The 115097-nt window shown below is 38.9% G+C and overlaps 1 protein-coding gene across 1 annotated transcript; it reads left to right on the forward strand.

Moving 5' to 3' along the window:
- The first annotated feature begins 33498 nt into the window (after positions 1-33498).
- FBLN1 (fibulin 1) lies at positions 33499-101994 on the forward strand. The gene is made up of 17 exons (XM_088537357.1): positions 33499-33571; positions 45858-45957; positions 53687-53822; positions 59062-59233; positions 60350-60409; positions 61894-61995; positions 63311-63448; positions 65474-65611; positions 67237-67380; positions 68293-68421; positions 68932-69057; positions 69577-69696; positions 70500-70631; positions 71192-71315; positions 83814-83956; positions 85940-86071; positions 101755-101994. The coding sequence occupies exons 1-17, from the start codon at positions 33499-33501 to the stop codon at positions 101892-101894; spliced, it is 2109 nt and encodes a 702-aa protein (XP_088393483.1). The 3' UTR covers positions 101895-101994.
- The last annotated feature ends 13103 nt before the right edge of the window (positions 101995-115097 follow it).

The raw sequence follows: 115097 nt of genomic DNA on the forward strand, positions 1-115097 counted from the left end.
TGAATTATTCTGGTCTTTGTGAAAATAAGGAAGAATATAGGATTCTCAAGATATATATTATTAGGATGATTTGAGATATCTGACTACGTGGAATCTTCCTTGAAAGAGAACTCAGTTCAAATAGGTCTATTTGCTCAGCAGAAATAGTAGCCTGTGAGAGCAGGCGAAATGACTAATTGCGTTTTTGAGTTAGGAGATAATGAAAAGTTTGGGAAAGACGCTTACGTTAAACCCTCTAGATTCAGGAGAGATGAGGTAGAAAAATAAAGTAATGAGAACATGAAAATGGCTGAAGAAATGTCTTGGGATAGAGCAACTTATGGCAAGAAGAAATGTACCAATGTTAGTATACTAATACAACTGGAACTAATCAAGTATAGACAGAAACTAGGTGGAAAAGCAGGGTGGCTGGAAAATAGGTACTGAAGGATGTGCGAGCTAGGAAAGTTGAGCCAGGATGTGCTAACCAGGTAAAGGTGTGAGTATCACACTGCACCTTTGGTGATGAGAAGGACTACAAAGAGGTAAGAAGGGATGGTATTCGAGAAACTCTGTTGTGGTAGCATAGGATTCTTTATCTGTCAGGCTAGGATTCACCCACGGAGAGATACCTTTATCATATTGCCATGAATGGTAATGTTAGCCATAGCAAGAGTGCAGCTTGTCGAAAAGGCCACCAAATGGGTCAGGAACTCTGTACTAGTGCTAATTTAACTTAGATTGTTCTTGATGTGTGTTTGATATGTCAGACTGACTCCCCCCGCCCCCCCCCCCCCCATCCCCTCTGGAGCCAGCCAGATGCTTTTGTGCTTAGTTACTCAACTTTGTGCAACTTGTGCATATGAAGACCCAAAGAGAAAACAGTTACGCTATGAATGAACTTTAGACAGAAACTGAGGAATTTGACAGTTCCATAGCTGGGAAGGATAGGGCATTGTGGTATTCTGTGTAAAACGTTAATGTCATCAGTAATATTTGCAAGAATAGTTTATAAGAACTATGCTGCATTCTACCTGTTTCAGATTACAAAAACCACATATGATTTTTAAATGTTAACAGTCAAGTTGTACTAAAAGTGCTTAATGCAAACTAAAGAAGAGTTGATTAATTACTGTGAATGTTTTATGCAAATGTACTTTACTTCGCATTTTTGCAAAATGAAACTTTACTTTGCAATTTTTGCAGAATCACAGAATGGTTAAGGTTGGAAGGGACCTCTAGAGATCATCTAGTCTAACCCCCCTGCTCAAGCAGGGACACCTAGAGCATGTGGCACAGGGTGAATTTATTGTTTTGAGAAAAAATGCCTATTGTCAGTTGTCTGTCTCACCTGAGTAAAATGGCGGTGAGATACACCAACTGCCCTGAACCTGTACGGCTGTGTAACAAACAAGGGGATGTCTGTTTTTTCAGCTCTTACCCAAAGTCCTTTCACATATCCTCTGCACAGTACTGAATAAGAACTTCCTCACACTTTTCACTATTACAAGTTTTTGCATCTAGTTGCTTATGTGCTGATAATGTTTATATGCTCTTCATGGAGTTTTATTTAAGTCCTTAGGATAAGGGGTACAATTTGTTTTAAGGGAGGAAAATGGCAATCAGTATCTAACATGTTTAAATGCATGTTTCAAATTTTGCTTCTATCAGTTTTCTGCACTACTGGTACTTACTTTGCATTAATAATCTTGGAAAATGTATGTATGAATAAAATTACGTTGATTGCACTGGAGTCCATTTTTCTACTTTTTCATGAAAGTGTTGCTCATTTTAAAAAAAAATCAAAATGGTGTATGCCATATTTGTGAAAAGTTTTTTCACTTTTTCACTGGAAGGACTGTGGAAGAGTAAGTTCATAATAGAGACATTGTCATATTAAACTTTATACTTCTTTGAAGATCTGTATTATGTGATAGATGGCCTTTGCTTTTTTTTTTTTTTTTTTTTAAACCATTGAAGGGAAGCAAGCATGAGTTGGATCTTTGTATAAAGGCAAGATAAAAACATAAGGTTCTAAAACTGTTAAATTCAAGGATGTTAATCAAAGCTAAATTTACCTGATTTGCCAGGCGAATGAGTATTGTGCTTTGTATACTCATTTTCTCTTCTTTAATCTAATGTTGCTGAATGTTTCCTAAGTTATATTTGTGATATCTTTTCAACAATATCTAATTCCATTCATTTTTCAAAGGTTATAATTTTAAACTATACTTCTGATTCTGTGTCATTTGCCACCATTTTTTCCAGTATTTATGAAATAATGTTTTGTATTGCTCACTTTTGCAGAGGAACCAAAGTTTTTGTTAAATCGACCTGTGATCACATTTTAGACTTAAATAAGCATAGCATAAATCTTCCTATATATTAAACATCAACAGTTACTTCCATGCTGCAAAGGCAGGTACTAATTTTCATCTGTAGGTCACTACCAATATGCTGTCATGTAATTTCACTTACATTATTGTATTTTCTTCTAGTTCTGCTGTAGACAAGATCCATGTAGCAAAAAAGAAGATTGGGTCTATAAATGAGCATAAAAGGGGAGGTAAAAATTAAAATGGTTTTGATAGGATACGCATAGCACACTGGGTCTATGATGCTGAGGAGCAAGGTAATGGTGGTTGTACTTTCAGAGAAAGTAAAAAACAAAATCACTATGCCTTTGTAGAAGCTATCAATGTACATTAAGTGAATTTGCTCCCTGCTGTGAGGAGTTTCGACATCCTAAATCTGGAGCAGAGATCTGACTCAAGGAAATATATGAATTCTTGTGACAATCAATAGTTTGGGGCCTGTTCTTAGGTCTTTAATGTCTGCAGACTAATGTGCTAAGGGGATTTAAGTATTTCAGCTTTTTACTAGAATAATTTGGTTGGAACAACCCATAGTGTGGGTGCAATTACAATGTGATAACAGTGCCTTATACTAATATGGTTTATTTGCTTACATAGCAGATTTATGCTGTGTTAGTATTAATGTCCCTTTATGGACAGTATGGATAGTATAATCGTCTGTCATGAAACTTTTAGTGATGCTGATTTGAAATCTGTTTAGTTGAAGCAGTTCAAGCATTGCACAAAGATCCATTTCTTTAATGATCTGTTTGCCTTTTAAGAATGTTTTTAGATGGGACTGTTGTAAATCATACTGTGTTTCATTGGAACATAAGATAGCTAATTATATGTATATAAGTGAAATGTGCTTATTTGTGTATGTCGATATGTAGGACACAGTTTAAAGTACATAATATACTACAGTATCAAGATGAATTCAAAGTCTTTGCAATGATAGTAGTTGCTATGGTCCTTATGCTTCTTCCATTTCCTTTCCCAGAAGAGAGATTAAGAAATGGGAGAGACGAATGATCCAGTTGGGGGAGTATCCTTGATAATAGGAGTGCTCCTGCCACCTTCCAGAAAAGCATTTCAGGAGCTTTTTGAACCGTAGGTGATGTCACTGCATTTAATAATTGACATAGAAGAGTTTCATGTTTCGAATCCACATAGATTTAGCATTCAGGATATCTTGTGGCAGACTCCACACTTGGCTATTGTTTGGGTATTGTTCGAAGCAGATTTTTTTTTTTTTCACCTGCCATCTTCTATCTTCATTTGGTGATTGTTAATTTTATTTATTTATATATTTAGGAAGAATCAGATAGTTTTACATGTTCATCATCAAAAAGCTGTCCATAGCTTTCTCAGCCCTTGTTACCTATTTCTGAACCTTTCTACTTTTACGATACTCTTCTTGACATGAGGGAATCAGAAGTATGTGGATTGTACATAAAGTGTGTTTATTTTCTGTTTTATCCCCTATATTTCCTATTAATTCCTACCATTTGTTTTGCTTCCTTGGCCATTGTTGAGCAGTGAGATGGCTGTTTCGTAGAGTTCTATTAAGCTTCACTTTCCCTTTTGTCTACCCTTCACTCTTTATCATAAAGTTCTTGTGCAAGTCTTCTTCCATTTTATTGCTAGTACATAGGTAGGTTAAATATCATCAGTGAAGTCTCTAATGGCAGTATTTACCTGCTTTCTAATTAATACTTTTTTCTAATTTAGTAGTAATAGCTTTTTGCCTTCAAAGCAGACCATTCATTATTCACAGCATTACTGCCTGTTCTGTTACACTGTTCTGTAATCTCATTAATCAGTGTATTGGTTAAAGACATCTTCTGATATGTCCCACCTTAGAAAGGATTCTAAAGTGGAAACATCCCCCACTCTCTTGCATTGTGAACACACACAGAGAAAATCACTTAAATTTGTTTGCAACAACCTTATTCCTTCTGACCACTACTCTTAGAAATTTTTTATAGAACTCCAGGCTTCTCTTTCAGGTTACCTCCTACCGAGGTATTCAGAAATATATTTGGAGCAGAAATGGATTTTGTAGCAGAAGCATGAAAAATTCATGCTTTTTTTTTCTGCTACAAACAAAACCTTTAAAACATTTTTGCTCTGTAGTGTTCATTTTTACGTGTAACTTGCCAGAGTTTGTTCCTACTTACTACTTTTGACATTAACTGTTGGAGATATGAACATGTCCTTTAAAAAGTTTTCTTTATATTGTTGCTTAACTCCTGTAATAAATCTGGAAGAGAAGAGGACCGTTTTGGAAAAAAAAAGCTTCAAAATCAGTTTTAGGTATTTTGGAAGAATTTTATCTAAATTGGATGTATTCAACACTTAAACGCTGTTTAAAGTTTCTGGTTTTAAGTTACAATAACTTTATTAGCCATGTTTATATTAGCTGTAGCTAATCACTACCGCTCTGTAAGCTTCTATTGCTGCTGACATATGTTTCATGGCTGTTATTTCATGCGAGTCTTTGAATTGTTTGTTAGGATTTAACAGTATTTTTTGTTGATTTCAAGTATTTTTTCAAAGACACTGTCCTTGTCTAGATTTATTACAAGAATTATTAAATGGGATTGCACTGCACAGACAGAAACCTTACTGAGTTTTATTTACTGCCTCTATATATCTTTTTTTTTTTTTTTTCAATAAGCTTCAGAAGAATCTTCTTTAGTGCAGTTTACTGCCATGGTTCTTCACTAACTACCACTCAGAAAAACTGATGAATGTACACAGCAGACTAGTGATGAAGAGTGAATGCCATGTGAATAAATATTTGTTCCAGTCCTAACAACATGTATTACTTTAGTAATGTGTAGAGAGAAAGTATTTGTCTAAGATATTTATTGCTCAGGAAAAGAGGACATTAATAATTAGAATTACTCTTGCTATAGAAGTCTGATTCAGATATAGTGCTGCTTAGCAGAATTATAGAGAACCTTGACCCTGAGAAATCTAATTCCTGTGGCTACTTATTAGCACTCATAATTCTTTACAGAAGAACCTCAAAAATCTTGTCCGTAGAAGAAACCCCAGGAAAAAAAAAACACAGAAAATAAACAGCAATCGCTGGACGTCATAGTAAAAATTGCGCAACTGCAGTTAACACAGCAAAAAAAAAACTTGTGTAAGGCTCCAAAGGCTAGCAGTCTCCATTTCCTTTTAAGTAATTCATTTGTAAAAGACACGTGCTTTAATCTAATTATGCCATTTTGCAATAATACAAGAGACTGGAAATATTACTGAGAATCCAGATGCATCATCTTTGTACAAACTTGAAACAAAACCATTCTGCCATAAATGCTCTGCTTTATGCAGAAGAGTATTAGCTACCATAGTGGTGCTTGAAAAGTGTTAAAAAGTAATGCTGTAATTACTAGATATCTATTTATGACTCTGCAATAAAATGATGGAAATTGCTCAACTTGGAGCTTTTTTTTCTATGACTTTTTTTCCCCTGTCAATACAATTAGAAGTTAATTCATACCATTTCCTTAACTTAAAATGCTAGGAAGGAAAGGAAGGTTGGAAAAAAATATATATGCAGGAGAACAGACCAAAAGAACCATGCAGCTACATGAAGATGTTACCAGTCTTTAAAAGAAAGATTCCAGTAGTAAAATTAAAGTATTTGCTGTTGTAATCTTATTACAGACAATGAAGTGATGAGTTAAAAAAACACAGATGTCATAAAAGTTAGTTGGAATACTTGAGGCCTGCAGCACTGCTCTAGCTTCAGGACAACTGAGACAGGGTTGATAGATGGATGATAAAACAATGAAACTGGTGGACAGTTTAATACTATAGAATATGGCAAGTGTCAGTGTTAAGAAATTGTACAGTAACATAGTAACTGCAGTTTATTTTGCCTATTTGCCTCTCAGTGATCCAGCAAGACTCTCCAGTCTGAATCCTCCAGATTCTGCAGTCGCCTAAGTCAACTTAGAGTATGTGTTTTCTTTTCAGAGCGTCTCTCTAGAAAATGTCTGCCTTGTCACATGCAGGGGGGTCCACTGTCACGTCACGGATCCATGCTCCTACTGAAGTACTGGTAAATTTGAATTGTGAATTCTTGGGAGATTTGGGTGTAGAAATACTGCATTTTTACCTTCATAGTACACTGTTAGGGTAACTAAAATTACAGTGGATCAATTTTTCTAGCTTACTACTATCTATATGCATGAGTGTATAACATGCATACACATACACATAAGTGAAGGTCAATTTTCAAAACCATCTGTTCAGCTCCTGATGATTTATTTTAAAAAATCTGGGCTTTTGGAAGGATGGCCAGCCATAGAGCTCGTTCCTACAGATATCGTACGCTTCTTTCTACAGAGAAAATGGTTTTCATTGAAAGTTTCAGTGCCTAAAGAATGAGGGATTGTGCCAAGTGTTAGACAGCTGATGCAAGGCTGAAGAGCTAGGAAAGAGCACATTTCTTCTAAGAACTGCATTGAGGCTCGGTAGGGTGCATGCCAGTCTTTAAAAAATGAAGAACATTTATAGTTGAAACAAGTGAATTCTGGCAGTGTATACATGTGCACATATAAAAGGTTGTTGTACCAGGTGAAAACCTAACCGCTAAGTAGGGCCAAGATTTCATCACTACCTGTTGTTTGCTTTGTTCTTTTTGCCCCCCCTAAACTCTGCATAAGACCTTCAAGCAGGTATCTTTTAGATAAACTAAAGGAAGAAAATACTTGGAAAATGTTCTTGATGAGACTGTCCAAATTAAATGATGGAGGGGGAAATAAACTGTCATCAGATAAAGATACAAATAGAAGGAAAAGGAGCTACAATCCTTCCTAGACAGATGTAACTGTTTGGAAAGAATAAGAGAGAGAGCCAAACAATGAGCAAATGGCAATACAGTAACAAACAAGCAAACAAACAAAAAAAAAAAAACAAGGTTTAAAAAGCCACAGAATAAACATGAGTGCTTCCAGCTTTAGTGAGAAAATGAAGGTTCTGCTATATATTGTGTAGTTTCGTTTTAAAAGCTTAAGAACCTGTTCTTATTGCTGCACATTTTTAATTAGCAGAGCTGTATGTGGACATGAAAAATACAGATAAAGAACATGTTTTTTGGAAAGTTTTTTCTGAAGTTATGAGAACTTCTTGAAAAAATCATAAAAAAAAGATGTAAAGAGGTGAAACATGCATCCTTTCCCAACCCATTGAAAACAGCTGCTTTGCAATTTGGCCTCCATCTGCAAGGCTCAAAAGGTTATTAAAGAAATAATACGGATTTTTCTCTTCTGGGGATGTGACCTAAGTTAGGAAGGTATGTTTTGCATTTCTGCTAAATAAATCTGGTCTAGCTCAAAATACTACAGAATTGTAGGGGGAAAGGGTCTTAATCTCCTTCACCAATGCTGTGATAAGCACTAAAAGACTGTACTGTGTTTGGCCAGCACAACAAGTATTTTCTCTCTAATTGTCTCTCTAGTACTATTTGCTAATAAAATGGAGTCTTAAAGTTGTCTATGCAATAGTCGCAGTCCCAGGATTTATTGATCTGTCTTAGTGTGAATTTACGTATTTGTTTGGTTGAACATATTAGTTTTAATTGTTATATTTAGCTACTCTAGAGTTATTTAAACTTACCATAAACCTATTGGCTCTGCAGCACTAAAAATTTGAGTATTGCAGAGCTCAGAGCTTTGTCTAGAGCTAGAAGTTTGCTTCTAGGCATGCCACATCCAGCAGAACTGTTGAGCTCCTGCTGCATCCTTTTCCTAAATGGCTAATTACCTTTTGGGTTTTTTTTTCTCTCCTTTCTCACAGCCAAACTTGAGCAATGGAATGGCATTTGTATTTGACAACTTTGCCCTCTATTCTGGTTAAAATTGGCAAGAGGCTCAGTGTGCTACTGGGAAGAGAAAGCAGGGAAGTGACATGGCCGATCTGGGAAATGTGATTGTGCAAGTCTGATTTTCTTAGAAAACAAAGCGAGTCCCATTGAGGCATGAATGTCATACTTCTGCAGTCCAGTCCTCTACTGGTTACATTAAAAAATAAAGAAATAAGACACATTAGAAAATGTTTGCATACAACAGTAAGTACAAGAAATGCATTGCTACTCAGGTCACTAAGTGGAATGGTAATAGATAAATCTACTGAAAGACATCCCACAAGGAACAATGAAACCTATTGATTAGAAATTGTAGCTGCTTATCAAAAAAAAAAAAAAAAAGAGGCTATATAAGTAGAAAAAGTTTCTATGCGTTGTTGAAGGGTAGAAGTTTTTACACATTGTTTGACACTAACCAAAAACAAACAATAGCTTAAAAAGCTTAATAGCTTTTTAAAAAAAGAGCGAGGAAGTTAAATGTTACGCTAGTATCATTTGACTTGTTGATACTGAGAATGTCAATAATATATGATCTAATACATAATGCTTGGCTCTGACCACGCTCAAACAACAGCAGTAAATCTAAAGAAATATACAGATTGACTGCAGACATGAGAAAGGAGAGAGAAAAAAAAACAGGTTTAACTCTCATAAAAAACAGTCTGCGCAATAGCTCAGAACACTGGAGACGGCAATTACATATCTTTGGTCTGCCGCAGATTTCCTCTCGGACCACAAGAACATTTCATGAGCTTTCTCCAATTTAATTTCAAGTTTGCAAAATGAGAATAATGGAAAATAATGTAAATAAATATGAAGACAGGCCTATTCCTACTTTCCATGCTCATTTGAAATTCGAAAAGAGAGTAACTGTTTCACAACACTACTTTCAACACATGAGAATTGATAATTGCCTCAAATTATAAGGACAGCTAAATCAGAGGAACTGAAGATTTTATGTCACCTTAGAAGGATACAAAAGACATGAGATACATTTATAGGTACAGTAAATTTCAAGTTGGATCAGGTGGCTGGTGTTTAGGATATAGAGTAAGTGACTGAGCCACCCTGTTTATTCTCAGGTAATATAACCAAGTTCATGAGTAATACTGGAAGGTGCACTTAAATGCACAAGGAATCATTGAGACAGTTTAATGAAATAATATATTTAAAATATATATGATTAAAAGAGAATCTATAGTACTACATTGGCTATGGTGTGGAAATTGCATATACAGTCCTGTTTCAGAGCGTAAGCCAATTATTAAGACCACAGTCTGGGAAATCCCTAAAGCACCTAAGAACATGTCTGGTCTCCTTCCAGGCCGTGGAACTCTTCATGCTCCAAGCTGGTATGTGCTTAAGTGCTCTGCTGGCTCAGGAACTAGTAGTTCAATGGTGGGAAGGTAATAGAGCTATGAGCAGCATCCTTCAAAGGTGCCTGTTACATCTTTCTCATACTTTCCCCTGAAACAGGCAGTACAAGTTGCTGTCAAAGGCAGGATCTTACAGTCCATGGACCCTGGTCTGATCCAGTATATAGTTTGTATGTCTTTATCTTTTCCTATAACTAGCAATTCTGAAAAGCTTGCTTCATTTTTCTTTCTTCTGCTCTGCACAGAGAGAAAAAAAAAGTATTATGAACGTTATCTTCTACATGAATCTGTGTGATCTCTCTAAAAGTAGAAGATATGTATCCATTAGGAAATGTAAGTTATTAAGAATAAAATGTACATGCTGGAACAGACCAGGAAGATTACCATTTTAACATTATATAGCATTCAGTTTTTTTTAAATAAATGGGAAAATCATTTCATTCTTAAGTAATAATGTAACTAAGCTTGTAGCCCAAATGGTGTTCTCATTCTTGGCAAGTAACATTAAACAAAGACTATATGGTTTTCAAATGCTGTTCGGATTCAGTAAAAAGCATTTATGTAAACAAAATGCTGCTGTTGTGTCTAGAAACTCTTATTTATCTTTAGAATGGAGCCATGTTAATAGTTTTAATATGTTAAAATGTGAGGTCCTTGATGCAGAGGATGATCAAATTCTGATCATTTTGCTTCATGGCATTGTCATATGGTGATCTGAATTAGTACTATGCACAAAAGAGAGATTTGAATGCTGAAATTTCAGACACCGAAGAAGCTGTGATCGGAATGCCTACTTCTGTTCTTACTCTCCGTAGAAAATACAATTTTGCCTCTAAATTTCGGTTGCATTTTCTGAGATATCTAGAGGAAAGATATGTATTATATGTACAATAATATTCTGCAGCATCAACAGATCAATTTATTGAGCATTTGAACTTTTTTTCCTTTCTCTCTCTTTTGGAGTACTGAAGTAGTGGTACTTTGTGCAGACATCATGAATCTTAGATCATGGTGACAACTGGTGACTTCACCCAACACTTGCTAAATTCAATAGTGGGATCTCAGGTCACCACCTTGGTATCCTCTATTTTCCGACGCCTGCTTTTAATTCTGTTAAGATCAATGATGGTATTGAGTGTAAACATATATAGTGAGACTTCACATTTCCTTTGCAGGGAAAAAATGAGGAATGAACCTTTTTAGTTGACAAGTTGTCCCTTCTGAATGAACACTGTGTTCTTGTGACACTTTGACTCTGAACATGAATTTCCAGTTTTAACTCCTATGTTTTTTACATGAACAACGATTTATTATAAAATTGTGTATAATGCCATTGCTGGCATGGAACTGTCCTTTTATACTTGGAATGGAAGTCATTTGCATGCGGATTTCCTTTCATGCCTCTAAGAAAAGGAAATTATATACATGTGTTGGTGCTTAGCTGAAGAATTCTGTTTACAGTAGGATTCAGAACTATCTTTGTGAAGATATTCAGCATGTCAGAGTGAAGAATACATCAGAGGTTTTCAATGAGATTGTGTGGCTCTTTATTTTCCACCCCTCACTGTGTCTCTCACTATTATTTGTTGGGTTAGAGGAGGCAAAGAGTCCTTCGTGTCTGTAGTTGGGAATAGAGTTTAAGGACTGAAAATAAAAGGTTGGCTATAGTTCTGGTAGTTGGCAGGTGCAAGCAAATGGACCATATGATATTCTAGCCATGCAAACAGTCAGCAAGTTAGAGCACAGAGTCACAGGACGGGTACTTACAAATTTCCTTATCGCAGGGGAAACTATATATGGCAGCCATATTGGTTAGTGGTCACTGAAAAAAAAAGGTGGGGGGGGGGAAAGGGGAGAATTAAATTTCTTTAATTTCTTCCAGTTGCATTTCTTCAGCCACTAAAAGCACTTCAACTAGTGTTTGTATCTTCTTAAACATCTGCTTCAATTAATGACAGGATAAAACCCATAAGGGACTATGTTAGTTTTGATAGTGTGGGGTGGCTTGTCTCAATATTTACCCAGTGCCCAGGAAAAATGATGAGAAGGAAATGAGCAAGGAAGGGGAAGATTGGAGGAGAAAAGAGTGGGCTGTGATAAAAGAGAACTCTCCAAACAAAAAAAATGGTGAATAGATCATTCTTTATGAGGTAGGGTTTCTTTTCAGTTAGAAAATGTATGTATCTAAACATGTGTTCATCTAAATATCATTGTGACATTCACTGGAAGAAAGAATGAATGGCTAAAAACAATAATGTCGCAAACATGATCTCCAGACATTTGGATGACTGAATAATTATCAAGGAAAGTAAGACTTCATAAGCTCTTTTTCAAATAATATGCAAGCAAAGACAGTGTTAGTTTCCGCAGGTTGTTTTGCCATTGCCTTAGTTTGACTTATGTTGCTGAAGTGTCAAAAAGCCTATGAAGGAAGAAAAATGAAGGGAAAAAAAGGTGAAAGAATAAAGGAAGAGAGTAAGAAAAATGGAGTTAAATGAAGGAAAAAAATGGTTATATTAACACTGTAAAATTACTACTGTAACAAAAATAACAGCTATCCAATGAGAACAAAATATGACGCAATAGAATTCTTCTATGTAAAAACTGAAAGTTTTAATTCCTTCTAGAAAGAGGTCTCAGGATTTCAAAACTTCAAAATTTATTCAGTAGTGTTTTTGTGAACAGAGTTAGTCGTTCAAACTCCATAATGAATCCCGGAGGAACATTATATGTATATGAAGTGGAGATTTTCTGAAGATTCACAAATTTCACATTTTTGGTAGTGGCAGGGCAATCATAAGAAATACTGTCATTTCAATAGGAAAAAACACATCCAGCAGCAGAAATTGTACCACTAGATTAGAAGTGAAAGAGTCCAGGGTGCAGGGGGGGAAGAGGTTTGTGAGCCAGCTCTCTTCCCAGTTCAGTTAAAACATTGCAGGCTTTTTTTGCAATATGAAAAGCAAATCTAAGAGTCAATGGATTCCCTCCTTGGCAAGGGGGTATTTTGTTCTGACTTCATGATAGAATCCAAGGTCTTGTTGCTTGTTTTTAGTAGTTCTACTAATAAGCAACATGTTAAGTCTCATTGTATACAGTCGAGTTTATTTGCCTATGTCCCTCTCCAGTTTATAGACCCATTTCCTGTTTTGAGAAATTCATAATTTTACTTCAGAATGGTACAAAATCTCTTTGTCACTAGAGCTGCTAGAATTAACTAAACACCCAGAATTCAGTCTGCCTGGTATAAAATTAAAATGATGCAGTATGTCCAGATTACATCTTTTGTTTCTGATACTCCTGGTGGCAACTCTGCATATGATCATTTTTCAGCTTGTTGTGCTGTTCACTAACTTGATTACTGTTTTTTCAATTTCTTTTTTTTTGTAAAATTGTGCGCAACGTAACAGAACTAGTGGTGTTTGTTTGGCACATGTTTGTGCGTCAACTTCGTAGTCTAATAAGTTCTAGCTCCTAATTTGGCTTTGTGCTAGGTTGAGAAATTTTTATATTCATTCCTTCTCCCTCTCTCCCTCTCTCATTCTCTCTTTTTCTTTCTCAGAATTCATGTAAGAATTCTCTGACATCTAATTAACTACTAAGCTGGGATCAGAAATTGACCTACGCTTCAAAATTAATTGTGGAATATACAGAGACAAAAGAGGGACCACATTTGGAGCAATTTAATTTAGTTTTTAAACTACACTTTAGGCAACCTAATCTTTTTTACTCTCTTTTACTGTTTTTAGCTTTTGCCCTATAAGTTATTTTATCTACGAAGACACTACCACTTCAAGTAGGTATCAAGCAGGAAGGTTAAATGCCAAGGGAAATTGCAGCAGAGCATTCAGTAACATGGAGCAAGCATAAGCTTCAAGCAGGAAATTGTAACATGCTGAGGTAAAAATTGTTTTGCGAATTTGGGGCTGAATACACCAATCTGATCCGCTGTTCACTTTCAGTAACTGTGTGAGATGTACCTGCAACCTAATGTACAGACGTGGCAGGACAAGGGGTAATGGGTACGAGTTGAAACACAGCAAGTTCCATCTCCATACAAGGAAGAACTTCTTTCCTGTGAGGGTGACAGAGCCCTGGAACAGGCTGCCCAGAGAGGTTGTGGAGTCTCCTTCTCTGGAGATCTACAAAACCCACCTGGATGCCACCCTGTGCCACGTGCTCCAGGTATCCCTGCTGGAGCAGGGGGTTGGACTAGATGATCCCTAGAGGCCGCCTCCAACTTCAACCATTCTGTGACTCTGTAAACAGCAGTTCAAGGTGGGAAGTTGGTGACATTATTTAGTGAGATAATTCTCATTTCCATGTGCTGAGCTTTTTACTAGATAATAGTCTTTAGTGATGCTGAGTACAGTATTTGCACTTAGATTTACAGTGTTTGGCAAGAGAAATGAGGGATTTCTAATGGAATTCTTCCCTTTTGAGAGAATGTGTTTAAAAAAAACCTTATATCTCATGCAGTGTGCTGTACTGAGGAAGCAAGTAAATTATATTTAAAACTTACATTCGAGACAAAATTCCTGTATCAGGGTCAGCTAGGCATTACTGATAGACTAGTCTAGCTACAACTGTAAATATAGGAGCAGAATTGTAGCTTCGGCTTTGTGTTCTTGCAAGGTCTTTAAAAGCAGAAGACATCCTTTATTTTCCACCACGCAGTTCTTACAGAGGATATGAGAAGCTAAGGGCTGCTGCATGTCTGTTGCTTTACAGCACATTGGGTGGAGAGCAAGCACTGGCCTTGCTATTTCAGTTTTCTGAATGAAGTTGGATAGAGGCTGATTTTTGCTGCTGTTGTAGACAAAAAACATCTGCCAAAGGTGTGGGTTTTCTTTTTTTTTTTTTGCTCTGATATGGTTTGCAAACTTGTAGTTTATTCACAATGGTAAAAGCACATTGTAAGTTTTACAAAGAGCCCATTTTTTGGAGGCAATTGGATTTCACTGTAGCATCTATCAGTGTTAGAACTACTTAAGGGCAGAAAGCCCTTCATTCACGTGCACGGCTTACATTTCCAAGCGTGCCCGGAATTTCCCCTACGATTCCCCGATTTTCATCTTGTTGCCGTCGCTGCCTCTTTGCTCCGCACTGCTGAAGCGCACGGTGGGAATGCTCTAATTGCCACATGCTCCCTGCTCTCTTGGGTGGTTTTCCCAGCAGTAGTTTCAGAGTCGGTGAAGTGCACCACATGGTTACCACACCTCACTGCGGGCCCCACTCTGCTGTGTCCAGCATGAGCCCCACATCTTCCAAAGCTCATGTTCTTTGCTCCTTGTCCCTTGCAGCGGTGCATTTTTACTTTGAATAACATGCATAATGAGCTAGACTTCATTAAGGCAAGATAAATTGCAATTAGTTGCTCTGTAAATGTGAAACTGCTGCCTGCCCCCAGGACACTGGTCTGTGGCTCTGCTAGCACTAGTTGTTTTTGTGCATCCCTTGAGTTCACTTTATGGTTACTTTGTTGAATGGCTTCTTATGGTTTAAGGAAAAAAAATAAAGCTGAAGAGACTCATAAGGATGATGCTAAGCAGCTGAGCTGTTGTGGTAAGCAAGACTCGTCTATGCAAATACAGCCATCTCTCTGTTGGCCTGTCCTTGTTTAATTTACTGCTGATTTTTGTCCTAAATTTGGATCAGGAATTTGGAGCACTCATGCAGTTGTTGTTTGGCGTCTAACAATCAAGTTCTGTTTCCCATTTTGGCCTATAGGGTGGTGTTTTAGGTATGTTTAGATGCTAATTCTTTAATTTGGAGAGAATTAAATACCTTTACAAATGTCTTTGTAAATGTAGCCCTTAATGTAATGTAGCCCTTTATATAAATACTATTATAACTGCATCCTCTGCATGGCGAATGCCATGATGGGAATACATTGTTTTCAGTTTAACTTTAACTTTGGTCTACAGGGAGTCTTCATGGATGGGCCTGGGAGATTAGTTTTCCTCTACGGTCTGCTAAAGTAAAATATTTCTGTTTAAATGTGAAATGAGTGGAAGACAACTGAACTGCACATCTATGTAAAAATATTGAGGGCAGTAACCAGTTTTACTTCTGTCTCAACTTTGAGACTTGATATGCAAAGTAAAAGGTGTAACGTACTCTTTTTCGTGTCTCCGAGGTAAGGTAGCCTGAAAATAGATGAGGAGTGTACATGAGTGCCCATTTGCAGCTTGTGTGGCCCACAAGTCAATTTGTGTCCGTGCAAAGTATCTGCAATTTGTATCTGTCAAAATAGTGGGAAGAAATTTCTGTTTTTCTGATCCCAACCTTTTAGTGGGATAATAAAGTAATAATCCTTTTGTTCATAACTCAGGTCAATAGAGCTATGACGCGGATGAACATCATTTGACTTGCTGTACCTTTCTTTGTCTTATTATCCCCACATTTTTAAAACTATTACCTGTTGGATTTGAAAAATTACTTTGTTAGTGTTTATTGTGTGCTTTAAGTTCTATGCAGAGTTTTATTTTGAATTCATAATGAGGCTGAAACTTGCAGAAACTCAACTTAATATGATCTGTTTGAGGTGGCTTCTATAAAGGAAAATCTTGCCTTACAAACTTGTGGGTGATCTTTCCCAGGATCAACACTTCTGTGAACAGTATTGAACCAGGTGATATTGTCCGTGTAGATATCTAACAAGGTGTTAATGAAGCTCTTCACTGAAAGCTTTTAATGAAGTGTTTGGCCAGTTGATGGGGGACAGCGGAAAGAACCAGACACCAAGGGAAAGAACGGTCCTCTAGGTGACCCTGCGTGTGCAGGGGGGTTGGACTAGATGACCTCTAGAGGTCCCTTCCAACCTTGAGCATTCTGTGATTCTATGATACAGAATGAAATGATGCATCTAACGAAACAATAAGCTTACTATGTGCTGGATTTTAACAACAGACAAAATAAGCAAGGTAATGCACTTAACCTTTACTATATGAGAAAGAGAATAGCGATTGAGAAAAGGATACATCACCAATTGCCTAAATACGTTACCATCATCCAGATCCGCAGTCGCTTGGGAGCCCCTGTCGCAGCGAGGATTTGGAGAACCTCCCTGGCAAGTGGGAGGTCTTACGCGGTGCATCCACCCATAAGTGAGGTCTCCAAAGCTGCGGCAAGAGGGTCCAGCTTTTATAAAACCACATCAGGAAAACATCATTTTCTTCGTTGGTGGTAACATCTGGTATGTCCTACTTTCCTTATCATCTGGGACCAGGACCTGGCCAGAGCCCCAGCATCGGATGGGAAAGTTCCCATCAAGGTCAAAAACACTTGCACAAGAACCTACCAGAGTTACAGTTTTATGAGCCTACATGCAGGTAGCATAAGCAATTTACAGGCGAGTTCTGTGTACTGTACTGTGTACTTCTGCAAAGGCAGAGCCATATTCAGCTGTAAGTCAGCCCTGACTTGGGCCTGTGGTTCAGGCCCTGGCACTTCAAGAAGTGAATTGGCCATGGACAGTGGTCACTGATGGAGTTCAGCAGAGATCTCTGCTAGGACCAATTTTATTCAATGTACTCATAAATACCCTGGAAATGGAGATGAAGAGTGCGGTGAAATAATTCCTGAAGGATACTAAGCTATTTAGGATAGCAAGGAGAGGGCTGAAAAGTTACAGCATGAGTTTATAAAACAGTGACTTGACAATAAAATGCAAGTTAAGTTTCAGTGTATAGATGTGCATGATCAAAATAGCTCTAGAACAATATGTCAAGTATTATAGGCTGTGAACCACTTGTTACCACTCAAAAGAAAGATCTTGAGGATATGAAAGCATTCTTTACTCAGTGATAGTCAAAAAAGGAAAAATCAAATATTGGACAGACACTATTAAACCAGAGAACATTGTTACGCTATTATCTGCATCTGTCGTTCAGCCATGATTTGAGTACTGTGCAATTTCTGTTCTCTTCATCTGAAGAAAGGAATATGCCACAACTGAAAAAAAAAAAAGGGTTCAGAGAATGCAAAAAGGATGATGAAGGAATCACCGAATCACAGAATGGTTGAGGTTGGAAGGGACCTCTTGAGACCATCTAGTCCAACCCCCCTGCTCAAGCAGGGACACCTGGAGCACGTGGCATAGGGTGGCATTCAGGTGGCTTTGGAAGATCTCCAGAGAAGGAGACTCTACAGCCTCTCTGGGCAGCCTATTCCAATAGAGCAATTTTCGCAGCAGGAATAGCAGGCCAGGTTTCTTTTAGGTTGGAGAAGGGCTGATGTAAAGGGCTCATGACAGAGATATACAGAATCCTTAGTTTCATGAAGAGGGCAGACAGGGTGCTGATCACTGTCTCTTCTTTTACAAGAACAAAGGACCATCAAATGAGGTTGACTAAGCCCAGTTCAAAACAAATAAAATATGGTATTTTTTTTATGCAATAGGTAGTAGACATACAGAACTGCTTGCCAAAGAGTGTTGTAAATGCTGAAGATTTATGGGTATTTTAAGGAGGAGGAGAAAGCACCAACAAGAGAAATCCACTGTCGGTTATTAAATAAAATACTGAATTAAGCTCAAGAAGTCACCTAACCTGGCACATGATCCACCTCCAAGAGACTGGGGGACTACTAGATGGACAGTAATGTTTGTTTGCTGTGTGCTCGCTGTTTTCTGAGCATCCACTTACAGTTGTTAGGGGGGAAAAAAAAGCTACAGGGTCAAGTGGAACCCTTGTTTGAATCTGTAAATGCATTTCTGATCTTACCTAAAGCCTTCTGCTCAGTTCCAAATGCTGAGCATGGTGTTCCAGGAATATATATAGTTTGAAAAAAAAATAAAAATAAAAAATCAATCAAGGCCAAAGTAATCTAATTGGGAGTTGTTAGAAATGTTGCATTGTGCTATTAGGCTACTTAGATATCTAATACTTTAGAACTGGTATTCTCATAAAACATGAAGGGAGTTTGACCTCCAGAGCTGACTGAATGGCATCAAGTTTAGATTCTTCATTGCATTTGGTGTCCTTGAAAATTGAGGTATAAAGTATTAATAGTGATAATAATTAGCCTAGTTATGATTCCAATTGAAAATATGGTAACACATATTTTGTTCAACTTTAATCGGGGATTCTTCCTTTTTTCATTCAATCAGACTATTAAGCTATCATAGGTACTTTGAACAAACTCATGTTTCTACTTTAAATTTTTATCTCTCAAGCCTAAAAAGAGCAGAAGCAAAGTTCAAAACCAAGCTGATGTTAATCATGATTTTCCAGGAAACATGGCTGATCCATAAATGTCTTCTGTTGTTCATTGAAATAGAATAGTGCTCTCTGCATTTGCTGATTCACTGTGTAAGCCTCCTGAATGCCTTTTTATTTAAAGACCGAACTGTTTTTTTTAGCTAAGACTCAACAAAAATTTATATGGTCCCTAACGCATATGTTTCTTAAAACCTCAAACTAAACAGTGTAAGATCTAGAAGAATATTGCTGTCCAAGATTATATTAATGCTTTCAAATATTTCATCTGAGAATTTATGTATGAGTGGACATTCCCCAAAGCATATGCATTAGATTAAAATTCAGTCTACTACAGCTACAGTGCATAACATTTTCTTTAATGAATCCCAGGGGTTTCAGAGTGGAGTATCTTTTGCATTATGAACTTCAGCTTGAGGGCATTATAGCAATTAATCCTCTGTTTGTTCAACTTCATGAGATTTATGCAAGTTTAGGGCCTTTGAAAATAACATTGTTATATTAGTATAAAATTGTAGTAATGAAGGGATGAGTAGTGAGTCAAAAAAAAAGACAGCAATTCTTGGTATATCCAGATGCCATCGTGCTATTCTTCATTAGTATACCTACTCGATTCATGGCGAAGGATGTCTTCTACTTAGCACACTAAGACTCTGAACTTCCCCTGAAGAAGACCACTGCTAATTCGGAAAAAATATATATAGTTGTATATGTATCTAGCACAAGGTTGCTGATCAAATTAGGAATTTGTTTGCCATATCAAGGTATTGCCTTATGTTATTTATCGCTTGCAGTGTATATTTGTCTTCCAAAATCATATTCTTTTCTAAGTGTTGCATAACTTATTGTTTGGTGGCATGTCAAATCCTAAAAGCAAAATGAGGTATGGACAGCTGTGTTTTGGCCTGCACATCTAGTAAATAATAAAGTGCAAAAACTCATAGTTTTTTGAGTTGGAACGACAGAGGCAATTGTAAAGTTTGGAAATAGGTAAAATTTTGAGAAAGCAGAAATTAATGAGGGAAAGTAATTAAGAATTTTGCTGCTTAATTCAGTAGGTTCAAGAGTCTAATCTACCAGTACAAGCAATATAGATCACTACTTTATTATTTCGATTTCTTTGTCTCTCTGGCTCTAAAAAATAATTTTTATTTGCTTGATGGCATTTAGCATTTTAAAAGTTCTAACATACTACTCAATTCATAAGACATAGTACATCAGTTCCTGTATATTTGGGCTTTTATTCAGAAAAATGGCTAATCTAGTTTTTCACTTTAAAATAAGTTGTCCTGTGAACTAAGCGCATTATTCAGGTACTTGAAAATTAGGCTTGTGTTTAAATCTCCTTTGCTGCATGGGAGATTTGGTTCTAAAGGAATATATGCCACTTGCGACGTACTCTCTGTAAGCAAAATAAAAAATCTTTGGTCAATTGTTTGGATCAAGGCAAGTGGCTAAACGACTGTGATATATTGTCTTCAGGTATCATTGTGATACCTGTGTAAAGTAGTAGATCAAAGTGCCTAGTGTAGGCAAACCTGTTCTAAATTCATATTCTAAAGCAGTCACAAATGGCTAGTTTCTGAGCAATGCAAGTTCTAAAGACTACAACAGAGCTTGCATTATCTTGTTTTCTTTAGCTCTGTAGAACAAATTTGAAACCTGTGCCTCTGCTGATGTTGTTTGTTATGTACCAAAAGCAGGCTGAAAATTACATTTCTGATCCACACAGGAGGTTAATTTTTCCTCTTTCTCACTGGAAAGCCAAACTGGCTGTGTGAAAGGAAACCCAGGATGTACAAATAAGTTGCTTTTAAATTACTACAGGATGCTACAGTCTTTTGCTTCCTAGGTCTTTCAGATGATAGAGAGAACTGCAGAAATGCTATATGGTAGATTTGCATTTTCACAGTGATTTCACTGTTTGTGTTTAATTTCCACAACAAATTTAATGTATAAGTCATAGCTAATACTAAGAAAAAGCCATTGAATAACCTGGGGACTAAATGAATGGAAAGAATAAAGCATCCTTTTAAAATAGAGGAAATAACTCTGTTTGAATTAAGGTGTGGTTGCCCATTGCTAATGAAGCTAAGTGAAAATTTTCCATAACCATTCCTTTAAACTGAAACTCTCTCTTTTTTTATTTATTGGTCAAAATTCAATTTTAAGTTCCACCTCCACCTCTTCCAAGGCTAAAGGGGTTCCCAAGGGATTACACCATCCTAAATTGTGACTATGTGACTCCCAGAATACCCCAGAGCATGTCAGGAAGAGCAAAGACTGTAGCATAATGGGAAAGAAAGTTAGACTTTCTAGTATTGCACATCAAAATAATTAGAGTGAGCAAAGGATCTGGCAGTAAAAAATAACAATCTGAAAGAAGAAAACTGAATTTCACTATTTAAAATCTTTCTTTTAGAACCTGTATATCTCAAATGCAGTTTGCAAATACACATTTGAATATTTGTCAGACTATGAAATTAAGAATAAGGAGCTTTTAAACATTAAGAAATGGTATGTGGGAATAACAGATACATGCCAAATGCCTGCTAGTTTCATTTTCTTTGCTGATCCGTGAAACGTAAAATGTTTCACGTAACTTGGACTGGATCCTATTTCCAATGAAGTCAAGGAGATTTTTGCCATAAGCTCTACTAGGCACTTACATAGTCATTTAAGACACGGCAAAGAAAATGAAACAAAACAAAAAGAAGTTATTTTGCTTTACTCACAGTTAGTACTAGCATTAATGGCTAACATACATAAGATGCAAGCCAATTCATAAGGCTTATAAAGTACACTAATCTGGAGTTTGCTGGAAATTGTATTCAGTTACACTGTTCCATTTTATTGTAGAAAAAAAAAAGCCTTATAAATACTACTTTAACATTTTTAATTGGGCACCAAAACTAGCATCTTAGTTACATAATTAGCAGACCTGATACAAATTTCACTGAAATACAGAAGAGTTTTCAGTTGACTTCAGTGGACTTTGGACTCTTGCATATATATGTACAAAAATGTCTTGATTATTTGCAATTACCTTTTTTTAAAAAATAAAATAGACTTCAAATTGTGTATGGCCTTTTTTAATCTTGTGGGCTCTAAGTATTTGTGAGAATTTGTTTAATTTAGCTGTAGCAAAGTTAGCCTGATTCTTTTACTGTTAAATTAAGGGCAAAATTCCTGCTGATTCCAGCAGCAAAACCAGGTTTACATCATAACTAACCACAACTCCCTCTACTCCTCCTTCCCTTTCCAAATATCTTGGTTATTACAGAAAATGGATTTAAGAAATTCTCTTTAGCTAATGATGTACTGAAAGATGTTTAACTCTTTCAATATAAAATTATTACTGAAATGTCAAAAGTTAAGAAACAGCGTGTTTGATATGAGAAATAAAATACTTTGATTAATGGATTTCGTTTGCAGTCTGTGCATGTTCCAAACCTATGGATAAAAAGAATATGTTAAAGCAGTATATAGTCTATTGCAAATACTAATAGTATTCAGAAAGACTAATATTAATGTAATTTTCCTACTTAAATGTATCCTCTGTGTTTTGCATGGTACAAGTTAAAGCTTATTATTGTACAACCTAAATAAAAGAGCCTAGTGAAACAGGGTGTTGTCAGATCCCACATGATGAATTGTAACTTCAGGCATCTCTCTTTAAGTCTCTCCACTAACCTGTTCCCAATTAGTGGCATCTGGGACCAGATTTTCTTTCATTTAAAGCAGAAGCTTTAAGAAATTTTGACTCTGAAAAAAAAAAGGACATAAAAAAGGGAGACGGGAAATGTAATAACAGAAAGAACTTTAAATCCAAGTCCTATATTTGATTTTACAAGCAGTGTCGGAATATTTTTAAGTATTACAGCTAAGTGTAATGCTTTATACCATGATGTGTTAAAGGTCTGATTTTATGGTGATTGGTATTCTTCCAAGTCTAAGCTTCAAAACTTTGGCTAGGATTTCTAAAAAGCCTTTTCCTTTTAAAAATAAACAGAAAAAAAGAATAACTGGGCTATCTTTGACGAAACACTAGTAAACTCCCTATCTTATGTATAGAAATATAGACATATGTATATGGAGGATATTATACCTCCTTTTTTCCAATAGCTGGAAGTCCCCATCTATTAAAAATTGGCATAGTTTAGCTGGAATCAATGGAGCCATGTGGATTTACACAGCTGGGAATGTCAACATATATATTTATTCTGCCATTGCATTTTTGGTTATGATATCACTTCTTGTCTTTCTCCATGCCATGGATTACTTTTTAAACTAGGTAACTGTTCAGACTTTCCCTGAAATTATGGCTGGAGTGCAGGAGTCCTAAAGCAAAACATCAAAAACTGTCTGAAATGTACAAAGCTGTTTTCTTAACAAGAATTGTTCTTTTTGCGAAGAACTGAGCGTAAACCTTCCATGCATTTCACCTGGAATTGTGGATGTGTTGAAAACTAAACCAGGCCAACATAAAAATACACACACACATATAGACCTATAGACTTTTCCTCAACTAGATCTCTGTAAGAGCTTCTCCTTCCTAGGAAGGCTGTCCAGATAAACTGATGGCACAGACTAGCCATTTATACATTTCCCTGCCATAAGGAGATCTAACCTGGCTGGTGAATGGCAACGCCAAAATCCCAGGAAGGACAAACTGAGGAAAATATGGGAGAGGGGACCTCCCACTGGATGAGTGCCTTATCTTGTTCAAAAAAAGGTTTGAGTTTGGAAGAGTGTTGCTTTTGAGAGTCAGGGACAGTCAGACAGAAATCATCGCACATACTCTGGTTAAAATCATTACATGCACTGTAATTCTCCAGCTGTGCAAGACCTTTGCGATATCAATGTATAACTTAATACAGCTCCAGACTTCTTTATATATTGCTGAACTATGATTGCTAGCAAAAGAAATTGTAAACAAAACCCTTTTACGTTATTCTGGATGAATCAAAGGAACTTGGATTTATCAGTGAGTGTGCCCCAGAAGCAGAGAGTAAGCACGGAAATCAGTGGCTTTGTGGCCAAAGAAGTCAGTGACATGACTGCTAAGGAAAAGAGCAACAAGAAAACAAAGCATACTTGCTAAGAAAGTTTAAACAGCACCAACCCGAAAGAGAGTAAAAGTGCCAATTTCTTCTTCTTTGGTTGCATTCTTAAATGAAAGCTTGTATGGATGGTTGTTCAAAGATATGAGAGAAATTTTCTCTAGGACCAACCCTAGTGAAAAATACCAATTTTAGAAAGAAGTGTTTTGAGACCCTCATGTTATCAAATGGACCTAAGGCCATACAGGACTTAAGATCTAAGGGGTATATTTGGAACATACTGTGAACACTTGTTAAAAGCTCAAAAGAGCCCATGCTGAAAAGAGTATATCATGGTTTCTAAAATGATTCTGAAAAGTACTCTTTTGGTTTAGTTAACCTGCCAGCATCCATAGCAAGGACTATATACAATGCATACAGAGTAAGTTTCATGTCCGTCGTGTCCAAGTTCTTCAAAGCAGACTTGATCTTCCAAGAAGAAAGAACTGTAGTTAATTCTCCCTCTCCAAAATTCCCAATCTGAGGTGAGGCAGTTAGCTGCTTTGAAGGCTTAAAGCTCCAGTATTTTAACTAGCACCACGTTGTACAAGGAGAAGCATGGAATGTAAGAAGAGAGAACAGATGAAAGGAAGTCTTTAGGCTGCCATCAATTTTTCTTTTCCCCCAATTAGAATTTATTGCAGGTAAATATCCCATTATTATTATTAATAATAATTATTTACTATTTAAAGCATGACAATTATCTACAGGTGTGTCTCACAAATGGCAACCAAGTTGAATAGAAGTGTAGCAGTGAAAACATTAGAAGCTCCAGCAAGAAATTTCTTCCTACAAGCAGATTGGCAAAGCAGGACAGGCAGTACATAGACATTTCTAGTAAGAATGGCATTTCCATAAATGGGAATAGACTGCTGTAACAACAAATGAAGTCAACAGGACCTCAAATTGTGTGGACTGCCAGAAAACACAGAAGGAGGCATGGTTAAGGCGTATATGAAAAAAAACTCTTCAGCCCTATGATGGAGTCTGGCAAAAGTTAACTTTTAAATAGCACTTGAGAAATAGTAGCAAAAGACTAAAGTTCCCCAACATATACTTTTGGAAATGAAAGGCATGGGTGAGTTTTTCTGTTGAGCAGCCTTTATATAACACAGGTCAGTAAAGAATTTAAGGACATATATAAATTAAGGTGTGTGAGTAATCCCAGTGAAGTTAATAAGACTATTAAAAAAATGATGAAGTGTTTGGCTATATTGGAATCAGACTACATGCCATCTCATGGGATCAAGTCTTACAGTACAGAAGCAGGAATATTACAATTTACTTCAGTGGCAGTTACTTGCTGACTTAAAACTATTCTTAGCTTTGCTGGTTCAGTACACCCAGTCAAATTCCTTTGACCTAGGAACAGAGCAACAGTATTTTAATGTCTGATGGAAAACTTCCCAGAGCCAAGAAAAATCCTTGAAAGGGGCTAGAGAATCTTATCAAGGGGGCACAGCGATTTATGTATCTGAATTGCATGTTTATGAAAGCCCTTTAAATAGACAGATTCTCAGTTTCTTATTACAGAGAACTCTATGTATTTTTTTTTAGGTTTTTTTTGTTGCAATAGGTTCTGCTGTAGCTGAATTTTCAGTCATGGGGGTGGCAATTCAGTACCTATTTTCAATTCTTGCAAAGTGAAGGACGGAATTAAGTTGCGTGTGATACACCATCGAAAAACTAACTCTACCAAACCAGTCATGATTGTAATATAAGGCTTGTAATGTAAAGGTAGAATATGCAGTAGAAGGCCAAAGTAAGCTTCATATTAATGCCCTGGCTTCAGTAATAGCAGTAAATAAAACAGTGTGGGCTTTTGGTATATGCTGCTCCTAGGTGGAAAAGATCTGTTGAGAAATGCCTAAATGGGTGCAGAAACTTCAGAGGAGTAGGTTGCCGCATGTTTGATGGAAGGTGTGGAAGCATATTCTGTATATCCTTTTACTCTCTGTGTTAAAAACCTTTAAGTGTTTTTTTAAATATATATTCAGAACAAAAATCCTCTTTTGAATGGGAACAAACAAGCTGGAACTTAACCAAGCACACTAATGAATGCTGCTATAGATGCTTATTTAAATCATCCTTAATTCTGAAGACCTTCAGAAGATCCAAAAAAAGATACACTAATGTGTCACCGGATTTTCTGCATTTTACTGTATTTACAGTAAAAAGCTTTTTCCTGAGAATAAACTTTAGAATTTTTATAAAAGCAGAACTGTCAGTGAAAACAATGAAGATATAAGCCTGCATAATTAGAGATTCTTTGATTTATTAAACGCGAATATATGTTTTAAGGTAGGGTAAAAGCTTGGGGATAACTTCTAATTTTGTCTTAAGGATTTGGCAGATTCTCGGAAATTATAATAATATTACAAGATCACTTTAACTTGTAGGCGGTCTGAGTCTTGACAGAGGTGGGCCACTTTCTTACACGATCTTGGTTTTCTTGGTAGGGAAGAGTTAGCAGCAGTATTGGCCCCACTGAAGTCAGTGGGAATTTTGCCAATGATTTCCACACAGCCAAGATTTCACTCTTGTCTGTAGCAGAGCTACTAAATACAGTGTATTGCATAAACTGAGGGAAAAAAGGAAAGCTACATGTGAAAAAATAAAACAGTCTTTTTTCTGGATTCACTTTAATAATTCTGAAAATGCTTTTCTTTCTAGATATCTGCTTTGTAAGACTTAAGACACAATTTATTTCACCCCTGGATACAAAGAGGGAGAAGCACGTTTAATGGGAAATCTAAAACCTTGCATGAGTCCTTTTTTGTGACTTGCATTGAAATTATTACTTACATGCACAAGTTAGATACTCTTTACTGACTGCCTAGATGCTTGCAGGTCATTTCAGAGGAAATAATACAAATTGTGGAACAACTATCAAAGCAAGTGTATGTGTTTGGCATTCGCAGGAAATTTGGGTGTCTGTACATTTCTAAGTTTAGGAAAAGGAATATGAGAGCTATTCTGAATTCTTACATTATTCTAATATAGTTGACTCTATAGGGTGCTACTTTTAAATAGGAGAAATAGAAGTTAAGCTAAAATTGGCCTGAATTACTTCTTACTATGCTAATGGGAAGTTAATGGCTTGGGGTTGCTAGTTAATAACTGCTAACCCTTACACAGTTTGTTTTATTTTATGGATCTCAAAACATTTTACCAATCACGTTATATGTATACATAGAGAAAGTTAGGCACAGAGAGGTAAAATATCTTGCCAAAAGCTGTCTCATAAGTCAGACACAGAGCTGGAAACAGAACCTCTTTTAAAGTCTGCTTAAACTTACTGTTCAGTAGGCCTCATTTCTCTTGAATAATTAATTCCTGAACAGCTGAGACTTTGCAGGGGGGTAGTTTGAGAAAGCACACTGAGGATTTTTTTCTACATCCCTTTTAGTGTAAGTATTGCAGCTTGCCTCTCTGTCACTGTCTTTTTATACAAAGTAAATTGTGTTTAGTGATAGGATCGTTCTTCCCTTTCAGCAGGAATATTTCCTCGAGCCAGTCCAAATCTCTATGACTAGGTCTGACAACAATTGTGAGATCACAGCCAAAAGAAATAAGGAGAAAAATGGGAGAAAAGGAGGTACTGGAAAAAAGTTGGTAGTGCTGGGCTCCTTATCTAAATATGTTGTGCCTAATGATGCAGTGACAAATGAAAATGTCTGGTCAGAGACCTGGAAGCCACAGGGTGCATGTAGCATGGGACGGTTTAACCCATTAAGGTTCATTTAATAGGAGTAATCTATTTATTTTCCTTTTGCAGCCTTCTGCCAAAATTCGGATGAGTTCAGCCTTCCAATTAAGAGGCATCCAGTAGCTTTGCATATCCCAGATATGTCAACTGCTCTGTGTAGAAGCATGTCAGAAAATGTGGTAAATATGTATTTTTTCATATATTTTTATATATATATTTCATATATATTTTTTCCTTCCAAACAGTTTGCTACACTACAATAACTTGAACTTATTAAGGTGCCCTCCCATAGCCAGCCCTAGAAATTGTGTAAGCATTGTGTAAAGGCAAGCCTCACGCCTTGTGTGTCATATTATTAACATGTGTTTTTAGCATCAGGCCACCAAAGATGATTGGCTTCCTGGGACGAAGATATTACAGCTGAAGGCTGTAAAATCTCACAGAGGTGGTACATGAGTAAATAATGTTTGGGAGCCTCTATAAAAGGAGCTCTCTGTGAAGGATGAAGAAGAAAAAGAGGGAATCAAGTTGGCACAAATGAACTGTAGAGTTTTATCAGCGTTAATACTTTTTTTTTCAGGTGACTAGTCCTTACATAGTAACAAGTTTAAAACTCATTTTCTGATGGTAAGAATTTTCTGACAGAGCTGGGGCTGTCTGCACATGGGCAGGATGGTTTCTTTCCTTATTAGACCCATGTAAAAACATTTGTAAATAATATGGCAAAATCATAATATGATAATGAAATAACACTGAATGAAATAGATTTTAATTGAGCATTAGGGAATGTTACAGAACACTGTGTGCTCCTGATTTTGAACTGTTAGGTACAACAGACTGTGGAATTTTATTTACACAAACCTGAAATGTCTTATATTCACTTGTATATTTTCTCTTTCACAAAGATCATTTGGTCACATACTTGGATATTAGTTTTGTTCGACACGGATGTAGCTCAAATTTATCAGAGATGTCAGGAAAGAAAATGGCCTTTTGCCAGAATAGCCATTTGCTTTATTGATGGCTTTTCTCCACCTTTTATAATTAGTTTTTATTTTTGTTTGAATGGTGAAAATAACCACTGGCACAGATGGTTGAATTTAATAGACCCTCGGAGAGCCTGCAACTGAAAGACTGACTTATCTCGGCTGCTGTTACATTTGTGGGGGCCCCACATGCCACCGTCCCCTCCAGCCCGTATGTGTAGGGCTCACACTGCTATTTGGCTTGCCCAAAGGGAGCCCAGTCTTCCTGGGCCTTGGGTCCTGTCAAAGACCTTGGCTGTTCACACATAAAACTAGCGCTGCCTGCTGTGACATGAGAGGGTCTAGAGGAAGAGAGAAAATTATGGGAAGGGGGAGATCTGAGAGAGGCTGATCTGAGAGACTGCTGGGATGCATCTCTAGAGGCAGGAAATACCCCATGAATGTCAGGCAGAGTTATCCCTGAATTCTACAAATAATGCCACAACGGAAGTGACAGGGATCATCAAAGCATTCTTTTATTCCCCAATAAACTCCTTCTGCTCTTAGAAGCAGACTTTATACATATTAATAGAAAACCATTGCCTGTTTTGTGTGTCTAAGATAGATAGATTTTTTCACAATCAGAGAGCAAATAAAAGAGAATATGGGCAACACTTACACAATGGGCACGAACTAAAAAATATATTAAAACCGAAATCCCTTAAAAGCAATGATGCAGAAAAAAAGGCTCAAGGTTATGAAGCCCAATCTGGAATAGTCAACAAAAAAGCTTAAATTCTGCCTTAGTAGAATCCATATGACTGATCTATACAAAGAAGAAAAAGTAAGCTAAACTTCTTCTCATATTATTTGAATTATAAAGCCCAAACATATTCCCTAGTTTGAGTCTGAACAAGCATCTGTATTGCTAACCTTATGGCACAGGAGGCTTGGGTTCTTGGCATCTGTGTTATTATATGTGTTAATATGTACATCTGTCTCTAACCATGGTTATATAAAGAGCAGTCCAAATTTGGGATGCCTGTAAGTTTTATCTGACACATTGTAGTTCTTTTAGAAAGTCCTGAGCCAACCTCGCTGCCTGACATGAGCTACTGGCTACCACCATAAACCACAGGATAGGATCCAAGGTGGAGGCCAGGTCAACCTCCTTGACTAGACTGGAGCAGTTTGGTATTCACTGGGGAAGAGAGCAGGATCACAGTCCTCTCACCTTCTCTCAGTAGCATCAGCCTTGGCACAATTCAGGCTGGCATTTACTTGGGATGGACAGTCCATACTATTGGATGTGAAAATGAGGATGAACCTGGGATACAAAGTGGTTTATCTGAGAGGACATTTTATTCTATGGTAATCTCAACGAGAACCTCTAGGTAAAGTGTCCATGAGCTACATTACCCCGAGATACTTTTATGTTCACTAATGGGGAATAAAGCACTGAGCACACAGTGACAGTAACATAAGCCTGGAGATCTGTAAAAAGCTCGAGTAGATTGATTTAGCCTCAAAATAAGGAGCATGCTGTCATCTGTCATGCTATCTGCCATTCAAAGTAATGACTAAGGATTGTGTTGCACTCTTCATCTCTGAAAACACTGAAGTTAAGCATGAATTTTGGGGGATAAAAGGCCTTATTTAGTTCAAACACAAGAGAAAGCTACTGCCTATATTACTCAAAAGGTCAGGCTATATAATCAGAAAGGTGCCCATGAGCCTTAAAAATCTACTTCTAATGCTAAATATTCAAAATGTCACAAATTTCCAATATTAAAATGATTATGTGACATTATTGTTGCCTCTTGCCTTTTGGAATAATAAAGTTTTAACTATAATTCTTCATTAACAAAAAATAGAAACGTCAAACCATCTGTACTCCAAAAGCTACAGATTTCTGTGCTGTGGTCTTTTTTTTTACAGTAGGAGATGGAAGATCCGTATGGGCTTTCTTGTGTGCTCCTAGCAGTGATTGGGGCATTCTGCTCATTAAGAAGAGAAAGAAAGAGTTCTTTCTATGCATCCTAAGTGTGACACATTTCTTTAACAACAGCCAATACAGCTATACAGCTGTTTTTTTATTTCCCTTTTTTTTTTTTTTTTCCTTAGGGGTCAATGTAGCTGTGGGCAGACTTCATTTCTGGGTGAGTGTGTTTTCATCCTTGCAATGTCACTACCTGAAAAGAGGAAAGTTAGAGCAATTTCATTTCCCTCTGTTTTGCTCAATGTCTGAGCCAGATGGGTGGCAGAAAAAAAAAAAAAGAAAGAACAAATGAAAAAAAGACAGCAGGATTTGGGAATTGCATTAAAACAGAGAAGCTGGGAGGCATAACAGCTGGTCTATGGGGCCACTTTGGTCTCTAAGCAGAGGTTAACGTCCTGATATAGACTTTTTCAGGCCATCTCAAGAATTCCTTTTCTCATGAAACAGAGTCGTCAAATGACAAATGTGTACCTGCTGCCATAGATGGCAATGAATTTGTTAGAGTAAATCTAAATTCTTTGTCAGAATTGCATGTATCTGCTCTGAACAGGACCCTTGGAAAGGACTTGTGCAATGATTTGTTACGCTGTCATTACCCATTAATCTGAGCTTCTGCAAATGATTTTTATTCTTCTGAAGTAAAAATAAAACCCTCATTAAAGAATTTGTTTGTTTTAAAAACTACACAAAGGATTACAGGGCCTTTGCAAACAGATGTAAGAAAAAATGTGATTATGCAAAATGTTTCCCCTTGTAAGGCCTTGCTTTCTATTGACTTCTCTGAGCTTTGAATTGAGCCCTAAGTGCATGGCTTAGCTCACTACAAAGCTCAGGGTCAGTAATTGGAATCACATGTACTCAAGGCCACTGAAATCTGATTTTAGGTGAGAGTGCCAGTTTACACTGGAAATGCATATTAATACTATGCAAAAAATAAAAAGGAAAAAAAAACCTACTATCTGATCTCCAGATGACCATAGCTCTGATGGTTGCAAGAAATATTTCTTAAACAGTTGCTAGGATTTTCCTCATTTCTGGTAACCAGCTTGTGTAACCGGTGACAAGGCATTCTTCCTCTGGAATAAGGATGTCCACACCTGGTGCTCATCAGGGTAACTTCTTCTGTGAACAAGGTATTACCTGTGACTTCAGACTGATGTAGTCCAGCTGGTGCACTTCTTTCTCTTCACCCTTAATCACTTAGGAGGGGGTTTAAAGTAAAGGGAATTAAGCTGCAATTGATGTGAAAGCATGGTTTCTGTGATGGGGATGGTCCCAGTTCAGTTAATCTGGTAGAAACTGTAGACAAGGTGTGATCTTTGCTTGTTGCCTTTGTTGGGCTTTGTCTTTGAGAAGGAAAGAGCAGTGGAAGAAGGATGGCTCTGGTAGACCATGATAGGGTATTAAGGGTGCAGATAGGGGTGGGTTCTTTAGTGTCTCCTCCAACAGGAGGGTTCAGATGGTTCCTGCATGAGCAGAGGGAGACAAGTTCAAAGGGAACAAAGGAAATGGCCCTTTCACACAGTCCCAACAGAGCGAGGAAACCTGCTGCCATATCATGGAGAGTAAAGGTTTACAAGATCTCATGGGGAGGGTGGATAAATCCCAGAAATAGAAATTCCCAGCAGGCTACCTGATACGCAGAAACCACATCTCCCCAGGAAATGGTCCAAACTGAGAGGAGCCAGAGGCTGGGAGAACTATTATATATGTATATATGTATATATACACGTATATATGTTTTCCTTGTTCTTTCTGTTCCTTTGCAGACTGCTTATGCTCAGAGCTGAAGACAGGATATGGGGCTAGATGGACCCTCAGTGTAATTTTCAGTTCTTGTGTGAAGACAGGAAGAGATCAAGCTACCAAACAACCACACTTTTGACTCCTAGAGCCTTAAATACTTTGACCAGTTGAATATTTTTGGGAGAGGGATCCTCAAGTTAAGTTGTTGAGTGTTTACAAGATGGTTAGCACAGTCCGAGCCCCCATGGCACAAGCTCCCAGTGAACACAAACTAACTCTCAGCTGTTTATCCAAGGAAAACGGAGGACAAAGTGTAGAGGGGCCGATCCCTCCCCATTTGTTTCCCCCTTCAAGCCTTATCCTCCAGGCTATCTACGAGATCTTGGCAGCAACAGAGCCAACTGGGGGCTTTCAAGTCTAGCTCTTCCTGCGAGCGCTATCTGTGTTTGGAGTCCTGTGTAAGTAAGATAAGGATGTTAAAGAAAGAAAGAAAGAAAAAAGAAGTGGGGTTAGGGGGGTGGGTAGAACAGTTTTCATCCTGATCTTTTTAAGGGAAAGAAGGGAAATTTTCTTGCAGTGAATTTCACGGGAAGCTTCCAAAATATCCTTCCTTTTTAAAACTTTTTTTTTTTGGCAAAAGTTGTGATTGGCGCAAAATCTGCGGAAAGATCAAGAAGGGGGTGTGTAGCGGGGGGTTCAAAACCTCCCCTCCGGAGGTGAAACCTTCCCTTCCCTGCTAGGTGGTTTCTTTTGTTTTCCGCTCCGCTTTCCCTTTGTTTGTGGCTGCCTCCTCCTTGGCACCGAGCGCGAGCGCGTTTGCTCCGCTTCTCCTTCACTGAATCCGGCCCCTGCGGAGCTGCGAAGTTTTCCGAGCTCGAGGGAGTCGCTTTGGGAGCCTGTGTGTGCGGGGAGGCGGGAGCCGGGGTGCCGGCAACAGCGGGGTCAACCGGGGGGGCAGTGAGTTAAACCTCTGAAAAGCCCCCTGAGCGAGTGAGTGTGTGAGTGCGTGTAGCGGGGTGGGGGTTCCTGCGAGCTCTCTTCCAACCGGCCTCAGGCAGCTGGGATAATATCAGCGAGCGCCGAGGGGGAGCAGCGGAGGCTGCTGCAGAGCCGAGCCCCGCTCGCTGCGAGCGCTCCCGCCCTCGGGGAGCTGCGGGCGGCCCATGGACACGCTCGGCCCGGCCCGGCCGCTGCTCCTGCTCCTGCTGCTGCTGCCGCCGCCGCTCCCGGCACAAGGTGAGTGCGGGCAGACGCGACGGGCGCTGCGGGGCCCCGGGAGCCGCCCGGGGATGCGGGGAGCAGGGGCAGCCCCGATGGCACGGGAGACGGGCGGCCCGCGCTGCCTGCCCCGGGCGAGCCACGGCGGCGGCCCCCGGTGGCGGTGCTGGGGTCGGTCCCGGCCCCTGCCTCGACTCCAGTCCCTACCGCGGTCCCATCCCTAATTCCAGTCCCTGTTCGCAGTCCCCTCTCCCGCTTCGCAGACCCCTGTCCCTAGTCCTCGTTCCCAACCCTCGTCCCCGGCCCCGATCGGGCAACGGGGCGTCCGCTTTTCCGCCGGCTCTCGCGGCCCCGGCCGTGCCCCTCGACGTGCGCGGCCCGTCTCGAAGCGCCCCCGCCGCCTCGCCCTGGGGAGCCGCAAGGCGGAGCGAGCCCCGCCGCCGCCGCCGGCCCCGGGGCTCCCGCGCAGGTGAGCGCGGCCCCGGCCCGGCCCGGCCCGGCCCTGCGCGGGGGAGCTCGGAGCGGCGGGTTGTGGGGCTCGGCTCGGGTCTGCCCGAGGCTGAACCTGCCCCACAAGGAAGCTCCGCGGCGACGCGAGTCGCGGTGGGGCAGGAGACAAGCGACGAAGGACAGGGTTGAGCAAAGAGGAGCCGCAGCATTTGGGGGTGCCGAGGGGTCCTGCGGTGGCTGGATCTAGGCCATGGCATCCCTTCCTGTACTTATTGCTCTGGGTATAAATACAGATTAATTCAGCTTACTTCAGTGGGGTAACATGGTTAGACTTTAGCTGATAAGGGACTGTGAAGAAACTGCTATCCCTACAGCGATAATGAACTTATCATAACCAGTTTACAATTAACTATGATAAATTTTAACAAAAGCTTTAAAAACAAAGAGACTTTGGGGCTTATAGAAGCGTCCGAGGGGGCCATTTGTAACTGGGGCTTGATTACACTACATCCTCTGTGCACATTCTCAAAGGCCCCCTCTCTGCTCTCCATAAAATCCTTGGCCCAGCAGTGGCAGACAAAAGCCAGAGAACGAAATCATCTGCTATTGCCCCAAAATTTCAGCTCTTCAATTCTCATGTTACAGGGCACATCGCAGATATCCTTCAGCACATTTTGCATTTGATAAAGATTTTTTAATCAGTTGTTTTAAAGAAGCAGGGACAAAATAAAGATGAAGGCCAGGAACACAACATTTAGGGCCAAAATCGCCCACAGCTTCTAGTTTCTTTCAGGCATCAGGGTACATTAGAAGAAAATGCAGTTTTGGTGTCTTGCAGTGAGTGATAATAATAATTTAAAGCATTTACCATTATATCACTTTTTAAATTCCATGACACTAAATAATTTAACTTTTTAAGTTCCATGAACATTTGTGTATAACTACTGGACTACGTTTTAAGGGCAAAAAAAAGGTTTAGCTGTATAAAATCAGATTTTTTTTTATTGTTGTTAGCATAAGTTATTGTCAAATTTAGCAGTAAGAGATATATTGGGTCCATAAATTTAAATTTAAATCCCTACTCTCTAAATTAATTTAGATTTCTACATGCTTAAAATTTTGGATATGGTGAATTTGATGAAATCAGGCAAGTACCTAAAAGCAGCTTATTTAGGACACTAATTTCAATTATAGGCTTACTCAGGTGAGGTATTTGTCTGGGATGCAAATATGCTTTAGTAATTACCAGTAATTTTAGTTTTTTGTTACTTATATATCATTTCACATTGTCTTCTGCACTTTGCAGGCAAATGAAGTAATTCCTTTGTGAGAACTGCTGTTTAAGAGCGGGCTCCTTGGGGCAGAGCCTTTGCTCCTGTGTTTGCACAATGAGTGGTGTGGGGCAAAGACCAGATCTCCTAAGTGATGCAATGATGTAATCACCAACCATATTTACACATTTATGCCACATTTAGGGGCAAAAGCTTGTCGCTATCCCTTCCTTAACTGATCTGCCACACTCATGCATCATCAAGTCATCAGGCTCTATTAATTAAGTCTGCCTTCTGAAAAGGGAGAAGGGGCTGGCTTCAGGGGGACTGCCCAGTGTATGTCGAGATAGGTGTGTGTATTCTTCCTTGCCAGAGTAAGAGGTTTTATAATGCTACTTCATTTTTATTTTAACAATGATTTTATTCTGATATAAACCACCCCCTGCTGAAGATGATGGTTTATGCACTTACATCATTATGTGCAGTCGGTGAATGCACTGTTCATCGTTTGGCTGCGTCTTTGGCATGTCTTGGTGCTACACACAGAGTTTAACTCACTAAACATCTGGAAACCTGTCTACTCAGAGTGAGCTTACAGTTTGTAATGAAAAAAATGTTCCACTGGCTTTGTGGAAGTTTTATTTTAAGATTATGATTTTTACATGTGCTTTTGCAGTAGTAAATTTGTAAGAAGCTTTTGGGTGGAGGCAAGCCTTGTAAAGGGCTAAATATACATTTTCTTGTCTACAGTCATAGATTAAATCTCCCTAAAACTTACATAATACCCCAAAAATCCAATTCTAAAATATCACAGCTCTCTCCAAGTTAGTTTTCAGTTGATTTTTCTCTTAATATTCAGATATGACATTTTATTCTAATCAGAGGAAGAGCAAAATGTTAAATTCCTGCTTTTCAGCTGTGTAATTGAAAGCAGACATGTTAGTGAGATCCAAGATGAAAATCCATAAACTAGGTTATCAAGTTACTGCAGTGTATTTATACTACTCTGACAGATTTCTTGCATAATCTCACAGCAGGTTGATGGATTTTTTTTAAAAAATATTTATTTATTGTTGTACTTTAGCCCAAATCTACATGGTTCATATCAACTTTGCATCTGTTTTTAATAAATAGTTCTGTTAATATCACCTTCTTCTATGATGCTCTCGGTAGCATTTTTCTGCAATAGAAGATGGGTCTTTTCCCTTCTGGGGCTTGACAGAAATAGAGTTACCTGGGACCATAAAAGAATTTAATTTGATTTAGAGTGAGTGGTGGATAGATCTAAAGAAGTAGATGGCAAAAATCAAATCAATGAAATAGAGAATATTACTCTCATTATTTAAAAAGTTTTAGAGACTAGATGGAGATGAGATAGAGAAGGCCAGGAAAGAAAGGGATGAAATTCAAAACAAACAAACAAACAGTGCATGGGTAAGAATTTTAATTTTAGTTGAATTTAATTTAGTTCCATAGTAGATGATAGTATCACCTAGTATGGAAGAGAAAAAAAGGCTGTAGTTAATTAATATAGGTAGTAAAAAGTTATTGGTGACGGTGGACAATGACAGGCAATAAGGAAAATGAGTGAAGTTAAAAAAGAAAAAAGTAAGTAGTTCACTTTAGCCAGAAAAAGCTAAAGTTACTGTAAAGCATGCAGGAAATGCCAGAAACATGTATTTGTGTGTGGATTAATGGGAAAGAAGTAGATTGGGAATTGAGACTTAAGTAGTTAAGCCATCACATATAATTAAACTGGATAAGTGGATAACACTTCTCTGAGATGAAATGTAGACACAGGAAAACACCTGAGAAATCCTGAGAAAGAACAGAAAAAATGGTCCACAAGAAGTCGTCAGCCACTTCATCAGCCACTCCTTCATTGGGAGCAACAGGGAACAGGGTGGAAGATGGTCTGAAAAGGAAGAAGGTCATCTGAAATGGAAGAATATGAAGGCAAGAGCGGGAAGGGCTAGTACAGATAAGTGAAGGGACTTGGAAGAATGAAAAGAATGTTATGGGTCATAATATTTTGTGGCATTATTTTAGGAACGTTATTCACAGTAATTTCGTGTACGTTGAGAAATAGTCAAAGTCGTATCAACAAGGGTTATGTGCTGGGATATTTCATGGTGACTGGAAGAATAAAGATCATAATAGAAAAGCTGTGAGAGTGACCTGGTCATTTATCAGATATTGCAGCGGTGGCAAGACTGGAATAACTCAGACAAAGTTGCATTAAAAGTCTTCTTTGATAAGCAGGATGTAACAACTGTAAAGAAGGATTTCCAGTGCTAGTGCTCTTCTGAATATGCCAGTGTATCTTCAGTTAATACAGTTAATCAGCCTTCCTGGCATCACATTCTTAAAAGTAAGACTTTAAATATTTTCAGGATTTCTCATTCAAATTCATTTCAGTTGGTCACATTCATTTAAAACTCTTGTTCAAAAATTGCTGAGTGACATCTGTAATTAAGTCCTGGTATTTACCAAATGAAAATAGGACTTAGAGAGGTCTTGCATTATTTTCTGTCTGATGGTAGTGCCCACAAGCCATGTATTTCTTTGCATCTGCTACCATGAAAACGTGTAAGATGTTCCTGGCCAGACAATTCCCCTTTGATCCTGATGCTGTCAAAAATGTAGATCTTGGGTTGAGGAATAGAGAACATTGTCTGTTGTATCAGTGTGCAAATGAGCGTGTGATTTTAGAAATACCTTGTCTGGTGTATTTTATCTTTCTAGGACATTCTCTTGGATTTCTTAAGCATTGGAACAATGTACCATAGAAACGTGCTAGCAGCAATACGTCTGTTTGAAATGCTAACATCTTCCAGCTTTGAAGCTCTTATCACTGACTAAATTCTAAGCTCAGAGTAGTGAGTACCTCTAATGTCAATATTTTAGCAAAAATGGTAGAAGAGTTGGACTTCCGCTACAGTATGCATAATGCATTAAAGAGGAAAGTCTCATGTAAGAGAGAGAGTTTTAGCAACACTGTCTCCAAAAGGGAACATTTCCCGAATCACTTCTACATAAATATATGTAGCTAAACTTGAAACCTACTGGTGCCTTCCCACTCATTGCCTGTGAGCTCGTGGTCGTTAGTTGCTTGAACCTTGACCCACTGTGCTATAAATGTTATCCCATCTACACAGTGTTTCCAGTCTGCTCTTTAAATGTGGTAGTAACAGTATATAAGAACCTTTCATTATTGTCCACTTTCATCTTTTGTTCAGCGGTAGCCATACCTGAAGATTAGATATCTGCCATTTAAGTGGTATGTGCATAGTTATTCCTACAGATTTTCTGCTCAGAGGGCAATACAGAGACCCAAATAGGAAACTCTCTCTCCTGTAGCCATTTTACATGAGCGAATATATGCATGTTTCAGCATATACATCTTCCTACTTCAATATGTTTAATTCAAAAAAATATATTTGTAATTATTTGTACTATTCTAACTATGTGTAATTCAAAACACTCAGACTTGTTGAAAAGCTCTTTAATGTCTATTTAAAGACTAATTTACTACAGTAAATTTTGAATCATGTCCTTTGTACAGGACCAATAATAGATCATTTATAACAACTTGTATATAAGACCTGTTAAGCATATGCTCTCTGAAGATTTAAAATGAGAAATTAAGAGAAGATGTAAATTTTATTTTAAATGAGATGGAAATCTCTTCTCCCTTCTTGTATGAAGCAAAGAGAAGGACAAATTTAACCTGAGCTTGTCAGGAAAAGCTATTCTTGTTCTTCCAAATATTTGCTGGCTTTGTAGGACCACACGCTGGTGACCTTGATGAGACTGTTCTTTCAGCCATCTATGTCCATCAGAGATGTGCTTATCATTTTTTATGAGGATGTGACCATTAGGTCAGGCATTATCTACCCTGATTATCTTAGTGAAATGGACTCACAGGATTCTAGTGTTAGCTAAATTTCTCTCCATTTCTTCATGTCATCTAGAAATCTTCAAAACAGACTTAAGGTCTCACTAATTCCAGTCTGCTAGCAGAAAACCAAAAAACAAATGAACAAACAAAAAACCAACCAAACAAAAAAACCCCCAAATTTATCCAGAAAGAAAAGGGTTAAATCAATTTGTTTATGGAAAAGATGCCTGCATAAAGTAGAAGTTTTCACATTCATGGAAAGTTATTGAATTGTGAAAGAATATTTTGAAAATAGGAACAAAATGAACATTGTGTGGTGAAATCAATTTCTCCTGATATCTTTATGAATAACTAAAGCAAAATATGTCTAGAACTGAGCAAAAGTTATCAGTACTGCCTGGGAGTAGTGGGTTGGACAAGGTAGTTACATCCCTTTTTCCTGCAGTATTTTGACATCCTATAGGATGCTTCATGGTCTTTGTACAGTAAGTTGAGTCTTCTTTTTTAAGTAGCCAGTTGCCTTTTTTTTTTTTTTTTTTTTTGGTAAGCTTTCCTTATTAGATATCAGACAAAATAAAATCCCATAATAAAGTCCTGCCAGAGGAAATAAGGCATGTCGCAGCATGGCATTGCCTCCCTTAAGCCTATCCTTATCTCCAGGCACAGCAGCTACCTCATCACCAGCCACCACTATCGGCAATTTTAAGATTTTCTTTTATAGCCTTCAGACACTTCATAAATTGAGGTTTGGCTGTATCTGAAAAATCCCCCTAATAGTGTGATGGCCGCTGCTGGTGTTACCAGAGCCACATTCCCCATAAATGAGTGCTCTTTAAATTTAAGAAAATTTCCAGTAAAATGTTATTAAAATGTGGCTGTTATGAAACCAGCAAAAAATACACTGACATGGCCAGCATTTCCTTTAGGGTGCTGCTGCTTTAATATGCTGACTGCATTTCCTCAGTGGTCTCAGCTATCCTGAAATAATCATACTCAGCTGAGGATTCATTTGAAGGTAAAGATCAAGTGCTTTTAAGCCTGTTTATGGAGAATATCCTCTTTTTTCAGCAGTACTTGAACTGTTAGTGTTTGTCTGCCATTCCATAATGATCAAATATGATGTCTGTTGGAAGAAGCCCCATTGTTATAGGCCCCCTTTGAGAGTAAGTCTAGAGTAGTCTACAGGAATACAGGAGAGGGACAGCTAGTGATGAATGCCTAGCATTAGCCAGGTGACATTATTTCTAGAGCAGCTAGCACTGGCAGTGGTAGATCAGGCCGAACAGTTTGTCAGCTCTAAACCGAAAAGCAGAGCGCAGCCTTGGCTAAAAGGGTGTGTTTTTGTTAATAGAGTACAGATGTAAAGGAAGGTTGGAACGCAAAGAGAATGGTTAACACAGATGGCCAGCCTGCCATTTCTCGTATCAAATTCTGGGTTTAGACTTGTGTTTCTGTGATCGACAACTAGATTGGTGAGCACTACCGGTAAGATGTTATTCCTGACAGGACAAGAAAGGTTTCCTCAAAAAGATATGCAAGCAAAGTTGAATATATAAATATATATATATGTCTGATATGAGTTCCAAAATTACTGGATGACATATTGTTTCTGAAATATGTTGGACTAGCGTTGAACTTTCACAGAGTCCATCTGCTGCCTGTGTCTGCGTATGTGCAGAAGGGATAGTCATGTTCTGTTTGCTCACATTCCATAGAGCTGAGGAGTGAAGGGCAAAGACCTGCACCACATTTTATAAGCTTCATCAGCTAATGCACTTCAAAGATGGAAAACATCTTGGTGGGGATGTGTAACTTTGGCCCTTGGACCTGGACTCACTTCCAAAGTCATACTCAACCGTAGCTGTTACAGGGGCTGGGGAGTAGCTGAATATGATGGTAACCACATTGCTTGGTGTGTTGAAGAACTGAAATACTTCAGCAGCATTAGCTTGATAAGTCTACCTATGTGCAGGTATAGCTTTCGCTTCAATACTATCATCAGTGATAACAATTTGTAACTGTTTAGTAGACAGATCAGCACTAAGCAATGAACAGCTATCTAATCCTGGACTGTGCATAGGCTTTTCCATCATCAGCAGCTCTACTGAATGGTTACTACTGTAGGCTGCTGCTTAAAAAATCTTCCATTTTCTGATCTAGTTAGAATGTTTGTACCATAAAAATTACCCAGTCATTTTTACTTGTTTTTGCACAGTTCCCAGAAACAGTTCATGGTTTTTCATTCCAGGAATCATGCTTTTGGGTAACATTCTTACGCTTATCTTTCTTTTTCAGAAAATATTCACTGTAGCAGCTGAATAAGCAATTATTACATCATGCAAGTCTAAGGTTGTACAGATTTTAACCACATTTCTGGCTTTGAACTCTCACACAATATGGGAGTCCTGGTAAGATTAGTAAACTACCTTTTTAAAAACAACCGTATGCTGCTACACGTTTTGCCTGTGTAAGCATAGTTCATAGTTATCATCATGTGCCCAGGATTTTAATTTGTATGACCTTTAATCACTGAGTATCTAATAGTATATTTAAAATAGTGAATATGTAATGTTAGCTATTGTCATCACGACAACTTTGATAAAATTGGAGATGTGAGTTCTAGGTGTGTTTCTACTGTCCTGTTCCCAAGCCTCCTGAAATCTCTCTTGGTATGCTATGGATGCCACCTTTATAGCAGGAGAAGCTCTTATCCAGCTACTACCATACTGACATGTAGTTTTCAAGACCTGAGTGCTTTTACCCTGCTATACATGCTGCTGTATATGGAAAAGGTAGTAACGGAGCAGCATTCAGTTTTATTCAAAAAAGTCTTGGATTTTCCTCTGAATTAGTCAGCTTGGAAAATGATTACATTTGAGTGCAAGGAATGTAAGCACATTACCATCTTGTTAAGTCTTAGACTTCTCTTCATCTTTTTCTGTCTCATGATGTCAAAAAGCCAAGTGATTTCTTCACACAAACTTACAAAATAGACCACACAGTGTGTATCTATGTATGTTATAACCTTCCTGGAGGATTTCTTCCTCCAAATGAAAAGAGCATGTTTTAGTTGAACTCAGACAGTGCCATTGGTCTTTCCCAGAAATGTCTTGTCTCTTGGATTCCTGGCATTTCTCTGGCTGACTTGTCTGAAACGTTATGCACTTAGTGTAGCAATTCAAGAGGCACCAGGCTCAGAAGAGCAACGCTGTAATTGCTATTTGATCATCCTTGGCGCTCAGGGGCTAAGGAATGCCATGAACCAGTCATTTGCTGTGAAAGCCACATGGTCACATTCTGAGGGAAAAGAGAGTCATCTTCCTGCAAAGTGAAGGGAGATTCTTGGGGATGGTGTAATCAGAAGAGTTTCCGTCATCTGCTTTTCACATCCCCTGCCTTTCAGACGCCGAGCATCACAAACTTGTAGTTGTGAGAACTGAGGATGCAGCATGACCGCCCCATGCTGTTGGTCCCCTGGAGGAAGTATGAGGAGGCACAAGTGGCCTCCATATGAATTGCTTGCCCAGAGGCTTCCAACTGGGAGCCACATGTATATGCACATGTTCAGTGGAGTGTGCAACACTGGAAAAATGCAGTTGTGGGATGATAAGTTTCTCCTGTTTCTAAACACTCATTAACAACTTCTGATGCCAAAAAAAAAAAAAAAAAAAAAAAAAAAAGAAGTCGTCGTCAAAGCTGATTCCAGTGAGATCAGAATTCAAGCCCAGCAACGAGAGACAAGCACTTTCTGGGCTTTTGTAAGAATAGACATGTGTCCACAAATGGCCCAACTGCAAAGCAGAGCTAGAGAAAATGTTTTTCACTCTTTCCTTGTTATGCTTCAGAAGAAAGGCCTTGAGGGTGGAGTCCTTTATTTTACTGCTTGTTTTTCACTTCTCTCCTCTCTCCAGAGGTCTCTGGCAAGCTCCTTGGAGGAGACAAACTGTGATGTCATGACAAAAATGAGCTTGGATTGCACTTCGCCCTCCACAGGCTCCCCCATATCCTTCGCCGCCTGGATGCGCTCCTGCAGCCGAGGCTGCTTTGCTTGGCCTGCTTTGAGTTCTTGAGTTATTTGGTTGAAGTAGAGGTGTGTTGCCAGAACTGGGAGGGAAGAAGCGATGTCTAGAGCCAGGGATTGTCCTTTTGGGGAGGAACTTGGCTACAGACTCTGTTGTAAAAAGCTCTGCAAAAAAAACTATGGCTAGCTCGACGCTCAAATTAAATATGAATCATTTTTCAACAGGAGGATGATTAATGGCAGGCAACAACACTAAAAGCATGGCTATTTGCAACACGTTTTATAAAATTCAATGCATCGAATATTTGTTTGCGGTATACTGGCAGGCAGAGAGCATCAGACGGGGACTCTATTCCCAAAGAAGACATCAGACGCTGCAGATCAAATTCAGGGCTTTCACCACAGGCAGATATTTACAAGGCTGATTCTCCCTGTAGCATTATAAACTACAGTCAGCTTTCAGACACTGGCATGAATTCAGGGTGCACTGAGGAGTTCAAGAGAAATAGCTGCTTTGACCTCAAAGAGCAGGATTTTGCCCCTTATTTTGGATATGTGAGTAAGGCTGGAAGGATATCCCAGGTCACAGAGTACAGAGCTCTGTTACAAATTAACATTTAATGTAATTATACGTTTATAAATTTAATGAGTTTCTTATTTAAAAGTGCTTAGTTTATTTGCTCTTATGATTTGCACTGTTGTTTACTGCTGAACTATTTGTTAACAAGAACCACATACTTTCACAAGCATCACTTATCTAGACTTAAAATGCTGTATTTCTTACAGCTTCTTCTTACATAATAGGCCTTTGATTTTGCTGAACATCCTCCTGGCCTTTCTTTACACTTCATGCGTTTTGATTTAATCTTACAGAGGGATTGTAGAGTTCTGGAGTGCAGAGGACATGTCTGGCCCAGTGTCATGGATAACTGCCTTAAGGGAATGAGTTGGCTGATTCGTCTTAAAACCTCTCTCTCTCTTCATTTTTTTTTTTTTTATGTCGTGCTTTCAATTGGTGGACTGGAATCATCAGGAATATAGGTTGTGTGTGGGTGTTTTCTCTGAAAGCTACTGAGTTAGTGGAAAGGGTAACTTCTGTACTTGCTTTTAGCTGCTTTCCACATTCCTGCATTTGAAGATTTGCCAGGTGAGGTACTCCTACTCCCAAACAGTTTCAGACAGAATTAGTGTGATCATAAGCAAGGTGAATAATAATTCCACTTACTTTGATCACATCAGGTGCAGAGATAGGTGTGTGTACAGAAGGCGTAGGTAGGCTAGGCAGCAGGAGCAACTTCAAAACCAGTATAGAGAGATCTGGAGGAGATCCAGGAGATGTGAGGGACATTTGTCCTTCCCAGAGTCTGCCAGAAGCGATTTGTGAAGATGACAAGTCTTGAATACAATGCTGCTGTTTATTGAATTTTACACCTTGTAGATGTCTTGGTGCAAAATTAAAAAAAAAAAAAAAAAAGAGAAGAGAAGATCATGAGAAGTTTTGTGTGGTCCAGCATCAATAACTGGCTTAGGAATGACTCAGTGTATATTGCCTGGTCTGCCACCAGCTTGCTGTGCCATTTTGGGTGAGTTATTTCATCCATCTATATTAGATTCTCCATCAATAAGAAGGAAATGAGATTTACTTTCAGCTCTGCACCGCTTTGAGACTTACAAATGAAAAGGTCTTATTTATTATTCTTTAAAGTAATCAATAGTCAGAAAGCATATGAAGTAGGGAAAATGTTAGGAAGCTGCCCATCACAGTAAGCAGCTTTCTTCACACTGACTCCATATTTGTTATACAAGGTTCTCTTCAGTGTCTGGACTGTAAGGTAATTAATAGGAAAATGTGACTCTTGTTTTATTCCAAGTTTTAATATACCTGCTGTGCGGTGAACTTTTGCACTTGCAATATGAAGCAGACATGTAGTGCTTGTCAGTTCATTAACAGTGTTTAGTTTTCTCGAATTAGACTTTTGCAAAAATCATGCTCTGCACAAATAATTATTGTCAGTGCGCTTTTCCTCTGACTCTTAGGATCTGTGTCATTTGTCATCAATATTAACTGTTCTTTAAAATGTCAAGTGATCAAAATACATCTTTTCTCCTGCCTCTCTGCACAAAACAACATTTTTACATTTGTAGACGTACTTTAGCTTAAAGCAGATTAACTGGATTAGCTCTCATTACAAGTTCATTTACAGAACCTTTTTAACTGAGATTATTATCCAGCTAATCAATTTTAATATCTTTCTTTGGTATCAGACAGTTATTTGTTTTATCCTGTATTCTTCAGGATTTTACAAGGCTGCTTATTGCTCCTGCCACCTTTGATAAAAAGAGAACAATCTGACAGAGCCTTTTATAATCCATTTCTGTATCGGAGCTATGTTGTGTTGGAGTAGTGTGGTCTTCTTCCTGCATCTTTATGTGGAAGAATGAGGATCCAGATATATATCCAATGCTGGGGCTGGTTGCAAGGTGCTGGTGCATGCCCTACCTTTTGGAAGGATGTGCAATTCTCTCCACATACTGGGGAGGGAAAAATTAGCCGCCCCTCAATTTATTCTTCTTATGATGGGCAGATGCAATACCATTTAAGATCATATTAGATATATTTGTCTTTTTTTTTTTTTTTAGTTCGTTTCTTTCTTTCTGCAGACCTCTCAATGGAAGAGTGCTGTGACAAGGGTGTTGAGTGGGCAAATAAAAACAGAAGATGTGCTTCTCTACCATTAACGTCCGAGTCCAGAGAATGCAGGTATGTAATTATGCATTGTCTGTTACACCGTAGTTTATATTTTTATATAAAACCATGGAGAATGCGAGGTGTGAATCTTATAATAAAACGAGGCACCTAGCTCTTAAATCTAAATTTTCCAAATTCATGTCAAACTTTGGAGAAACCTAGGTTACCTAAGCATCTACTTTCTCCTATCTTCAGAAAAGCTTCCTCAATATATACAGACTGCAAATCTAGCGCAGCAGTGGTACAAAGTCCTGGTAGAAGCCTTTAAAGGACTGAAGCAGGTATTGTACATATATAACCTACAGGATGCATATAAATACATGTGAGTGTATGCATGTATGCTTGACAGTCTTTTAAAACTGTGTCTCCTGTGGATACTTAAGGAACTCAAACCTTAAGACAAGGCGCCCCCTTGTTACTTAGAATATATGACTTGTGTCAAATGCATTTAACTGTAGGAAAAAAGTAATCTTTAGTTAATAAATAGATTTCTTGATTCTACTGACATTGATAGGATATTGATTTCTATTGCGAAATCTAGGGAATGAACTAGTGAAGTTAATGTTGTTTGTAAAGTAATATTTTCGTTATGGATAGTTATATCGAATCTCTTACGTTATTGGAGATATTTGTGTTCTTTCTGTTAATGATAGTTCACATTATATGTGCTGTGAAATACACTTGTTACATTTAATTTGTGGAGGTAATAATTTGTGGTTGGTAGTTTGAAAAGGAGATGGACTGAGCATTTTATATTTCTCCATTTAAAACACATTACCTTGCTCTCCTGAATCTTTTCAAATGAATTGCAAAGTGGTTTTAGTTTGGTAATTGTAGAAGTGTTGGAGTGATCTTTGTTATGGAAAGAATGTGTCTTGAAGTCAAGTCTGTCCATGTTTTCTGATTTTTGCATTTATATTGGCATTGAAGGCTGTCTCTTATGCGGAAGAATTGACAGATAGGACTTAAATTCCAATTTAGGAAATATTTGAAGAGTCAGAAGAGTTATAGGCAAAACTAAGATGGGAAAAACAGGAAACCGAGTCTATTGAACAATCTGGGAGCAAGGATCTTTATAATTTAATGATCACTTGATTAATGTGAGTTGAGAATCTGCTATAAATGTAATTTATTGTTTCAAAGGTTGCAATCTTAGAGAGACTTTTATTCTTCATGGGAAAACAGGAAAAAAAAAAAGCTTACTAATTTCATCCAGATTTTATGCATGGACAAAACTATCCTAGACATTTTGAGTAGGCAGCAGACTGCAGTCTAATGAATTAAATTATGTAAAGGTAAATTAATAATGGTATGTAAATGTAAATTAATTCAGTGTGTCAGTCTGGGCAATAAGACAGGAAAGTGCATTGCTGACAAAAATAGAAGAGAGAAATTCAGTTCAGCTGCAGGGACTCATGATTATAGCATAAATAAAGATAGCTCTATCTGAGGCCTGGCTGCTCTCTAAAAAATGCCGCCTTTGACTACTTTCTTTAATGGCAATATCATTTTATTTCAGGTGTGATCACAAGCCAGCACTTCCATGAAAGATATCGCAGAATCACTTTCTTATGCCTTTTCAGAAAAAAACAAAAATAAAAAAATAAAAAGGGTCAAATTTTCTTCCTAATTACCGGTGTAACTGGAGTCAAAATGTAAAGTGAGGGAGAATGTTCTCTTTTCAAGTAAACTGCAGTAATTGCGTTTATTTTGTTAATGTCTTCCTACTGCACAGAGATGTGAACAAAATTAAACCCAGATTCATTACGTTTTCTGATATGTAAATATGGGAGAATATTTAAATGGGATTTTTTTTTTAAATGGCTCAGGGTGCTTTATTGGTTACAGACTTTAAAAAGAGCTTCCTTCCTATTTAACCACTTCTGTGCAATGAGCTGTGGGGAGAAGGGGTATGAGGAGAAGGCAGAATGAAATCTGGCTTTTATTTAGTTGCCTGAACCACAGCTGGGATCTTTTGAGTATTTAGTGCAGTGTGGTGTTGGACAAACTATAAATCATCTGACTTTGGATGCTTTAAAAAATGTGGCTTGTTGGGTGTATAATCCTGTATTACTTCATACCAAAGGGAGCTTTTTTGCCTGTTTATTTGCAAAGTTGGCAGTTGAATACACGGGAAAATACGTCGTGGAGTGAGCAGATTTGATGAAGTTAGTGAAGTAAAAATGATTTCATGCAGTTAGATTGCTAAGACACTGCAATACAAAAAGGGTTGGACGTAAGCAAGTACTTTTTCCAACAAGTTTGCAAGGATTTGCCTAGTTTTTTGAATCCTTTGCTTAGAATATTGATAGCATAAAACCATCTCCAATTTAATCCTTTCCTCTAAAGAAGATCCTTTGAGAGTTTCTAACCCCCCTTTCTTTTGTATGGGTAAAGAATAAGATGCTTTATTGAGTCAGAAGTACTCATTAAGGTTTTTTCCAGCTTTTAAATCACGTTTATAGGAATGAAGGAGGGCTTCCACCCAAAACAGACACTCTAATACCTACTTTGCTTCCTACAAAGGAAGGTTCTGTGTTTCAACATAACTTCATGATCCATCCTCAGAAGTCCGTTACCACTCTTGAAGGACTTGCCGTATGTATCCTCTCTTTTGCTGTCTACATGAGCATCACTCGCTGAACGTGGTGCAGTTCAGGCTGCCAGTGCTTCCTTATTCCATACCACAGCTGAGCCGACACCCGGTCTGAACTTCCAGGGAATTTGTAAGGACTATCTGGCGACTGTTACTCAGTTACCTTTAAGTTGAAACAAGGCTTCTGCATCAACGTTCAGCCACATGTACAATCTCGTATCATGGTTGTTTTTTTGTCACAAATGAGTTCATGTCGTGACATCATCATGGGGGCCTTTCTTCATCCCTTCATGACCCGATAAATAGGAGCGTAGAGTTTTAATGCACATTGTCTTTGACTTTCTTTGACACCAGCTTGTTGTCCATTCATCCATTTCCTTTTGATGTGGCCAAAAGCTGCAAACAGCTGCCATTTATTTTTGGAACTCAACCTGCCCAATCAATCACTTTCCTTTCAAAATGTAGACTTTCCCCTGCCCAACAACTTCTTTTAGCAAGTGAACCTAATTCCTGGGCCAGCAATAGCATAGCTCCATATGGGAATTGCATACCTTTAGCACTGTCCAAAATCTTTCTGGCATTACACTGGAAATAATATTATTGATTAGTAGTTTTGCAAGAGTGCATTCGAGAAGGAGCTACAGAAAATGTGACTAGGTCCTGTACAAACATGCAATGAAAAGACGATCTTTGTCCTCTGAAGAGACAAGGGGCAGCTCTTTGATAAGGATGCAGGCTGGAATAGCAGAAAATAATTTCCATTTTCAGCATGTGTGAGAATATGGTCGAAAGGTCCTGGAGAATGGGGAAGGTGTGGAGGGCCAGTGTCACACTGGTCTTCAAAAATGGCAAGAAGGAGGACCCAGGCAACTGTAGGCCACTCAGCCTCACTTCCATCCCTGGAAAAGTGATGGAACAGCTCATGCTGGCTGTTGTCTCTAAACATGCGGAGGACAAGAGGGTGCTCAGGAGTAGTCAGCATGGATTTTATTCCGTGACTTGCTTCATGGACCTCACTGGGACTGTGACAGAGCCAAGGGGAAACCAAGGGGAAGTATGCTTGACTAACGTGATAGCCTTCTATGATGAAATGTCTGGCTGAGGGGAGCCAGACGAGGGCAGAACGGTGGATGTCATCTATCTGGGCATCAGCAAGGCTTTTGACACAGCCTCTCACAGCATCCTCCTGGGCAAGCTCTGGAAGTGTGGGTGAGATAAACGGATACTGAGGTGGATTAACAAGTGCCTGGATGGCAGAGCCCAGAGGGTGGTGATCAGCGGTGCAGAATCTAGTTGGAGGCCTGTAGTTAGCGGTGTTCCCCAGGGGTCAGTCCTTGGTGTAGTCTTGTTCAACTTCTTCATCAGTGACCAGGATGAAGGCACAGAGTGCTCCCTCAGCAAGTTTGGTGACAATACGAAACTGGGAGGAGTAGCTGATACCCCAGAGGGCTGCGCTGCCATCCAGAGGGACCTGGACAGGCTGCACAAACTGGACAGGGAGAAACCTCACGAAATTCAACAAGGCCATGTACAAAGTCTTGCACCTGGGGAGGAATAGCTGCAGACGCCGGTACAGGCTGGGGACTGACCTTCTGGAGAGCAGCTCTGCAATGAAGGACCTGGGCACCATGGTGGATAACAAGTTGACCATGAGGCAGCAGTGTGCCCTCATGGCTAAGAAGGCCAATGGGATCCTGGGGTGCATTAAGAAGAGCGTCTCCAGCAGGTCGAGTGAGGGGATCCTACCCCTCTACTCAGCCCTGGTGAGGCCGCATCTGGAGTATTGTGTCCAGTTCTGGGTTCCACAGTACAAGAGGGATGTGGAGCTACTGGAGAGAGTCCAGTAAAGGGCTACAAGGATGATCAGGGGTTTGGAACATCTGCCCTATGAGGAGAGGCTGAGGGAGCTGGGCCTGTTCAGCCTGAAGAAGAGAAGGCTGAGAGGGGATCTAATCAGTGTCTATAAGTACCTCAAGGGAGGGAGTGAGGAGGACGGGGCCAGCCTCTTTTCAGTGGTGGCCATCAGCAGGACTAGAGGAAATGGCCACAAACTGAAGCACCAAAAGTTCCACAGGAACTTAAGGTAAAATTTCCTAACGGTGAGGGTGACAGAGCTCTGGAACAGGCTGCCCAGAGATGTTGTGGAGTCTCCTTCTCTGAAGATCTTCAAAACCTGCTTGGATGCAGTCCTGTGCCACGTGCTCTAGGTGACCCTGCGTGTGCAGGGGGGTTGGACTAGATGACCTCTAGAGGTCCCTTCCAGCCTTAAGCATTCTATGATTCTATGAAAAAATATCCTCTCTTGATTGATAATCAAACTGCTTAGTTATGAAGTAACTTCAATTCTAGATCAAAATCAAAATCTGCAACAAAGAATGTGTATTTTTTGAATGTTTGAATGTTTTCTAGGTGCTAGTGAGCCAAATATAATTCACCTTTCAGAGAGACCAGAAAAAAAATATTACCTTGAAATACACTGACTGAATGACTGTCATGCTACCATATTGTAATGATAACATTACAATACATAATGTAATTCTGTAACCAGAATTGCAAAGTTTCCATTTTTAATATTTTTGATCATAGTAAGATTTCAGCTATATTGTAGCATTTAAGCTGAAAATCAGAGTATTGCACATAAAGAAGTGACCTTTGACTTTTTTAATGATTAGGAATAATTAAAAGAATAACAGAAAAGTCCATCTTTAATTTCTCTTTTTTAGAGACCATTATTGTAAGATGTCCACAGACCTGAAGCTAATAGGAGAGCTACATACGAAGAGTTGAACGGTTTTACACAGACAAGGAAAGACAAATCTAAGTGTCCTATTGACCATTAGAGATAGTTCCTTTACTCTGCTCTGAAGTAGAAAGGAGGGTATGTAATATATTAATGTGCAAGCTAGGGACAGGAGGAGTAATCTTCATCTCAGATGTCTTAGGGGCTAAAGAGCTTATGGTACAGTAAGAAGACCATCATGACATGAGCTGACAAAGGAGAAGGGATGGCAAGGACTGGGCAGACTCAGTTGCAGTTGGAAGACCAACTGGAAGACCAGTGTGGATTTTTCTAGCATTTTTCTCTGACTCTTCCAAGGATTTCTATTGCTGTTACACCCCCTTAGGTGCTTACAGTCTCAAGGAATTTTTGCTACTAACCCAACTGCACTGCAGAATTTGGGCAATGGAGTTTGATTTTGTTGTTGTTTTTCTGAGAGTGAACAAATGGTCTTTTAATCCAGTATTTCAGTTCAAGTGATGTTTGATTTCTGGTTGCAGTCAGAGTGAGGCACACATGATTTATAAATAAAACTGATGGGGAATATCTGAAGAACTTTTTATTGTTGTTTTGGATGGAATTGCCAATTTTCAGGGATTTCAAAGAGTTGACTTGTATTTGGAAAAACAAAAAAAGCACACGGGAAATCAAACAGATCTACTGAGTAACCTTTTTTGTTGTTATTATTATTTGTTTGTTTGTGGGTAGCATATCTAGCTGCTCAACAGGACTTAAAGAGCTAAAGAAGCTGGAAAGTCTTGGCTCCCACACTCTTGGACTTGAAGTTTAGTTTTATAGGCTTCCAGAGTCCTGACAGGCAGACCACCCCAGAGCTGGGCAGGGAATGGAAATTCTGCTTCAGAGGGAATTTCAGCAACAAAAAAGCTACATGGTCTTCCAAACTGAAACTGAATCAAATATCAAAAACCTGAAATACTCTGCCAAATAAAGTTACCATGCTGGGCTTAACTTCTTGCTATGACCTTAGAGTTTATTTTTGAATGATTTGTTCATGAACTTTTCCTATGCATTGAAATCTCATTGGCGGTTTTATCCAAGTGAAATTTGCACAGTCAGATTGTTACAAGATCCAATGAATAAGAATCGGGAATCTTCAGGAGTGGAGCCCGCCATCCTTATGTTACTAGCGCACACAAGTGAAGTTCCTACATGATTCTTGCTTTTAGTGGGTTGGACTGACTGGCCCAGTTCCAGGAGTAGGGAGTTCCTCATGCTGCCTGCGAGTTGGAAGTTCCCCCTATAACTATCAGGACAGGGAGGCTCTTGCAAGGTTAGTTCACTGGAATCTGCTCTCTGATGACCATAATAGAAGCTTGCAGTCCTGTGGTGTGACTAATCTGCCTTCTCTAGACATCCAAAATTTCCAGCAGCCTAGGGAAAGGGTTTTTAAGAATTTATTTAAAAGGAATTGGTTTTCTGATATCCTTACATGATTTTACGTATTTTTAGGTAACCCTATTTTACACTTGAGTTCAAGCAATCAGAATTGAAAAACAATAAGGTGAATACCATTAGCAGGGAGGAGAATGTGTTCAACTTTGTTAGTCTGTAAGAGATATAAGGTTTCCCTGGCCAGTGGATTTAAAAATTAATTCAGAGGATTTTTCTGTAGTTTTTTAATGCATCTCTGACATATCAGAGCATGTCTTTCAGGTGTCCTTATTGTGCTGTATAGAGTGTATAAGTGTGGTTTGCCTTCAGGATAATTTCCTTTCACCCTTAGCAGCTCATGCAACTTTATTCTCAATGAAAGAGGTTTGTTATAAAACATACGGATCTGTTCAGATCCTTGTATATGTAATCAGATTTTTTCCTATTCTTTAAGTTTTTTTCCTGTTCCCCCAAGTCTATTACAGGAGCTAGAAGTGGAGAAGCTTTAAATTGGAAGCTCTGCCCACAACACTACCCAGCAAAATACAGTTGCTCATGGGAGATATCTCCTTGAATGATGGACTTGGCACACAAGTGGCAGTGACGACAAGAGCGGAGGAGTTTCAAGCCTTCTTTCTTATTTCTCCTCCTACCCAGGAAATGGAGATACAGTTGCCAATGTATTAACTGAAACCAAGATAAAACTAATATTATACGATGAACAGTGGAACTAACAACATTGAGTCCCCTATTTATTTTCAGCCTATCTTTTCCTTGCAAGGCAGACAGGCAGTTTAACTCTTTTAAATGTGTTACCTAGACATTCCGCCTACACCCAAGAATATTTCAACATTGCAACTAAAATGCTCTCCTCTTTCTTTGAGACTAGTGCAAATGCTCTTTGTACTTGCTGCACTGTATATTCTGGGACTGAATATGGTATTCTTCCCCCACTGCTTCCATTCTCTCCTCAGCATGACTCAGGTGCAGTGCTGCCGCAGCAAGTTGGAGGAGCGCTACTGCTCAGACGGGATTGAATTTGCCAACGTGCATGAAGAGTGTGACTCGCATATTAGTGAAAATTCTACCTGTGAAGCTGAGTACTTCAAGGTGAGACTTTGGAGTAACTCCTTTTTTTTCCCTAGGGAATGATGTATTGACAATCTAGAATAATACTAAGGTTTGACCCAAAGGTCACCCTCCTCAATCTGTTGTGCATAAACTGCTCTTGGTCATCTACATCTACTGGTGAAACTGGTGTTGCTGGTTGTCACAGAATAGGCATCATGATTTTGTCCCACAGTGGGGTGGGATGGGGGAGCCACTAAGGAGTCATCTGTCATCAGCGTCCGGAGTGTTCTCGGCTGTCAGTAGGGCTGCTGGCACGTGCATCCTCACCCTTTCGCATGGAGATTCTTCTGTGCAGCCTGCGGAAGGCTGTGCACCCCCATCTAGATTTAGTATGAAATAATATTTAGCCCTCAGTGTCAGTACCCTGAAGGTCTCTGAATGGATGAGGAACGACACTGAGAGGAAGTATTCTTCAGATGCAAGTGCTTTCTAACAGATAAACATTTATAACAACAGCATTACTCTAAACAGATGCCAAGGGACGATTGCAAAACAGAATACAACTGTTTGAGGAAACCCACTTTTTTATCATTTGATTGGTGTTTCTGTAAGTGAGCTTGTTAGCACGAGGTAAAGGATTAATGATGTTGGCCATACTTCTTTAAACAGGGCAGGTTTTCATGCTGACAGCTGTGTTATTAAATAAAATGGACTAGGCCTTGATCCGTGGTCCTGAGAATAAGTGGCTCAGCACAATTCGTGTCACGTAACTAAATAGCCTTCCCCCTTGAAAAACCCATTGGTCTTGTGCAAAACATCTGTTGTGAACATTCTGGTCTGTGCTAACCTCAAAATGTGCTTCAGTGTTGTTGGAAAGGATGCTCTCTGCCATTAGAGCTTGCAATATTTGAAAAGTAGAACAGTAGAGATAATTACAGAATGATGTTTGAGCCCATGTTCTGTCCCTGTTTAATTGTCTAGTATAGGCATAGTCATTGACATGTAATCTTAGCCAGATTCTGTTACTCCTAGACAGGATTGTCATATACTTGATAACCTTACTGGGTTAGCAGCAGGAATATCTTTGTAAAGTGTCCTTGATCCATGATGGATATAAATGTTTCATGATCTGGTATTAGTGAATAATTTATCATTGCTTTTGTTGAATGTATTTTGAATCTGATGACCCTGACGCTGAGACATACACCATATCTGGTGACTCTTCCCTGCAGTGACAAATAAACTCTAGCTTTCACATCTAGCCCATCTCACATGTGCTTGGATATGCACATGGTACACTTTGTTTTGGTCTAGGTAGCATATGAAATCTCTTGGATCTTCTTGTGCCTTCAAGGAAGCAGTAAGAATGATTTAGTGATTAGACGGAATAATTGCAGCACTTTGCAGCAAATAAGGCATCTAACCTTTCTGTCAAATCCCAAACATGCAATTGAAAAGAAGATAAAAAGGCCATATTCTGAATACAGTCATTTCAGCTTTTGCCTTTACAGGCTGTAGGCATAGATAATCATGGACATAATTCTATTCCCCCAGTTGTTTGGAAGCCTATTTTTTCTTGTTTTGGAAAAAAAGAAAAAAGAAAAAAAAAAAGGGATGTGAAATTGATGCCCATTTAATCATTTAAAATCTTGAAAGTCTTCCTCAAAGGACAGTAATGAAATTCCAGATTTGTTGCTGATATAGGATATTCAGAAAAAGTGATATGAAAGCTTCTGCCACAGCAAAGTTGCAAATGGGGAGAAATTTCACTTTATTTAAAGTGCTTGGATATCTTCCCAAAAAGTCTGTCATAAGTACTTTGTTTTTCCAGAGATCAGGATCTGCCCTTACCTCTCCCATTTTGTCAAGAATATTTTGTAAAGGACATTATTACCCTGGACTTATGAATATATTTTTACCCTTGTCCAGATCTTCAGAAGTTGTAAACATTTCCACTGAATTAGTTGCTTTGTTTTTCAGGCTATTTTTCCTAACATCTGCTAGTTAGTGTGGTTTTCAGCAAATGGGAGACCTCTTGTGGACAGCAACACAAAAACACTGTTTATAAATGATTCATCCTTGAGTTTTATAATTTACCTGGTGACAGAAGTAATGAAGGGTTCTGATGAAATTTATCTAATTAAGAGAGCTTACTGATGAAAGCCATTTGGGATGCATCTTAATGATACTAAAAATACATCTTTAGACATGTAACTGCTGGTGGTCTGAAGCGTATATGCAAGCTTCATTTTCACGCTGGTAAACATCTCATTTTCCGCTCAAGCTAGTTAACCCCAGTTCCCAGGGCAGTACAGCAAAGGTCTCACTTTGAAACAAAAGTATGAAATGCAGTATGTGCTTGCCTTCCTATGCTTGGCCCTTTTTGTGAGAAGACAAGGTATATGACAATATAAGGGAAGAGTGAAGATTGAAAATGAGATAAAGATCAAAGCACAGCTTTACAACTGCATGGGCTCTTGCTAATGTTGGAGAGGAGGCAAAGGAAAAATATTTATTATCTGGATCACTTCAGAAGCAAAGACTTAGAAGCAGTGAGAATGAGTAATAAATGCTGGGTGGTTTTGTAGTACCATCCATTAAGGGTAGAGATGTTTCTAGCAAATGGATGGATGATCAGAACGTGCCTACAGGCAGCTGGAAACCACTTGGAAAATAATGTGCAAACACATCAAGAACTGAGCTAATGTGGAGTCTAGACAGCACTCTGACCTTAGAGGTCAGTGTCTTTCAGAACAGCCTAACAGCCCTGAAAAAAATGGTGTGAAAAAGCAAATATTGAGATTAATCTTACTGTGATAGTAGTAGTTGTCATGACGCAGTGCTTTGTATCTCAGAATAACAGTGTTCTGTGACCATAAATCAAACTAGACTTATCACTGCTATGTTATTTTGATTCCTTTTCCACCGTGGGCAAACTGAGGCAAAAGGAGAATAAGTGACTCCAAATTCACAGGTGAGGTATTCAGGGGAGCATGCAGGTCTCCAGATTCCAGGCTGGGTGATGCGGCCACAGGACTATCCATCACCATCTGAGTCTCTTTTTTCTTTAATTTTCTTAGCCTTTAGGACTGTCAGAAGCGTCAATTAAGATAACATTGACACTTTCCATCTCTTCTTACTTTAGACCATTTGGCTGTGATGTATCTACATAAACTGTTATCAATATCAAGATGTTTCATCTAAATTTATCATGCACATTAAACACAGGTTTGAGCAAATGGTTCAGAGCATACAGTTACATCGAATGAAGATGTAGTTTCTCACAGACGTGGCAAGGCATAGCAAGGTCTATCCCTGGAGATTTACGTTAGCTGGAGACAGTTTTCAAGTGCTAGCTCCACCTGGTTGAGATAAAGAATAAAAGATTTTTCAGCACCTCAAAGACAGCAAGATGACCATTCTTTACCCAAAAAAAAAAAAAAAAAAAAAAAAAAAAGTCAGAGAACTTCTGTACCTCCTTATTTGAGCTTTGTTTGTTTGATAAGACAAAGAAATGTGAGCAAGTCAATTCATATGCCTTACAGTACAAGCTAGGGAGGATATTCAGAAAGATATGATGTCACAATTTGGCAAGGCATCAGCTGTATTCAGTAACTTAAATAAGATTTGGTTATCAGAAATATGCAAGCTTTCTTTTCTTCTAATTTATGGCTGTGAAAATTGGAAATCCACCAAAATTTTAGACCAAATGTCAAAAATATTTAGAAAGATGCCTCAGGAAAACAATACATGTTAGACAGAATAAATACTCAGAAATGTTGCAATTCTTGGAAGAGATCATCATGTCTTTATTTCAGAAGTCATCCGGAGAAGATGAAGTTTCCTAGATGTGTTAGAGATGAAGCCAAAGCATCAGCCATCACATGGATATAGTGAGAGAACCAAGTTAAATAAGTGGGTAGTGACGAACTGTTCCATCAAATAGTAGATAATAAGGGAAAATATGTGTCTTAATAACAGTGGGGGCATGTAAAGAAGACCCCAGCACTGGCAGGGAGGGAAGAGTTCTTGTCACATAGCATTTTACAGCAGGAGAAAGATTCAGTTGCATATGTAAAAGGCAATAGTGTGCTTTATGAAGCTTCAACTTCTGCAAAGTGAAAAAAGGTGAAAAATTGTTTTATCTTCATATTGCTCTAGGCTTTAAAAATGATTTCACTACACTTCAGAGACATATATATAATGTCTTATAAAGGGAAATTGAGAAGAGAGGTGTAAATCTCAAAGTAGTGAGACTTAACTGCGGTCTTCCTTTCATGAAATTAAAGAAGTTTAGTTCAATGCTTTGTTATTTTATATTCCATCTGCTGTTTGTAATGGTGAAGAATATTTTCTTCAAACAAACAAACAAAAAAAAGCCTGAAGTATAATAGAAATAGCAAGAAAAGCTTAAATCTGCTTTTTACATTCTAGTAGCAGTTGGCAGACATCAGTTTCAGAGACCCAAACATTTTTGCTGCTTTCTAACAGCAAGGAAGAAAGTGAATAACTGATCAATAGCTCCTCAACTTAAAGTAAAATGAAAGCTACACAGAAATTACCTTATCCTGTTTTCACTTCAGCCGTGTATTCCTGGGACATAGTCAAGAAGGTCTAGAAGAGGTGGGTCCTGTTTCACCCCTGGGTGCCACATAAGGACTTCGATGCTGTTAAGTACCGAGTAGTGTTTGACCATGCGGTCTGTTTTTTTGGAATAGAATATTTTCCCTCTTTACGACCTGTTCACAGTAATTTTATGATGGATCGTGTTTGTTTGCTTGTTTGTCTGTTAGTTTTGAATATTTTTTGCTGGGAAGGTATTTTAATCATAAACTGAGGCACTTCACTGGAAGTTTCCCTGTTTAATTAATCTGGACAAAAAGGGAAGTCAAGGTGTTACAAAGCCCCACAGTTTGCTGGTGTTTCAAGATGTGGCATGTAGGCAGGGAGGAATCCAGTTCCAGGTGTGTTCTGATTTCTGATCTCATTGTACTGGCACACTTGTGTGTGCACACACTCACATATACACAGTATTTGTGGGAACTGTATCCAGGTTCTGGCTTTGGTTTACATCTTTTCTGTGCAGGCCAGATACAGAACTCACAAACTCAACTACTCATTAGAAAGTCTGAGCTTAAGTACACCAGGAGCACATAAATATTATGCAGAAAATTTTCCATCAGTTCATTAGGTGAGCTGGCAGTATGGACAGTACTGACAGCATTTGCATTGATTTGTTCAGGGTTAGGATTTCACCTTTCCTTTTTGTTTTTAACAGAAATGTTGTTACTGTTGTTTGCTGGGAAAGACTGCTCAAGTTCAGGGACAGAGCTGTGAACCAAACCTGAAGATAGGATACCAGTGTGGAATTGTATTCAGAGCTTGCTGTGTGAAGGGTCAAGAAGGCACTGATGTGTCCATCATTGATGATGCTCCTAAAAAGGATGAAGGTATTTTGTACAGTATTTTCCCACTTACCTCTATGGGTAAGTAGCACAAGTAAAACATTAATACAAAGATGGGTTCAATCTCAGCAATCTAATAACAACAATGTTTTCATCACTAAGCTAAGAAATAATCAGGTGTTTGAACATATATCAAATATGCCTAGCATCAATACAAGTTACCTGTAGACAGGCAAAGCAAGCAGCATGAGTAGGCGCATTTCCAAATAATGAATGGAAAATCAGATGGTCTCTGTTTTGGAAGGCATTTCTTAGGTTAGCACTTCATGTTTGTTAATAGTAAGACATGCAAGGCATGTGGCTTCTTCACCAGATGAGGCACTCTGACCCTCTGTATGATGCTTTATTGGCTGAGTAAAGAGGAACCTCTGATACTGTGTCCCCAAAGTGTTCCACAAAAATCAGACTGGGCTTGGGTACATCCATGATGTACCACGATTCAATAACCACAGTCTTTTGAGATTGGTGTTTTACACCCCTTACTACCAACTTGACATTTCCCCTGAGTTCAAAGTGGCAGGGATGAGGGGTAGGATATTGGCCAGTTCTTTGGGCAAGTAATGGATTCAGGTAGTGCATTCTACCCTTTTCTGCCCTCAGTGTACCAGTGATAAAAACTCTCTGAGTTGAAGTGTCTCAAGTACATTTGAAAGATGCCCAAAAGTTGGGTGTGGAGTTCCTTTTGGAGTGAAGTTTGAATAAATAACTGAGGTTAATCTGATTTTCATTAAAACTGTGAGTATCCCAAGTAAATATAAAGTCAGTGGAAGCCAAGTATGTCTCAACAGCAAGGCTTATGAAAATCAGGTTAAATTGTGGTTAAAAGCCTAACATTAAGAACCTGCACTTGAAGATTTTAGCCCATATGTAATCTGTGATCACACTTTCATATTGAATTAGTCAGATAAAAAATGCCTGGTGGGCATATGCATTTGAATATCAAATTTAAGCGTGAAATAACTGTAAAATATGTAAATAATGTTCCTTAATTTTGTCCTGCTTCATCCAAAACCATGATCTGAATCCCTTCCCAAGCAGGCAGTCTTTCACTGCAAGAGGAAAAGTACTTTCTCCTCTAATGCCTCTCTCTCCTCTTTTTAGCTGAAATTTCAAAGGAGGAACTAGACCAAGAAGATCCTTATCTGCATGATGGCTGCAGAGGTAAGCCAGGTGACTAGTCCTATTAGCCAGCTCTTTTGTGATTCCATCCAATAAAAGTTAGCAAGTTTAGACCTAGATATTAGCTAAAACATGTTGCCTAGGCTAGCTGTGTGTAAAAATAAATAGAATGAGGATCCTAGTAGGCCATGTGTTGCTTTAATAATTCTTATATACAGAAAAGACACTGTCTTCCATGGTGGAATTCACCTTACCCAATCAAAGCTTAGATTGCACATCTAACTTTTATTTGATCTCTAGTTGATAAGACCTCACAGTCGTTACCCAGTTGGACCCATCAAATACTCTTGGTTCTTCACAGCGCGACGATTAACACTTGAGATGATAGGGGAGACTGGATTTGAAATGAGACTTGTTTCGTTTTGAGATGCACCACTTGAAGAAAAGGCAGAAAAGTGGCCTGCTCTGTCTCCTGGATGTGTTGTTGGGATAGTGTTCTGCTAAGTAGTCTGATTTACTGCTTGTCACATGCGATTTACATGTCTATAAACTTAAAGAGCAGTGATTTATTACTTTCTACAAGCATTTCAGAACTAAGTCATGTATTTAGGATAAAATCAATTTAATAAACTTATATTCCAGTTGAGAGATGATTTATGGTGCTGCAAGTTGTATATCTATCACAGTCTAGAGGTTAGAAATGTCTACTAGGTCATTAGCTAGTCAAAGCCAGCACTGGCTCTCCTTCTTGTCTCCGACTGCTAATTACAATAGACGACATAAAAAAATGTGTTATGTATTTCCCTAGCATTATTTCTTTATGCAATCAGTCATTGCATTTGTCAGTTATTTGCTTGCTGGCAAGAGATGGATTGGTGTGATGAGTTCAAAGCCAGAGTTTCTGCCTGCAATATATTTTCTGATAATCTCTGCATGCTAAAATTATGTGTGAGTTTCCAGTGTTCACCAGAGGAAGCTCATACTTCCTAGGCAGGTTTTGATATGACTGACTGGAGTTCACATTATTAACAGCAGCTCCAAAGTTGGTAGCTGTCTATCCCAGCCATAAGCCTCTCCCAGTCACAAAGCTAGTTCCTTCTTCTCATGGAAGGAACACAGCTTTTGCCACTACTGTGTCCCAAGACCTGTTTTTCTGTGGTGTATTTATGTCCTTGTCCTCATTAGGAGTTGTTCTATTTAAAAAATGTTTTTCTGTAATTCACTGGTCAGCTTTAGGTTTCATACTTGCACTTGCCCACATTAAGAGGGCTCATCTCGAACCTTTTGATTACTGTCTAGCCAGACATTCTCCTCAACAAAAGAAGGAGATCAATATTCCAAGATTCCAATAACTGCAGACATTTCTTTCTATGATTAGCCTCCTTTTGTGTATGTGCATATGTGTTTTGTGTGTGTGTGTGTGTGTGTGTGCAATTATTTACTTTTCATACTGCAGATGACTAGTTTGTGTCAGTTTCTGTGAGGAGCCTCTTAACTGTATAACGCTTCTTAAAATACCCAACCAGGTGGAGGTCCCTGCTCTCAGCAGTGCAGAGATACAGGATCCAGTTATGTCTGCTCCTGCTTTGTTGGGTATCAGCTTCAACCAGATGGTGTCAACTGTGAAGGTAAAAGAAATAAAATCACTGCCTTGATTATCAGCATTTTTATTTATTATTATTAGCATCTAGAAAAGATGCAGACCAAAGAGAGAATAATATGGCTGATTGTATTAGCTGGGGTGGGAGGTAAGACCATTAAAGCAGTTTTGTACTGACAGTAGTGGAAAAGTGGAGTTAAAAAATTAAATCGGATGGAGGATTTAGACTGAAGAGGCAGGAGATCTTTTGAGTTTATTGTTGTGAGTAAAAACAATAAAATACCTGTTTCATTTTATAGTAGTAAATCAGAATTGGTAAGAAAGATGGAGTAAAGTTCTTCAGCTTAGTAAGGAAATGACTGACAAATAGGATAAAAGTATTGGATTTCATGAGCAGCATGGAAATAGTCAAGGGGGAAGAACTATTCAGTTTCTTCTAGAACAAGAGCTGAAGGGACCTTAAGTGCAGCTATAGGGTTCATCAGTCTTAACTTTAGGCATGTATAATGTGGTTTCTGCATGTGAGCTAGTCAGTTTTCTGTTGCTCATCAAGAGAAAGAGGCACTTCCAGGGCACAGTCTATCTCGCCTATTTTCAGTATCAGTTCCAGGATGGGAAGCATTACTCCTTAGGATTGCCTTTTTCTCTCATTGACTGAAAAGGGAGTCTACCTTAAAGTAGCTCTGGCTAAAAATTTAAAAATATAAAAGAGGTATTAATGATTGGTCAGCTTAAAACTAACAAAATACGAAATAAACAAAGGAAGAACGTTTTTATGTGTCACAGAATTAAACTAAAAGCCACTGTCTTATACTATTGTAGGTGCTGGGTGTATTGATGGATTCAAAAAGAAAATGAAAAAAATCATGAAATACTTATTGGTAGCTGAAAAGAAGGAAGTTGCAACCTGTGGCTCACAGAATCATTAAGCCAGATGTGAGCAAGGGAAGAATTTCTGAAAGTTTGCCTTGTTCATAAAAACACTTGAATCACCTGCTATAGGACCAGCCAGAGATTTTGCGGTCATACCCCTTTGCTATTAACCTGTACAACTTCCCTCTGTTCTTTAGTAAAGTTCAGTGAATCAGCATTCTTAACTATTGTTACTAGTGGGATCAAAATGTTCTTATTTGCTAACATTTTGAGGTAAGAAAAGAGCAACCAATCATGCCTCGATTATGTGAGTGTGAGACGACATCCATATTTTTTTTCTACCAATACAGGTCATTAGTGGCTGAAGATTTGCCCACAGCCTTGCTTTTGACCTCCTCTCTTCCCAGTCATTTTGTGTTCCTTAGTCTCTCTCTCTTTTTTTTTTCTTCATTTTCTATTTTCCCCCCTAGATATTAATGAATGTATAACTGGAGCACATAGCTGCGGGATTGGGCAAACTTGTGTCAATACACTAGGATCCTTTCGCTGTCAACGTGACACGAGCTGCGGAACTGGCTATGAGCTGACTGATGACAGTCGTTGCAAAGGTACGTTGTGGGCAGACAGATTAGCTTTCCAGATATACATAAAAGAATGCATCCATCATTGTGTCCTGTTCTTCTATGTTTTGGGGAAATACACGTGTCATTTGTAGTTCCATGGAGACATGCAGACCGTGCTAGTACTTCTGGGACAGTAGTTTTCTACCTATTACCTGGCAGATACCAGATTAGGCTTGTGAGTGGAAGGAATTTAGTTTTCACACTTCACACTTGAGTGGAAGGTGGTATGACCAGGGGATTTCATTTGTAAATGCTCTTGCAGATGCATTTTAAAATCTTTTTTTTAGTCTGATTTTTAAGTCTTTATGCAGGAGATTTACATTTGTTAGAAAGGAATTTGCATTTTAATCACAACATTCCTAATGATTTTAAAATGAAAAAGATTAAAAAACTTTTCTTTTGTTTGAAAACAAAAGTCTTTTTCTACTAAAGGAGTGGCTGACTTCAGGTTTCATCTAGCTCAAAATATGCTGTTATGTGCATCCATAGCTTCAGCAGACATGCTACCTTTGCACAGACAAAAATTAGCCTATTAAAATTAACCTAAACCCTATTTGATGTGGAATTAGTTTCCACTACAAAACAAATGTATCCTCCAAAGCTTAGAATTGGCTTTAAACAGGTTTGATCCGCTGCAATTTTGATCAGCTATGTAAGTGAATTCAGCTGAAATTCTACATAAGTTTTTATTGTAAGAAATGATCAGAGGTGTATAATAGATTGGAACTCTCCATTCCTCCACAACAAACTCTGAAATAAACCCATAGAACATAGACTTTATTTTTCAAAGTATTATGGTCTAATTTTGATGCTTTTGAAGTACAGCTTCTGCTAATTTGAACGACATCAGTTTAAGGCAAACAAATAGCAACAAGTATTAACAGTCTTTCTCCACTAGAAAAAACTCGGAATGCAGTCATTAAACTATGCATGCCATTAATGCTAGTAATTTCTTATCTGGATAAGATATGTAAACGCTGTTAATTTTAAATTATATGTTGACAGTGGTGAAAGTAGAAATGCATAATCTTCGTTTATGTTTCTAAATGCTCTGTACGACATAAAGCATTTAAAAATGACACAGACATAGTTGCCTTGCTATGCACAACATATAAATTGCTACTGCTTTTAATCCAGTTTAGTATTGACTCATGCTAAACTTTAAAAAGGCTTCGGACTCATTATTTTGTTCTCAGAGCTCTGTAGAAAAGCATTTGTGACTTCTGTTATCTTCATCTCATAGATGAACTGAAGCTTCCTATTGCTGGAAAGTTTCTGCACAGTAATAGCTTTGAGAGATGTCTTCCTATTACATTACAATGTGACGAACATGAAATTTTAGTTTTTATGTATGACAAGGTTACATTCCTGGGTGGAACCTGGTTAGCCATAGTTTGCTTAGTCTGAACAGTAGTTGATTTGCAAATACTTATTATCTATACTGAACTTGAGAGGACCGTTAAAGTGGTCAGAGATCGTATTTCTGTGTGTTTTCAAGCAGAATAGTGCAAGGAGGCCTTAATATGAATGAGAGTCCAAGCTAGTTAATTCACTTGCAAGAGAAATAAACAGTGTCTCCATGACCCAAGGTTAAAATTACAAAATGAACATATAATTAAGTCTTATTGACTTCAAAGCTGACCTCATGTATAAGCACACTCCTGAACATGATGCTTCAGGTATGCTATAGTGATTTTGAATCATTTAATTTTGAGAATTAAATATGCAATAGCATTATAAATGTTCAGCATCTATAATGTTAATTTAATATTAATTTAGTGCAAATTTTATAATATTAATAAAGAACAATGAAGAAAACATATTCTGCCTGTTTTTACTGAGTTTCTTCTTGAGGCAGTGGATCAGACTGATTCTGGTTCACTGAACTACCTTTCATGAAAGTAGACTAAGGATTAACCTGTCTGATATTTTTAACTGTCTTATGTTTTAGATGTGATAAAAAAGCTTCTGTCAAACTCCTGCTAACAATTTTTTTTTGTGATGTACCAGATATTGACGAATGTGAGACTGGTACTCATAACTGCCCCCCCGATTTTATCTGTCAGAATACTCCAGGATCTTTCCGTTGCCGACCCAAGCTACAGTGCATGAATGGGTTTATACAAGATGCGCTAGGCAACTGTATCGGTAAGACATACTCTTATCTTGGTGAATACTTAAGAGTTGTCTGTGAAATAAGTTATCATTTCAGTGAGGGAGCTCTGAGCTTCTCAAGTCATTCTGTATGCACGTATGTGTTACTCTGCTGCGTAATTTTTGTATGCCCTTAAAAGTAGGGTCATTTCCACATGTAAAATTTATAGAAGAATACCATTTAAATAAAATGGTTAAGTATTAGGGCTGTATTTTTAATGAGATTTGGGCACTTGAACATTTTCCTTAAGTTTTTGGGGATTTTGTCTTTGTCATGTCATGTACTTTGTGATGTACTTCCAAAACAGAATTTCTTAAAAAATAGTGATATGTTTCCTCTCATCCTATCCAAATGGTATCCAAATTAGATAAAATTTAGTAGAGAAAACTGTTAATTTATGATATCCTTCTTAACACAGTTTGTTGCTAAATGTATGAAGTTGTTGTAAAGATATATAGGTCTTTTAAACCCATTGCCTTTGGTTATAGTTTATGAAGAGTCTTACTATGTTTGAGAATCATAGTCCAATTATAATACACTGTGTGTGGAGGGGAGTTTTGTGCTAAAGGCTGATTAAGATCTGTTGAGTAAATGCCTTGTTTCCAAGACTTGTCAAGTTATTGTGAGGCTCCTGTAAAAGAGAATTAAAACCTTTATATAAATCTGTTAGAATTACTGGTTTTCAGGAGACACTGAATGGAATTGTCTAATACAATCTACAAATCTATCAGTTATTCCCTGGAGGAGTAGTTTCAAGTCTCAACTTAACTTTAAATTTCCCCGACGGCATAGCGTGTTCTGGCCTTGTGGAACTGGCTGAGCAGCAGAAGCTGCCAATTGTAGCATATCATCAACTTCTCCTGCTCCTGACCGTATCATACCCTATATTGCTGAAATCTGACACTGGAAACACTGGGGCAGAAAACAAAATTGCATTCTATCAAATGAAGGGAGCTCAGTGCTTGAGCACCACAAACTCTTTGAAGACTGGCTTCTGACATACCAAGAGCCATGTCAACAGCCATCACAAATCAGTGTGTCTGCACTGACATTAGTGAAGCAACACCAATTTGCAGCAACAGTAGCTATGGCCCCTGAAGTGCAGTTGCTCAAAATAATTACCAAAATGATTAAATTAGTTGATTTTGCATGCTGTGAATCAAATGCTCCTGGATGTGGTGTTGAGGGGAAAGAAGTGTGAAAACTCCTCATGGATTGTAGAGAGATGCTTAATTTGTGAACATATAATTCAAATACTTGTATGTTTACATGGACAGTCTATCATAAGATAAGGTATGCATAGTGAACACCTATGAGCTATAGTTCGTCTGTTGGTGCAAATATACATATACAAGTACTTGATACAGAATAGTTCATTCACTGTGACCAAAAATGCCAATTCCATACCCAGTTTCCACTAGTTTGCAGTGGAATCTGGCTTTTCACTCATCTGCAGATCTTCACCCTGGAAGCATAATATTGGTGAAGCTAATGACACAAGGGTTTGTGTTCTCCTATGGGTTCAGTTTTTGAGACGCTGAAGGATGCAAGGATGGCATCTCTCCTTAAGCATCTGCAGACAGTGGATAGTCAAACAGAATTGTTTGCGTTCTTTTAGATATCAACGAGTGCCTGAGCACCAACATGCCATGCCCAGCTGGGCAGGTATGTATTAACACTGATGGCTCATACACCTGCCAGAGAATCTCACCTAGTTGTGGCCGAGGTTATCATCTCAATGAAGATGGAACAAGATGCGTAGGTAAGTAACAATTTTGAAGAAAAAAAAAATATATTGTCTATCTTAACCAGTTCATGCGCTTTGCCCAGGTTTTTCTTATTCATCAATTTCATCAACTCTTGATCCTGTTCTTTCTTTCATGCTGGTCCCAGCAAGTAAAGAATGGCAAAGATCATTTCTATGTCCTTTAAATAATTCACAAATCTCTGTATTCTGATAAAGGGACAACTGATAATCATCCCCCCAAATGGCATTATCTGTGATGATACTGACGTATTGAAACTATGCTGTGTGGCTTGAAGTCACAGTATGAGGTCTGACACAAGGTTGGACTTCTACTGCTTATGTTTTGCACAAGCTATTCAAGTAAGGCTGAAGGGCATATATATATTGGGTTGGCCTTCAACTAAGGTGACTTTTGCAGAGAGGTATTTTTGCATGCATTTGCAGGGTTTTCTTTTTTAAATAGCTTTTGTCAGTTTTGTGTTTGCTATAGTTATCATTACACACTGTGTACCCAGAACATCTTGCACGAGCCAAAGATCTATTCCATGAATATTGTGTGCATAATAAAATATTTTTGTATCTCATTTCCTCCAAAGATAGTCTGATTCCTGATTTCTTTTCCCTCCCAATCCATCAACATCAACAGGATATCTAAGATATACCTGTTTTATAAAGAAGAGTTTGGACTTGTGATTTTGACCTTATTAAAGCTGGGAACTAGGTTGAAATCTTGCTTGCTGTTTCAAAACAGCTTATAGCTACTGCTGAAGGAAGTCCATGACGCACTTATCAGCCAATTAGAATTCGTATTTTTGTTTTACAGATAGAAGGGGCACAAAAAGATGCAGCTGAGCTAAGAGTTTACGTGTTGCTTTTATCTCAACTTGCATGCTCATAAGTGTACTTTCAATCACCTCTCTTTTTCAGATGTGGATGAGTGCTCATCCTCTATTCAGCCATGTGGAGAAGGACATGTTTGTATAAATGCCCCAGGCAATTACCGCTGTGAGTGCAAAGCTGGCTATTCCTTTGATGTCATCAGTAGGACTTGTATCGGTAAGTTGTACCTATTGACTTGAGGTACATGCACCAATGGCATTTTTTAAAAAAAATGATCCTATGTAAAGAATGCTGTTGCTTTCTGCATAGCCTCTTTCATCTGAATTTAAAACTGACTACTCTGTGACTTGTATAAATCTAATGCTATATTAAAGACATGCTGATACTTCAAAGGAAGCTGTATTAGTATTGTCAACATGTTATCTGTTATCCTCTTAAAAGGTAAGATTGTGAGACAGCATGTAATTGTTTTCTGTGATTCTTTTATATGCACCTACAGCAAAACATTCCTTTGAAAGATCAAAGCAACTTTCTTCTGTATATGTCTAAGGCAATTATGCACTAGGATGCTTCTAAATTAGCATTTAGCTCAAGTCCTCCTTTCTCAAGTATAAAGTTTAGATCTGGAAAATAAAAATCTAGCTTTTATGACTACTTTCTTATCTGAAATACTACTGCAGGGAAAGCAACCAGTACACAGATCTCTGTATATATTTATCTTTGCAGATATCAATGAATGCAGACGCTATCCAGGCCGACTTTGTGCACACAAATGTGAGAATACCCCTGGTTCCTACTACTGCACTTGTACCATGGGATTCAAACTTTCAACTGATGGCAGGTCATGTGAAGGTGAGGCTGTGGTTCCTGCAGGACACTTAGCTTGAGATACAGCTGGCCTCTGCTTTGCCCTTCCTGTGTGTTTAGCTCCTGATTACACTGGAATGGCATAAGGCATTGGCTGATTGTGGTCTGATTGATGACATGAATGCTCTTGTGATGAATCAGTGCAGTTGTAGACCACACTGCCACCTTATGGACCTTCTTCAGCTGGACTCCGTAGAGGTTTACTGCATTTCGAAGGGTGATTTGACTAGATCAGAGTCAAGAACTTAAAGACCTGCCTTGCTAAGTCATTAGAAGTGTGGTCCTAATGACTTACTCCAAGCCATATTACCCTTTGAAGACTGGTGGGAAATAATAGCACCTTAACTTGCCCTTATTTCCATCTTATACACTGACATATATACATCTTCTAAATTAAAAACACTGTTTTCTAAGATATTCATTCAGACCTGTACGACTGAGTCACATAGGAGTGATGCATATAGCAATAAATTTGGATTTGAGATACATAATTCTCTATTTCAGATTTAAATGAATGTGAGAGCAGCCCTTGTAGCCAAGAGTGCGCCAATGTGTATGGCTCCTATCAATGTTATTGCCGCCGCGGCTTTCAACTTAGTGACATTGATGGGATCTCATGTGAAGGTAAGATGATGCCTCCTTTTCAGACAGGAGATGAGGGGTCATTTCATATTCACACCACACTGTGTGTGTGAAATCTTACATTTGATTTTCTCTGATACTTTTCTGTTATACTATAGAACTGCATTTAGTGAAGGACTTGCATCCACATTTCTGGAAATATCTCTGCTTGCATGGTGTGAGTTTTGCTGTTTACACCGAACCTATGGCTTGGTGCACTTTTGTATCTTACCAGAAATGTTTTCCCAAAGAACTAACAGGGCTTCATGTCCTCAGCAAGTGAAGATACTAACATATTTTATTGCATATGTAACTTACAGTGTTGTATAGGCTCCTTCTGTAGTTGATTCTGAAGTAACGTGTAAGTAGGCTTTCACTGAATACCGGAAAGATGTGGGTGTAACCTTTTGGACAAGACTTTAAGTTTGGACTAAGGTCTCCTGGATTTAATATCTGTCCTTAGGCAAAGCATCTCCTATCAATTTCCTCATTTTAAAAATGGGACTCCTCCTCTTCCTTTTTGTATATCATTAGGATATGTGGCACAGTGAAGTGTTTGTTACTATCCATTTATAGAACAAAATCAAACTTTGTCTCCTGGCACTTTGCATTGCTTTCAAATTTCCCCACACCTCCATTTATTGCTGAGACCCTTTAGAGTCATCTCACCACTGTCTATTGATCTTTTCCCTTACTCAGGCATTAGTATTGCCAAGCTGTGTTCGAATCTCACGTTGGGAACCGTAGATGTTAGCTTGGTGGAAATTCATGAACACGTAATAATCATTGATGTTATCTTTTTGCAGATATTGATGAATGTGCATTACCTACTGGGGGGCATATCTGTTCCTTTCGATGTATTAATATCCCTGGGAGCTTTCAATGTACTTGTCCTTCCACTGGTTACAGGCTGGCACCCAATGCGCGCAACTGCCAAGGTAAGTTTCATAAGGGTAGGGACATTTAACTAGGCTGTAGACTTTTGAAAAGTTCTAATTAGATTATAAAGTCTAAAGTGTGTCTTTTTGCATCCTTAAAGATAAAGAAGAATTTCAGCTTGAAATGAAAACAGTGTTTTATAATAAATAAATAGGATATGGTATAAATTTATCTCATAAAATGCACCAAATCATACCCTTTTTATAACATTTTTAAAGAATTCTAGTGAACTCAGTGAAGATGAAGATTCCTTCTGTGAAATGATATGGGTTAGTCTGATCATTAAAAGCAAATACCATCACACTATAACCATTTCAACAAATATTTAGGTCGTGTCCTGCTGCTCTTCCTTTCCCTGTTCTTACCTTGCTAGCATTCTTGTTGGCTTAGTTTTCTTTGGTTTTATTTTTCTCCTGCCCTCCCCTTTCTGTTTAATTGCTCCCTGTATCGAACAGTACCTAATAAGATACCTTCATATTATATATCTATGATACCCGGCAATCATCAGCCTGGAAGCCGGGGAACGTGAATGTGTTTAATTCACTTTTCCATTTGGCAGATATTGATGAGTGTGTCGCAGAAACCCACAACTGTTCGTTCAATGAGACCTGCTTTAACATCCAGGGAGGCTTTCGCTGCCTGTCTTTGGAATGCCCAGAAAACTACCGAAAATCAGGAGACACGTAAGTGCTGTCTTTTTCAAGGTAGAATACCTTGTCACCTTTTGTAGTGACATGATTTTCATGTGACACCACTTCTGACTGACTATGTACTTTGTTGGTAGGCCTATGTTTTGAACATGCAAGTCTGGTCCCTTTCTTATGCTCCTGCTTAGGCTTCAGCCTAAAAAAACCCAAGGTATTTCCTTAAAAAGTAACATCAATGTGACAGACCACTCAGTAGACATGTATCAATCTGTAATGATTTATAGAGGCATAATCTGATGTTCTTTGTCTAGCCTTTGTATGTCTTTGTCTGGTGGTGTAGCTAGAGCTTGTGGCTGGTGCATTTTCTCCTGCCCTGGCTTTGTTGTAGTCCCCCACTCCAGTGGTTCTGCTCCACAGTCTCCTCATAGGCCCCGTATGGAGGTAGGTGTTTGCTCCACTGGCTAGGTAGGAAAGTTGACAAATCTCAGTGGTGTTCAACCCATTATTGTGGTTCACAGTCAGTGCCCTTATGCCTGTCACCTCTTAGACTTGGGTACTGTATCATCCTCTGTAGGATGAAGTGAATGCTGTTCTGGCTCAGCAGGACCTTGTGGGGTTAGTTTGCATTTAAATCTCAAGGTATAAAATGCCATGTAAGTGGCATGGCAAGTGCATTTGATCAGAACACTGTAGAGGCAGCTCATATAATTAAAAACATGTATTAAAACATATAACACATACTCAATAGTAATTAACATTTAAGTAATATTTGTCAAAGTAATAAACAGAAAGTACCTCATGAGGCAGATGCTCTCTTTATTTGTAATATTATTTATTTATCTGTATTCAATAAAATAATTTTTTTAAACAGTCATTTGCAATGAGCCACTTAGCAGAATGAGCAGATTTTTACTTTTATGAACATTGCTGAGCTGCAGAGCTCATAAAAAACATATAACAATCTGCTTCTCCTGTAGACTTTTTCAGTTACCTTTTCCTTCCCAAAAAAGTTTCTCTCTTAATTTTCTTATTTTTCCTAATTTCATTTTCTCTTTCCTCTGTACTTCTATGCATGTGTTAAAATTAATGGCTAATTTTTAGCCATTTATATTAGATTTAGGGGATCCTTTTTGGCAGGAACAAATCTTTCTGATTTGTTTTTCTAAGTCTGGGTTTTTGATGCCCTGTGATTGCTTACTCTGCCCAGCTCAGACTCACAGAGAGCGATTCCTCTGATGTGCCAGGGCTATAATTACGCTGAGTCAGAAAAAAAGCCCTGCAACTGCTTAATGGAGTTCTGATTATTTTAATTCCTTGACTAATTATCTTGCTGGATTTGGTAGATTTGCTCCTCTCAACATCTGCAGACACAGTTATGGTTTTTCATAGCAATATGGTTGCATAAATCAAAGAATAAGAGTTCATCATCCTTAATGCAAAAATCCTCGTTAGTTCAATGGGAAGGTAGTCTCATACTCAGCCAGCATGAGAGTATCTTGCCAGCATTTGAGAATGAGGATGAAGGGCTTGCTTTTTGTCCTTTGGGAATGGTCCCATAAGGCAATTCATTTGCACCCTTTCTACACGCACACTAACATCCATGTTCTTGAATTGTTTATCTATGGCATAGATAAGCCAACATAGGGTACTGTGGGCTGGTAGGTAGCATATCTTCAGTACCATTTGCATAATAATGACATGAAATTACTTTTTTGCTTAACCTTGTGCCAAGATTCTCAAATCAAAATTGTTGACTTCTCTTAACATTTTATCTGTGAGATATATCAATTGTTTCTTTTTTTTTTTATTCAAAACACATTCCAGGTTTACCAACTTGGCACTTCAAAGGAAAGACAAAACATTTTCCATTCCCATCAAGCTGGCCCTTCACAGGACTTCTTGTACTATTCCCCAATATGTTTTTCAGAGCAGCTATAATTTAATAGGCCTCAGTCTACAAATACAAGTTTGTTCTTTCTTATTTTTATTTTGAATTCTTATATACAAGCAGCAACAACCCTCAGTGACCAGAAAATTCATTATTTCATACCTTTAAAGTGGAGATTTTGCATAATGGCTGTTCCAATGGTAGTTGGAGTACGCAATATATAGTCATCCCCAGATATCCAGTATAGTCTGGCCTGGCATAGTCTGGTCTTTAACGGTAACAATTTTATTAAAAGTCTTATCTCTTTTACTTAAATACTTTTTTCTTTTTTTTTTTTTAAGAGCAGCCTATAAGCTTGGTGTTTTTCCAAAGATAATTAAGGTTTACTGCCACTCACAATCGGATTTAACTTGCTGTGCATCCCTTGCCAAAGACTTTTTTGTTTTCAAATTGCATAACAATTAAATTCTCTTTATGTGACACTTAAGTCAAACATTTGTAATATTCAGGCCAAGAAAAACAGTAGAAAAGATAAAGAAGTGGTTATGGCAGTATGTCAGAAATGTATGCTGCTTTGTGCCAAAGTGGGAAATATTCTTGTATTCTAAACATGTCTGCTTATTATTAAAGTTGCTTGTCACTTCTAATTATTAGAATCTGTTTTTAACTACTAAAAATTTTGCCAAAACTTAACAAAGGGCTAAAATTTTACATGCCAAGTGCCTGACTCATGCCCACATTTTGGAAAATTTCAACCAAGGCAGTTTATTCATTTCCAGGACCAGGATAGAGAGGAACACTTTTTGTTGTTGTTTTTTGGGTTTTTTTTTTAAACACTTTGCCATTATTTTCTGTAGCTGAAATTTGAAATTTGTTGAGAGATGACTTTGGTACTTTTGATCATCTTTATCAAAACATTTAAAACTTTTGCAGTTATGAACTTTGTAATATTGCAGTTAGTCTTTATTCATAAACTTTAGAAAATGAGGGCTTTGAAGGATAAACTTAATCCACTCCTTTGCCCCAAATAATGATCAGTTCTACCTAGAGTCGAAGTTTTTCTTGAACTTTTTCTGCAAGTCCTTCACTGATAAGGATTTCATAGTCTTTGTGGAAAACTTTGTGTCAATTCAATTTAATTCCTATTATCAATAGAGAAGTCTTTATTTTTTAGCAGCAAATTATTCTCTTCTGACTTAGCAGCTTTGAACCTCTTGCAGCTCTTAAAGCAGCCTGAAATGTGCATGTGCTGACTCCACAGCTCACCCTATCTGAGCCCAGTCCCACATAGGCCACAGGAATGAAGCCAGATTTTCCCTGCAATGTCAGCACCTATCTGTTCTGAGCCAGGTGCCGCCAGACCTGACAGCCCCAGGACCTCTTTCTTCCATGCTTTCCAGGACCACCCAGACTCCATGGATAAGAAAACAGTTTCTAACAGAGATGAGAGAAAAGGCAATTCAGTAGGAAGGAAAGGAGTATTTAGGAATAGGGAGGCTGGATGCAGAGAGGGTAGGACCTGAAACTGTTACCAGGTGAGGTAAACGCTTGAAAGGTGGGAGGTAAAACAGGATAACACAACACAAATACAAAAGGGAAAGCAACACTGAAAAACCATGCAGAATATGAGGATAGAAAGGATTAAGGGTGATCGATCCCAGGTTTAGATGAAGACTGGTGTGAGCAAAAGGTTATTTGGAATGGTTGTGCAAAGATACTGAGGGAAAGGGGTGTGTGTCTAGAGGCTAGGATGGTGATTGAGGAGTTGAGAGAATCAAGTGACAGCCAGGAGAGCATGAAGGAAGGAGAAGAGGGTTGGAACTGACTGAGTAGAAAGTCCTGATGGCAGATGTTGGAGTGGCCAGGAAGGGAGAGTAGGCAAGGAAAGGGGTTGGGGAGAAGGAGCTGGATTGGGAAAGAGATAAATGAGACAAAGGTAGGACATAAAGGCTTGATGGTGAGGGCAATATGAATAAGGGTCTGAATCTTCAACAGAGTATGACTATTTCAGCCCTTTCAGCTGTAGATAGGAGGAACATGCAGAGGATATGTGCATCTTATCTACAGTTACTATATACTACATTCCTGCCTGAGCCTGAAGAGGAACTTCAGATCCTGACCATTCTTTTAAGAAATGGTCAGGATTTAATGGTTTAAGAAATGTCTGTAAAAAACAGCCAGCTGTTGATTTCATTCCCTTTAAGATCTGGTCTGTTTAGGACAATAACCCCCTTCTCTACTCAGCTGCTGTGTTAACATAAATGTAGAGGTCCCTGATGGGGATAAAGCCCAGTCAAGGGCCCTCTGGGCCTCAAAGCATGATGTAGTCTGTTGAAAAGAAATATACACTGATGATAGAGCAAGTGCTTTTATAGTAGAATATATTCTAGGAGGTACAGAACATTGTTACAACTCTGTGAGCCTACAAAGAGTTGAATTTTGAAGATGTGCAGTATAGAGTTTGTTATTAATACTTAGTTTGTTATTCAGAATATTGAGATTATTTCCTTGTATAAAATCAGTTACAAGGCTCTAAATCCTGCTAAAAAGTTCTCATGCCTTTATGGAAAAATTCTTGTACAACACTCAGCTGTTTTCAGCACAGTCGAATAAATTGCCTCTGCACCCAGGTGAAAACTTGGCTCAGAAATCAACAAGGCAGACAGACAGACAGAAAGCAGACAGGCAGGAAAACTCATCTCTGTTAGAAAGTGTTGTATTAATTCTGAAAAGTGAAATCTCTCTGTTCTGTTCTTTTATTTTCCTTTTATTCTCCTTTATGAGTAACCAATATTTTCATACATAAAATTCATACTACCACTAATTCTTTGCAGCCAGCATGTCTGCCAAGTAAAATAACTTAAGAGTAAAGAGCAACAAGCGATTTAGAGAGCTAAAATAATCAGGTAGTAATACAGGGAGAGGTTTTAGTCGTCCTATATGCTTATTTTTCAACCCCATGTGCCTATTTGTGGAGGTCTGCAGGAATTATAAAGACATATTTAGAACAGTCTCCCTGCAAAGTGTTTTTATGTTTTACTTTCTCTGCAGGCTGTATTCACTTGGTAGCCAACTGAGCCCTCCTCAGTGGTTCCCTTCCTGAGCGGGTCCCTTTAGTGTTCTTAGGCACAGCGACACTTCGTGGTGGCAGGATGCAGTAGCTCTATGGCCACCGAATGCATCGTGAGATACCACAGAGTTGGAGCAACAGCCGTGGTCTTGGTTTGCTCATCCACTAGCAGTGGGTTGAAAAATTCCCCTGCCATGTGATTTCCTTCTGCCCACTGAAGGAAAGCACTTAAAATAAGGTCCAGAGGGTACACTGGGATTTAAATGCTGATTTGTTTGTTGCTGTTGTGGTGCATGGCCCCAGCATGAACTCTCGTTCTTGAAAGCAAAAATATTTGCTGAACTTTGTGGTTATTCAATGGAAAAATTTGTGCACATTAGCTAAACCTATAGTGAAGTGTGCAGTGTGTGTCAAATACCACCAACAATAAAGATAAAAAATGATCAGTTCCGAATAAGTCTATGTCCTTTCCACAGCCATGTCTGTCTCCACAAATAACTTTCTGGATCAGCAGAAGGTCCTTTTTCAAATTTTGAAATCTTAGGAAGTTGGGAGATTTGAGTTGGGAGCTTTTTTGCTCTTTTTTTTTTTTTACATTCTAGCTATTATTTAGCTAGTTATTATTATTTGAATATCTACTACTTTTTTAAAAAATACTTTTTTTGCATATAATGAGAAGTTTCTGGAAGTCAGGCCACCATGCACTGTCAAGGAGCAAATAGGTCCTTGCTTAAGAGCCACAATTCTGTTGATACCAGATACTTCTGGTGGAACCTCAATTGAATTTGTCAAAATAAAACAAATTAAATAGACACTCAACATCTCTTACCATGCTTTGAGGAGGAAAGACGCAATCCATGTTTATGCTTTTATGATGGAACATTTCTTTGTAGAGAAAAAAAAAAACTTTTGCAGAAATAGTATTCCTGAATAAACAGTTCAGGGTCCAAAGCCTCACCCTGTGGACTGTGTGCCTTTTGAATTGAGAGAATATGGTATTTAATTTATTTGATGCATGGTTGTGCACGTGGCAGGTTTGAAGCTAAATGCACAATCTTTTTGCCTTCAAATTTTGCAAAGTCAGCATCCGCCTCTGATTGTTAAGTCTAGCTCTTCTTCTGTCACAAAATGCAGAACTCAAGCACCTGTTTGAGAAGACATTCAGATAGCACCTTGAATTTAGTTATTTGGGCAGGTCTTTAATTGGAAATTTATATCTTTCTTTCATGTGATTCTCTAAATACCTCTCAAACCTACTAGTTGACATGACATGTTAAATACTGATTAATATGCTGGTAAACTATGACATTCTTTATTAACTGCGGCAACATATTAATCATTTACCTGCCCGTGCCATGGTTTATAGGATTAGCAGGAAGGAAACTGCTTCTATGTAGGTCATAATTTCCACTGCTGACATTATGACTGAGTTCATTCCTTTTCAGTCTGTATATGTGACCCCTTACTAGTTCTCTGAATTTGCTCTCTAGTGATAAGAGAAGAAAACAGCAATTAGCCTAAGGTAGCTTTATCACTTGCCAGCATCGGTCCTGTGACTCAAACCTCTATACAAGTGGGCTAAATGTGTAGGGCACGTGCTAGCGATGTCAGGCGGTTGGACCTTGTTTTCAGTGCTTACTTAGGTGTTAGACTGACTAAAGTTGGTTCTGCTAGTGGCACAGAAAAACGCAGTGCTACATCAGGAGGAGAAAGGAGTTCTTTTTTTCAAAGCAAATATATCAAAACATGCAAGTAGTGTTGGAAATAAGATTTGCATTCTTCTCTATGCTGTCAAGTGGTGAACCTATACAGTATAGTGACTCTTTTCTCTTTTGAAAGACCAACACTTTGTAAGTGTACATGATGGATTTCACAATAATTTGCTGTCTTAAAATCTAACCCCCTAAAGACCCAAACGGGACATGTTCAATTCATTAATTATTGAAGTTCTTTTCCTTTATTTAACGTATGTCCAGTCAACAAGCATAAAACTTTAAAAAATAGGGAAAAAATATGTATTTTCTTGAGAAAGATTCTAAATGCAAATAAACTCCCACCCATGATGGGATGAGAGACTTAATTCATCTGTACATGCAAAGAAAGGGCAACACTTCTTAAAATGGCAAATGTCCTCCAAAAGCACCAACTACTGACAAATTCATCATTATTTAATACATTTCCAATATGACTGAGCTGCCAGGCTGAAGAATGGGTTCAGTATGCAAGTCAACGTATCTTTCCCCATCCCCACTGCCCTTGCTTTCCTATCACGCTTGCTATATGTGCACTAATCTTCCTCTTGTCTTGTGTTCTCACTTTTCTTGCAGTCGCTGTGAGCGCTTGCCTTGTAATGAAAATAAGGAGTGCCAGAGCCTGCCTCTGAGAATAACCTACTATCACCTCTCTTTTCCTACCAACATTCAAGTACCCACCGACATTTTCCGCATGGGCCCTTCCAATGCTGTCCCTGGGGATAAAATTCTGCTGTCCATCATCAGCGGGAACCAAGAGGGTTATTTCACCACAAAAAAAGTGAACAACCACAGTGGCATTGTGGTCATGCAGCGACAAATCACAGAGCCCAGAGACCTTCTTCTGACCATTCAAATGCAACTTTTCCGCCATGGAACTGTCAACACATTTATTGCCAAACTTTTTATCTTTGTCTCTGCACAGCTTTGATCCAAAACTTGCAGGCATCAGTGGCTACCTTTTCTCTTTTGACAGTAGCTTTTTTTTTTTCCAGTTTTAATAAAGTTTTAGTTCATCTATTGCATGCTGCACGATTTTATTTGCCATCCACATTACAGTTCTCCACTTCCCTCCATTACTGAATATCTCAACTGGGGAGATTCTTATGTGTGTTGTACATCATTATGGAAAGCTAAAACAGTTAGCAGTATCTTATATCAGTAGTCTTCATATTTTGAGGACTGAACAGTTGATTCACTTCACGCAAAAGTGGAGTTCATTTCATCTGATGGTACACAGCTGTGTACATTTCTGTCTGAATTTTCAAAAGAGTGACAGGTAATATGAGATGTCCCCACTTAAGACATCTTTATAGAGAGTTTCATCATCTAGCAGGGCAATTACTATATATTTTCTGAAAATAAAATCTATTGCAAGGGATAACAGGCCCTCTGGAATGTCAAAGGTATGAACACATGCCACTTTGAAAATGTAGAGTAGGATTCCCAACTTAGGATGATTTTTATTGCTCCTTTGTTGCCAGTGAGCCTGTGTTGATTTACACTTGCCACAAATCCCAATTCTCTCTTTGAAGGATTGTACGAAAGAGAATGTCTGTTAGTGGAAATGTATTTTGGAGATATTTGGTCTTCTTTTCTATGGAGTTTTCACTGAATTGAACAACTAATAATTGGAAAACAGGAGTGAACTCCTAGCAGCATTCAAATAGTAGCAGAGAGCTCCTTGCTATTTCACTGGCTACATCCTAAAAATTGTTTACATGAACTTTTGATAAGGATGCTTAGTTGATGTCATAACTTTTTTGTCTAACTTCCATATCAGAACTGATAGCTTTGGAAGCATAGAGAGTTTTCTCTCTCTTTCTCTGTCTTTCCTTTTTTTTTGTAGTTACCAGCCCTGCAAGGTTATTCAGAATTTCAAAAGCGAAATCTTACTTCTTTTCCTTTCATGACACCGAGAGCAAGGCAGATGATGCTGCTGGGATTTCTTAGATAATGTGATGTTTATGATCTGGAAGAGAATTTATTTTACTCCTCAGTCTTTGTATTAATAAACATTAATAGCTCCATCCCAAGGATGTGATCCAAAAATTAATGTTCTTTGTCGCTGCCAGGGTCTCAGGTATTTCTATCTCACATAGACAGAATGGTCATTCCATAGCTGAATGAGGAATAATCCATATGTATATGCATCTACAAAAATCCCTGGCTATGTAAATACAGTGCAGCCAACGAGCAAGGCTAGAAACTGGGAACCTTCTAAACCAAGATCACAAGCCTTAATCACCTGAACACCATGAACTACTCTGTTAGCTGTAAGCTGCAGGCAGGCTCTTAGGCTCACTGTGAGCCAAGGATGAGACTGGGACATGATAGCAGTGCTCTGCCAGAATATTACATGCTCCCTAAGGCAAAGTTTATCCCAGCTGGCTGATGGGAGTTCAAGTCCCATGAGGAATGCCAACGTTTAATGAGTCTGTTGACATGTATTTATAAAGCTGCCAGAAGTTGCCAGTGGGGATAGAGCCCCAGCTTTCAATATTGAAAGCACAAGCCCGTGCTACTCGAGCTAATGGGGTTTCTTACCACCACAGAAGATGCTCGTATAGAAATGCCCTCTGGCTACCAGTTCATTATGAGGCCATAATTAAGTAGAATAAAGATTCAAATATAAACTTAATCCTTGCAAGCATAAATATATATTGGTTTGGCAGGAAAAGAAGGGAGTGCGAAAATTTGGCCCTCGGTATTGTAAAATGCTACCATATACTATCATTTTATTGCATGCTTGCATTCAGTAAGCAATTTAAGAATGCAGAGCTCAGATTCTGCTGTGCTAGATACTTTAATACTGTGTGTAGTCGGAACTTTTAAAAACATTTAATTATATAACACCGCTTATGTGTATGGGTCTTTCCGAATGAAAAAGAAATCAGGGTTCTGAGTCCAAAGATCATACAACTAACTAAAATATGAAAAAGAATGACACCAGTTCCCATAAGAAAAGAAAAATAATGTATTCAGGGAAGTGGAAAGCATTATTTGCACGATAACCAGAGTTCCTGACCTGTTTCTTAACTTTTTGCCTTTTTTTGAAATGAAGAAAAAAGTATGGATGAGGTGCCAACTGCAGAGCAGCAATTCATGATAGAGGGCAAACTTCAAGGAAAGATTTGAATAAAGAAATTTCTCAATACATAGAAAAAAATATTTGTCGGTCAAAGTTCCTGCTGTAGGCAGACAGAAGCAGTAAGAAAAGCATCAAACGACGAGAAGATAAAATAAAAATGTGATGTGTACAGATAAAATCAAGAGTATTTTGAGAGCACAGCACATCGCTAATAATAAATATTGAGAATTTGAAATAGATGCTAGCTATGAAAGAAATTGTTCCAAGAGATGTGTAAAGATGTGCCGTCCGAGCAATGGGATAAAAAAGTGTTCCTAACGGCATTTTGAATATGCTGATGCACTTAGCAAAGATCCCAAAAGAAAGTTGCTCAGAAAATGAAAATTTAGGTGGGGAAAAATGAAAGCACAAACTTGAGCTTCGCAGTGAAGACAGAGCAAAAGCAAAGCCACAGAATTTGTAAGAAGAAATAAGAAATAACACAGAGAAGCAGAAATGACACAGAAGTCTTAAGTCTGCTGTGTATATAATTGTAGGCTGGATAGATCTGGAAACTAGTTTTTGTTAGCCACAGACAAAAGCAAATCACTTGTGACTGTTGCAATTCTCTGTTTCTATATGCAGAATACCTAATTCATGTCAGAATGTTTTACTCTATTGAATCAGGAGTATGAACTGTGAACCGTATTTGGGACTTTGTCTTCGACAAATTAAAGAACAAATCTACGGATGGGAATTTGAAAAACATTTGTATTTGTCAAATGCTGTTGCAGCTGAAATGAAGAGTAAAGCTCCATTTCCTTTTAGTGGGAGCAAAGGCAGACTGATACTGAACACTTCAAATAGTTCACCAGGATGTTTTTGCATACCAGTTCTATTATTAAAATACAGCTTTGAAAATTGGTGGTGCTGTTTAAGGTGTTACATTGATACTTTCTAAACAACAGAGACATAAAATGAGGTATACAATTTGCTGCTTACTGGTGTCCCCAAAACCTTTAGATGATGCCATAGTTTGTTCCTTATATGCTACATAGCATAAAGAAAAACAATGTGACTGTGTACCTTTTGCTTCAATTCTACTTGTTACATGTTTGAAATAAATAGGCTATTTTGCACTGAAACTAGACTGTGTGATTTAGCTGACCCTTACTCTGCACATGTGAGGATCAACTAGCCAGAGGTCCTCTCTTCATTTGAAAGCTAGGTTTTAAAATAAGCAAGTGCCACTTCTTGTGTTAGATCAGGCTATTAAGTCCATATATCCAGAATTAACTCATTCTAAATTGACCAACATTTCAGCAGAAAGCCTTATTCTGAACCCTGTGACATATCTAGGAAACACACCAAGAAGAAGGTGGGAAGAAAAATGTGTCTCCTGGCTTGTATCTCCATTTCCGTGTTGAGTCTCAAATCACCAGCTATGGAATGAGAAAAACTTGACTCAGCTGGTGTAAATGAACCCAGCTTCGTTGCCTGCCCTTGGACTATGCCAGTTCTTATCTGTTGAAGCATGATTTCCATAATGGTGACTCATGTTTTTTCTTTTATCTTTATTTTAACTTCATACAAAATCAGCACATTAGGCTTTGTTTTCTTTGATGAGCAAATGTGGGTAGGAAATAATGAGAAGTTACTAATGTATTTATTATTAACAGAGCCATTAAGCCCCTTTGAACATGTGAAAAAGGTGGCTTGTAGGTGTGGACTTTGGCAACATTCTGAAAAGGGCAAGGACCATTTGTTTCTAGAGATATTTGACAAACTAAACCTTCAGTTTTTATTTCTCTCTTACTAAGTACATTTTCTTCCTTTTAATCTTTTAATTCTCTCTCTCTGACACTGTAGTCTTTTCTTTTTTTCTGCTTAGAAATATGAAGAAATGGACAGGTCAAAGTTGAGATCATTTGTGGGGCTTAGTCAGATTGTAAGTCCCAGTATAGTCCTTTCATCTCTCCTGAACACAGACTGGGTATTGTATGAAGTTCTTGAACTGTAAATGACTTTAAATTCACTCTAGTCGACAAGGGTGAGAAGAAATCATTTAACTTTTAATAGACTTTCGGGGACAAATGAGCAGCTGGTTGAGATGGAATAAGAAATGACCCTTACCATTTCCTCAAACGCGAATTCAATCTTTGAGGTTTTAAATAATGTGGTTAACTTTTTCCTTCCCAGGTTCTGTTCCTCTCTGTTGTCTTGACTTACATGAAAAGTGAGGGGAGGGATATGAAAAACGACTGAAGAAAAGGCTTTTCTGGGTCTTGCTGCATGGAAAATTATGAAAGAAAGTCACTCCTAAAATCCATGTTAGATCTCTAGGATGGGAACAATCGTTTTCTGCTTTGGATGACTGTCTGATATCAAACAGAATACAAAAAGGCTTATGTAAATTAGTGTACCTCTCATGAAATGGATGAAACCATGATGAGGATCTGGGCCTCATGCTTTGGTTTTGTTTGTACATGGAAAGCACTTTGCATGGGCATCCCATGCTTTACAGTTCTTCCAATTTCTGTATGCTTGGGCTTGAAGAGCTCTTTGAGGGGGCAGTAACTAGAGCTCTTAACTAAGTCAAATCACTGTGGTCTAGCAGTTCTGCTAACCTGCTTTTGCTTAAGCTTTTGAAGTGAAGAGTAAGCTCTTACATCAAATACAGTTTTTAGCTCTTGAGACTGCAAAATATAAAATAATTAATTGTCAGGATGTATATGTCTCTCTTTTTTTCTCTTAGTGTCAGACTTGAAAAGACAGATACTATCCGTTGCATTAAGTCTTGTCGACCAAATGATGTCAACTGTGTGTTGGATCCTGTCCATACAATTTCACACACTGTCATTTCACTACCCACGTTCAGGGAGTTTACAAGACCTGAAGGTAAGTGGTGTATTCCTTGTTCCATTTAATAGACTACAACATATAAAACCTCCGCCGGAAATCCTTGCCTAAAGCCAGACTAGCTGCTGGTGCAGTAAAATGTTTGCACGGTTCCAAATTCTAGTGTACTATTCATTTAATTAAAACCTTCAATATCCAGGAATCTTAATTTTGTGGGAAAAAAAAAGTCTGAGCTCTAACTCATACAGCTTCCCAATCTAAGCAAATACTGAGTCTAAATTCTCATTTACCACATGTACTCGTGTAATAGGTGTGTGCTCTACAATTTCTTTCTTCCCTGTTTTGTGGATTTTGCCATTAAAATTAGATACTTTTATGTATTTCTTCTTGTCTGTTGATGGCCACTGTTGGTCAGTGGCTTGTTCCTAGGGTATGGCTGTTCTATACACATAGGCATTGATATAAAACAGGCATTGATATAAAACAGCATGTTTACCAGCAGATATACCATCTGGCACTGTGATTTGCAGATTTTTGACCTATAAAAATAGCATTGTTTCTTAAACATTGAATAAATTTAGGGAAGTTCGACCAAAGATTTTCTAAAGCATCCAGGTAGCTTCTGAGAAGAAGCTCCTTGAAAGCCAGTGGGATTTGCACTCGGAAATCCCAATGTCTGTTCTGCAAGTCTTAAGTCTTGCAGTTTTCATGGAGATCACACTCACTTTTCTTAGTTCACATATAAACTTGCAGATCAAGAGCCAGATTTTGCTCTTTGGCTGTTGTAGTGGTTGCTCACCAGTTTTGCTGGGAATGGCCTACACATCCACAAGTGGAATGATGACCTTCAGCTCTGCATCTGTGTAGGATGAACCATCAGCAATCATCTACTGCGTAAGAAAGATACGGAAAAAGGATAAAGGGAAGGAGGAAAGGAAGATTATTTTGGAGGGAGTTTTACAGATCTCAGATCCCTATTTCTGATCCAGCTTGAGTCTCATTCAGAGAATACTGTCCCAAAATGAAAGCCAAAGCCAATTCTTCCCTACTGTATCAATCACTCTTAAAACCCTTCTGATCAGAAGGAGGGTAGTAAAAGATGTCCTAATACCTGGTCAGCTGCACAGTTCATATAGGAACAATGTAACCCCCAATAACTTAGATCCATAAAGCTGTTGTAAATTGCATGAAGCCTCTTCCAGCCCTTAGCTGGCCTCACATCACAGAGAATTGGAGAATGCCCCATAGCCACTTTACTCCCATACACACCCCTTTAGCTCCACCAGGTGTATGTACTGGCAGCAGAGCGATGGATTTGCCCCGAAACGCTTTCCAAACAGTCCATCCTCATGATTTAATAAAAGGAGGTGAGACCGAGCGATCTGAGAGTAATACCTGAAACCCAGAAGATGCCCTTAAAGTATAATACAGCAAATAGCCTTGGGTGAATTCTTATGACTCTATGATTTGGTTTCATCTTCTGTACAGTGAGGGTAATAATGAGAGCAATAATATTTAGCTCCCTTACAAGAGGTTTGAAGGTTTGAAAAATGGTCTTGCTTTTCTTGCTCTTTTATTTTTTTTTTTTAACTTAAAGCACTCCCCCTGTACTTGAAAGAAGTGTGTAATTTATAATGGCCATGCTTTTGTTTCACTGTCTGAGGGAATCATAATTTGAAGGTTGCTCTGTTTAGTCCCCATTCACCTTCCACTCTTTGCAACCTCAGTATTATCCTTTTTAGACACACGGAAAGCTTGGCTGATTTCTAAGAGTGGTGTTTCTGGACTCTAAAATGAATGGTGTTTTGACTGCAAGGCTTCTTAGAGAGTGCAGGAGGAGATAGATCAGAATCCTCACTTCCCCCAGATGTTCTTTCTTTCCGTTTTAAAACCCAAACTGGGGGCAGGGGGAAGTATCCGTTGTCAGCTTTAAGGACAAATTGTTTTATATCAAATTCTATCAGGTTCTTCAGTGATGTTGTCGTTAATTCTTTGCCATTTCATGATATTCTCCATTTGCAGAGATCATTTTTCTTCGTGCCATCACACCTACGTATCCAGCCAATCAGGCAGATATCATATTTGACATAACAGAAGGAAACTTAAGAGATTCCTTTGATATCATCAAGCGTTACATGGATGGTATGACAGTGGGTGAGTAGAGTGCTCTGTGTTCACAGTATACAATTTTGTCTCCGTAATATTGTAGAACAAGGTCAAAGAAATTATCTCAGGTAATTCTTTTAAATCTTGATTTTCAAGCCTGTATTGGCTTAATATTCTCCCTTTCCAGTCAAATGTGCCTCATCTGAACTGGTATCACAGATTTTTCATTCAAAACACCAGAGTCTTCAATGTGAGTTTGTGATATACTTTAACACTTTTTAAGATTTGACTTTAATTACATATAGAAATGATGGAGTTCTGCCACTGTAATCAAACCAAATATTAAATCTGGAGGCTAACAGAAAGGAGACTGTAAATTTAATTTGCTATTATTTCTGGTTTAAACATTACGGCATCAATTTCTGTATAATAATCGAACCTTTAAAGCAAGACTGAACTTATTGAAACTGTTATCTCTTTTAATATTAAATGATAAGCTGGTTGAGTTCTAAGCAACTGGCCCTTTCTGTTGAGGGTAAAAGGCACCTGGCAAATGCTGTGCTTTAGAAAAAGCTTGCACAACAGAACAGAACAGAATGGAACAGAAAATACATGTTCAATTTAGGTTCAACGCAGGAGATATGGCAGGGAGTATGCAAGTGTATATGAGTTGTGTGCTAAACACATATCTCGTCACATACCGCAGAGGGGCTGCAACACAGCCTAGGGGTTTTATCTTCTGGGAGGCTCCTTTCAGAGCAGGGTCCTGTTGTGAAGTACAGTGCCTATCATATGCAATGTGGAGTGTATATTGTGCATGCAGTATAGCTGCAGTATAACTGCTGCAGTGGCAGGGAACTATTCTGTGATTCTTATATGAATATTTGAATATGAATATATGAATATGCTAGGGCTAGGACTTTGGAAAGTTGTATTTGCTCTTGACTAATGTTTATTTGTGAAAAATACAGCACTGCCGTTCTGCGTGAACATTTGTGCTTCAGTATGTGAATGTCCGGGTTCTGCTCAGGTTTCTGTGTGTGCTGCTCTGCTTTCCATAAGGTTTTTCTGGCTGACGGGAAAATTCCTTGTGCTTCTTCCATACTGAGATCTTGCGTGCAAGACATATTTAGTGTGAGCTGGTGGTGGCACTGTTGCATTTCAGAAGCCTGAGACTGCTGCGTCAGCTGAGAAAAGCTTTTGTGAGGCACAGATAAAAATGATAAGTCATGAGGTTTATATTTCTTTTTTTTATCAAACTGAACTATACACGTTAGTGCTGAGGAAGAGGGAGAGCCTGTTAAAGGCAGGATTATAAGATTACAGATCTCTGGTATTGACTTGGTTCTTTTAAGAGTATAAATGTTATCAGATGGTGCAGCAGTTACAGTAGTTTGCTTCTCTGGCTGTGTGCTTCCCTCTGTCTGAAAAAGAAAGAAGGATGTGTTTAGAAATGCGACTGGTCAAGACATTCGCCTCAGGGAAGTGTTCCCATTTTGAATAATAGGACTGCATGTCAACAGCTCGTCACTTGGTAAAGGGGGTATATACCTCACAGCATTTGGGAGAGAAAGGATATTTTTACATACCAGGTTGAGAGGATATGATTTATGTCTAACTATATTCCCAGCTCTCCAGAAGAGTTGGGCAACTATTTCTTCACCTCAGTTCCCCCATGTGCAACGTGGAGGCAATAAAACTTGCCTATTACTGTCTTAATTAATTCCTATATGTATAAGTCTTAATTAATTCCTGTATGTAAAAGGACTTTGAGATTAATAGATGGAAGCTGCAAAGCAAACTGCCTGCAGCACAGTTGGAAGAGGAAAACCAAAACAAAAACCCAGCTGATATTACCTGAAGGGACAGAGATTCAGGACAGTATGTTGTAAGAGTAAAATTAGGATTGCAAATAATTCTGCCAGCAGCAGTTTTGTTGCTCTCATACTAACATTGTTCTTCTTTTTATTAAGAATCAGAATGGTAGGTGTTACCAAAAAAGCACTGGGAAGTTTCCAAGATAAATAAATAAGGTGGGATTCCAGCCCAGAGGAGTTCACAGAAAAAGTCCACCTTGGAAATAGAGGGGGAAGGGTTTATTTAGAGGCATCATTTAAAGAGAGCATTAGAAAAAGAGGGGAAGGAAGGATAGATTAGTAGACTATGAAGATGGTCTTGTAGGGGGCCTTTCATTAACAAAATGGGTTGCTGTGACGTGAAGAAGACATGATGCCTTAAGAAGAACCTCTTCCTAAGTTTTGTCTGCATGAATGAAGAGAAACGAGAGACTCTCAAATGTGTAACACTGAAGAGAGTGATAAGATGCAGGTTTCTTTGGCAATGGTTTGTAGAGAAAGAGGAGCTGTTAAAAACAGAGTTACGGTGAGAAAGGGAGGACTTCAGCATGGGTAGAGAATCATGGCTAAGGAGCGTCAGGTCATCAGTTTTAGCCATTATCATTTAAACTGACACTGAGCCATCAAGAAGAGGATGCTGGTGAAACTAAGAAATGAGTAGGATTGGATGGAGAATGACTGATTAGACAGCAGCTGGTTTCTGACTTGCTGATGGAGAGAGAGCAGCTGAGGTTACAGGAGGAGAGGAGAATGTACAGGAGAAGGCTGTGAAGAAGGAAAAAGAAGAAACCAGACGCAGAGGAACAAGCTGCCCCAGGGAACAAGAGAAGATCTCCCAAACAAAATGTAGGAGTAGTGACAAAGGTAGGAGAAGTAGGAGGCAAGAAGAAAACACATATCAAAGAGGAATCAATGAGCAGCAGTAGCAGAAAAGACAAAACAAATGAGCACAGACTCCAGGAACTGGCTGTTTAGTCCTGAAGAAAGCAAGCCCAATGGAATAGAAAGAAAAGTAGCAGTGCAAAGACCTTATGAGATTTACAGACAAGAGAGTTGTGCAGAGTTAGCTCCAGTATTCCCACTCGACTGTATTACAAAAAGATGCCCCACTTTATTCTTTCCTGGTTCAAAGACCTGTTACCTGGTGTGGCTGCAGTTCAAGATGGCATCGAATCCAGAAGATACTCTTAAAAACTGCACATCACTTATTAGCATGGGAGGGAGAAAAACAGAAGTGCAGACCTATCCTTTTTTTTTTTTAAAAAAAAAGCTTTTATAGACATTTCAGCGCATTCCTGTTTTAACCATCTGTCAGTGAAAAATGAAGAATGCATTTTCAACCTGTACAAAAATGCTCTATTAATGCCTAAGGTATTATTAGGTACTATAAAGCATTTTTCCCCTCAGCTATGCATTCATTACCTTACTTGACTATAATACCACCTTGTTGTCTGGAAAAATTCAGGAAGGTTTTACAACTTCTTAATGCTGCTAAGAGAAGTATTGAGAGGCTGAAATCTTCCACAAAGAATCTAGTACTAACTTCAGCATATATTCTTGTCTATTAAGCAGAACGACAGTATGCTTATTCAAAACATCTTGAGCCAATGAAACTACAAAATTTCAGTCGTACCTATTGAGCTAATCAGGGGTGTGGTGCTGTTGCTTGAATACACTGATTTCAGCAGTTGTTGAAATCAGTTCTGCAGGTAAGTGCTACTGCCCTCCATTGTTACTGTTATATGTAGACATTCATATTTTTCAAGTCTCATATATCTCTTATAAATTGTATTATTTTATGATCTTGCACCTTGCAAATGGATTCAGGAAAATAATTTGTGCCCAGTGTAAACATATCTTGCTATTTGCTGAAGTTGATTATTTCAGGAAATGGAATTTATTGAAACAGTCATCATTTGAATTCTTCAGGTGCTGCTTCTATAGCAAGCATAACACCAACAATCTGAGCTGCATTTCCAAGGATTTCCTTACTGTCTCCATCCTCTCTATTGAGGCTCTTCAGTGGGCAGCGGGCAGTGGTAGTTCATGAAGTTACTTTTGAACCGTTACAGGAAGCAGTTGACCGACTGATGTCCTAACACTGCATTTACTAGTATTCTAGTTTTTAGTATAGTATAATTCTTGGTTAATAGATCCCAGAGGTTGAAGACAAACTTTGGGAAACGTGCCAAAACTAAGCAAAATCAGGTGGCATGAGGGAGTGTGGAATACACAAGGAAGTGTTGATAGCAGGAAGAGACTGGAGGCTTATTTGACCTTTTGGGAAATTCTGTCCTTAGCACACAGCTAGTTCTGCCATTCTCAGTTGTGGTGAAATCTGTTCCCAGTCCATGTGACAAATGTGTGGATGGTTTGATGCTAAACTCAGAGGCACAACATTGCAAAAGATGAGGCCTGGACTCTGTCACCAGGCCCATTCTACAAAACCGGGCAAGTAACTTCACATTTCTCTGTGCTTCTGCTTTCTGCCTTGTTTTTTTCAGCCTCCTTATCTTTGGGCCAGAGGCTGCTGGCTCTCGCTGTACATTTGTTTAGTGTAATGAGATCCTGGGACCGATTTGGGCTTTTTGGCATGCCTGCGCTGCTGAAAGCGTCGGCTTCCTTACCCACTGCTTTTCTGTGGTGAAGCAGAGTCAGGGCATCCAGGAGAGCTCCCCACTTTTCAGGGGTGGCAATTTCAGCCCAGACTCGATCACCCTTTGGGGAACTATTACTTGAAAGCCAGCAACAATGTGAGTATTTCTGAGGGCCACCATATCATTAGCATGAGACTACAATGGTGTCTGGCCACACAAAACTCACACTGTCCCCGCATTCACAGTGAGCACAGAAGAGCCATGACATAATTCAGCAGGTTTTTCGACAGGCTCTTCCAGCCTCATATTAAAGAAGACACAGCCCCTTTCAGCATCTTTGTTGCACTTTCGCCCAGGCTTGCCCCTTTCACAGGAGGAGCCCCCTCACAAAGCTTTTTTTTGAGATTTTTTTTCTCTAAGCCAGGTTGCCCCATGGAAATTAGTAGCTCCACATTTGAGACCAGGGTGCCCAGAAGCTATATGGTAAACTGGATCCTGGATTTATTGCCTGAACCTGCCCTTTCGGGACGCTGCTGACTGCACTGTTCAGTAGTCAAATCTCTCACCACCATCCCTCCCCTCCAGAAAGAAAGAGAAAAAAAAAAAAAAAAAAGAGGAGTCAGGCTCTTCTGGAAGCAAACAAGCAGCTCCAGCAGGAGGTGAATTTTCATTTCATATCTGAGAAAAAGCTCAAGGTGCTTTTTTCTGGTGAGAATGAGTGTCGCGCTCGAGGAAAAGAGTGTTCCCAGTGCCAAATTTCATTGTAGCACATGGCAATTGCCCGGTTAATCAAACACCCTTTGCTGATTAATATTCATCTCACCCTGTGGGCAGGAAGATGTAACATATCACAAAAACATTCAGGCAGACCACCTTCGGTTACAGTTTCCATAAAGCCAGCAGACGAATAAATCACACGGCAGCTCTGATGGAAGTTTTGTGAAGTCAAAAACCTGCCAAATGGGGAGAGAAATTGCCTGAGTCAGGGAACAGCTAGTGGGACCACTGAAGGTCACTGGTTCAGCTTACGTAGCGTGCATTTTTTGGTATTAATTTTCAAAAATGGGCTGAGAAATTACATAAATGAGCAAAAGGAGACAGTTTTGGAACCCAGCAGGCTAAGGAAACACTATAGCAAAATCCCTGAAATGAAAATGGTCCCAGAATATGTCTGAGGGAATTCAGCCCAGCAAGGTGCTCCCGTTAGACAGTAGTCAGAGACCTTTCCATCCGGGCATGTCCGCGTGTGAAATGTCACTCATTCAGCTGCTTCTGTGGCTGCTCTTGAAGTTGTGTGTCTATGGCCAGCATTTCTACACCTTATAAAAACCAGACACAGAAGATAAGTGACTCAAGACATAGCGTAAATCTTTCCCAGCATGATGCACAGATGCACGGCTTGCTTAAAATAAAAAGTCTTTATTTTTGAAAGGGCCCAATGTGGTGAAATGACCCCTTACTTTAGCCTTATTTTGGAGAATTTCATCAGGGATTAACACACGTTAAGATTCAGAAAGCTTCCTTCGTCAGAAATTCTGCTAACAATAGCCCCAGAGCTGTCGCCTCTAGGTGATGACTGAGTGGCTGTATAAGGGCTTTCATGTCAAATCCTTGGGATTAGGTACTTTTTCTTCCTTGCTAAATAGAATCATGGAGCCATATCATGCTATGTGCCATAGTGTGGCACATTGCCAGGAAATGCTCAGGGTTATAATAATTAATTGCCCCCATGTCATGAATATGCTATTGTATCAAAGCTTGCCTGGATAACGGGGTAGAAGGACAGGTAGGGTAAACTAAGCCACTCTTGCTAAGTGGAGTAATTGCATGTACGTTAAGAACTCTACTGTTACTGTGGTGGGCAACACACCCTATGTAAATAACAGATAGTGGGAGTAAACTACCAGGAAGCTGGTGTACATGATTCTGAACATTTTGGACGCTCAGCCTTGAAGTTTTTCCACCTGTTTTTGTAATACATGGGAGACTTAAAACTACACAGCATGTGTCACGTTCTTAAAGGTCAATAGGAAGGATTAAAATATATATGGTGGAAACTATTTTTTAATGAGGCTACTTCAAGTGCAGTTATTACATTTTAGGCATGAGTGATTTCACAGCATTGTCAACATTAAAAACCCATTGTGAGGTTTGGCTGGAAGGCAAACCAGAGATCTAAAAGCACTTCAAGTTTGCCAAGCCAAGATAAGAGCACATCTCTCTGAAGTTACTCAGTATCCTTAATAAAGATCATAGTATTTGTAAACTAGCCAAACCTCAGTAAAATCAAAGGTTGTTTTTAATTCTTTCATAATACCAAGGCTCCATATGATCCAACATGACAGATAATAGCTTTGAAAATATTTACCATTTGTTTCTGGCCAAAAATGTATTAATACCATGAGGCCTCTTTATTGCCTCTTTATTTGATGCGTCTCAGCAATGAAAGCTTTCTAAAGAAGCCCAAGTGTTAATGATATTAAACTTTTTGAGCAGTTGAAGGGTTGCCTTTATTAGCAATTGGAACCCAAAGTTTTGACCTGTTGAATAAGGCTAATCATGAAGATCCTTTTAGCTAAACTTTATAAATTAAGCTAAAACCCATACTGCACCCTAGATGAACACTTCAGGCGCTGTGAGTATCTGGAGAGTTTTAGATGTAATTATTTGGGGAAACTTTAAAAAAGAGCCATGTCTTTATAGGATTCTCCAAATCTCTTTGTGTGTGTGTGTGTGTGTGTGTGTGTGAACATTTGTGTGTGTATGGAAAAATGTTCACCATCAAACTTGAGTGAACACCTAATTCCCAATGTTCTGAGGGCAATACACTCCAAATCAAGAAGGAAATCTGTTTCAGTTCAGTGTTTTGATTGATGAGTTTTCTGATTCTTTAACCATATTTATGTCAGGTGTGGCAGCTTAAGGATTAATAATATCTTTAAAGCTATTTTCCTGTGTACGGTTTGATGCCTGCAGTGATGATTACCAAGAAGTATTCCATTTTCCAAAGAACAGCCACTTATTAATAAAACAGATTATATGAGAACCTATAGAGCTCATGTATGTAACAGGAGCCTACAGTGTTGTCACAAATAATTGAGAGAAATATAGATAGCTTTCACACTCACACAAAAAAGAGAAATTGAAAAGGATTCTTTTGCCTTTGACAGATGGGAGAATCTGAGGTGTGCATTAGCTCTCTTAAGTAAGCAGACATCTGGAGTTCTGGGAAATGCCTCCTAGGTTGTGCCTTTAGGCACAGTCATGAACTATAGAGGACTGGAGGATCATAAAGCCTTTGCAGACATGGTTCCCCATTGCTTCACATGCTCTGGCATCAGAGGAAAGTAAAGAGAAGTGATCCTGGAAGAGAGGGTAGTCTGGGACAGCTACTGGTTTTCAAGGATCACCTCCTTTGACCTTCCCCATGTGCAGAAAGGGAAGCAAAAGTGGTAGGAAGCCTGCAAGGATAAACAAGGAGCTCTTGACAAAACTCAAACATAAAAAGGAATCATACAAGAGGTGGCAGTGGGGAGAGGTGACCCAGGAGGAATATAGAGGCACTGTTCACAGGCAGAGGGATGGAGCTAAGAAAGCCAAAGCCTGCCTGCTTTGAGGGACATGAAGGGCAACAAGAAGGGCTGCTACAGGTTAATACAGCAGCAAAATGAGGACTACAGAAATTGTGGGTCCTCTGCTGAAGGGGTTCCGGTGACAAAGGATATGGAGAAGGCTGAGGAATTCATTGCCTTCTTCACCTCAGTCTTTAGCGAGGTAAAGTCTAGCATTCAGGATTTGAGTCCCTGACAGCAGTGGGAGAGACCCCAGATTCACTCTCAGTAGAGAAGGATCGTGCAAGAGAACATTTTAACAAGCTGGATGTGCACAAGACCATAGGAAGTGACAGGTGTCTTTTTTTTTTTGTAACAGCTATTGAACACTAGAGCAGTGCCCTGGTGGAGTCTCCATCCTTGGAGATATTCAAAACGTGACTGCACATGGTCCTAAGCAACCTGCTGTTGTTGACCCTTCTTTGAGCAGAGCAGTTGGACTACCTGATCTCCGGGCCCCCTTCTCACCTCACTTGTTCTGTGATTCAGTTTCTGAGTCTGATGGTGAAGCCAAGACATAACTGGATTGCTATGAAAGTGAAAAATACTTCACTCTGCAAAATGTAGTAAGGCATTATCTCTCATTTGAGAGAATTGTATTTTTCAAAGTGAGGATACTTTAAGGAATTATCCAACAGTCTATTCACTTCCTTTCTACCCTGGTATAGTATAGGTCAGTAAGTATTCTAGTAATTATGTTGGCAGGAGTAATTTAACCACACAAAATCATTAGTTTGGCACAACCTTTTGAAATAAAGAGCAGTATTTAGGAAAGGAATTTAATTAAACTTTAACATAAGCCCCAAAGCCTTTCACAGAAACAACCTGGATGAAACAGTATAAAAATACTTATTTTGTGTCTGTAACAAAGGTGTGAATTGTTTTTCAACCGTATTGATAAACTTTGTATTTTTGGAATGAATATTGAAAAAGAAAGACCTTTTTCTATATGAATCTTCATGTGGCTTCTTTTGTGTTGAGGTCTATGGAGCCAGAAAACAATTCGGCTATATCGTGCTGGCTTCAAATTATATATATGTATTTACATGTTGTAGGCTGAGATAGTCTGGTATTCAAGCCTAACTTGCAACCCTTTGTGTATGGTTTGATCCAAGGCAGCATTTACTTATGGCTGTGTTTTTTTTGTTGTTTGTTTGTTTGTTTTTTAAATCTTTTTCATTTCTGGAATGATCCTATCAACTCTGCCTTTTCAAATAGCCATGTCCTTCCCTAGCCCTAAACTTTCTGATTGTGTGAACATCTCATATGACTAGGCTCTTAAGTAAATTTCATACCTCTGAGATGCTAACTTAGTTCTGAAGATCTTGGCCAGCAGTATAAAGCAAGAGGCCTTGAGGAGAAAAGCAAGCTCAAAATTAAAGGCCAGGATCGTGCATTAACATGAGAAGATCAGTCTTTTTGGATTTTTTAAGGGAAACTCATAAGCATACCATTGCCCTGTGCAAAGTTGTTCACCACACTTTATCAGTAGTGGGATGGTGTTCTGGGCCAGTTTCCTTTCATAGCAATGCAGAGGCTTTAGACTCCTGGAGCCTGAGATAAAACTCTGCTTCATTACTAAAAATTCCACATGGGCTTAAAGAAGCATGCAAGAATTAAGTGGGGAGCCTGTGTTTCTCCTTTGTACATAATCATACATATCTATGGCCTGACACAGAGTAGCAATCTATTTAAAGGCTATTTGTGTGTTTCTCAATGGTCTGTTGCTAAAAAGTGGTAGTTATTGTTGTATCATGGCAGCTAGCACAACTCCTCTCTAACTGGGCTGTAGGAAGAGCCAGTGTTGTTTTTTTTTTTTTTTGGTCAGGAAATAGAATTAGAGATCTAGGAGCAGCCTAATGTAGGACTTCAAAACACAGGCTGAGAGTTTGTGGAAATTAATATAAAGCCCAATAAGATGAACTTCTGTTGAGTTTAGACTCCATAGGTCTCATTTACTACATTCTCTCTGGTACATTTTTTTTTTCCCAAAAATTAATCATATCACAGAATCACAGAATGCTTAGGTTTGGAAAGGACCTCTAGAGATCATCTAGTCCAACCCCCCTGCTCCAGCAGGGACATCCAGAGCATGAAGCACAGGGTGGCATCCAGACGGGTTTTGAAGATCTCCAGAGAAGGAGACTCCACAACCTCTCTGGGCAGCCTGTGCCAGGGCTCTGTCAGCCTTACAGTATCATGGAATCATAGAATGCTTAACATTGGAAGGGACCTCTAGAGGTGATCTCATGTGCCAAGTATCCACTTATAACACATGGAAAACAGTAAGAGGTAAAAAATAGGTGCTTTTTTGTGTCATTTAAATATCTCCCTTGTAGGTGCCACTAACAGCTCATCCTCAAAATTCCATCAGAAAGCAGATTTTAAATCCTTCTGTTTCCCATCTGAGGGACTGAATTCATTCTTCAGATTTAACATGATTACTGGCCAGATGAGAGTCACATTTTTATGACATTCTTGGATAAAATACTGGCTAACTTTTCCAGAGAATTAAAAATCAGCTTTCCTCTAAATTTAGCTCTCATGATCTTTCAGCTGCTTATAATGCAACAGCTACAGTCCCTGACTCCGAGGGTCTTATCCTCCCAATAATATCAACAATCAAGCCATCAGGGAGATAGACTGTGTTGGCAATTTCAACATTAAATGGGAAAAAGAATTAAGCAATTCCTCTGCTAATGGGAGTTTTTGTTGTTGTTTGCTTTTCTTGACAAAAGCTAAAGAATCTCCTAGGACTGTCTTGGTAATGCTTTTGTGTGGCCGTGTTTCTTTGCCATGTTTTCTTTTGGAGTACAATATTGAAAAACATGTAGCTTTCTCAAGCAAAGTGTGTGATAATTCACACACTTAATAGTCCTTCCTATTCCTATGCCATATATAAAATTCCAAGTGAGGTACATAAAAGCCCAGGTAATCACTTTTCTTCCTAAATTTCCTGATCCTTAGGCTATGAGTCTACAGACAGAACTGTAAGTGAAAGCTGAAGTCCATGACAATATATTTCCTTTTTGAAAAAAAAATCGAAGGAGGTTTCTTATGGAGAATGTGCTATTGCATGGAAGGAAGTAGTGCTGTTAGTCAGTCACCTTTAACAGGTAGCATTAGACTCTTTACACTCTGTATTTTACAGTGGAGCCAGTATTATCACTCTCATGGAGCCATAGTGCCCACAATAATTCATGCAATCCTTCATACTTCATTTTGAAGTTGCATCTAATTGATGCAAAATATTACTCTTTTGTAGTTGATAGTATGGTCAATATTTCTGCTTCAAGTAGAGGAAATGAATAATAATTCTCAATAGTCCTGTTAGTTTCTGGTTTATAAAAGTCACTTTTAACAACGCATGACCAGAATAGTAGCACACAGGAATTTCATAGCAGTGTGTGCTTAGTTTGAAAGAAAAGAACAATTAGATATGCTCAGACTTGTTTGTCTGCTTTGGCATTTCAAATATACATCCCCTTATTATTATTTTAGATACTGTTTACTCTCTTCTTTAAAAATAGATCTCAGAATGAAGTGAAAGACGTGCCTTGTTCTACACAGGACTCAATTAATGTGCTCGCTCTAAAGATTCAGAAAAGGGGATGGTTCTTCGTACTCCCTCAGTAACTTCACACCAGTATTTCTCAAGTTTATTTTTTTAGCTGACCACAAATTATACAGTTAAATGGTACAGTAAAAAAATTATTAGCAACTTTTTCTAAATAAGTTGCTTGTTCCCAGAAAAATTGCTAAACTAGTACCTGTCTGTGGTGTGAAGCGTGAAGTTCTGTAGCAAGAAAAAAGGGGGAACGCTTTTGGATTCAACTGGTAGGAAAAAGCCACATGTTTCTTTGTTGACTTGCCAGCCAAGAAGAATCACACAAAGGAGACTGTGTGATAGTAGCGTAAAGGGAAAAAAATAAAAAGGAGAAAAGAAAAGCAATTCTGTTGCTATCCTTTGGCACCTGATGACCAGAATAAAATCATATAGACCCTCCCACTGCATGGGAGAAAAGATGGGAAGGAGGCAAAAGTAAAAAGAAGGCTTGTGCTGATTACTTAACCCTAAGCTCAGCATTTGGTAGAGGGGAATGATCACATTTTCGATAACTGTGTTTACTCTATTTTTTTGTGCATAGCCCACAGGTTTTCTGGAAGAAAAACGTCTGATTTGGCAGTCATTGGAATTGTTTATATGCATACAAGTACCTATAGCTGCATATGCATAGGGAGGTAAGGGAAGCTGCCCAGGAGTCATCAGATACAGATCCCCAATAACCAGCTGGACTTATTGCCTCTCCCATTAGCCTCTGTTGCTGTCTGGTGTTGTGGGGTCCCTAAAAAGTCTAGGTTATCTGAGATATTTTCAAGGAACAGTGCTTTTGAAGGCGTGCAAGTTATATCTGTCCTGCGTTCTTATGATGTTAGAGATTGAAAACTTGAATCAAAAATCTCTCCCTGTGGAAAATCTTTCCGCCTTTACCTCTGGAATAGTAAACTGACAGAAATCATTCTGTCAACTGCAAATACCCTTTTCTAGTGGCAATGTGAAAATAAGCTTTATGCTCTTTGGTTCTGCTTTGTTTTTTTGGCAAAGAGCAAAGATGCCTGTTAGAGGAACTTTCTCTAGAGAAAATGCAAATGCAGTGTTCTGCAAGTGAGGTAAGGAACACAATGACCCAGTTTCGCTGTGAGTGTAATTTCTGCAGATTTTGTGGTTAGAGGTAGAAAAAAAAAAGAAGAAAGAAAGTTTAAAAAAGAAACATTGCAAAGGGCTTTGCAAGTGCTCCTTCAGCATATGGGGCAGTGAGCTTAGTATGGAAGTCAGGGCCAGGAGCCTGGTTTTCCAGAGACCAAATATAGGATAACACAGGGAATTCTGCTTTGTCATCCCAAATGGCTTAATGCAGGAACAAAACAGCAGTGTTTCTCCTAAGTTCAAAATGGAGCTTCTTAGCAAATCAGCTGCATAATGCAAAAATTCAAGCAGAAACCAGGCACAGAGGTGAACTGCCTGAGGGTGTCACATATTTCAAAGGAGAGAAATGTAATGATATCTTAAAGAGGTATATAGACAAGGAGAGGAATACCTGTGGCATCTGATCACAATAATAGAAATTCTGCTGAAAGGCTTTGGAAGATTAACAATATTAACCTTGCTGTCTTATTTATTCCATCTTATTTGCTAAGAATAAGCCTCAGTAATCTAGCAGTAGTGGCTCTAAGGTACTGGTTGTTATTATTATTCTCATCTGAAAATAAGTATTATATATTATTTGTGTTGAAGTCTTGAGTATATGAGATGCTTCAAGCAGAATTCAACCGCAGTGAGAATCTCCTTGGACTCTTGTCCCTGAGCCATGGATATGTTACATCAATTTACATTGATAGGTACAGAAGAGATCAGAAAGTGGCTACTTGATTTCTACATTTCCTCACTTTTCAGTACATTCAAAAAATGTAGCCTTACTGTTACTATAGAGTAAGTTTCTATACTTAATATTCGACTCAAAGTGCTGAAAGATGCCAGACCACAAATCTGGACCCAGCACCAGCCTGCCAAGAGCCATAGTGGAAGAGCATGTTTATGCAAATGCTACAGGGACTGATGAATATCCTGCTTCACTCAAAAGCATTCAGAAATATTACACGTGGCATCCTCCAGTGTGTTCCCCGATAAATGCTTTTGAGATACCAACTGATGCATTCAGCCACATGCACGCCTAACACGTACTGGGGCCTATGTCTCCCCTTCTTTGCTTTGCTCACTCGTACGTGAGAGCAGGCACAAGGCCCTGCTGCCTTGTCTGGGCCTGCAGTAGTCACCGAGTACCTGCCCAAAATGGCACAAGATAGTAGAGAATCAGATATACGTTCAGTAGGCAGCATTAAAAAAGTGACACGCTGGGAGTCCTTTAACCACGACCTTCAGACAAGTCCAACAGCCACTCTAAGGGGATCAGTGAGAACTGGATACAAGCATGGGCAGTTCCAACTCCCAGCACCTCTGGGATCTCATGGCTGCATTGGTCCTTGTGCATGATGGAGCAGAAAGGTCAGTTCATCCACGCTATCAGTTGTCACCAAAAAAAAAAAAAAAGTAAAATTACAGGTTTCTCCATCTTTTCTCCAGCAGAACATTAGAACATTTCAAAAAAATCTTTTTACACAGATCGCTTTTCCTGATCTGACCACCCTTTATTTAGGAAAGGAAGGGAAAATGCTTCTGTTTCATTGGTGTTTTGAAAATTATTTTGGGACCATCTAGGGGACTGGCAGGGACCTTTCCGTATTCAGGCACCTCAATATGACAAAGTAAATGTTGTGAGAGAAATATTGTTTCTTTGTACTGTTGTTTGATTTGTTGCTTCAAAGTGAGTGTCTCAATATGTACAGCATGCAACTTCTTAGACCATTATTAGTTTTGATTTTAAAACTGCAGAAAAAAACGCATAGAAGGGTACTGCTGTATAGATAATAGTGTGTTTCTCCATTCCTCGTTGAAAGTAAATGTGTTTTTGATGCCTTTCATGGGAATGCACCAAAACAAGCAAGTCACTGATTGCTTGGACTGCTATGGCCATAATGTGTAGATAAAGAGGCAGCATAAACTATCTGGAGTAGACTTGCATCATGCCAGAAACAAATCACAGTTTGCAGTCCCACTTCTAGACTGAGCAGGCCAGGCAATAGAGAATGCTGTAAAAGGATCGCAAAATGGAAACCATGACCTTTGCTGTTGGATGCTTTGCCATCATGATCACTGCATGGGACACTAGCAGGTTGAGTTAAAAGACTTGCCAGTGTAGCATGGTTCCGATGCTCTACATTTCCCTGATCGCTGGCGTCTGCAAGGATGTGATGTGTTGCTTGCAAAATGCTTCCAATGCTATCCTAAAGGGAGGGCAATTTTAGTGAGGCTTCTTTTTCAGTGTAGTGCCTGCCAAGACCAGTCATTTTTATAAGGGGCAGGAGAGTAGCCAAGAAAACTAGGAAAAAAAAAATGTGTGTGTATGTGTATATATATATATATATATAAATTGTAGAGGGAAGGATGCTTAAAAAATGTATTCATCCAATATGGCAAGCAAAGCAAGTGTGGTGAAAAGTTTGCAATTTCACCACATGCTGAAGATATTAGTCAGTATTTAAAAGGGACAAAATTGTAATGTCATCATGGCATTAGTACAAGGCACTGACAAGCTGCATACGCAAACATTTATCTCCCCCATCAGATCTGCAGCCAGCCCGTAAGTCCTAGAGAGCTGCCACAAGACCAGGGTGCTGCACGCTACTGCCTTTTGAAACATGACCCCTGGCATCCAAACAGGAGGCATCTCCAATAATCCTGTCCTAACCCGTTTCATCCTTTCAGCTGCATTGCAATGAAAGAAAATTTTGCTGCTGTTGAAGTGCAACAGCAATTGGAACAGGCTGCCCAGGGAAGTGGTCGAGTCACCATCAGTGTTCAAGAAATGTGTGTATGAGGCGCTTTGGACATGGTTTAGCAGACAGGGTGGTGATGGGTTTACGGCTGGACTTGATGATCTTGAAGGTCTTTTCCAACCATGATTCTATGATTCTATGAACGGGAAGCAGCTCATCCAAAGCCTTCCCATTCCCGTATTAATGCCCTCCACCTTTATCCATCCCCGCAGGAGTGGTCCGCCAGGTGAGGCCCATCGTCGGACCTTTCCACGCCATCCTGAAGCTGGAGATGAACTACGTCATGGGGGGAGTGGTGTCTCATCGCAACATCGTCAACGTTCACATCTTCGTCTCCGAGTACTGGTTCTAAGAGAGCTCTCAAAACTCCTGAGAAGGAAGCCACTCCACACAATTTCCACAAACTATTATGCCATATACTTGTTTGTAAAAAAAAAAAAAAAAAGCCAGTAGTGGTTTTCTCTATTGTTTTATTTTAAAATATTTGGTTTATAGTCTAAGACCAATAACAAACTATTATGTTGATTAGACATAGGATGGAGCAAATTTAAATGAGCCTGATTTAGTTGTGTGTATAAATAAGTAGCGTGTAAAAGTGCTCAACTGCCTAGTGAATTTTAAAACTTTTCTCAGTGTTTAGGCAGCTCTTCTCTATTGCTCTTTGGCTTAACAACCAAAGCAACTGAGGATATGAAACATATAGATGTTCGAGTTCTTTAGGATGACACTATGGTATCTCTGGAGGGAAGAAGTTTGGTAGAGATTAGTAGTTTTGCCTCAATATAAAGAACTTTGAAGGAGTCAGTTTGTCTTAAAGTGCCAAATATTCACTTTGGCCCTCCAAACAGTAGGATAACTGTATAGGCACCTAGAATTACTAATCACTTCGGAGAAGTTCAGCCTGGAAATTTAAAAGGAGCCATTCAGCAATGGCTACAAGAGGAGTGTGAAAGGGGGGGGGGGGAAAGGAAGAGATAAATAACTATTGCACATATTAAAAAAAAATACTCATTTTTGTACTTGTTGTTTGACTGTAAAATTATGTTTGATTCAAATTAAGCAAATACCTCTCACTGAAATTAAGCTGTTCTGCAGATAGGACGTATTGCCTGCATTCCAATCACGTCTGTACTCAAGCAATACATGGGAAACTTAGAGCTATACCTCCTGCCTATTATAAAGCTCAATACCTTTCTAAATTTGGTAATAAAATTAGCATGTTAAAACTATACACTTCCTGTGCACCCAGCCAAGGCATATGTAATAATATAATTAAACTCTCACAAATAAATGAATGTTTAATGTATTTTCTGAGCATCAAAGTAATGTATCTTTTTTTATTCCAGAAGAGAAAATAAATAGCTCTGTGTTTCAGTTTCCTATGTCTATTAAGATATGGGGAAATAAAGAAAGCCAGATGGGAAATTCTCAGAAGTATGCTATGATTTCTGCTTACCGCAAATACTGTATAATGTATAAAAATGTATATCCTGTATGCAAATTAGTTATATCTATATATTATACATGCCCCAGTCAAGCAGTCTGCCATTGTGTCACTCTCTGTTAACTCTAGGCAATTTGTCTCATCCCTTTGCTCAAGAGCCCCAGCAGCTAAAGGGAGTCTTTTCTTTGACTTGAATAATTTTTGGATAAGACTAATTAAAGTGAAGATGATGGACTGTGCTCTGATAAATACCCATTGCAAGTAAAAGACTGTAATAACTTTACTGGGTACATAAAGTACAGAAGTCTTCATTCAGTTCTCTGTTGCAGGTAAACTTCTCTGCCTGCGACATCTTCATTTTATAAAATAGGGGTTTATAAAGAATTCCTATAAACAAGTTTTGAATAAAGAATACCTTATTGGCAGTACTCCTACTTGGGTAACATCCCAACAACATCCCAACACCATCCAGTGCCCACACCTGGCACTCAGGATTCACGAATTGCTTAGAGCCTAAAACAGGTTCAGTGGTGGAGATTTTGGAACCCTTCCAGATTATGAGAGTCACTGTTGATTTCAGAGGGTTATGAGCCACTGGTACCTAAGTAATTTCAGTTTAGATAGTCTGAAAATAACTGAAAACCAATGTTTTATTATATTACATAAACAGAGTCCAAGAAAATGAAGAAGGGAGAGTCATGAAGTTCTTGCCAGCGTAGGAAAAATAGGTAGCCATAGTACCAAAAATACAAAAACTGTTTCCATTTGATTTTCTAGACTGTAATTTATGATCACTTATTTCCTCTGTAAGTGGCTTTTAAATACAGAGGAAAGAACTTCAGGAGACCAAAAATCTAACTTCAGGATCAAACTGATGATCAAACTAATTTGTAAGCATCTCCTTTCTGTAAACTGCTACCCCCACATACACACCCCTCTCCCACCCTTCTCTAAACATTTTTGAGGAGAAAACATAGAAAAAGGATTACGACTACTTCTACTGTCCCAAATAATGTTTTAAAATTACAGCCAGCTTTTTAAATAGCCTGATTCCATATGAGAACATTTATTCTGTAGCTGATATTATGTTTTGTATGGACTAAAATGTCAGTGAATACTTAGTGCCGTGATCACTAATTTATAATATACCTACCTTAATTTATAATAGACCTGCAAAGAATTAGTAATTCAATTTGATAATTACAATTATATAATGAATTGAAAGGTGAAGTATTTCTTATCCAAACCTGTCACACTAGTCTTTCATGTATGGGAACAAGTAAAACTATTTGTCATTTTTATTGGCAAATCATTAAAACTCTTCAGATGCGAGTACATGCTTATGAACTATCACTGAAATCCACTATTTTTAGGGCTTTTTTTCTTGCCAATCCTCTGTTTGGATTGATTAGATATTAGTTCAAATTATTCATAGGGACACTGAGAATTGCATCTGTGTGAATACTTACAAGGAAACAGCCAGGAACACGCTACCTTAGTTTGTTTCTACAGCCCCATCCACTCAGTCATTTGCAGTGGGAGTGCTGCTCCATGGCAGAAACTGCCTAGGATCAAATTACCCGATGTTATCTTATTTGACACAAAATGTGCATAAAGAGATTAAAAATGATTTCAAATGAGCAAAAGCTCACAGGTGCCAGCCCAATTCCCAACAGGAGGAAGAACGGGTCATTGGTTACTGTGTTTTACCTTGACTGCTGACGCCGGGAGTCCAGACAGACGGGAGGACTGGTGCGTTACAGGGGCTGCATCAAGGAGAAGTCACATGGCAGGGGAAACTGTCCCTGGGGTATTTACAGGGGGGATTGGGCAGTTTGCATAAGGAAACTCAGAGTAATCACAGCCACAGCCCAGATCTTATTCAAATAGTGAATAACAAAATAGGAATATTTTAGATCGACTTACTGATAGATTGATCTTGCTTTTACTTCTTCCGACATTAAAAACAAAATAACTTCATGAGGGATTTATTAGCAGATAGAGAAGGCCAAATAATACCATGTAAGTAATCTTAGCAGAATTACTCCTTCTAGAAGAGGCACCGAAGCCAAGGACAATAGCAAGGAAGAACAAATACATTTCATAATCATGTTCAAATTGGTACATTCCACATCTGATAGCTGGACATGCTCATGCAGTGATGACAAAAATTATTTCATGATTTGTAGAGAAATGCTATGTGGCTTTCCAAGATAATGCTTATAACAGCAGTGTAGGGTAGCTCCTGGAAAGAGTTGTTAACTTGCTGTAACACAGCACATAGCTTGTCATCGCTGGGAGTGCACACATTAGTGTCTGAGCTTGTGCAGCATGAATGTGTTTCTGTCCCAACCACAAAAATCACACTATGCCTGAATTTGGACCATTAAAAATGTCAGCATCCTTTGCGGTGTGCGACTGCCTCGGTGGCTGAGCATATGCAATCAGTCAGCACCATGAACATGACCTGTGTGAAATCTCCTGTTACAGGGCAGAGTAGAGTGAAAAACATGGCACAAGCTGACTTTTGGGGTAGGACAACCTAGCAGACTGAATTACACCATCACCACTCACAGGTGACAGCCTATATCTTTCAAGGATGCAGGTCCAATCCAGTTGTGTTCTTACATGCTTGTTGGTATGCATCAATTGAGACACAGCCTATTTCCAGATGGATTGCAACAATACTTTGTAATGACCTGTGGCTAAATTATCAAGTATACACAGATGACAGCCCGTATTTCAAGCCAGCTGAAAAGCACACGTAGTGGTAACTAAAGTAAATTCAGGAATACCTAATTCTGAAGAGTGCCACAAAGTCAGGCCATGCTACCAATTCAACATAGGCAAGCTTAGATCAGTTGACAGGTGGATATCCCTATGAGGGCACCTCCTTCCAGAAGTGAGCATGAGAAGAGATTCAGGAGCTCTGTTCCAGTGAACTCTTAGAGAAGGCTCTGATCTTCAGTGAATGTGATCTTATTGCCCTCACTATATTTTCGGGGATAGTTTATACTTTTGGCCTCTGCAAAAATGTTGAGGCAGAAAAAAAGGGGTGCCAACTGTGGCAGAATAAAGAGAATGGGGTCTTTGAAACACAGGCTATGAACTGTAGTTTTTAATGCTTCTTTTGCAAACCACATACATGAAAAATAGGCAAAAAGAGTCTGTTTTCCTGCTCCCTCCCATTCCCACCCCAGCAGGCCTCCATGATAGAGTCCTAAGCAGAAGTTAGGATTGCTGTTGCAATTCAGTAGAATATAAATAAATAAATAAATAAATATGCTCCTTAATATTAATCTGTGAGTTTTTTTAAGGATCAAAATTTGCTTATAAAGCAGTTTGCATTTTTTTTTCCACTGTGGGAATACCTACTGTCTTCTCATTTGATAGGTGTTAGTTTTTTATACAAAGGCTCAAGTTTTGGTCCCTTTGACTGGCTCTTTTTATTTATATATATATATATAAATATGTAACGCACAGTTAGGACTAATTATATGTATTCCCTTTGATTTGTGGAACAGGCCATTCCATTTGAAAGGAGAAAAAGTATTTCCTTCTTGCCTTTCCCTCCATTGGGATTTCTCCTGGCTCTCTCGAAGCTGTCAGCTGAGGTCTCTTGCAGCCACTCATTCCAGAGGCTGGAGTCAGTCGCTCTCCAAAATAGCACTTGATTGCTCTGTCTCAGTTCAGTCTGCAGCAAGTTTAGCTTTGATAAAAATGCACAAGCCACTTCTGGCTGGCTTTGTCCCTTAACAATACTAGTTTTTCCTAGGACGAACAAGTGACAGGGACCTCAATGTGATTTAACATGCCACAGTGGCCAACTTGCCTGAGATTTCCAGCTTCCCTGTATGCGTTCCAGCATCCCTGCATCTTGGTGAGGTCTGACCCATGCCAAAGAGCCTAGCCTGACCATGAAAAATGCCAAGTCTCCAAAATCCCCTTTCTGATTAAAGATTTTTCATTCCTTTCCATTCCTGTGACATCTCTGTTCTAAAATGAGCCCTTTTCTTGCCTGCATCTTATCCTATTTTATCTCTTTTTTTTTTTTTTCTCCTCCTCTCTGTTTCACTCTCTCCCATCCTTTATTGGTTTCTCTCCCCCTGGCTCTTATTTTCTCTCCCCAGGTTTTTCTTTTTTCCCTTCATCATTGCCTCAGTGCTTATTTGTAACTAAGCAGTTAAAGGTCAAGCATGCCCAGCAGACCCAGAAGACAAAACTTAAAGAAAACTCTCCTGGCTATCACCTCAAAAAGACAGAAGCCTGTCTTGCTTTCCCTCCCTGAACATTTTATCATGCCCTTTGCATTGCATCTAGATATACCAGGATAGGCACCTACGAGAACTGGTTTATAGCCATCCTCTTTTAGAGATACAGCTTCCAGCTAAATCCGTGTACCTCATCATTAAAGGTAAAATATCCAATGTGAAGTCTTTTCAGCAAGCCATTTCCATTTGCAGTAGTACTTTGTCACACTAGAAGACAGGCCACATGGACGCTTGCTGAGCTTCCTGCCTCCGTGGCAAACCAAATATTTGAAGCAATCACGACTCATCTGTGTAGAGTCAGAGGATCCAGGTTAAATCCCTGCTGACTGTGAGTAATGCAGAGAAGCAAAGCAAGCACATCTATCTGGGCAGATCCCAGAGCAAACATTGGTAAGAGACTTGGCCCCACAGATGTAGAGAGGAAAATTCTTATTTTCAGAAGAGGATGCTGGCAGAGGCTAAACTACATTTTGGTAGATCTGTGGAAACCATCTCTGACAGATATTCTGGTAGCTGTTCAGAGGTAGCCCAGTTCCCCCATCATTCCAGCATCTTTGACAGCTTCAAGCTTCAGTATGATAAATGTATATGGTAGGATATAAAAATACCTTCTCCCTTCTGCTGCCAGATCTCTTCGTTTTTTTTTTTTCTTTCTTTTTTTTTTCCCCCTCGTGTGTGTGTGCTGTAAAGGAGAGAACTGGCTGTTCTCTGTTACTGTCCTGCAGATCTGCCCTGCTGCCACAAAAACCCTGCATGATCTTTGCAGTCTTCTGGCACGGGTGACATTTGTGCCACTACTGCTCAAGCAAAGGGTGATGCCCAAGAGCAGTAAAGTGGCTCCCGTGAAGGGAGCCATTTTACAGTATCTGAATTCTGTGTGCTCAGAGGTACTCCTGGAGCACTTCTCATGTCTGACCTGTAGCCTATTCTCACATCCCACCAGATTTCTCAGCCACATAACTCATGCTACACGCCCGTTCTTAGTGCACTGGAAGAAATGTGAGGTCTGCCTGTGTTAAAAAAAAAACTGGAAGAGCTGACTTGTCCAATCAGGAGACCTGGGACTCTGCACAATGAGAAGCTGGAACTTTCCCTCCCCTTCTTCAAGCAGTGTCACACAAAAGGACCTAAGGTCCAGGAGCATGAGGAAGGCTCTTTCCTTAGCCCTGTCTATTAATTAAATGAAATGAGTTAAATGTCACATAGGTAACTAGGAATAGCTGGAAGGTTTTATGTTTGTAGCATGGAGGTACTCCCCAGCTCATGCTGAATTAATGTTTGCTGGTGATAAAAGGCAAGGATTGGGAATCAGGGCTATTTGATGCTGTTCAGGTAACCGGGTATCCCTCAGCCTCTCTATGCCCTCTGTGCAAGCAGGTGCAGTGATTTTCATCCAGCTGTAATGCCAGAGCTGCCAGGGAGACCCTGCTTATGAGGGGCAGAGAGACAGGATTCATGTCCCTCCACTTCAGCGCTGCACCAGGGACATGTTATTTTCTTGCAGGGAAGGGTGGGACCTTCCACCCAGTGGAAGGGCTCCCAGTGCCAGGGCTCCCCTCAGCTATTGTCCTGTTGCACGGGGCCTCTGTGATGGGCCAAGGCTGCATCTCATCTTGCTTGACCACACTGGTCACCATCCAGCAAATGATGGCTTTGGGGCAGCACTAGACTTGTGGTGGGCCAAGTGTCTGAGATACCTTGATGGATGAGGGCAAGCTGCTGTTATTAGACTGTCCTGTCTAGCTGGAGTCCAAAATTGTTAATGTTTTGATGGAAATGGATGCACTCACCCAAGCTAAATTAAAAACAACAACAACAAAGCAAATGAAAGAAAGGAAAAAGAGTTGCCTTATACTTCCAACAGCACAGGTGACAAAAATCTCATCCTAGCAATGGCCCTGGTGGGAACTTTGCAGGTTCACTTTGCAAGCTGATGGTTACCTATTTGGTTTTGCTGCTAGCTGATGCTTCTACATGAGCAAGATCTGGTGCAAGGCACAACTGATAAAAGAGAAATGGATGGTGCTGCCCCAGGTCCAGCTGATCCTGGTCAAGTCAAAGTAGCTTTCGCTGAACTTGCCCCATCAGTGACCTCAGACCTGATCAGAAGGACCACCCTCAACTCTGGATGTGAGGTAGGTTAAATTATATGCTGCTGAATTGTTCTAATACTGCCAGCGTTTTGGGCAGAAGTTGTAATAATGATAAAAAAGCAGCAGTGTAATGGATACCATCATAACTCTGTAACTACCATTTAGGTTTTGAAAATTACAAATATGTGTTTAAGTAAGGCTAACCAGAAAGTACTAGATGGTGCTTTAACTGTGGCCAGCTGTCTAGTATTTAGAAATTAGATTTTTTTTCCCCTTCCAAAGTGGAAAAATTGTTGTATATTTGTACACACTGGGCCACCATTTGTCCAGGTCTAGCAGGCAACATCAGGTTATCCTCTGTATGCAAGCAACTACCAGATGACAGAGTACCTTGTAGACATCAGTGCAAGATGTAAGTTTAAGCCTGTAGAGTCCCTTTTTCCTTATGATTCACTTCATTTCTTATGGGTGGAGTCAGAGTTTGTAATTTTTTAAACCTGATTCTGTTAGTTCACAGGCCATGGCAAATTTTGCTTTGTTTATGAATAAATCGTGAGTTTCGTTTTGCCATGAATTATGTGTGAGGCTTCGTCCAGTGCTATTTTTTCATGCAGGCAGCTGGGCTCTTCCCAACTCAAGCACCTTTGGCTTCTGATCACTTTATTACTAGCAACAACTATTGAGGCTGTACAGATGAGAGAGGCAGATGGATGCAGCAAAGCATGTCTCATCACAAGCCAACATTAACACAGGCTGGACAATTACCAAGGAAAATTACATTAACATGCAAGCCGGACATTAACACAGGCTGGAAACACATGGGCTTTCCTAAGTTCCTTCTCAGCGAAGGTTGACTTGAAAATCATCGGTGGTCCAGGCTTGACTGTTTTGAGTGTCTGGCCAAATGCAGTTAGCTGGTAGGAGTGGGCAGCAGAAAGATTGCTCTCCTTGAAGGGCATCGACAAAATGAGATCTCCCCCTACTCCTCCCCCAAACCCAGAAAACTTCCCAGTTGAACAGCCTATTGAGATGTGGTTAGCCAGAGGCACTAAACAAGAGCTCCATGTCTACGTGGGAGATGGCCTTACCTAGGCAGAAGGATTTTGAACAACCACAAGGGATCAATTGACATTGGATCCGGAGACTGTATTTCACCAATGGTTTTGCACTTGATACTTGTCCTTGAGGACCCTTTGTAAGGATATTTCGGATTTTTCAGCCACTCTTGGCAGTCTGTTACGTTTCAGTGGAGCAGAGACGATATTTTTGTTGAATGTTGAATTTTTGAGAATGTTATGTGATTACTTCTCATTATAAGCCCGGGGATCTGGATGCTTTTACTTCATCTGCTAGCAGTGATACTGAAAGTCTAAATCAGCATCCTTTGAAGTTGATAGGAAGTTTGTGCTTTGTCATGAATCCAGCATCACAGAGATCGTGAACAAGAGCGTCATCTCTCCACACCATGTTTCACCCATCTCTGCTGTTTGTTATGTAAATGGCCACCTGGACAAGCCACTTGTTGTGTGTTTCATTGGCAAATGATTGCAAGTCATACTGGTCCATTGAAGCACAACGATTCCATGGGTGAACGAGATTTTTTTTTTTTTTGGCTTAGTCTTAACATTTTAATATATCTAGGTTATTTCTAGAAATATTTTATACTCATGCCCTGTTCTTGAACTGATTTGAACCACTGCAATGACATAGATATAGGTTTGTTTTGGGAGTTTTTCATGATGATGTGGGGCAGCATGGCAAGCAGAAGGGCCTTGCTTGTGTTTGCACTGCTCCCCTCCCACATGGTTCTGAGGCCACGTGCTCCAAAGGCAGACAGAAATACCCCTGTCAGCAAGGGACAGTCAAGATCCAATGAGTAGAATTCAGTTGCTGAAACAGGGGCTTCTAGTGCCATTTTAGATATCATAGGGTATTGAGACATTCACATATGGCTTGTGATTTGACTTGTGGGAGATCTGTACCCTTCTGCAAAGGCTGTTGGGGACAAGGAGAAACCCTCGGGGGCATGTAGACAGTCACAAACTGCCTGGTTCTCAGCCTCTGAACACAACCGCTAGTGCAAGGTCTGAGACATCCTAAAACCCCAAGCCTTTCCAGGACCTGTCCTGGAGAGACTAGGTGGGCACAGCTGAAATAACCACATCTAAACTGGTGATTAGTCATGATTCAGTCGTGCAGAGCTGCATGCAGCCATCGATGTCAATAGGAGTTTCACCATTGAAGAAAAGCCAGTGCAACTCTGCACTGATGGTCTTCCATAATTGCATATCGACAAGCCACTGTAAAAGGGAAAATAAGTTGTAATATGACAGGGAACAAAATATGGAATTCTGTAGACAAATTGTTTTTGTCTATTATCTCACCACACTCATCAGAGGGCATAAGTAAATGTAGATACTGTCAATAGCGAAAAGTGTATATGGGCAGTGAGGAGTGTTTTTTTGTTTGTTTTTGATTTTAGCTGGAAGAGGACAGAAGCAGACTAGGAAACAACTGGAAAAGGAAGTTCAAAATGCTCAAGCAAGAAATGACCAAAATGGAATGACAACAGGCAAAAAGAAAGATGTGACAAGGAGATGGGGAAAGCTGGCAGTGCATGTATTGGCTTTTGCATTTTCATCTGATTAAAGTAATTTCAGCCAAGTGGGTTTACATCTGAGTGGTTGAGTGGCTGCCAGATAACATCAGTGTAACTACTCAGATGAGAGAAGAGCGTTTGATGGTTACCTATATATAAGTGAGATAACCTGTTATTTATAGACCACAAAATTTAGTATATGAATGAGAAGTGCTATCACTTGGCTGCTGCTTATCAGAAAAAGCATTAGACCTCCCAATGTGTAGAAAGGTCTCCCTGGACACAGCTGTGTGTGAAGTACCTCTAGGGATCTTGTGCGATCCGCTTTCTAAAACTATCAGTAGGAACTACTAACAGCAGGTTAGGAAGCTTAATTCCTTCCATTTTTTTATATTATGTATGAAAAAGTTAAATGAACATGTTCCCCATTCACAAAAAAATACATTGAGATTGCAGTTTGCCATGACTTATTGATGAAGTGGGGATGCAACAACCCTGTCTTCTTTTTAAATCAGTTCTTTTAGCCTGCTGAGTGCTTTACAAAAAGCATTTTTATTTTAATAAAATATATGCATATATGAATAGGTAAATTTTATAAAAATAAAGTATAAAGAATAACATAGTGCAGAAAACCACAAAATGGTCTGATGGCATACAATTTAATGTCTTGCCAGAGAGAAAAGTCATTGACTGAAATCAAACCTATCATCTGTGATCTGATGAATCTCACCATAGGGCTAGCAAGGGGCTCTAACTGAATCCTTTTTAAAAGGATTAACGTGGCTATCAAGACTCATTCAAACCAATAGGAGTTTTAAATGCAAAATGCTAAATCACATTCTTCTGTCCTACTGGACTGGAATGGGAGGACTTTGGTCAAAAGGAGAGTTTTCAAACAACATTCTCCTTATGCACATGGATCCCCAGGAAGAGAGCGTGTGGCCTTGGTTGGGCAAGGAAAGAGGCAAGTAACTGGGCTTTTTTTCCTGCTCTTGGAAATAAGTGTTGGGAAATGGCTGGAAGTCTGAATGAGAGTCTGTGATGATCTGGGTTCGCAGCTTAGTTTTAAAGACTAGAATTCAGTTCAGCTCCAAATAATGAATATTGGGAAAGTAAACAAATATGGAAAATGCTCATTCCGAGAGTGAGGATGTTGTAACAAAATCTAGAGATAAAAAAACGGTGTAACCAAATTATGACTAACCCTGCTATGTCATGGACCATCAGATATGAAGAAGTTCAACAAATCGTCTTCAAACCACAGGTAGGTGTTACGTCCCATATGTGGAATTAAAGGAAATATGAGAATGTAATTATCTGTAGCATGTGAAAGAGATTACTCTGATATTTGAAAGACTAGTTGGTAAAAACAAGTGTATTATAGATTGCTTACAGATGAAATATCAAAACAGCAATTGTCTCCTGTTTTTTTTTTTTTTTTTTTTTTTTTTTTTAAATCTTTTGGTATCTGCCACGCTCTTTGGCGTTTCTTTGGACAACCGTGTGAGTAGCTATGTTGATATGCTACTCTGTAGCTAGTTGCACAGAACTTTGTGCTCAAATAAGGGGCATACAGATAATTGCTGCCCTGTGTGTTTGGCTTAAAAATGTAACGTGCTAAAATAACTGAGTAGCATCCATCTTTGAGTTCAGACTGCAGATATGCCTTGTATAGACAATATGATTTTATTCTTCTCTTTTGATTAAAGTTCATGGCTTGACTTTGTTCTTCTTGAAATCAATGGAGCATGTCCATTAGTTTTGACTAGAGAAAATTTTCAATTCCATAAATGATTGAATCTTGCGTGTGCACCCAATACTAAGTGCACAATACTAAGTGCATGTGCCTCTCTAACAGATCAATCATACTGAATTGCCAAAAAGCAAATCCTCAGAAAGGTTTGATAGGCTCTATGAATACAAACCTGTCTTCCACGTAGCCAGATCTCTGGAATAGCCTAGTGAATTTGTTGCAAGGTGAAGACAGAATAACTATCTATTACATTTCCATATATAAGTGCTTTTTCTCGATCTAGTCCATAATGCCCTTGGAAAACTTGGCTGTATGTAACATTAGAAAATACATGCTGTAGTATTTACAGAAACGCATAAAAACCCCCTTTTTAAATATAGTACATAGCAAAATATCTATTTAAATGAACAATATAACAATATACATTAAAATAACTGTATATATAAAGTTGAAAGCAAATTGGCTATGAATATTGACCCTTCAACTGGAAGTGAAGAATAAAAGTGCTGAGAGGTGATTCCCTGTAGACTATCTGGGCACTGTAATTCAATTATTTGTAAAGCACTCACATGGCAGAGCTAATAATCGCTCATTAAACAGTACAAGTTAGTTGTCTACTGTTAGAATGACTCAGTCTCTTCAGCTTAGGTTGATAAATCTCATCTGAAAAGTCATACTGCCAATTTATCCTTTCAGCACCAACAGGCTGTCATCACAGTGTTATATTATTCCTGGCCTCACAGTTGGCACATGGCTGACCTATTATTAGCCATATTATATCATCATCCACAATTAAGTGGGTTTGTCAAAAGCCAGTGGATGAAGCTGTCCCACTTCACCGTGAAGACTGGTGATGGAAATAAAAGTAACTTTCTGTGGGAAAGGAAGAAAGCCGAAAGCCATGTGCCAGGGGCACCTTGTCTGACTGCTAGTGACGGATCAGCTAGGATCATCTGTACAAGGCTGTATCTAACCTGTGCTGTTGGGTGGTGGCGGGAGGTTGCAACTGTACACTTAATTGTGTTATGTCTTGAAGTGATAAGAAGAAACTCAAAGGGCTGATTTCAAGGCTTGCATTGCCCTTAGCAGTCTCGATGGCCTTGAGCAAACAGTTTAGGCTTTGTCCACACTGGCAAGTATTGGAACATAATAGGAGCACATCTGGAAAAGGAAACGGATCAAGCTCAAAAGTTATGTCTAGCTTCTTCACCTTTTATACGTGTAAATACACTGTGTGTGTATATGTGTGCATGTGTGGGTGTATATACATTTATGTACACTCACATACCCTATGTGCCTTGCCCAAATACTTTGGGCTAAGCTAGGTCTGATTCCTTGTACTGCCTCTTTGGGAGGCTGGAGCATACCAGGAGCTCTCGTGACATGCACCTTTGC

This window comes from Tinamus guttatus, unplaced genomic scaffold (genome assembly GCF_059628265.1).
Source record: "Tinamus guttatus ecotype Peru unplaced genomic scaffold, ASM5962826v1 Tinamus_guttatus_pri_ptg000749l, whole genome shotgun sequence".
Taxonomy (NCBI): Eukaryota; Metazoa; Chordata; class Aves; order Tinamiformes; family Tinamidae; genus Tinamus; species Tinamus guttatus.

What these genes read in the sequence shown, in the direction of transcription:
- FBLN1 (XM_088537357.1), top strand. Translation starts at nt 33,499, where the DNA reads ATGGACACGCTCGGCCCGGCCCGGCCGCTGCTCCTGCTCCTGCTGCTG. An exon ending in TCTGCATGATGGCTGCAGAG is followed by an intron (nt 60,410 to 61,893) that starts GTAAGCCAGGTG and finishes ATACCCAACCAG; the next exon opens with GTGGAGGTCCCTGCTCTCAG. An exon ending in TACCGAAAATCAGGAGACAC is followed by an intron (nt 71,316 to 83,813) that starts GTAAGTGCTGTC and finishes TTTTTCTCTTAG; the next exon opens with TGTCAGACTTGAAAAGACAG.